Source organism: Vipera berus (assembly GCF_964194415.1).
Source record: "Vipera berus genome assembly, chromosome: 2".
Lineage (NCBI taxonomy): Eukaryota > Metazoa > Chordata > Lepidosauria > Squamata > Viperidae > Vipera > Vipera berus.
In genome coordinates, this window is record NC_138203.1 from 290,371,254 (window position 1) to 290,515,432 (window position 144,179).

The following is a 144,179-nucleotide window of genomic DNA, read 5'->3' on the forward strand; positions in this document are numbered from 1 at the left end:
CTTGATTCTCACGCTAGGTTTAGTGTTGCTATGTCTAGCTGGACTCTCGTTCACATCCCCCCCTCCCAGCATCATCCAACTATAAAAGTGAAAGGGAGAAATGGCTACATTTCCATCTGTTGTCAACGCAAAAATTGACATGGTTGTTTTGTTTCCCCAATGTTCAGATCTGCACATGGCTCACTGCGTTGTACTTCATATACCGTGTTGCTCAGTTTATGTCTGAGAGAACAAACCCATCAAGACAAGATTCAGCCATCCATCTGCATTTAAAAGACAAAGGCCGCTCTTTCAAAGATAGCAAAGTCCACGTTTTGGACAGAGAGTACCGCTGGTTTGAAAGAGGGGTCAAAGAGGTTATCTAGGTCAAAACTGAACAGCCTTCTTTCCACAAGAGGGGGAGGGATATGACACCATCTATCTTCAAGATGGCTGCACACCCATTTGCACCACTCAGGTGACTCTGGAGACACAGATAAGCCACCAGGTGGCCTCAAGGACTTTCTAGATCAGGGGTCTTCAAACTTGGCCCTTTTATGACTTGTGGACTTCAACTCCCAGTGTGCCTGGCTGAGGAATTCTGGGAGTTGAAGTCCACAAGTCATAAAAGGGCCAAGTTGGAAGACCCCTGCTCTAAAAGAAGGCAAATGACCAGCTGTCTGCAAGGAGTATAAATCTTTCCGTTCCTCACCACCCAGTCAGAGCTGAAGAAGCTCCTTGGATTAGAAGCGTCTTCAAAGAAAAACAAAGTCCCGTTGCCTCATGAAAAAGCACTTTTGGCTATTTTAATAAAGTGTATTTTGATAAAGTTGGTTTAAATCCTAGAGCGGCCTTCCACCCTTCTTGCACCCACCTCAGCTTGGCTAAGCTACTGGCCCCTAAAGCCAGAGCTGGATGGGTGAGGGTTTCCCCATCAGTCCTCTTCTGGGTCCCCAAAGGGCTGGTGGGGAACAGAGAAAGTTGGGGGTGGGTGGGTGGGTGGGTGGGGGTGACAGCAAGGAGACCGAATTGGCCAGTAGCAGCTTCCCCACAGGCAGGGTTGCTCAGAGTGAAAGACCTGAGAGGAGGGGAAGGCTTCGACCCTGAGGGCACCGTTCCTCTTATTACATGAGGGCAGATGTTGGATATTGAACACTTCAGGGTATCAAGAGAATCAAGGAAATCTTCCTCCTAAAAAAGATTTATTTTCCTTTATCAACCAGCAGGGGTCAGACTTCAGCCATAAATCCTTCTATTTCCCCACTATTCAGTCAGAACTGAAGAAGCTTCTTGGATGAGAAGCGAAACGTTTTCGAGGAAAATAATAATAATAATAATAATAATAATAATAATAATAATAATAATAATAATAATAATAATAATAATAATAATAAGAAGAAGAAGAAGAAGAAGAAGAAGAAGTTGGATGATTGAAAATTTCCATAGACATAGGCTTAAAAAAAATTTTTTTAGAAACCAGGAACAACTGATAGGATTCGTAATGCTGGGGCAGATGATAAGAGAAGAAAGGTATGGGCATCCTGATCCTATCAAGAAGGGACAGGCTATAAAAATGCCGGAAGTCAGAAAGTCTGTTCAGCATCTCAACCCAGAGAGGACTGGAGGCTAAGAGAGAGGAAGCCACGAAGAGGGTGGAGCTTGATCTGGAGCTTAAATGAATAAGGAAGGGACCTTGGAGGTCATTTATTCCAACCCCCTGCGCAGGCAGGAAACCCTATACCATTTCAGACAAATGGCTGTCCAGTCTCTTCTTAAAAACTTCCAGCGTTGGAGCATTCATAACTTCTGGAGGAAGGTTGTTCCACTGGTTAATTGTTCTGTCAGAAAATTTCTTCTTAATTCCAGGTTGCTTGTCTCCTTGGTTGGTTTCCATCCGTTGTTTCTTGTCCTGCCTTCGGGTGCTTTGGAGAAGAGCTTGACTCCCTCTTCTTTGGGGCAGCCCCTGAGATACTGGAAGACTGCTATTGTTGTGTAGCAGGTTCTTGGGCGCAGGAATGAAGACGAAGCAAGTGAGTTCAGGAAAACTCATGATTTATTGCTTGCAGAATCTGAACTGAGGAAATGGCTGTAACTAGCCGCAATATATGGTCTAGCCCCTAGGCGGCAGCCAATAGGTTTGAATCAACCATTGCCGCCTAGGTATAGCCAATAGCAGCACTGGAGACTTGTAGTCTGCGTTGCTGGAGAGCTGTTAGCTGCTCCAGCAACCCACATGGTATTACTAATGAGCCCAATACATAACACCCCTCCTCTCTTAATTTTAATTTAATTTAATTTAATAATATTTGTATACCGCCCTTCTCCCTGAGGACTCAGGGCGGTTCACAGGGCAGAATAAAATACTAAATACAAACATTAAAAAGAGATTAAATGATTGCCCGAGTTAAAACAATTGGAATAAAATTCTAAACACCAAGTTAAAATTAAGACACCAAAAATAAAAAACCCCACCAATCCCCATCAGGCTAGGCTGGCTTGAACAAACAGAAACGTCTTGAGATCGCGACGAAAGGAGCGAAGATCGGGCGCCATCCGGAGCTCTACCGGTAGCTGATTCCACAGCTCCGGGGCGCCCACAGAGAAGGATCTCCCCCTGGGGGCCACCAATCGACATTCTCTGATCGGTGGCACCCTGAGGAGACCCTCTCTGTGGGAACGCACAGGGCGCAGGGAGCTTGATGCCGGCAGCAGATGTTCCCTAAGGTACTCCGGCCCCATGCCATGGAGGGCTTTAAACACCGTTACCAGTACCTTGAATCTCACCCGGAAGACAACTGGCAACCAATGCAGCTCACGGAGCAGAGGTGTAACGTGGGAGTATCGGGAGACTCCCAACACAACTCTCGCGGCTGCATTCTGTACCAGTTGGAGCTTCCGGGTGGTCCTCAAGGGCAGCCCCATGTAGAGAGCGTTGCAGTAGTCCAGACGAGAGGACACGAGCGCATGAGTGACCGTGCACAAATCATCCCGGCTGAGATAGGGCCGCAACTGGCGCACCAGGCGAACCTGGGCGAAGGCCCCCCTAGTCACAGCTCCTATATGGTCTTCCAAGGTGAGCCGTGAATCTAGGAGGACTCCCAAGTTGCGAGCCCTATCTACGGGGGGTAATAGTTCACCCCCCATAGCCAGAGGTGGAATGTCCGAATAAACCCGGGATGAAGGTATGCAAAGCCACTCAGTCTTGTCGGGGTTGAGTTGAAGTCTGTTCCTCCCCATCCAGACCCGAACCGCCTCCAGGCAACGGGACATCACATTGAGGGCATCACTGGGGTGGTTTGGGGTCGAAAGGAAAAGTTGGGTATCATCAGCGTACTGATGATACCCAACTCCAAAGCCACGAATGATCTCACCCAGCGGTTTCATGTAGATGTTGAACAGGAGAGGCGAGAGGACCGACCCCTGAGGAACTCCACAAATGAGAGACCTCGCGGTCGACCTCTGCCCCCCTGCCAACACCGACTGCGAACGTCCCTGGAGATAGGAGGAGAACCACTGTAAGACTGTGCCTCCCACTCCCAATCCCCTGAGACGCCGCAGCAAGATACCATGGTCGATGGTATCGAAAGCCGCCGAGAGGTCTAATAGGACTAGAACAGAGGAATATCCCCTGTCCCGAGCCCTCCAGAGATCATTCACCAGCGCGACCAATGCCGTCTCCGTGCTGTGCCCGGGCCTGAAACCCGATTGGTACGGGTCCAGATAATCCGCTTCATCCAGGACCAGAGGGAGCTGATGCGCCACCACACTCTCAACAACCTTCGCAAGAAAGCGAAGGTTGGAGACAGGACGAAAGTTGTTCAATACAGCTGGGTCCAAGGCAGGCTTCTTGAGGAGAGGCCTCACCACCGCCTCTTTCAAGACGGCGGGGAAGCTACCCTCACTCAGAGAAGCCGATATAACTGCCTGGAACCAGCTGCGTGTCCTCTCCCGGGCTGCATAGACCAGCCAGGAAGGGCACGGGTCCAATAAACATGTGGTGGTGCTCAGCCTCCCCATGATCCTGTCCACTTCCTCCGGAGTCACAGAATCAAACTCCTCCCAGGTGATATCGACAAGACCGCCCGTGTCCTGATCGTCAGACTCTGCCCAGTCAGAGTCCAGACCGGTCCGAATCCGAGCGATTTTGTCCGACAGATGTTGGTTAAACTCCTCGGCACGACCCTGCAAGGGATCCTCCCTCACCTCCTGATTTAGGAGGGAGCGAGTCACCCTAAACAGGGCGGCCGGGCGATTATCTGCGGACGCGATAAGGGTGGCGAAGTGGTTAGACCTCGCCTCCCTTATCGCAGCGAGATAAGACCTAATGTAGGCTCTTAGTCGCAATCGGTCGGATTCGGATCGGCTGGACCTCCAACCGCTCTCTAGGCCCCGTCTCCGACGCTTCATCTCCCGGAGCTCCGCAGAGAACCATGGAGCTCGACGGGATCTGCACCGGGTCAGGGGCCGCAGGGGTACAACCCGGTCAAGAGCCTCAGTGGCCGTCCTTTCCCAGGCTTCCACTAAGGCATCTGCCGAGCTGTGAGCAAGGGAGGCAGGTGGGGACCCCAGCGCTGCCTGGAACCTCTGGGGATCCATTAAGCGTCTGGGGCGGTACCATTTAATTGGTTCCAAACACCCACGGCGGGGGGTGGCAAAACGGAAGACCAGCCGCAGGAGATGATGATCGGTCCATGACAGGGGCATTATAATTGGAGAGCCCCCACCAAGATCATCTAACCACCGTCCAGATAAGAAAACTAGGTCAAGGGTGTGGCCTCCCTCATGAGTCGGTCCCAAAATTACTTGCGTCAGGTCCATGGCCGTCGTGGAAGCCATGAACTCCCGAGCCAGCTCAGATGATCCTCCCAGCGATGGTAGATTGAAGTCCCCCAAAACTATAAGTTTCGGGAACTCAACCACCAGCCCAGAGAGGACATCGAGCAGCTCAGGCAGGGCTGCTGCTGCGTGACTAGGTGAAAGGTACACCAGCAGCAAGCCCAACTCTTAGATCAGACAATATTTTAACACAAGTTAGTCTTAATACAATTTTCAAGACTCCTTATCAAAACAATCTTAAATAATAGTACTAGTAAAAAAAACATATAGGTTACAATGTTAATTTAGCAACGTCTGAATGAATAGGCTTCATTTACAGCACACTAGACGGTTAACATCATAGCTCCTGAATGAATAGGCCTTCATTGACAGCACGTCAGTCAGTTAACATCATAATGCTAGTTTCTGTAGTATAGTGGCAAGTTGCAATACAACAATATTATAGCTCTTTATTTTACAATGTAATCAGCAGGATATGAAGGAGGCTTGTGTGCCCTAGTGGAACGTCTTGGAGTTCCAGTCACTTTGTGGTCTACCAGCTGTGGGCTGTCTAGACCTGTGTCCCTTGGTGCTCCTGAGTCAAGGGGATTAGATGCTCTCTGGCTGGCCTCTCCAGGTTGGCCCACCCCAGAGTCAGACTGATCAGCAGAGTGGGCACAGCGGTTGCTGAAGTCCAGTTGGCTTGCTCCTTCAGGGGATCCATGTTGCATTCCTGGACTCCCCACTTCTCCCTCTGGTTCCTCCTCAGTTATGAAGGAAAAGTCCTGGGAGTCCATGTGAGCACTGGCTTGGCCGCAAGTTTGAGGACCTTGGGAGGGACTTATGATGCAGTCCTCACTTAGTGGCCATTCTGGAAACCGTTTTCTGAGTTGATCAATGTGGCGTTTGACAACTTGCCCTCCCTCCAACCCACTTCATAAGACCGGCCCGGATGGTTTGGTAATTTGACCAGGAACCCACAGATTCCCATGACCATAGTTCCTGGCCCAAACCGAATTGCCCATTTGCAGCCCCCTAGGGGGTTTTGGTTGAGAGGCTTCTGCTGCCACTCTATCTGGATGCAACCTGTCCAGTTTAGTGATCAATCGCCTCCCCCAACGAAGGGGGAATTCAGGTAGGTCCGGTATGGACAGAATTCCATCAGCTGGAGCCGGATCTGGATCCATTAGTGGCAGTGGTAGTCTGCTGAGGCCATCAGCATGGCCCATTTCTTTGCCCAGTTTGTGAATCAATTTAATTTAATTTAATTTAATTTAATAATATTTCTATACCGCCCTTCTCCCTGAGGACTCAGGGCGGTTCACAGGGCAAGAATAAAATACAAAATTACAAATATTAAAAGGAAATTAAATAATTGCCCGATTTTAAAACAATTGATATATTACAATTATAAAACCCCAAAGTGTATGCAGATAGAAAAATAGGCCATCTCAGCATTCTTGGTGACAGTATGTGGGGGGTTTGTTTGTCTGTTGTGAAAAGTCCCAACAGAGGTTTGTGGTCTGTAAAGACCGTGAAGTCCCTGCCATATAAATAGTCATGGAATTTTTTTATTCCGGCAACAATGGCTAGTGCCTCTTTGTCAATCTGAGCATAGTTGCGCTCAGCAGAGGACAATGTCCTTGAGTAAAATGCTATAGGAACCTGTGTTCCATTCTTTTCTACATGACTTAAAACTGCCCCCACCCCATAGGGAGATGCATCACATGCAAGACATACTGGTTTAGACTCTTTGTAGTGAGTTACAGTGGACTTGTCTGACAAAAGTGCTTTTAAGTCCTGGAAACTTTTTCATGTAAGTTAGTCCATTTCCATGGAGCTTTCTTATCTAGAAGCCTGTGGAGGGGCTCTGCTAGTGCTGCCTTATGAGGTAGAAATGTGTGATAAAAATTCAGGAGGTCCAAAAATGCTTGTAGCTCCCCTTTGGAACTGGGGCTAGGAGCCATTTTAATGGCCTTCACTTTAGAATCAGCAGGGTGAATGCTTTTAGCATCAATTCAGAACCCCAGGAATTCTGTTGAAGGAACCCCAATACTACACTTGCTCTTTTTTAATTTGAGGCCTGCTTCACGAAGCCTCTGCAAAAAAGCTCTGAGCCTACTGGCTAGCACTTCTGGGGATTCCCCGGCAATGAGAACATCATCAAAATAAGGGCAGACACCCTGAATACCCTTAAGTGTACGCTCCATGATCCCCTGGAAAATGCCAGGTGCAACACTGACTCCAAACTGTAATTGTTTAACTTTGAAAGCCCCCCTGTGAGTCACGATTGTCTGAGCCGCAGCTGTGGCTTCATCAACTGGCAATTGCTGATAGGCCTGCGCTAAATCAAGTTTAGCAAAAATAGTGCCCCCTTGCAAGGAGGCTAAAATGTGGTTGACCACTGGGACCGGGTAAGTGTGTTGCTTGAGAGCTTTATTTAGAGTGCATTTATAGTCAGCGCAAATGCAAATTTCCCTGTTGGCTTTAAGTGGAGTGACTATAGGAGTTTCCCACTCCCCACCATCAGCAGGCTGTAAAACGCCCTGTTTTACAAGCTTATCAATTTCTGAATCAATTTTATGTTTTAAGGCAAAGGGGACCCTGTGAGGCTTAACCCTGATTGGAACTACATTGAGATCTAGCTTAAATGAGATAGGGCTGAGTCGAAAACATCTGCATAGTCCTCGCATACTGACGCGAGGTCTGCAGTTTGTGTCCAGTTGATACCAGTAATCTGAATACCTAAGGCATCAAACCAATCGAGTCCAATAAGACTCATTCTCTGGCCCCCTACTACTATGACATCCAGGTGCCCATAAAACCCCTTAAATTTTACCGTTAAAGTGGCTTCTCCCTTAACTTTAATGAGCATTTTGAAATCAGTAAGGATTATGTCTGAGGGCCTTAGTTTGGCCCAATTGTTACTGCGCCTACACACAAAGTTAAAAGTGTCTTGAGAAATAATGGAGACTCCTTGTAGCTCTACCAAGTTTAGGTTTGAGGGGTCGTCGGGCCCCAGTGCGGCATATGCTTCTACGGCTTCTGAAAAACCCCACACTAACCAGACCCTGGGCCCCAGTACCTCTCCTAGTCGGTTCTTCCGACTGGTGTTTGGGTGGCCGGTCTCTCTGGTGGGATCTGCAAACCGCTGCGATGTGTCCTGTCCTTCCGCAAGCTTTGCACGTGGTTGATCGGAATCTGCAATCGGCGCAAAAATGGTTGCCTCCGCACCCTTTACATCTAGGTAAGAGAACTGCCTTGTAAGTGTTCTCTTGCTGCTGGCTGTTGCAGTGTTGCACTTTGGGTTGCTTTTGGAGTCTGTTGATTTCAGGCTCTTCTTCCTCGGAAGATTCTTTGCTGCATTTGGCGTCCTTGTGGTGGACCGTTTCTTCATGCTTTGTCGTTTTGGCGGGCTGTACTGTTTGAACTGCACTCCTGGCGGCTTCGGCAGCCATTACTTCATCTTGTGCTTCTGAAAATGTTAAGTTCGGTCTGGCAAAGAGTCTCTGTTGAAGCGTTCAGTTCTATAGGCCACAGACGAGCCAGTCTCGTAGTCTCTCTTCTAAGTTTGAGAATTTGCATAGGTGAGTGGCCTGCCTCAGGCCCCCAATGAATTCTGAAGCTGATTCATTGGGTTGATGCACTCTCTGGTCGAACTTGAACCTCCAAGCCATTTCAGACATCTTTGGGCTGGAAATGTTTGGTTAGCTTTTTTCTAAGGTCTGCGTAGGAGAGCGATTCTATTGGCATCGGAGCAAAGAGGTTCTCAGCCAAATCAAAGGTTCACGTCGAATTCTCAAAGTCTCCCGACCTTCGGCATTCTGTCTTTGCTGGTTCCTGCAATTTCTTCTGAATCCTGCTTCCTAGGCTCAGGGAATGAGTCCACTGAGCACAAGGTTGCTAGCATAGCTTGCTAGCCTACCTTGAGAGGGGGGGGGGGAAATGCCTTTTCCTTCCGGCATGTGCTGCCTTTCCCTTGTAGACTTTAGCTCTTTTCAGGGAAGCAGGATCCCACCTTCGTCGCCAGCGTTGTATAGCGGGTTCTTGGGCACAGGAATGAAGACGAGGCAAGTGAGTTCAGGAAAAGTCATGGTTTATTGTTTGCAGAATCTGAACTGAGGAAATGGTTGTAACTAGCCGCAATATATAGTCTAGCCCCTAGGCGGCAGCCAATAGGTTTGAATCAACCATTGCCGCCTAGGGATAGACAATAGCAGCACTGGAGACTTGTAGTCTGGGTTGCTGGAGAGCCGTTAGCTGCTCCAGCAACCCATGTGATATTACTAATGAGCCCAATACATAACAGCTATCATGTCACCCCTCCTCCTTCTCTTCACTAGGCTAGCCAGCCCAGTTCCAGCAACTGTTCTTTTAGCCTCCAGTCCCCTGATCATCTTTTTTGCTCTTCTCTACACTCTTTCTAGAGTCTCAACATCCTTTTTATATCGTGGTGACCCAAACTGTATGTAGTGAGATTGCTGAGAAAAAGCACATCAGGAGGAAGAGAAGCAGCACCAAGACCAGTGAGAGCTGTGTGGTTGCCACACTGCGTCATCTTCACCAACCCTCCACTTTCCAGTGCAACTCAGACCTTGGGGGAATGGAAACAATGGTATTCAAAAAACCGTGAAGGAGATGAGACTGAGACCTCCCTAACTAAGTATGAAGTCACCTGCCAAGCTTACGGCACTTCAAAGCCCAGGATGTGGCCTGCGGCCGGCATCAACTTCCCTCCGCCCAGTGCGCTCCCACAAAGAGGGCCTCCTCAGGGTGGCACCGGTCAAAGAATGTCGACTGGTGGCCCCCAGGGGGAGGGCGTTCTCTGTGGGTGCGCCGGATTTATGGAACCATCTTCCGGTTGAGCTCCGGACGGCGCCCGACCTTCGCTCCTTCCGGCGCGACCTAAAGACTTACCTGTTCGAACAAGCCGGCCTGGCCTGATGGGCGATGGGTTTGGGTTTTTATTGCTTTTTATGTATTTAACATTGTTATAGTTCTTGGGCATCTTGTTTAATCTCTTTTAATTTTTGTATTCTTGTCTTTTAACATGTATTGCCCTGTTCACCGCCCTGAGTCCTTCGGGAGAAGGGCGGTATACAAATATATATTATATTATTATTATTATTATTATTATTATTATTATTATTATTATTATTATTATTATTATTATTATTATTATTATTATTATTATTATTATTATTATTATTATTATTATTATTATTATTATATATGTGGGGTCTCCAACCCCCAGTCCGTGGATCAGTATTGGGCTGCGGCATGCCAGCAACTGGTCTGCACAAACAAGCAAGGCCCTATCACGGGATGCAGGCAGCACAGACAACCATGCATCCTCTGGTCCACGGAAAACCCTCTCTCCACGGAACCAGTCCCTAGTGCCCCAAAGGTTGGGGACCTCTGTGTTAAAGGGTTGCTTAAGCGAAATATTGGCTAACCTGTGAGCTGACGGAAAGTAGGACTATCAGCAGTATAGAAAGCATGTAATGGAAGTTACCGGTCTCTCAGCAGAAGAAGCCAGAAGGACGTTTCTCTCACTGAGGAAGGTGAATGAACTTGGCAAGGAACTTAATTTGGGCACAAACAGTGAACTAGAGTTTTTTAAAAATGCAAATTATAGATCCTTTTTCAGTCAAATCCATGGCCTTATGAACTAGTGATTTATTTGGTCACCTTATCCCAACTCTTAAGGCATTTTGAGTACAACTTGGTATTAACAGAAACCCTCTACTGAAATATTCAACACAAAGAGACGTCTGGCACAAGCCATTCTGAATAGACAGAGAGGCTTTATCCCCAATACTGCACCAGCTGTGAGTAAAAGTGGCAGAGGGAGGGGTCTTTCCCCTTCTTAGAGCTGTCTCATTAGGGAAGATCAGGGAATGGACCTCCATATTTCCTTCCATGCCTCTTTGGGCTGCAGTTCCCACCCTTTCCCCACCATGACAAAGAGATTTGGCATCACCTCAGGCAGATGGGCTCTCCTTGCAGATCCCAAGCCCAGGCTGGATATTGAAGCCTTGGGGTGCCCTCCTGGCAATTTTGGTCATAGGTTATTTTCCCATCCACACGGCGCAAGGCTGAAAGTTTCCCATTTGGGGATCAGAGGATCATGTGGCATCTTTGAGTAAGAGAGCAGCCTGTTCTCAGCTGTTTTCTTCTTTCTGTCCCAGATGGGGGTCTTCCCAAAGGGTGTTGAGACTTCCAGGTGCTGTTAGGACATGTACAGAAAGGGTGTTGGGAGAGGGATGAGTCAACACCAAGATCATAGAACTCTGAGGTCCCACGAGGACTATGACATCATCCAACACCTGCAGAAAACACTGGGGCCATAGTCACAACTGGAAGACATTTGCAGGCCTTGACACCCAGCTCTCCTGTCCTCACCTACATTTGCGAAAAATCATAGAGTGAAAGAGACCATATTCACACAGACATAGATCTTCATATTCATCTCAGGATAGGAAACAGACTCCTTCCCGCACTCTTTGGGGAATCTTGTCTGTTCTGCAGCTGTTTTATCTTAATATAACTATCTTATTTCTTATCTTGCCCTTCACTGACTGTATGACAGTTTTATTTATCAATAGAAGAGAGTAATTGTAGCTCAAGATAGGCATTGATGTTAGGTAGTCTAGTAATGAAACATCTGCAAGAAATCAACAAAGCTCAGAGAGCACCTAGGACCCCACAATTTTAATTATTAATTCATTTATTTTACTGCTTGATGATTATGTTGGAATTTAATTTCATTAGTCTTGCACTCTTTATATGTTTATTTCCTTTGGTTTCAAATAACCTTAATTGTCAAACTGATGCAAAGCCCAATAATAACTGCAATGGAAAATTAAATGTTATGAGCCTAAGAAACAATTTCATTATCACTTCTCTACTTTTATCATTAGATGTTCCTTAGTGTTTAGATCTGGTCTAAAGATGATAATGTAGCACTTAGGGAAGAAGATGCAGCCCAGCAACCCAGTACTGGAGGCCAAGATGGAGAAGACCTGCACAGCCACCATGGACTTTCCTTTGGTGCTCAGGTAGGTGGGCAGGAAGGAGATCCAGACACTGCAGAAGACCAGCATACTGAAGGTGATCAACTTGGCTTCATTGAAGGCCCCAGGCAGGTTCCTGGCCAGAAAAGCCACAGTGAAACAGATAGCAGCAAGGAAACCCATGTAGCTGAGGACAACATAAAACATGGTGACAGAACCTTCGTTGCATTGAAGGATGATCTCTCCAGGCTGTGAGTGCAGGTCAGAGTCAGGGAATGGAGGAGAACCCCCCAGCCACAATGCACAAATAAAAATTTGGACACCAGAACAAAAAAGGATGATGGAGTTGGCCAAGCTCTTCCCCAACCATTTTCTAACCTTGTTCCCTGGTTTTGTGGCTAGGAAGGCCAGCACCACTGTGATTGTTTTGGCCAATACAGAAGACACGGCTATTGAGAAGACAATGCTGAACACTGTTTGTCGGAGAAGGCAGGTGGCTTTCCTTGGTCGTCCAAAGAAGAAAAAGGAGGACAAGAAGCAAAGCAGGAGGGAGGCCAGGAGGATGTAGGAGAGGTCCCGGTTGTTGGCTTTGACAATGGGGGTTTCTAGGTATTTAAGGAATATGATTAAAATGAAGCCTGTTGTTAGGAACAAGAGTAGAGCAAAGGAGACCAGGATGATGCCCAGATGTTCTTCATAGGAGAGAAAGGTTATTTTTTTTGGAATACATTGAACTCCGTTCTCAGTTGGATGCTGATGATCTGGGCACTTGGTGCATTTTTCGGTATCTGAGAAAACAAATTTATTTATTTATTTATTTATTGAACTTATATATGTATGTATGTATGTACAGTATATATATATATACAGTATATACAGTATATACACAGTATATATATCTATATATATATAGATATTGATATATACACAGTATCTATATCTATATCTATATCTATATCTATATCTATATCTATATCTATATCTATATCTATATCTATCTATCTATCTATCATCTATCTATCTATCTATCTATCTATCTATCTATCTATCTATCTATCTATCTATCTATCTATATATGTTAAATGCTTGTTAACTATTTAGATTACCTTGCTAGGCCCCAAACATGGGACAAATCTTTATTTCCTGTTTCAGCCTAACCGAAGGCCATCGACAGGCAGTAGTCACAACAGTGACAGCTCATATTTGTGTAAATTGTTTAGATTTTTTTAGATAAATTTATATATATATATATACACACTTCTCCCAGAAGAACGAAGCTGAAGTCACCAGCCTGAGGATGACGGATGAGATTTCATCGAAACGTTGCCCTGATACCTCCAATTCTACGTGGGAAAAAACCCGAATGACCAAAGATCCAGGAAAGGGCACAGCTGGTGCACAGGAAGAATCTGTCTGAAGGCCCCTTTACGGATGGCATCCATCTTCTTATTTTGTAGCCCTGAGTCAGGAGGACCTCAACATTATGCACCACCTCCATCCAGGGAAGTAACACCCCATCCAGAGTCAGAGATGGCTTGTCTCTAGGGAATAAAAGCAGCAACTCTATCTTGCTAGGGCTAAGGTGAAGTCAGTTCCTCTCCGTCCAAGCCATACATCCTCTGGGTGTTTGACCAGCACTACAGGAGCACCACCTTACCAGCCATGAGGGGTGTATGGAAGATGCCATACCCTGTGCTGGCAAGCGACTCACCTAACAGTTTCATGTAAAAAAAAAAGGCAGGAGGCTCAAGCCCTGAGGGGACCAAGGGTCTGACCTCTGCCCCCAACACCAACTGAAAGCCCTTGCGAAGAAAGGAAAACCATTGGGGAAAAAAGTAGGAAGACCCAGTGGGAACCGTCTCAGGAAATCTGTGGTGGTGCTTATGCTAAACCTGGGACTGCTGAACTGGCCTCAAACAATATTTGTGCTTTATCTCTTAATGCATAATATGGACATGGAAAGTTTACACCCCTCATTTCTCACTGATAGCCTCTTGGTGGATTTTATGGGGATCCCTCTGTTCAGGTTTGTCTTGTCTCTTGAACCTGCCTGTTCTCCCTTCATGGGCTCCCAATTAGACCTTTCTGCCCATGTGTCTCTATTATCTTAATAATGATCGACTGATTAATCAGTTGATTGATATAACTTGGTTTGGGTGAGCAAAAGCCATTGACTTGAAGCTAGTGTCTGAAATGATATAGATTCTCCTGCTTGAGTGTGTGTGTGTGTGGGGGGGGGGCTATTCTATTCTATTCTATTCTATTCTATTCTGTTCTGTTCTGTTCTGTTCTATTCTATTCTATTCTATTCTGTTATTCTATTCTATTCTATTCTATTCTATTCTATTCTATTCTATTCTATTCTATTCTATTCTATTCTATTCTATTCTATTCTATTCTATTCTATTCTATTCTGTTATTCTATTCTATTCTATTCTATTCTATTCTATTCTATTCTATTCTATTCTATTCTATTCTATTCTATTCTATTCTATTCTATTCTATTCTATTGTTATTATTCTATTCTATTCTATTCTATTCTATTCTATTCTATTCTATTCTATTCTATTCTATTCTATTCTATTGTTATTATTCTATTCTATTCTATTCTATTCTATTCTATTCTATTCTATTCTATTCTATTCTATTGTTATTATTCTATTCTATTCTATTCTATTCTATTGTTATTATTCTATTCTATTCTATTCTATTCTATTCTATTCTATTCTATTCTATTCTATTCTATTCTATTCTATTCTATTCTATTCTATTCTATTCTATTCTATTCTATTCTATTCTATTGTTATTATTCTATTCTATTCTATTCTATTCTATTCTATTCTATTCTATTCTATTCTATTCTATTCTATTCTATTCTATTCTATTCTATTCTATTCTATTCTATTCCTCAAGTATCAGATGTTCCTAAAAGATGTAAACATAGAAAGATACTTCCAAACTGGCAAGCAGAAGAGAGATTTCATCTGGCAGAAATATCCTTGCCCGATTGACCTCCTATCTCTTTCTACCTCATCCTTCAAGATCTTTTTCTTATACTGTACTCCCCATGGTGGAAGAAGTTGGGGATGTTGAAAATAAACAACAACACCAAATTTGTCAAGCTTAGACATGTCTGTTAACATGGACATTGGTCAAAATGCTCTGGATGAATCCAGCAGCCCTTTCGTCTGGCGTCACCCACCTTCCTGAGTGGAGATGGTCCCCTCCGGACAAGGGACGCAGTCGTAGCAGCAAACTGGCTCTCCTTCGCGAGCCCTCTTGACAAATCCAGGACGACAATTTTCCACACATTTGGACTGAGGCAGAGGCTAAGCAGAAAAACAAGGAATGCCAAAGAAATTATGTTAGGAGTAGCCTTCTATGGAAAATGGAAGTCAACATGAACATTGGCCAAGCAGTCTCTGGACCTCAGTTAAGGTAAATATGAAATCTCTAACTAGTTCCAAAATGTTGTAAGGGATAAACGCACCTGTGGATTCTTTGTTTAGTTCCTCTCTTTTGCTTCTGACATATCACATTGCAACAAAAGACTTTCCTACTTACCATGTTTCCCTGAAAATAAGCCCTAGCATGATTTTTACGGTGCCTAGAAAAGCTGAGAGACAATAGGATGGAGTGGGCTGTGCACTGGGATCCTCTGCCTCACCCCTGTGCCTCTCCCCCTGCCTGCTGACGGTGCTGCCACATAAGCATCCCACAAGCCAGGCGGCTGCACAGCGCATCCGGATCGCCTGCCTTCCCCCCCTCGCCTCTGCCTCTGTGCTCGGACTTATCTGCACTGCGCCAAAGGGCCGGTGGGCTGTGGCTGCCACTGGATGCCGTCAGCTATGTGTGTGTGTGTGTGTGTGTGTGTGTGTTTGTGTGTGTGTGTGTGTGTGTGTGTCTGGAGAGATGGAATTGAGAAATGTATTAAACATTGTAAACCATCTGAGTTCCTCATCATGGCTGTATTAACACTCACGCCTCCATTCTTCCCATAGCCATGATTTTAAAGTATTTGTCAAGTTTCCGACGAAGGGGCTTTTCAAGTGACTCTGAGGCATTGTTTACCTTAAAAGTCCTTTATTTAGCCTAATACACTGGCAAATGCTTGCTCGAAGGAAGCTGGAATCTGAAATCTCTGCCCCTTGCACAATATATTAAAACACAATTCTCCACCTTTCTAATTTTGTCATTAATCATATTCTCCAATTAATTTAAAGAATCAGTTTCCCTTCTGTTAGAAGACCTGCCAAAGCCTTATCTTCTTAGTTAAAGATAGCCTTGAAAAGTGCAATCCTACTCATCCCCCCTCCTAACCTTAAACTAAAACAATACACAAGTCTTAAAGAAATACACAAGTTTAACATATGAAATAGCTACTTCTTAATCTCTTGTCAAGCAATAACATTCGATGTTAGCAGCGTTGACAGTATTATGATGATGATCTTTTCCATTTTTAGAATAAAATATGTTCTAAAGCAGACATGTCAAACACAAGGCTCGGGGGCTGGATCTGGACCACGAAGTGGTTTCATGTGGCCTGCAAGCCATCCTGGAAACAGTGAGGGAATGGCCCCCGCTGCCTTGGCCCTGGCCCAGGCTGGCCGGGAGCCAATGTACAATTTTGTAGTGGTCATCTATGTTGAAGTACATTCAGTCTTAGCTCCACAAAGCCATCTGGAAACAGTGAGGGACCGGCCCGTGCTGCGTTGGCACTGCCCCCTGGGCACACGCTGGGGAGGTATCACCCTTTGTGAGGAATGAAAAAATGCACCATTGCCTAGAAGTGGCCAGCATATGACCCTAGGGGTTGGGCAGCGTTGCGCTTCTCTTCAGATTCGTGCCACCCGGCTCAGCCTCTTGGCACTGTGAGGAGAGTGCCCTGCTGTCTGCCAAAACCGGGCAGGCTAGGGGCTGGGCAGCATTGTGCAGGTAACATCAACTCTCACACTGCTCATGGCATCCCCTCCCCCAGCACCCACCAAGCTGGATATGTGAAGTAGGCGAGGGCCATGTGCTGGCCACTTCCAAGCGATGGTGCATTTCTTCATTCCTCATGAAGGATGACACTTCCTATTGTGTCGTGGGCTCTGATGAGCAGGAACGAGGACACGCAGATGAGTACAGACAAACTCATACTTTATTTAAGCAGAAACTGTACTGAGAGATTGGAGTCACCCTGCTTCAATATATAGCCAGGCCCTATGGTATTAACCAATCGGATTGAAGCTATGCTTGCAGCCCAAAGTTGACCAATGGCAGGACCGGAGATGACCTGTCTGAGTTACTGGAGAATCGTTAGTTCTCCAGCAACGCACGTGGTGATATTCCAAAAGCCCAGTACACCCCTCCCTCCTAAGATCAGACTATAATACCCCTGACAATAGTCAAGGCTTATTAATCACTCCCAACAACCAAAATAGTAAAATAATAAATAACAATAATAATTGTAATGTTTTGTTTTTCCAAGATAGTTAGAATGATATCACGTGACCTTTACAGACGTGCCTTGTCGAGTGGACTACAAAGAGATTAAAGAATAGCCTGTCAATGCAATAAACTACAAAGAGATAAAACAACGTCTCAGTGAACATGATTGACAGCAGTTACATTTTACCCCCGATTTCTGTAGGTAGTGGTACAGTGATACATTACACATCACTTTATTTTACAACATAGTCTGTAAAATATGCTGGGGGTTTATGTGGTATGGATGAACGCCTTGGGGTTCCAGTCACTTTGTGGTCTACCAGCTTACCCAGTGGGCTGGGTAGACCCATGTCCCCTTGTGCTCCTGTGTCCAGGGGAGTTGAATTGCTCTGGCTGGCCTCTACAGGTGGGCCCACCCCAGAGTCTGACTGTTTAGCAAGCTATGCTTGCCGCCCAAAGTTGACCAATGGCAGGACCGGAGACGTCCTGTCTGAGTTGCTGGAGAACCGTTAGTTCTCCAGCAATGCACGTGGTGATATTCCAAAAGCCCAGTACATAACACTTCCCCAGCTGCATTTCTTGCCTGTTTTTCTCCCTCCCTCATCTCAAATATTTTCCGACCACTCTGTTCAGGAAGGTCTGAGGGAAGTCCTGCCTTAGTCCTGCCCTGCTGCCCCCTCCTCCTGGCCTATCCTGGGGGTCTCCGATCCTATTGCTAAGAAAGCTTTGGATACAAAGCCAGGTCTCCTCACATGGAGAGGGAGTGGGCCTCCCTCTTGACTTTGCCCTCATACCCATCATGAGCAACCTAGCTAAGGAGAGCAAGCATAGCAGCAGCAGCCTTGAGGAGGAGGTAAGTGCAGCTGGGCACCACCTTGGGGAAGTGGGGCTGGGCTTAGTGCCACGGGTGTTTGAGGGCTGGGCTGGGCATTTGACATCGGCGCCACCATCCAGCCCCCCCTCCCTGCATGGCCTGAGAGGAACAGTGAGGCTCCTCTAGTGGACCAAGCCTTGGCACTTGCCCCGGTCCCATCTCCTTTTGCCAGAGACCCTCCGATCTATCCCACTCCTGCCCAGGCCCCCATAGGCACCCTTGATGTGAACGATGTACGGCTGGCCACGCCTACCCAGTAGGCCACACACACACTCCAGCCACATCCCCTCAATAGGCCACGCCCACCCTGGCCACACCCACCTGGCCTGCCGAAGGCAACTGCAATGCTGATGTGGCCCTCAATGAAAATGAGTTTGACACCCCTGTTCTAAAGGAAGTACTGTTTTTTTTATTCTATTATATTTATTAGAGTAAAAGTGTAACGAAGAAAGAAACTTCTAACCAGTAAGATCTGGACTGGTATCACTGCAAAGCTGCTCCCCTTTGAAAATAGTTGAAAAGAATCTCCCAGTTAAGATACAAATAATAATAATAATAATAATAATAATAATAATAATAATAATAATAATAATAATAATAATAATAATAATAATAATAATGCTTTTCAATTTATATGGCTTCCAGAACTGTAGTGAGGTGAGGTGGAGGTGAGGTCACGTGAACGTCTCCCCCAGGCAGGTTCAAGTATCTTCTGTGAGTGATGTGTGGGAGAGGGCCAGGAGCCCCCTGTGAGGAAGGGATATTTCTAAAGGCCCAGCTTGGTATCCAAGAAAAGTTGGAAAAACTTCCAATCCAGTATCCCACCTTCCCTTTTTAGGGAAGATGGTAGGGATAGGTCAGGGGTAAGCAACCTCGGCTCTTTTTTGACTCATGGACTTCAACTCCCAGAATTCCTGAGTCAGCATAGCTTACCCACCTTGTTTAGGGACTGTAGCTGTGAAAGAGCACTTTGGCTGATAACCAGTCTCTGTCTTTCAAAAGTCCCCAGTTGCCCCTGGATGGGATTCCCCTCGGGGAGGACCACCAAACCTATGATTTTTAGAGCTGCTGCTACATCTCCATTTTGATCCAAGTAGAGTTTCATCTCAGAAAGATTGCCAAATTCATTCTTCTCCAGAAAGGGGTGGAACTAGAATGGAAACATCCAGGAATTTTAAAAGCAGAAACGGTGGCTTCTTATCTCTTGTGTTTTTTGTTTCACAGCTGAATCTTTCTTCAACAGTTGTATAACTGGCAAATACTCTTAGTTGGGAGAACAAGTTATGCCACTATTGCCAAGGATGAAACTTTGGCCCGCTACATGCCTCTGTGTTTCAACTTATCTTTAGAGTAAGGGGGGGGAGGTGTTACTTTCAAGTGGGTTAGATGGAGAAATAAAACTTGTATGATTCTGCTGAAGATTGTGAGAACCTGAGACCTTTTCAAGGACACCATAACAGATGTTGATTTAAAGCAGATAGTTCCCATAACAAAATGACCTTGTGAGAGGGATCTTGGAGTCCTAATGGACAATCACTTAAATATGAGCCAGCAATGTGCTGCAGCTGCCAAAACAGGCAACACAATGCTAGGCTGCATTAACAGAGGGATAGAATCAAGATCACGTGAAGTATTAATACCACTTTATAATGCCTTGGTGAGGCCACACTTGGAATACTGCATCCAGTTTTGGTCACCACGATGTAAAAAGATGTTGAGACTCTAGAAAGAGTACAGAAAAGAGCAACAAAGATGATTGGGGGACTGGAGGCTAAAACATATAAGGAACGGTTGCTGGAATTGGGTATGTCTAGTTTAATGAAGAGAAGGGCGAGGGCGACATGATAGCAATATCATGATTCCAATATCGCAGGGGCTGCCACAAAGAAGAGGGAGTCAAGCTATTCTCCGAAGTGCCCGAAGGCAGGACAAGAAGCAACGGATGAAAACTAATCAAGGAGAGAAGCAACCTGGAACTAAGGAGAAACTTAGAACAATTAACCAGTGGAACTCCTTGCCTCCAGAAGTGCTGGATGCTCCAACACTGGATTTTTTAAAGAAGAGACTGGACAGCTATTTGTCTGACATGGTATATGGTTTCCTGCCTGAGCAGGGGGTTGGACTAGATGACCTCCAAGGTCCCTTCCAACATCATCATCATCATCATCATCATCATCATCATCATCATCATTATTATTATTATTATTATTATTATTATTATTATTATTATTATTATTATTATTATTATTATTATCTGACTGTTCCTAGGAAGGACCTCTTTCCCCCAGATCATCAATGGCCATTCCCCTCTATCATTACACTGTCATGGTTCTGACATCATAAATCACATTCTCCAATTAGTTTAACATGCAAAGCTTCGCTTCTGTTCTACAGCACGCCATTCCCTAACTCCCTAACCCTAACCCCAGCTTCATTTAATTCAAAAGCAAAACAGTTTAAGGGAAAGGCTGCCTCTTATATTGTCAAAACAAAAACATCCAATGTTTGCAGCATTGACATACACTTCCTTAATAGATTGTGGGAATGCTGGTGATGTAACTGGATTTCAGTAAAGCATTTAATAAAAAATACTTCCTAACTACTTAGAGAGGTAATCTAAATGAACCCTGGTGTGATAATTAAGTGCATACAAACTGTTTTAAAGATTGTTCTGAAATAATTTCCAATTTTCTTCATAAAACCGTATAGATATGAATAATCTCTGTTGGTCCTCTATTCTTCTATATTTTAATAAATACATAGGTAGGGTTGGTAAATCATGATTTTATGATTTATAGCAACTCCTAGACAAACCTATTTTGTTGTTTATTAAAAAATACCCTGATTTCAGAAAAACAAGTTGCCAAGCTTGGAGATCTCTCTTCTAGTCCAACCTCATGCTCAAGGCAGGAGCCTTATACCATGCTAGTCAAATGATTGTCCAACCTATTTTTGAAGACCTCCAGTGGTTCAGTACCCACAACTCTGGGAAGCAAGCTGCTCCATCGACTAATTGTCCTCACTGTCAGAAAATTCCTTCTTACTTCTCGATTGGATCTCACTTTAAAAAGCTTCCACCTGTTTATTCTGACTGTGACTGTTGTTTAATGATTTATCCCCCTTGCTAAGACCCCTGTGCTTGGCCTGTATAAGCAGATACCATCACTGTTAACAGCCCTTGCCAGATAGCAGAACTCATGAAAGTACCTTTTATCATCCAGAAGTACCTTTATTTGCATGCAGAGAAGATTACAGCAAAACAAGATGTGGTAGATGATAAATGGACAGTATTTCCAAGGTCAAAAGATAGTAACGACTCACAGTGTCCGCACGTGTATCTGCTGGTTATGGAGGAGGAGAATCACGTAGGGAGAAAAAGGAGGAAGTCCGTCCCAGAAAGGGGAGGGGTGTAAAGGCACATGGTAAGGAGACGGAGGAAATACGTCAAAAAATAGGGACAGAATAGAGAGGGACTGGCTGACCAATTTAGCAGCACACTGTTGCTTCTGGCCCTGCAGTCTTGTGCTTTGGAGAATAAGTCAATCGCCTCTTCTCTGTAACAGGCCCTCAAGTACTGAGGGCGGTTATCATGTCCTCCCTAATCCTTCTGTTTGATAGGCTATACATACCTACACATTTATTTAAAGGCTATACATTTCCTCAACTGTTCATCATAGCGTTTAGCTCCAGATACTTTATCGTCCTCGCTGCTCTTCTCCGCACACTTTCCAGGGTGTCAACATCTTTTTATTTAAGTATGCAATCATCCTTTTTATAAACTAGTAGTGTTTAATATGTTCTTTAGAAGGCCAGATCCTGAAGCTAAAACTCAAATACTTTGGCCACCTAATGAGAAGGAAGGACTCACTGGAGAAGAGCCTAATGCTGGGAAAGATTGAGGGCAAGAGAAGAAGGGGACGGCAGAGAATGAGGTGGCTGGATGGAGTCACTGAAGCAGTAGGCGTGAGCTTAAATGGACTCCAGCAGATGGTAGAGGACAGGAAGGCCTGGAGGAACGTTGTCCATGGGGTTGCTATAGGTCAGACACGACTTCGCAGCTAACAACAACAGCAAAGTGTTTAATATCAAAATTGATTTTCATGGTATTGACCCTTTGGAACATTATACCGTCAGTGATTAGATTGGCCAAGCCTGTTTTGCCTTTTATAGCACAGGGAAGTTGAGAACGTTTCCCCTCCCTTTCCCTTTGGGTTGTTATTCAACAGGAACTAAGTTTGATGGGTCCTGATCTGGGCCTCCTTTACCTGCCACGGCTGCAGCCCTGGAGCCCCCGACCTCTCTTTGCCCTCCTTCCTCCTCCTGGACCTGGAGGAATACGCAGCATTCAAGGCGTGGGCCAGAGTGTTAATGACACTGTATACATGGTAATAATTTCTGATCCTGATCCTGTTCCCTTCCATTTGGGTCTCCAGTGGGGCTTTCTGGGTGCATCTTCTCCGCCCTTTCAGAGAAAAGGCGTGTTTTGACAAAGAACAATGGAAATATGTTTCTTCAAATTGGGGTTCCACAAAGATGTTGAATTCAAAGGCATCATTGTTTGCTATTTCTTTTCCCAGTAAAGCGAAGGTCCAAATACTATGGACGTATCTGAGAAGTCTGTCCTGCCCCACTGGATGAATTCCTAAGCCTGTCATGATCCAGACTTTCCCTTCGGTCGCTCCCGGCAAGCTTTCCAGCGTTAAATGGAAGGGAAGAAGCCTGTCCCAAAGGGAAGCGTATTCTATGAACTGAACAAAGATGTTGACTTGTTTCCACTTGGAGAGGGCTTCCCTGAAGGGTGTTGTAGGTGTAGTTGTTGAGATTCGTTGTGATATAACAACACAAATTGCATTCCTGACAAGTGAAGGAGTAAAACGTTTTATGAAAGTATCTCCATTCTCTGTGTCCGAAACAAAAAGACCAATCAAGGTCCATCTGAAATGGAGGAGCAGCTGGACAATCCCAGGGTGCTGGATCCCGTCTTTGGGGTGCATCCGGTGGAAAAAAGGGAACTGGCTTTTATCACTCAGAGCCTCTGAAACTAATCCATAACTGATCTGTAAAAGTCATAAAGAATGTTGTGTTATATTTCCGGTCTTTTCAAGACCAAAATACTTGGTTAAATAAATCCAACTGGATTCTCATGAATATATTAGCCTAGTTTATTATTGATTGACCCTTAGATCCTATCAATATATAGTATGCGGCCACGCGAGTTGTGATGAGGGTCTCCCGATACTCCCATGTAACGCCTCTTCTCCGCGAGCTGCATTGGCTTCCAGTTGCCCTCCGGGTGAGATTCAAGGTGCTGGTGATGACCTATAAAGCCCTAAATGGCTTGGGGCCGGACTATCTAAGGGAACACCTGCTGCCGGCATCCACTTCCCATCGTCCTGTGCACTCCCACAGGGAGGGCCTCCTCAGGGTCCCGCCGGTCAGGGAGTGCTGGCGGGTGATCCCCAGGGGGAGAGCGTTTTCGGTGGGCGTGCCTGCCCTATGGAATCAGCTGCCTGTGGAACTCCGGATCGCCCCCGACCTTCGTTCGTTTCGCCGGGACCTAAAAACTTGGCTATTTGATTTAGCCGGCCTGGACTGAGGGGTTTTAATGGTTTTAAATTTTAAATTTTAAACTGTTTTGGGGCTATTAATTTAATTTTATTTTAATTTGTACATTGCACTGTTTTAATTTGCCCTGTAAAGCGCCCTGAGTCCTTCGGGAAATGGGCGGTATATAAATCGAAACAAACAAACAAACAAACAAACAAACAAACAAATAAATAAATAAATAAATAAATGAATAAAATAGTATAAAAATTCAAGACATTAGCAAGACCAGATTTAAAAATAGAATTAAAGAAAAAAGTAAGTGAAAATGCAGAAGAATAAAGAATTCAAATCATATTTCACCCCCTACGTTTACGGTAATCAGACCCAGATATAATCATGATTCATCACTTGCTGCTTGTATGTACACTGAGAGCTTATGCACCAGAAACAAATTCCTTGTTGTCCAATCACATTTGGCCAATAAAGAACTCTATTTGGGAGATTTCTTTTTAGTGGCTCATCCATTTCAATCTTACTGAGGATGGCTTTATCTTTCTTTGCTTCGATATCCCTGATTCTTTGTGCAGAAATCTTTTTAATTTCTTCTCCAGCTGTACAAGAGCCTGGGAGACCCACAGCTATTAATATAGTTTGACAGTTGCAGAATCCAAGTGGTCTTTAATTGAAATTTTGTCTGTTCTAACAAACGGAATGTTGGGAATCTGTCAGTTTCCATAGCTATAAATTTGCACCAATAATTATGTTTCCTGGCTGTAGCCAAAGAACAAATTATAGACCTTACCAATTCAGGTATGAAGGCAGCATGTGTAGCCCTCTTATCCACTTCCAAGATATGATTGATTGTATCACTTCCAATGATATGATTGTGTTTATTCTAGTAGTCATATATTTTAGTTCCAAACTTCAGCCCGATACAAGAGCACGGTGTTAATCTTGGCACAATATGCTTTAATAAATGGGGCTGAGGAAGCTGGAGAGCTATGATTTTTTTTAAGTTTGAGCAATAAATTCACTCATGCCCTTGCTCTGAATGAGACCCCTTGATGACGAGGAAGCAAAGGCCGAGACTCAGAGAAAACCACCCTTTAGGTAAGGAAAGGTGTAAAGTCTCTCTCTTGGCTCACCACCGAATAGACCTCTATGGCCATGATGTCATTTCTCAGAGACCTTAAATTTTATTTTGATGCGTTAATAATCAGAGAATTTTTATGAGAGTACAAGCCAATTTTTATATATACTCCCTAAACAAACCAACTTGCGAGTATTATAATTACAATATAATACTATATTGTAACCTGTGACAAGCTGTTACAATTCTTACTACCTTAGGGAGGTGTAGTTCAGCATCCTTCATTAGTCCTGGTAAAGTTGTTAATGTCTAACAAGGATTCAGGGGTGCACCCTTCCCTTCCCCCTTGCAAAGTATCGACCCTTCTTCTCGTGGCCCCATTGAGCCCAAACCTCCCTCTTGCAGATCAGGGCTTGGATCAGGGCCAATGAACTGCGTTCCATTTGAAGGGCAATCAATTCCCTCCACAACATTTCTCACTTTTACTGTGTCCCTAAGATCTATAAAGGCAACTAACTGTTGTTTCTCCTGACTGACATATTTTGTAAATACATGGTTCAAGACAAAGCAAATATAGTGCACTTTGTGTAAAACCTGCCTGTTCTTCTGCTAGGATATACTAGTCACCTACCCAGCTCTCAACTCTTCTCAAGAAGAACCCAGCAAGTATTTTTAGCACAATGTCTACTAGAGGAATGGGCCACTAATCGCTAGGTTTTCATTCCTTTTCATTCCCTTTTTTATATAGAAGCTATTATTACCACCTTAAACCCAGCTAGATATGACAGGTATTATTTATACTTGCAAATGAATCTGCTAAGAGACCCTGATCAGCTATTCTTGAATAGTTAAACTGACAGAAAATCCTCTGCAGGGAGTTTATTTTTCTTGAATTTGACCATGAACAGATAAGGCTTAAAAGTAGTTAACATGTTGAGTAATATGATTGCAAGCTTTTAAATAAAATGGTTAACTAATGCTAGTTGTCTCAGTGAGTCCATAACACACATGTGATTAATCAGTTGTAGGTAAGATAAACACTGGGATCCTTTTCGTGAATCTGAGACTTGTTCACCATTGAAAATGTCACTATTTGGCTAAGATCATATAGGAAATATGAGCTTTTGGTGTGCAGCTGAAGCCCCCAAAGCAACAGAGAGGGTGTCCTAAGGGGATACATCTGCTTTGAGCCTTGCCCCCCTCCCTGCTGTGCACCCCAATCCACAGCCATGACTCCTACAACAGCCCCATTGAAAAGTAGCTCATGAATTCAAAACAGAAGACGTGGTTGGATCTGTCACTCACCCACCGCCAACTCATTCATTATACCAGGTAGAGAAGCACACACACAAACAAACCTGTGAGACTTTGTAGGTGCCAAGTAATGTTGACATCAGGATGGAGATCTCTCTGTCAGCTGCATCAAGATGACCCAGGAGGTTGTCCTCTCTCCCACAGCCGTAGTTGGGAACATTGGCTTCTCCAGTAGAGAGCATGTCCAGCAAGGCATTAGAAGTGCCCAGAGCACTCATGTAGTTGTCATGGATGTTGTAGCCCAATGTGAGATTGTGTAGGAGCTGCGGATTCTGGTTGACCACTTGAAAAGCGAAAATGAAGCGTAGTATTTTTGATATGTCTAAAAATAAACTTGTTTAAAAAAATGCTTGTGTTATTGTCATCATCATCATCAACAGCAATAACAAAATACTTTTTTTCAATTTAATCATCACTTATTTTTTGTGAGATTCGAGAAGTTGGGATGGAGGTAATCCTCCACCGGAATTAAGAATCATAAATATGTCACTATTTGTAGGCGTGTTGATTTTCATATGTCAGATAACCAGGATTCTCAATGACTCAATCATTAAAGTAGAGCCACTGTAAATGGAAGAGGATGTTTCATGAGTGACCCACAAAAGCAACTCTAAAAACAAGCCATCCTCTATTCCTGTTCTGATCAGGCGCTGAATGTCAATGAGTGGCTTTAACTGTATGGACAGAGGTTAACTACAACCAGCTCAATAAAACTACTTCAAAGAAAAGTTGAAGTGGTGAATGTGGGAGTTGATGGGGAGAAAAAAAAATAATCTGTACTTCTTCCAGGGTTTTTTCTGCCCCATATTTGGACGTGAGTTTCTTCTATAAAATCAGACAGAAGAGAGAAGCCATGGAAATCAAAATGATTCAGGGAATGAGGTCTGGCAACATAGGAGTAAGCAGGGCTTTTTTTCTCATAGAACGCTCAGAACGGAGTTCCGGCACCTTTTTTGGATGGAACCTTGTAGGGCAGGCAAGGTGGGTTGTATGACATGTGTGAGTTCCGGCACCTTTTTCTTTTACAAAAAAAGCACTGGGAATAAGTGACATAAAAAGAAGGGAAGGGGAGTGTTAGAAAACTGTAAATAGAAGGGGATGAAACCCCATCACCCTGAATGACTTACAAGTCAGACTGACTATAAGGAGCGATGTTGAAAGGCAACTTTGTACGTGATATTTTTGTTGCAGAGGAGACTATACTAACGAGATGGTCTCCTGGCCTATAGTAGCTCCATGGATTCTTTCCATCCTGCTGCTCCAAACTCAATGGGCACTTCGTTCTACGCTTCCCAGAGATCGGTTGTGACAGCAGCAGCATCAGAAGCAGGAGCAGGAGCTCCATCATTCATGCGGCTGAATCAATCTCCTTCCTGTCTCTAAACAACAAGAAGAGCTGGAAGAATCCAAACAACCCTCACGAGATGGAAATGCCAGTGGCTGTCCTGATTCAGACAGAGACAAGCTGAGCTTCACATGGAGAGAAAGGCACCAGCTTTGTGCAAAACACTCGGCATGACTGGAGGCATTGATCCCTTTCTGAGGCAAGATTCCTTCCACGCTGCTTCAGTCTGATGTTTACATCCAAGGCAGCCCCTGGAGGCCTTCAAGACTGAGATGGTGATAATTACAGTAAGAAGCAACCTCTTCTCTGGGGATCCTACACTTCTTCCAGGGCTCCATCTTCAGAGGGGCAGCTTTTAGGAAAATGGATTGGTGAAAAATCGCAGGTACACTCCTGTTGGGGCATGTTCTATGGCATTGTGGTCCTTCCCATCAGGGCATGTCCAGAAAGAGACACTAGAGGAAGAGAGTTCAATACTCGGGGAATTGTCTTCTCCTGGCCTTCAAAATGATGTATGTCTATGGAGATTCTCAGTCATCCAGGTCATAGTTATCCCAAAGATGCTTTTTCACAAGGCAACTGGACTTTCTTGTCTTTCTTTGAAGACATTTCAATTCTCATCCAAGAAGCTTCTTTAGCTCTGACTGGATGGTGGAGAGTGGAAAGATTTATATTCCTTGCAGAGAGCTGGTCATTTGCATTCTTTTAGAAAGTCGTTAGTGCTACCTGGAGGCTTATCTGTGTCTTCAGGGTCAACTGAATAGAATAGGATAGAGCTTGACGGGATCTTGGAGATCTTCTAGTCCAGCCCCCTGCTCAAGCAGGAGAACCTATACTATCTCAGACAAGTGACTATCTAGCCTCTTCTTAAACATCTCCAGTGATGGAGTACCCATGATTTCTGGAGGCCAGCTGTTCCACTGGTTAATTGTCCTCGCTGTTAGGAAGTTTCTCCTTAATTCCAGGTTGCTTCTCTCTTTGATGAGTTTCCAACCATTGTTCCTCGTCCTGCCCTCTGGTGCTTTGGGAAATAACGTGACCCCTCTTCTTTGGGGCAGCCCCTCAAATACTGGAACACTGTTATCATGTCTCCCCTATTTCTTCTTTTCTTTAGACTAGCCCAGGGGTCAGCAACCTGAAACAGTGAAAGAGCCACTCGGAACCAGTTCCCTCACAAAAGGAAAAACTGGGAGCCGCAAAAAAAGTGTGCACATGCGCATACATGCGCGCATGTGCAGAACAGGGTTTGACTGAAGAGTGGAGCCAAGGCGAGATATGCACCTACCCTGCATATTTGAATTGATTGGTTGAACTTTTTTAGTCCCACTTTTTTTTTTGGACTGCACATGGCAGAGGTCTGGGAGCCGCAGGAGATGGCTGAAAGAGCCGCATGCGGCTCCGGAGCCGCGGGTTGCAGAACTGTGGACTAGCCAAACCCAAGTCCTGCAGCCATTCTTCGTATGTTTTAGTTTCCAGGCCTGCACCTGAGTAGTGCAAATGTGTATGGAGCCTTCTTGGGACTGTTGAAAAGACTATTGTGGACTAGAGATAGATGACGTTGTGTTCCTCCCCCTCTGTTGAGAGAAGGCTGTTCACTTTTGACATAGATGGCCTCTTTGGCCCCTCTTTCAAACCAGCGGTCCTCTGTGTTCAGAATGTGGACTTTGCTGTCTTCAAAAGAGTGGCCTTTGTCTTTCAACTTTTTTATTTTTTTATTTTTAATCCCATTTATATCCCGCCCTTCTCCCAAGACTCAGGGCTGCTTACAATTTAAAGCACAAATCAATGTGCTTAGCAATAGCCTTCATTCTATGTATATGCCTGCTTATTAGGGCTTTCACACACACCCCAAGCGGCATTCTTACAAAGTCAGCTTATTGCCCCCAACAAGAGCCTTGGTGGAGCAGTGGGCTAATGCCTCCTTAAGTAACACCAGCTGCCTGCAATTAGTGCAGGTTCGAGTCCCACCAGGCTCAAGGTTGACTCAGCCTTCCATCCTTCCGAGGTAGGTAAAATGAGGACCCAGATTGTTGGGGGCAATTAAGCTGACTTTGTAATAATGCCGCTTGGGGGTGTGTGTGAAAGCCCTAATAAGCAGGCATATACATAGAATGAAGGCTACTGCTAAGCTTGTAAGCCGCCCTGAGTCTTCGGAGAAGGGCGGGATATAAATGGAATTTTAAAAAAAAAATCTGGGTCCTCATTTTAGCTACCTCGGAAGGATGGAAGGCTGAGTCAACCTTGAGCCTGGTGGGATGCGAACCTGCACTGATTGCAGGCAGCTGGTGTTACTTAAGGAGGCATTAGCCCACTGCTCCACCAAGGCTCTTATGTAGATGAACTGCTGAAATTTGTCCTGATGGGTTTGTTCTCCTATGGTGCGCCATGCGTTTGTGAAGTGGTTGTCTTGTTTCTCCAATGTACATATCTCTATATATCTCACTACATTGTACTACGTATATAAGAATGCTCATTTTGTGTCTGGGGTTTTTATCCTTCTGCCTTAGTGTATTTTGGGGTTTAAAGTGCGTGCATATATTGTGTTGGTTGAAAATCCTCCTGAGCGTTTCCGATATTCCTGCAACAAATGGAATGACAATGTTGCTTTGTTTATTGTTCTCTTTTTTTGTCTCTTATGGAGGAACCCCTACTGGGTCTATTTTGGGGATTTGATGAATACCCACTTGGGACAGGCCACACGTTTTGAGGGCTTCCTTCATATGTTTTAGTTCTTTTTCTTTCCCATCTTTGCTGGTAGGCAAACTTTCAGCCCAGTGGTGTAGGTGTCAAGGTTCTGACTGATGATCCCAATGTAGTAAGCACATCTGAGACATCCTAATCTCTAATGCAAAACTTTATTGAGCACAGCATATTGGCAATGATGAACAAAAAAGCAGCTCTGGCAATTTGGTGCCAGAACAGTAAATTAAAAGTATAGAAACTCCCCTTTCCCCTGACAGTGCAAGTCACATTCCCCAATTAAGCATCAGATAATTGTTATGACAAATAAAATCCTTTGTCTCTTAGTAACAATCTTGAATGACCTTTCTTCCCAGACTTCACAGCTGTAAATGTACATTCCCTTCATCCCCCCTTTCCCCTGCATCTGTTGGCAAGCTAAGAAATAACAGTGGCTGAAACAGAATAAGATTTTTTGAAGCTTGACAATAGGGTTCTAATCACTCCCATTTTGTGCTCCGGTGGGTGTTGAGAATCAAAACATAGATATTGATCTATGTGTGTGTGTATGTGTGTGTGGGGGTTTCTGTAAACTTCAGTGTTAAGGCTTCTGACTTCCTTAATGTGTTCTGGACAGTCCAGGAAGGCCACTCAGGAAGATGTTAAGGAAAATAGAGATAATCCCCAACTTAAAACCAAAACTGAGTCTCACCTCTCTCCCTCATATCACCTCCAAGGATACCCAATCATCCCATTCTGTAGGAATTCTTTTACTACAAACCTTAAGAAGATGTATTTTAGATCTTTCATGTTTAACTTATATGGAAGAATTTAGTTGATCAGTCAGATAATCCAGATTATCCTCCTCCTGATGTGGCTGGGAACGACTGCTCTGTTTTTCTTATGCTGCTGATAGTGAGATCTTGAGTCTACTACTGTGAAGAAGCCCAAATGAAGAAAACGTATTACATAACTATAATGATGGAGCTTTTACAGACCCCCAAGATGATTTCTGACATATAAACATGATTCCAATTGCACAAGAGTCATGTTTAAAATAAGTGGGTGTGGCATTTCAGGAAACAGAAAGCCAAGTGTACAAGATATGCTGCTTTGATTGCTGAAAAGAGATTAGCAGCCATTATTCCAATTCTATTGGACAAGAATGAGGCACACACACTTCTAGCCACCTTTTAATTATTTCAAGCAAAATTGTTGTCCCTGATCATGCATGGAGAACAGCTTGGACAGTTTTCTATGTTTGGACTTTTGGAAAATTTGGGGAGTTAAAATATGTCAGTCTCACATTTTTACATCTCCTCTGACTGTAAGTTGCTCTTTTGTATTCAGCTGTGGCCTCAAAAGGATAATGTTGCACTTGGGGATGAAAATGCAGCCCAGCAGACCAGCACTGGAAGCCAGGATGGAGAAGATCTGCACAGTCACTGTGTATTTCCCTTTGGTGCTCAGATAGGTGGGCACAAAAGTCACCCAGACACTGCAGAAGACCAGCATGCTGAAGGTGATCAGCTTGGCTTCATTGAAGGCCCCAGGGAGTTTCCTAGCCAGGAAAGCCACCATGAAGCAGAGGGCAGCCAGGAAGCCCATGTAGCTGAGGGCAATGTAGAACATGACAACAGATGCTTCATTGCATTGCAGAATAATCTCTCCAGGCTGGGAGTGGAGATCAGAGTCAGGGAATAGAGGAGAAACTCCCAGCCAGATGCAGCAGATGACAGCAGAAGAAGAAAAGACAATGGAGTTGGCCAAGCTCTTCCCCAACCATCTCTTCACTTGGTTTTCTGGTTTTGTGGCTAGGAAAGCCAGCACCACCATGATGGTTTTTGCCAAGAGAGAAGAAATGGCAACCGAGAAGATGATGCTGAAAACCGTTTGTCGGAGAAGGCAGGTGGCTTTTCGTGGTTGACCAATGAAAAGAAAAGAAGACAAGAAGCAAAGCATAAGGGAGACCAGGAAGATGTAGGAGAGATCCTGGTTGTTGGCTTTGACAGTGGGAGTTTCTAGGTATTTAATGAATATGAATAAAACAAAGCCTGTAGATAGGAACAAGAGCAGGGCAAAGAAGACCAGGATGATGCCCAGATGTTCTTCATAAGACAGAAAGGTTATAACTTTGGGGATACATTGGACTCGGTCCACATGTGGATATTTATCATCTGAACACTTGGTGCATTGTTCAATATCTGAAAAAACAAAAGGAAGATTTTTAAAATACTCTGTCTCTTCCAAGCTGTACCTTTTAGGGACAACAACTGTTACTGGCAGCATTTTCAAGGAAGCATTGCTTAAAATTTCCACAAAAAAAGTTAAGAAGAATATCCTTTTCTAAAAAAGGAGACATATTTCTAATAATTAATAAATTTGGAAAAAGTCCTAGGACCTGAATGATTTCTTGTGTAATGCGCAGAACCTACATAGGAATATTGATGTCAATGCTGCAAACATTGGATGTTTTTGCTCTGACAATATAAGAGGCAGCCTTTTCCTTTAAACTGTTTAGCTTTGAATCAAATGAAGCTGGGGGAGGAGAGGAGAATGCTAACCCAGTTGTTTTAATAAGATAAGGAATGGTGTGCTACAGAAAGGAAGTGTTAGCTCTGCTAACATCGAATGTTATTGTTTGACAAGAGAAAAAATATTTTGTAAATTTGAATAAAACAATATTGAAATTTATTCAGCAGGGGAAGAAACCTAGAATTAAATTAAAAGTAATACAAGAAGCCAAAGAGAGAGGGGGATTCAGACTACCTGACTGGGAGCTGTACTACCAAGCTGCAATACTCACCTGGGTGAGGGACTGGATAAATTTAAAAGATAGAAGGCTATTAACTCTAGAGGGTCATGATTTACCATCTGGATGGCATGCAATTTTGTGGGATGAGAGATACAACGCACATCAATACTTCCAGAGGCATTATATCAGACCAGCATTACTTAATGTGTGGATTAAAGTTAAACACCAGCTGCCTGCAATTAGTGCAGGTTCGCATCCCACCAGGCTCAAGGTTGACTCAGCCTTCCATCCTTCCGAGGTAGGTAAAATGAGGACCCAGATTGTTGGGGGCAATTAAGCTGACTTTGTAATAATGCCGCTTGGGGGTGTGTGTGAAAGCCCTAATAAGCAGGCATATACATAGAATGAAGGCTACTGCTAAGCTTGTAAGCCGCCCTGAGTCTTCGGAGAAGGGCGGGATATAAATGGAATTAAAATAAAAAAAACAGAACTATATAGAAACACTGGTATGGCTCTCAACACTGGAAGCGCTAGTACAGACATGTCAAACACAAGGCCCGGGGGCCGGATCTGGCCCACGAAGTGGTTTCATGTGGCCCGCAAAGCCATCCTGGAAACAGTGAAGGAACGGCCCCCACTGCCTTGGCCCTGGCCCAGAGACCCTCCTTCTGCCAGAGACCCTCAGATCTGTCCCATTCCTGCCCAGGCCCCCATAGGCACCCTTGATGCGAACGATGTAGAGCTGGCCACGCCCACCCAGTAGGCCATACGCACTCTAGCCACGCCCACCCAGTAGGCCACGCCCACCCTGGCCATACCCACCCGGCCCCTTGAGGGCAACCACAATGCTGATGCGGCCCTCAATGAAATTGAGTTTGAAACCCCTGCGCTAGTACATCCAAATTTCATGAAGTTGGGAAAAGTAATTCCATACAGAGATATTTTAAATGAACAAGGGGAACTTAAATCTAGACAAGAATTAAAAGAAAACGGGGAACAATTGGAATGGTGGGTGTACCTGCAAATCCAGTCACGTTATAAGAAAGACAAAAAGGAATGGGGTATACGGAGAGATTTGACAACACTAGATAAAATACTATTAGGAACGGAGGAGAAAGCAATCAAAAGAACATATAAATATTTATTGGAATATAAAATGGAAGAGGAGCAGGTAAAAGAAGTGATGATAACGTGGGGCCAAAATTTTGGATATAATATTGATTTAGACAAATGGCAAACACTATGGGAAAAAAATAGAAAGCTAACCTTGGCTACCTAATATAAAGAGAATCTGTACAAAATGTTTTACAGGTGGCACTTCTCCCCAACAAGACTGGCAAAGATGAGGAAAGATATATCACCATAATGTTGGAAGTGCAAGAAAGTGTTAGGGACTTACTATCATATGTGGTGGACACGTTCCAAAGCAAAAGAATTTTGGCAGTTAATAAAGACTTGGTTGGAGGAAATGTTGGGACTGAAGATAGATCTCAGACCAGAATTGTTTTTACTGAGAATGATAGATGGGAAGTTTTATTTATTTATTTAATTAAATTTTTATACCGCCCTATTCCCGAAGGACTCAGGGCGGTTTAAAAAGGAACTGTTTCAGATAATTCAGAGAGGGGGAAAGGTGCCTCCGTCTTGGAGAACAGCTTTTATCTCTTTGATTCCGAAGGAAGACCAAGATGCTACTCAAGTTAAAAATTATAGACCGATATCGCTTTTAAACACAGATTACAAGATATTTGCTAAGGTTTTGGCTAATAGACTGATGAGGGTTCTGCAACAGGTGATTCATGGGGATCAAACAGGGTTTATTAGTGGTAGGCAAATGAAAAATAATGTGAGGCATATAGTTGATGTGTTAGAGTTTTTGGAAAGGAACAACCAGATTGCTGCGGTGCTAATTTTTTTAGATGCTGAAAAAGCTTTTGATCAATTGAATTGGAAATTTTTGTTGAAAGTTTTGGATAAAATGGATTTTGGGGAAAAAATTTTACAACCGATTAGGGCATTATATCAAAAACAAACTGCCCGAATTATAGTTAATAATAGCTTGACAGAAGTATGTAATATTGAGAAGGGCACAAGGCAAGGGTGTCCGTTATCGCCCTTGTTATTTGTGTTAACATTAGAGATATTATTGGTTAAAATTCGGAATTCGGAAAAAATTAAGGGGATTCAAATTGGAGATCAGGACTACAGATTGAGAGCATTCGCAGACGATCTGGTTGTTACAGTGACCCAGCCAGAGAACTCTGTTGTGGACCTGATGGAGATAATAACACAATATGGGAAGGTTTCTGGATTTAAGGTTAATGTACAAAAAACAAAAATTTTGGCCAAAAATATGACAACACCGCAAAAGGCCCTTTTAGAAGGATTAACTGGATTTGAGATTGTTAAAAGGGTTAAATATTTGGGGGTGATTTTGTCGCCCTCTAATACAAAGCTATATAAAAATAATTATGAAAAATTATGGGGGAAAATTCAAAAAGAATTGGAGAGTTGGGAAAAATTGCAATTGTCTTTGTTGGGACGGATTGCAGCAGTAAAAATGAATGTCCTGCCTAAATTTTTATTTTTATTTCAAATGATACCGATTCTTAAGAAAGATTCTAATCTGGAGGAATGGCAGCGAGGTATCAATAAATTTGTGTGGGCAGGGAAAAAACCACGAGTTAAACTTAAGATTATGCAGGATACTCGTGAGAGAGGTGGCCTTAAATTGCCTAATTTTAAATTATATTATGAAGCTGCTGCATTAGTAGGAATAAGTGACTGGATTAATTTGACGCAAGGGAGGTTATTAAATCTTGAGGGCCACGATTTGTTGTTTGGCTGGCATGCATATTTGTTGTATGATAAGAAGGTAGACAACGTGTTTAGGGTGCATATTTTAAGACAGGCATTGCTGAGAGTTTGGAAGAAGTACAGACATAAGTTAAGTTGCAAGATACCATTGTGGGCAATTCCAAAACACGCAATAGAAAATATACATGCTGGCTTCAAACATGATCTGACTACGTACAAGGAGATTCTCAGTTTGGAAAGAAACGTTTGGTGTTTGAAATCATATAGCTCCTTGCGAGAAGAGAAGGTTGTTCAAAATTGGTTTCAATATACTCAGTTACGGGCCAGGTGGAAAGAAGACCAGAAAAATGGATTTACAATGACTGATGAAAATTTGATAAAGCAAATTAGGAATCAGGGACCAGCACATATTAAACGGATATATCTTGCATTGATAGAGATTGACTCAGAAACAGAGCTTGTTAAGGATTGTATGATAAAATGGGCCCAAAATATCCAGGAAGTCATTACAATGGACACGTGGGAAAAGATTTGGGTGAGGAACGTAAAATTTACACAAGCTCAAAATTTAAGAGAGAATTTTTACAAAATGTTTTATAGATGGCATTTAGATCCTAAAAAGCTTGCAAGTATGTATCCGAATTATCAGCCTAAATGTTGGAGGTGTGGTGATGAAGACGCAACATATTTTCACATATGGTGGACATGTAAAAAGGTTAAGGCTTTTTGGATAAAAGTCTGGTGGAACATGCAGAAGATTTTTAAACAGAGGTTAAAGTTTTGTCCGCAATTTTTTTTGTTGGGAATAATTACAGATGCCACTGTTGTGGACACCAAGTTGATGTTGAATTTAATTACGGCGGCAAGACTTTTGATAGGCCAATATTGGAAGAAAGAGGAATTGCCGACCATAGAGGAGTGGACTTTAAAGGTTTCCGACCTGGCAGAGATGGCGAAGATTTCGGCCTATTTGAAAGATCATTCGCAAGAACGCTATATTATGGAATGGAGAAAATGGATTGATTTTATCCAGAACAAGTATAGGGTTAAGAAGTTTTATGCAGCATTTGAATAAGTCTTCTTTCGTTTTTTTTTTCTTTTCTTATCTTAGTTTCTTTTTATACATATTTAATATTATTACTATTTGTTTTATCCTATATAAGCTAGAGAGTGATGGATTTTAGAGTTTATAATTGTTAGTATATGATTGTTTATGATTGCTTTTTATATATATACCTTGTATTTAGCTCTGGGAAGTCGGGGGGGGGGAGGGGGGGAGGGGGGAGGTAGGGAGGGGGGAGGAGGGAGGGGGAAGGGTGGATTCTTAAAGGAAAACTGTATTTTAAAACTTTTCAATAAAAAAAAAAAGAATCCCAAATTTCATGAAGTTGGGAAAAGTAATTCCATACAGAGATATTTTAAATGAACAAGGGGAACTTAAATCTAGACAAGAATTAAAAGAAAACGGGGAACAATTGGAATGGTGGGTGTACCTGCAAATCCAGTCACGTTATAAGAAAGACAAAAAGGAATGGGGTATACGGAGAGATTTGACAACACTAGATAAAATACTATTAGGAACGGAGGAGAAAGCAATCAAAAGAACATATAAATATTTATTGGAATATAAAATGGAAGAGGAGCAGGTAAAAGAAGTGATGATAACGTGGGGCCAAAATTTTGGATATAATATTGATTTAGACAAATGGCAAACACTATGGGAAAAAAATAGAAAGCTAACCTTGGCTACCTAATATAAAGAGAATCTGTACAAAATGTTTTACAGGTGGCACTTCTCCCCAACAAGACTGGCAAAGATGAGGAAAGATATATCACCATAATGTTGGAAGTGCAAGAAAGTGTTAGGGACTTACTATCATATGTGGTGGACACGTTCCAAAGCAAAAGAATTTTGGCAGTTAATAAAGACTTGGTTGGAGGAAATGTTGGGACTGAAGATAGATCTCAGACCAGAATTGTTTTTACTGAGAATGATAGATGGGAAGTTTTATTTATTTATTTAATTAAATTTTTATACCGCCCTATTCCCGAAGGACTCAGGGCGGTTTACAGGGCAACATAAAATACAATATAAAAATAGTATAAAATTAAAATAGATTAAATTAATTAAGCCCAACAATTAAAACAATATTAAAAGCTAAAACCCCTTCAGTCCAGGCCTGATAGATCAAAAAACCAGGTTTTCAGTGTCACTGCACGTTTTTTTTGTTCGTCAGAAAAGTTCATTTCTAACTGTACATTTTCCCTGCTTTCTGCACCTGTGGTGATAACTTATCTGGTAACCATAGTGAATCCCATATGACTAGCTATGTTATGGTTTCAGTCTGTTTAGTGCGCATGTCTAGAAAAGTTCCCAGAGGTTTTTTTTTCTGTATTGTTTTATTCACTTTGCTGTTACTGACTGTTACGTTTAGGATGTAGTGAGCTAGCTCTGTATAATATATATTTAGTTTTTATATTTTTGTAAGTAAAAGGTATTTAGTAAGATTATGCGTCGTGTTTTTCTTGCCTTCCTGCATGCACATCATGCATTCTCTGAAGCACGGTCCGTCGCCCTCTACAAAGGTGATTTTTACCTTGACATTTTGGTAGCAGAGGATGGTTTGATTTATGTTTTTGGAGATGCATGTTTCTGCGGCTGTTATCAGTTAGTTAGTGCTAGTGAGGCAGCGGTGATTAACTGCTGAAACATGTCAGGAAGGAAGCCACGGCTGAAAAGGAGTCTTTCTGTGGGGCAGCTCCCTTCAGCTTTAAGAACTCCGATAGCTTCGGCCACACGCCTTGGAGAAGACGCACCTGCTCCTGTCGACGATGCAAGGTCAGTCACTCCTTTTTCTACTTTTCCAAGCTCCCTGGCAGCTGTTTTTGAAAATGTTCACACTCCAGGGGCTCAAGATGAATTTCAAAGGCTTGGAGTGAAACCTAAAGTTCAGCCGAAGAAAATTCCTTCTGCTCCTTCAAGCCTCAAGCAAACTATGCGAGATAGGGCTATGCAAGGCTACTGTGAACAAATTGGGGTTTTTGAAAGGCGTTTGCAGCAGGCAAAGGAATATGTGTCAATGGTTCAGCAATATGAGAGGAATTATGAGCATGAACCGGCCATATTGCCACACCCACAAGGAGAAGCCATATTGCCTCCTTCTTCCCCAAAGCCAAAGTCACGCCCATCATTGAGTGTCATGCAAGACGAATGGGAACCGGAGGCTCCTATGTCACATGATTATGGGCTGTCCCAAAAGCCATACAGAGCCACAGTGATGCCTGAAGCAAATGTTATAGCACCATCTACTGGTGAAGCTGCATTAAGACATGAATTGGAGCTCTCACTCTCGCAATTGTCTATGGAGGAGTCTTTGCTCAGAGATACAAGATTTCTGCCGTTATCTGAGGCTCCAGTCCCTGATGGTGCTAGGATTCCTGTTACTATTGCTTCTCCTGTTAATATTGCTTCTATGCAAGTCCCTCTACCTGGCAGAACACAGCCATATTTAACCCACATGCAATTGCCACCGGGTTCTTATATGCGAAGGCCAGTGTCATCTGCAGGTTATGCTAATGCACCAGCCCCAGCGCCAGCGCCTCCTGCTGGCCAGGGTAGAATAGCAGCTCAAAGACAGTCACAGCCAGCTCCAAGACTACCGGCAGCTTCAATGCAACTGCCGCATGTCCAGGCACAGGCACAGACGTCACTGGTGCCCCCTGCAGGTTATGGTCGGATTGCACAACCTGCACAGCCAGTACCTCAATTGTATATTCCTCATCAAACACCTTCCATTGTACCACTGGCTGGTGATTCAAAATTAAAGAAGTCAGGACAGAATTACAGGGCATGGGTCAGTGAGGTTGGACTTTTGCTATGCAGAGAAGGTACTCACATGATGGTGTTTAATCCTCCTGCCCAGCCATGGACTCCTGACATATGGGACTTGGATACTAGAGCATGCACAACATTATTGATGTCAATGGACACTGAATTGCAGCTCACGTTTTCACAAGATGCAACTGCCCAACAAATTTGGACTCAGTTAGAGACATGTTATCGGCCTACATCAATTGAGTCTACATGTTTGCTTTTGTCTGAGTTCCATGGTTCCAGATTAAAACCTGGTGAACATATTGGAGCACATTTGACTAAAATGAAAGGTATTAGAAAAGAACTGGGTGAAAAAGGCTATCCTATTGATGATTTTCAAATGATCAGCATTATCATTAACTCTTTGAATCATGAGTGGAAAGATGCTATTACCAAGATCAATCAAGTGCCTATTGCTCAACGCACAGTGGATCATGTATGCAGGATTTTAGCCGAAGAAGAGGCACTTATGCAAGCTGCGCCACATTTAAGGGAACCACCTGCATCAAGAGCTTCAGCGAGGCGTGCCTTCCGTGGAAGGACCTACGTTCCAAGGATGCCAAGATGCTACATCTGCAATCGTGTGGGACATGCCACCCGGGATTGTCCCCAACGAGTTCCAGCGCCCGTCACATACCAGCCCAGAGGAACAGATTCCAGAGGAGGCAGAGGTAGAGACGGACGACAAGGTCGTGGTCGTGGTTCCAGGCGTGATCCACAAGCTCCACTTGTCACATTGGTTGTGACCAACGATCCACAGCCTCAACCAGAGTACGACAGACGACTTCTTTGGACTTTGGACAGCGGAGCAGCATTACATGTTACCTACAGAAAAGAGCTTTACACAGAGATGCACGAGCCTGAACCTGAACTTCGTGAACTTTACTCTTTTTCCAATCATCCTGTTCAGGTCATGGGAAAAGGAACTGTTTATATTGAAGAGCTCGGTGCTCTCATTCCAAATGTTTACTATGTTCCGTCTGCCAGTAGTAATTTGCTCAGTCAGAGTCATTTGTCTAGGTTTTCTCATTTTCAGGTCCACCATCTTGAAAAAGCAAGTTATATAGTCAAAGACGGAGATATTGTTGCTGAAACCATGTTGATTGGTGGTGTTTATTATTTAAAACCAAAGTCTAAGCAGCAAGAGCAGGCAAGTATACACGTTCCAAAAAGCACAGGCCCAGAGAGAGACGTCCCAGAGAGAGATCCTGTTGCTACTCCAAAGGTTCCTAATAATGATAAAAATACAAAAAAGACACAGGTTGCTCACAGCAAGCCTGGGGTTCCTAATAAAAATGCTAATGTTGAGAATTCACTAACAGGTAAACCTTTGCATTCCAGGTGTATCCATAAGTGGCACAGAAGATTGGGTCATGCCAGTTTCCGTGTTCTGAAGAAGATGCCAGAGTTCGCAAGAGGTTTGGATCTAAAGGGGTGTAAGGTGTTCTTGGACTGTGCTGTCTGCAAGAAAGCCAAATCTAAGGCAGCAGCAATTCCAAAACGCGCTACACGCCTGTCAACACGCATTTTTGATTTGGTACACACTGACATAGTTGGTCCTTTTGCACCAACACTTGGTGGTAAAAGATATTTCTTGACAATCGTTGATAATTATTCTAGATATGGATATGTATATCCTATGAAAGAAAAATCTGAGACCTTTCAGATCTTTAAAGACTTTGCTAGTCTTGTCTATACCCAATTCGAGGTCAACATTGCCAGAATCCATAGTGATCGCGGTGCTGAATTCATGTCTCAGCGTTTCCAGGACTGGACGCGTGAGAATGGGATAGTACAGCAGACATCTGCTCCTTATACTCCAGCTCAGAATGGAGTGGCAGAACGCAGAAATGGGGTTCTGCAAACCATGATGCGTTGCCTCCTTGAAGATGCTAACCTCAGTCTTCCATACTGGGGTGAAGCTATCAAATATGCTAATCATATCATCAACCGCACTTGGAGTAGTGTGATAAATCAGACCCCTTATTTCATGTTATATGGACACAAGCCTGATCTCTCACATCTCCATATTTTTGGTTCCTATGCTATGGTCAATATTCCTTTAGCCCAAAGAAAGAAAGGGGGTCCTGCAGCAAAAAGGATGAGATTTATGGGCATTGATGATAATTCAAAATGGAGCAAATACATTGACTCTCATCATGTTATTGTGGTTTCACAATCTGCTACTTTTGAGGAAGATGCTGACTGGTCCAGGATTCATTCTAACGATCCTGGAGTTTATTTTCCTAGAGATGATGTTGCTGATGCCACACAACCTGATGATCAAGATTCACAGGATAATGTTCCTTCCACGAGTTCTTCTCAACCTACTGTTCCGTCTTCGCAAGCCGCCGATGTTGCTGCTGGCGACGATGATGAAGACGAGGACAACACAGAAGAAGAATGGACGGTTGGCCCGAGACGTTCCAAGAGGTCCACAAAGGGAATCCCTCCAAAACGGTATTCGTGGCAAGTAACAAAAACACCTGTACCTTTGATTTGTAATGTTACACTTCCACCTGAGAAGTTCACACAGATCAAACATCTTCCTGAATCAGAACAAGATAAATGGTTTGAGGCAATGCAGGCTAAAATGGACAGTCTAAAGAAACTTCAAGTGTTTACGCCTGCAAGCCCTCCAGCAAACAAGAAAGTTATTGGTACTCGATGGGTCTACAGGATCAAAAAGAAGCTGAATGGTGAGTCGTTGTACAAGGCCAGACTCGTAGCCCAGGGTTTCACTCAACGTTATCCTGAGGACTATACAAATACATACTCACCCACAGTGCGGACTGAAAGTGTGAAAATTGCATTAGCCACTGCAACTATCCTTGGCCTAGAGGTTTTCCAGTTCGACGTTGAAATGGCTTATCTACACGCTGATCTTGATGAAGAAATTTATGTCAAAGGTCCTCCAGGTTTCCGACAGCAAGAAGGGGATACTTGGTTTCTACACAAAAGTCTTTATGGTCTGAAACAGTCTGGTTTAATGTGGTACTTATGTCTTTCTGACAAACTAAATTCAATGGGCTTTATTAAGTCCGAAACAGATGAATGCGTGTTTACTAAAAGATCCGGTAATAGGTATGAGATAATTCTTGTTTATGTCGATGATATTGTTTATATTGGTCCAAATAAGCAGATGAGTGAGGTTTTTGCTAAAGCTTTACAAAAGTTTTTCACGTTGAAGTGTTTAGGATGTATTAACACTTATTTAGGTGTTCAAATTGCCAAAACTCAGAAGGGGTTTAGTCTCTCACAAGAAGAGAATATTGAACAACTGTTACATCACTGTAACATGGAGGACGCTAAGCCTGTGAGTATACCCATGCAAACTGACTTTCACATTTTGGCACATGAACCAAGTCCTGAGTTCGAAGATCAAACACTATATCGCTCAGTCATTGGGTCGCTGCTGTATATTAGTAGTTGGACTAGACCCGACATTGCACTTAGTGTTAATCTTTTATCACGACACGTAGGCAAGGCAAAACAGTTTCATTGGACATGTGTTAAAAAGTTATTGAGGTATCTAAAACACACCAAAGACATGAAGTTGTTGTTGGAACCCACACATACTGACTATGCAGAGTTATGTTGTTTTGCAGATTCAGATTGGGCGAGTGATAAGAAGTCACGGAAAAGTACATCAGGTTACATGATGTTCCTAAATGGTTGTCCTGTTTACTGGCATGTGCGTAAACAGAATTTTGTTTCTTGTTCCTCTACAGAAGCTGAGTATGCTTGTGTGTCTGATGCATGCAATTCTTTAACCTGGTTTGATGCTTTAGTCACAGATATCTGGACACATCCGATTCGACCGATCACAGTAATGGAAGATAATGAATCTGTGGTTTATATTTCTGAAACACGTTTTACAGGTTCAAGGTCCAGACACATTGACATCCGATATCAAAACATAAGGCAACTGGTTAAACAAGGTTTTGTGACATTACAGTATGTGCCTACACGTGATCAAATTGCCGACATGCTGAACAAACCACTTCCTACAGCTCAGCATGAGTATCTGCGTGAGAAGATGTGCCTTACTTGAGTCTTCACTTTGCTGACGAAAGAAGGGGAATGTCACTGCACGTTTTTTTTGTTCGTCAGAAAAGTTCATTTCTAACTGTACATTTTCCCTGCTTTCTGCACCTGTGGTGATAACTTATCTGGTAACCATAGTGAATCCCATATGACTAGCTATGTTATGGTTTCAGTCTGTTTAGTGCACATGTCTAGAAAAGTTCCCAGAGTTTTTTCCCCCTGTATTGTTTTATTCACTTTGCTGTTACTGACTGTTACGTTTAGGATGTAGTGAGCTAGCTCTGTATAATATATATTTAGTTTTTATATTTTTGTAAGTAAAAGGTATTTAGTAAGATTATGCGTCGTGTTTTTCTTGCCTTCCTGCATGCACATCATGCATTCTCTGAAGCACGGTCCTTCGCCCTCTACAAAGGTGATTTTTACCTTGACATTCAGGTCCCGGCAAAATGAACGCAGATCGGGGGGGTGGTCCGAAGTTCCACCGGTAAATCATTTCAAAGGGCAGGCACGCCCACAGAGAATACCCTCCCCCTGGGGATCACCCGCCAGCACTCCTTAACTGCCGGCACCCTGAGAAGGCCCTCCCTGTGGGAGCGCACGGGATGATGGGAAGTTTAACAAAGGAGAGACATATCTAGTGTTGTATATCATAACAGTTGGTGTATGCCCAGAACTGGAAAAACGGAAATACCCTGTTGGAGAGTGAATTAATTAAATTATTTTTGATATGTGCAGAGATGGATAGACTAACCTTAAAAATTAAAGACAAGGATGAAACAGAGCATTACAAAGTTTGGGGTAAGATGTATTATTGATTAGACTCAAGGAGAAAAATGTCAGAACAAAGAAAGCTCGTCTAGAAGAGAGAAAGTGCAGACTTTCAACCCCAAAGTGAGCATAACATAGAGATCTGAAAGAATATGAAATAAGAATGGAAATGGAAATTATATTGTAAATAGACGTAAATATGTATGTAAATATATAAATATGTAAATAGTATAAAATGCAATATGTAAATGGCATAAATGATCAATGACTAGGGAGATATATGGTATATGGTATAGTATGTATGGTAAAATAACAGCCAGAAAAGTCACACTGTGTTCAACCTGTTTTTAAATGTTTATTCAATAAAAAAAAATTTAAAAAAAAGAAGACGGGCTCCTCTAAAAGAGAGAAGCCCCGAATGACAAGAAGTCCTTATATTTATTCTTTCTGATTACATAGGCAATGCACCCAATAAAGCTGACACACATAAGATAAAGATTTCACCCAGTAAATCTGACACACTGTAGATAAGAAGAGAGAAAACAGAAATAGCTAAAAATGTTCCCTTTTGGGTGTTTCCCTAAAGACATCGTATGTTCCTGAGTGGGTTAGGACATTGGTTGTTTTCCTTGCTGTTCTTTCATGTCCCTGCATCATGACTCTGCAAGTGCCCAAAGACAGCAGGGCCATCTGCACATATTCACAATTGATACTTCCTATGCTGTTTCCTAATTCTGGGTCAACATAATCCCCCTTGCTTTGAGCAGAGCGTGGAAGTATGATCATTGGTTCTCATGGCTCGGCAGTCCAATGTCTGAAGCCTGCATTCCATTCTTCTCTGCCCTCCCCCTTAAATCTATAGGAAAGCTAAGAAGCAGTAATGGATGCCACAGCATGGGTATTTTATACAGCTTGACACCTAGGCTGCATTTACAGACAACAGCTTCCCATTTGGGCACCAGAGAGCATCATGTAGATTTTTGGATAAGAGACCAATCTCGTTTCAGGCTTTTCTTTCGGGGATACCTTCACAGAAAGTGTTGAGCCTTCCAAATGTTCTTTTGTAGTGGGGTAATTCTTCTTGGGACATACTGTATCTAAGGTTTTGGGAGAATAAACACGATTCATATTTTTATTTCATTCAGTTTTAACTAACCTTAATTATAAAACACATGGAAAGGAAGTATAAAACTCAATAATAACTGCAATGAAAAATTAAAACTTTATGAGTTTAAGAAACAATTTCACTGCAAGCTCTGTACTTTTATCATTAGTTGTTCCTTAGTGTTTAGATCTGGTCTCAGGATGATAATGTAGCATTTGGGGAAGAAGATGCATCCCAGCAACCCAGCACTGGATGCCAACATGGAGAAGACCTGCACAGCCACCATGGACTTTCCTTTGGTGCTCAGGTAGGTGGGCAGGAAGGAGACCCAGACGCTGCAGAAAACCAGCATGCTAAAGGTGATCAGCTTGGCTTCGTTGAAGGCCCCAGGCAGGTTTCTGGCCAGGAAAGCCACCATAAAACAAATAACAGCTAGGAAACACATGTAGCTGAGGACAATATAGAACATGGTGACAGAGCCTTCATTGCACTGAAGAACAATCTCTCCAGGCTGTGAGTGGAGGTCAGAGTCAGGGAATGGGGGAGAAACCCCCAGCCACAATGTACAAATGAAAATTTGTACACCAGAACAAGAAAGGATGATGGAATTGGACAAGCTCTTCCCCAACCATCTTCTAACGCCGTTCTCTGGTTTTGAGGCCAGGAATGCCAACACCACTGTGATTGTTTTGGCCAACACAGAAGAGACAGCTATTGAGAAGACAATGCTGAACACTGTTTGTCGGAGAAGGCAGGTGGCTTTCCTTGGTTGTCCAAGGAAGAAAAAGGAGGACAAGAAGCAAAGCAGGAGGGAGGCCAGGAGGATGTAAGAGAGATCTCGGTTGTTGGCTTTGACAATGGGGGTTTCTAGGTATTTAAGGAATATAATGAAAACAAATCCTGTGGTTATGAATAAAAGTAGGGCCGAGGAGACCAGGATGATGCCCAGATGTTCTTCATAGGAGAGGAATGTTATTCCTTTGGGGATACATTGGACTCGGTTTTCAGTTGGATACTGATGATCAGGGCACTTTGTGCATTTTTCAATATCTGAGAAAACAAAGTAATATTTCTTTTATAGTCCCTCCTTTCATATTTCAAGAAAGGCCGTTTTGGATGAGAGCTAATACTTAGAGGCAGGAAGGTCATAATAAATGGTAACTAGGAACCTGTACATCATAAACATATTTATATGAACAATAACAAAAATACAGAATATTTGTAGCTCAGGGTTGGCATGATGGGTCTTTGGTGCTCTCTGAGCTTGCTTGTTTTCTCTGAGCTTGCTTGTTTTCCTGCAGATGTTTCATTACCTAAACTAGGTAACATCATCAATGCTAGACTAGACTAGCTACTTGAGTAATGAAATATCTGCAAGAAAACGATGAAGCTCAGAGAGCACAAGGAAACCTAATAACAAAAATATCAATCAATCAATCAATCAATCAGAATATTCTCATCCAGCTCCAACATGCTGTTCATAGTTGTTCACCTTAATTTTGCAATCAATTGCTATTTTGAGATCGTTTTCACAAATATTCTAATCAAGTTATCCCTCAACCTTCTTCCCATGCTTCTCATTTTTTCTTATTCCAAATGGAGAACTTTATACCTGCTTCTCTTATTAAAAATTAGAATAGAATAGTGCTGGAAGGGACCTTGGAGGTCTTCTAGTCCAACTCCCCACTCAAGCAGCAGAACGTATATCATCTCAGACAAGTGACTGTCCAGTCTCTTCTTAAAAACCTCCAGTGATGGAGCACCCAAGATGTCTGAAGGCAAAACTGTTCCATTGGTTAATTGTCCTCACTGTTAGGAAGTTCCTCCTTAATTCCAGGTTGCTTCTCTCTTTGATCAGTTTCCAACCATTGTTTCTTGTCCTGCCCTCTGGTGCTTTGGAGAATAATTTGACCCCCTCTTTTTTGTGGCAGCCCCTCAAATACTGGAATACTGCTATCATATCATCCCTATTTCTTCTTTTCTTTAGACTAGCCAGATCCAAGTCCTTCAGCCATTCTTCATATGTTTTAGTCTCCAGGCCTTGGATCATCTTAGTTGCTCTTCTCTGAATATTTTCCAAAGTCTCAACATCTTTTTTGTAATGTGATGACCAAAACTCCATGAAGTATTTCAGGTGGGGTCTTACTAAGGATTTATAAAGCGGTACTAATACTTCATGAGATATTGATTGTATGCCTATGTTTATACAACCAAGGATTGTGTTAGCTTTTATGGTTGCTGGTGCACATGGCTGGCTCATGTTTAAGTGATCGTCCATTAGGACTCCAAGGTCCCTCTCACACTTGCTTTTTTTGAGCCAGATTTTGCCTACTCTGTACTTATACCTTTAGCTTTTCCTGTACAGGTGTAAAACCTTGCTTTTCTTCAAATTAAATTTCCTGTTGTTGGATAGGGCCCATTATTCAAGTCTGTCAAAATCTTTTTGGATCATGAACTTGTCTTCTGGAGTGTTGGCTATTCTGACTGCTTAGTGTCATCTGCAAATTTAATGAGTTCCCCTTCTATTCTCTTATCTAAGTCATTTATGAAGATATTGAACAGTACTGGACCTAAGACAGCACTCTGTGGTGCCTCACTGCTTACTTCTCTCCATGTAGATCTAGTACCATTAAGGAGTACCTGTTGAATAGGGTTTAGAATAGAATAGTAGAATAGAATAGAGCTGGAAGGGACCTTGGAGATTCCCTAGTCCAGCCCTCTGCTCGAGCAGGAGAATCTCTTATACCATCTCAGAGAAGTGACTGTCTAGCCTCTTTTTAAAAATCTCCAGTGATGGAGCGCCCATGATTTCTGGGAGCAAGCTGTTCCATTGGTTAATTGTCCTAACTATCTGGAAGCTTCTCTGTAATTCCAGGTTGCTTCTCCCTTTGATCAGTTTCCAACCATTGTTTCTTGTCCTGCCCTCTGGTCCTTTTGGTGAATAATGTGACCCCCTCTTCTTTGTGGCAGCCCCTGGAATACTGCTATCATGTCTCCCCTATTTCTTCTTTTCTTTAGACTAGCCAAACCCAAGTCCTGCAGCCGTTCTTCGTATGTTTTAGTCTCCAGGCCTTGGATCATCTTATTTGCTCTTCTCTGAATTTTTTCCAAGCTCCCAACATCCTTTTTGTGATATGGTGACCAAAATTGGCTGCAGTATTCCAGGTGTGGTCTTATTAGGGTTTTATAAAGCAGTACTAGTACTGTACGTAAACTGACCCCATCCACTATATTATTCTCTCTTCTTTCCTGATCTTTTTCTTATTCTCCTCATTATGGAAGAAATTAGGCATATTGAAAATAAAGAACAAAATAGTCAATCCGAGATGTGCCTGTTAACACGCACATTGGTCAAAATGCTCTGGATGAAACCAGCTCCCCTTTGATCTGGCCTCACCCACCTTCTTCAGTGGTGGTCTTAAAATAGATCTGTTGACTGATATAGACCTTTTGGCCTCTAAGGTAATGTTGACCTGAAAACCAATCCTGGTGTTTCAATGATTTCAGATGTTCCTAAAGAAAGGTAAACATGGGAAGGGACTCCCAAACCGATGAGTAGAAGAGAGATTTCTTCTGACAGAAGTGAATCCACCAAGTCCTCATATCTCTTTCTACCTCATTCTTCAAGATCTTTTTCTTATTCCTCCCACAATGGAAGAAGTTGGGCAGGTTGAAAATGAAGAACAACAACAAAACAGTCAAACTCAGATGTCTCTTTTAACATGCACATGGATGATGATGCTCTGGATAAAAGCAGCAGCCCTTTCCATCTGGCGTCACTCACCTTCTTCAGTGGAGATGGTTCCCTCCGGACAAGGGACACAGTCATAGCAGCAAACCGGCTCTCCTTCCCGAGGCTGCTTGAAAAATCCAGGATGACAACTTTCCACACAATTGGACTGAGGCAGAGACTAAGCACAAAACACAAGGAATGCCAAAGAAAGTATTTCAGAAGGAGGCACCCATGGAAAATGGATGTAGACCACAACATCCACAACATAAAGTCTCTGGGCTTCAGTTAGGTAAATATGAAATCACTGACTCATTCCCTAATTGGTGCAGGAGATGTAACTATTGGCACATTATTCATTCAGTTCCTCCCCTTTGCTTCTGGCATGTCACATTGCAATAAAAGTCTTTCCCACTGGCTAAGTCATTAAGTGACAATCATCTGGGTTCCTCCTCATGGCCATTATTAACATGCATCCCTCCATCCTTCATATATGCATGATTTTAAAGTATGATGATCTACTATTAAAGTTATTAATATTTAAATAATATGAAATAAAATTTATTCTAAAAGTTTTATTAAATTTTAACGAATTAATTCTATTAAAATAGAATAAAACTCTGGTGAAGAAAGAAGCTTCTGATCGGGAGGATTTGGAAAAGAATCTTGTGGACTAGAGAAAACATTGCAAAGTTTTCATTGCAATGACATTCAAAGGTGAGAAAAGCAAAGTTCTACATTTAGGCAAGAAAACCCAAATGCACAGGTATAGAATAGGTGGTACCTGGCTCAACAGTAGTAGGTGTGAGAGGGATCTTGGAGTCCTAGTGAGCCAGCTGCCAAAAAAACCCAACACAGTCCTAGGCTGCATTAACAGAGGGATAGAATCAAGATCGCGTAAAGTGTAATGCCACTTTATAAGGCCCTGGTAAGGTTACACTTATTTTATTTTTATTTTTTTTATTTTAATCCCATTTATATCCCGCCCTTCTCCGAAGACTCAGGGCGGCTTACAATCGAAGCACAAATCAATGTGCTTAGCAATTGCCTTCATTCTATGTATATGCCTGCTTATTAGGGCTTTCGCCCCCCCCCCCAAGCGGCATTATTACAAAGTCAGCTTATTGCCCCCAACAATCTGGGTCCTCATTTTACCTACCTCAGAGGGATGGAAGGCTGAGTCAACCTTGAGCCTGGTGGGACTCGAACCGGCACTAATTGCAGGCAGCTGGTGTTACTTAAGGAGGCATTAGCCCGCTGCTCCACCAAGGCTCTTTTACACTTGGAATAATAATAATAATAATAATAATAATAATAATAATAATAATAATAATAATAATAATAATAATAATAATGATGATGATGATGATGATGATGATGATGATGATGATGATGATGTTGGAAGGGACCTTGGAGATCATCTAGTCCAACCCCTTGCTCAGGCAGGAAACCCTATATCATTTCAGACAAATGGCTGTCCAGTCTCTTCTTAAAAACTTCCAGTGCTGGAGCATTCACCACTTCTGGAGGCAGGTTGTTCCACTGGTTAATTGTTCTAACTGTCAGGAAGTTTCTCCTTAGTTCTAGGTTGCTTCTCTCCTTGACTAGTTTCCATCTGTTGCTTCTTGTCCTGCTTTCAGGCGCTTTGGAGAATAGCTTGGCTCCCTCTTCTTTGTGGCAGCCCCTGAGATATTGGAAGGCTGCTATCATGTCACCCCTCACCCTTCTCTTCGTTAAACTACACATACCCAATTCCAGCAACCATTCCCTATAGGTTTTAGCCTCCAGTTCCCTAACCATCTTTGTTGCTCTTCTCTCTACTCTTTCTAGAGTACCAAATTAATCAAGGAGAGAAGCAACCAGGCACTAAGAAGGAATTTCCTGACAGTGAGAACAATTAATCAGCTTGCCTCCAAAAGTTGTCAGTGCTGGAGTTTTTAAGAAGAGATTGGCCAGCCATTTGTCTGAAATGGTATAGGGTTTCCTGCCTGAGCAGGGGGGCTGGACTAGAAGACCTTCCAAGGTCCCTTCCAGCTCTGTGATTCTGTTATTCTGCAAAGCTTCTCCACTACAAAGCAGTCTACCACTTAAAATACAAAGGAAAAATTGTGCTGTCAACCTTACAGGAGATGTTCTTGTTTATTGTTTGATAAAAATGGCTGCCATGCTGTTGAAATGAGATGAAAACCGACTGAATACTTTCTAGAACTATACTGTGAAGAGGTGGAGGTGAGGTCATGACAATGTATCCCTCAAAAGAAACTAAGTCAGGTATCTTTTTTTGCAGCACATGGAACGAGAGGATGAGCTCTTTGTTGAGAAAGGATATTTCTAAGGTCCAACTACGTATCCAACAAAAGGCCCTTTCTGTTCAGGAAGAAGAGTTACATGACACCAACTGGCATGGAAAGATAGACTCATATTTATTATAAGTTAAATTTGGAGTCTTATTTTTGCCCAGAGAGACATAAGTTAGCTAACAAACAAGATAATTATTTTCTCACCAATTTTATGGAGGTACTGAAAAGAAGAGTGAGCAGAAAATTTCCTGTGTCCTAAACAGCAATTACCCAGCATTCCATTTTGGACCTGGCTGAATAAGCTCAAAACAAGGTTCCGTATTACAGCATCTGAAGGACGCCTTGCTCAATTGTACTTAAGCCTCCCGAGACATCCCCCAAAATTACAAGGGCTCCGTGACCCACATTTGATTCCCACTGAAGTTCATCCACTTTTATGACTAAGTGTAGTTCCCTTGAAATGGCTCCTAAAGCACTGGAAACCAGAGGAAAGCTGCCACTATTTCACCCACCTTGTTGAGCAACTTTAGTCGCAAAAGAGCCTCCTGGCTGATGATCAGTCTCTGACTTTCAAAATTCCCCATTTTCTCATTGACGGGTTTCTTCTCAGGGGGGTCCACCCAGCTCATGATGTTCAGATCTGCTGCTATCTCTCCATTTTGGTCCAAGTACAGTTTGTTCCGGGAAAGATTGCAAAACTCATTCTTCTCCAAAAAGGGATGGAACTAGAATGGAAACATCCAGGAATTTTAAAAGCATAAAACTTCTTTTCACATTGGAATGTTTTTATGATTGTCTAATGTGCAAATATACTTATTTGGGAAAACAAGGAATCTGCAAATCTATCAACAATTACACATTTCTCACCAACACTTTTTAGAACCAGGAAAGTTAGAGAGGATCTTTTCTGGATTTCTTTCTCTCCCAGTTATGCAGTTCTGGGATTCCCCCCACTTCTATGACTGTTGGGTGGGAAGCCTCTCTTCCCTTTTATCCCATCACCCAAGGCCATTCACATTACACTTCCTTACTAGATTGTGGGAATGCTAGTGATGTAATTTGATTTAGGAAAATATTAACAAACTATTTCCTGGTATTATTACAAACCTAGTTAAATGAGAGCTGGGTGGTAGAATAATTAAGTGGGTAAAACTTGTATTCAAACAATTGAATAGTGAGACCACACTTGGAATACTGCAGCCAATTATGGTCACCATATCACAAAAAAGATGTTGAGACCTTGGAAAAAATTCAGAGAAGAGCAACTAAGATGATCAAAGGCCTGGAGACTAAAACATATGAAGAACAGCTGCAGGATTTGGGTTTGGCTAGTGTAAAGAAACCATTCATGGATTACTGCCTTTGTTAGGTGATTAGTGCCAGCCATTGGCAGTTCCCCAAAAGGGTCATCAGATGGAGGCAAAGAGGTTTCTTTGCTTCCACTGATGAGCCAAGGGTCCCAGACCCACAGCCCCATTGGCGAGAGAGTTTTATGGTCAAGGAGGGGCCAAGACCCCCCATAAATACCTCTGCACGAGGGGCTGCTCTTTGTTCTCCATTTTTCAGTCTCCAGTTCTATCTCTACTCCTAACCTCTATTTTAGTCATGTAATCCTAGCTTGTTTTGTTTTATTTTATTTCTCTCTCACATGCAGGCATGAATGCTTTCATGCCAAGTATTTCTTTCTCTTTGATCTATCATGAATAAAACTAATATGATTGCATCTCTGCGTTCTGCCTTTGCTTGGGAGCTCCTTTAACGATTCATTGTGAGAACACCTCACAAGTTGGTAGCAGAGGATGGTTTAAAGGAAAGCTTCCAAGCCAGCCAGGAACTAACCAATAAGATGTCTGGAGGACCCGGCTCCAATCCATTTATAACAGATGGCAGGACTTCTACTATCGTGACCAGGAGTCATCGATCGAAGACAGCCTCCCTGCCTACATCCAAGACTTCAGTCCCTGAAGCAACCTCAGCTGCAGATGAAAGCACAAATGGCCTTCATCCCGTCAGAGGATCCAGCAGAGCGTCTAGGACCCCTTCACATGCCTCTCTACAACTGAACGCCACAGAGGAGAGCATAGAAGGATTACAGACTGTCCAAGGCTGCTCAGATGCTGCAGAGACGGACCTGGCTGAGACCAAACGCCGCGTGAGTAAACTGACTGCACAGGAACGTGAAGAGCTGCTTAAAGAGATCCTTGCAATGCAGGAGGAGGGAGGGGCAGCCCAGGGAACAGCTCAGAAAGCCTCAGAACCCCTGGTGAGCCTCTCCCTAGAGACCACGAGGCCCCCAAATATGGCGCCCGCCTCCCTTAGTGACCCAGGGACCCCAAGGCTTTTGGCGCGAACCCGCCCCCCCAGCTGTGAGCTACAGCTTCCTGGGGCAAGCGGAAACAAGATGGCTCCGCCCACGTGGTCTGGCACAGGAAACAAGATGGCGGCCCCCACTATATCTAACAAAGACTTGATTTCTTTAAGTCTGGAAAGCCAGCAATCCCTGGCTTCCAACCAAAATAGCCTGCAGTCCCTGGCGTACAGCAGAAATGACATGCAATCCCTGGCTTCCAGCCAAGACAGCATGTATATTACTGATTTCTCCCCCCCACAAAGCCTAAAATGCTATGATAGCAATGAGATCTGCCCAGCCAAAACTGTTACAACGGCTCTCCAGACAGCAATGCAAGCTCTGGCCACTGCCTTAGAGGCTAGCAAGACAGCGGCCAAGCAGACGTCGGGGGTGCTCACCCCCCCTCCAAGGCCTCCCATCCTCTCCCCAGGGCCCAACTGCCGGGGGGAATCCAGCCTGCAGCCTCCCAACAATCAACCCCCGAGGCCTCCCACCTTCTCTTCAGGTCTTCATGACCAGCGAGGGCAAAGAAAAACAGACAATGATGAAAATCCATGTGCTTGCAGCAACAAGAAAGGGATGCCGGCCGGCAAATCTGGGCTCCGCCCCCCCAATGCCTCATGGGAAGAAGGGAGAAACCCTGAACAACGCCCTCCCCCGGGTCACGTGGTTACCGGGCACGCCCACCTGGAGTCAATAAGTAATCAAGAAAGGATTCCCTCCTCGACCACTAGAGGGAACCCTTTCACTGAAGGACTCACTTCAGACTTAAGCATTTTTCCGCTTCCTTTTACATCAATGGACATATCAAAAAAATTTGAAAGTGGGTCTGATAAGGACTGTATTCCTGCAACAAATTTGCCAAATGATTTTAAAAAACTACAGCTGGATGGGGAGAATTATAGCAGTTGGAGTAAAGATATACAGCTACATCTCTTAAAGAATGGGATTCTACAAATGGTTCGGAACCCCCCCCTCCCCCATGGGGACGTCAAGAAGAGCTGCGACACTTGCAGGCTTATTCTGCTCTACTCAGTTCTCTGGACAATAACTTGTTCCCAAGCATTCCAGCTGGTCTCAGAGCTGCTGAGGTCTGGAAACTGTTATACAATCTATTCAACAGCAATACCATTGGTTCCATCACCAGATATACAACTGAGCTTTATACAACCAAACTGAAGTTTGGTGCCAGCATGCCTGAACATCTTGCAAAATTAAAGGCACTCAGGGCAGAATTGATTTCCAGAGATTTTCCTGTGTCTGATGTGAGCATGCTCTCCATAATTTTTACTTCTCTAGACAGGAGTTGGAGCAATTTCATTGTTTCACTCGAAGCGGTCAAGAGGGAAGACATAAATCTGTCCTACCTCACAGGGAGACTGATCGAAGAAGATCGGAGAAGGAGAAATGCTGGAGAATACGCTAGAGTCACCACTCAGCAAGCCAGAAGGGGGCGCCACAACTCAGAGCAAATTAATGCTCTGCTTAAATGTTTCATCTGTGGCTCTGAGGAGCACCTCAAGAAAGACTGCCCCCATCAACATCAAGCCCCTAAACGTGGTCCCAATCAAGTAAGAAGCAAAGGGGGAGGAAAAGGGCGTGGCAGGGGCAAAGGAAATTCACTGCATACTTGTTCCCTCACCCCCACAACAAGGGCTGATAGCTCCACTGACTTATGGTTACTGGACTCTGGAGCTTCTTCTCACATTACTAATATGAGTCAAGGTTTTAAAAGGTTAAAGAAAATTAACTCATCTGTCAAGGTTGCAAACGGTGACACTGCTCCAGTTGTTGTGGAGGGTTTTGTTTCTGTACCTGGGCTTGGCAAAGTTGAGGGTGTCTTGCACGCCCCTTCTATAGCCAACAACCTTTTGAGCATCACCAAATTGTGTGACCATGACAAAGTGGAAGTCCTATTTCGCAAGGGGGGAGGTCATGTCACCCGAGACCAGAAAGTCATTGGAAATATTACAATAATAAATGGCTTGCCATATTTTTCTCCCAAGGCACCACAACCTGCCCCAAGGCTTTCCAAGGGCAGTGTGGGCAAGAAGCCTGAATCTCAGCAGGCACCTGCAGCACCACTCAAAGCAACCAGAGCCAAGAGAGTGTCAATAGGGAAGCCAATTCACGATAAGTGCGCCCACTTATTGCACAGAAGGCTGGGTCATGCAAGCTTCCCTGTAGTTAAAAAGATGGGAGAATTTGCTGAGGGAGTCCAGCTCAAGGACTGTGACGTGTTTCTGGACTGTGCCATTTGCAAGAAAACAAAGAGAAAGGCTGCTCCTATATCAAAGGTGTCATCCCGTAAGACTCAACACCCTTACCAACTAGTACATGTTGATTTGGTTGGGCCTTTTACACCATCCCTAGGAAAGAAAAGGTATTTTCTCACTGCCGTTGATGATTTTTCACGTTACGGTCACGTGTATACTCTCACAGAGAAATCTGAAGCCTTTGACGCCATAAAGTCGCTGTACAACTTCGTAGAGACTCAGTACAAGACCAAGATCGCACAGTTGCAGAGCGATCGTGGGGCTGAGTTCATGTCTCAGAAGTTCCAGGACTGGGTAAGGCGTAAGGGCATCCGCCATTTTCTAACTGCACCGTTCACCCCGTCGCAAAATGGTGTAGCTGAGAAAAGGAATGGAATCCTGCAAACCATGATGCGTAGTCTGATTGCAGACGCTAATGTCGCAGAATCATACTGGGGGGAGGCAATTCATTATGCCAATTACACTTTAAACCGCACCTGGAGCAGTGTCGTGAACCAGACCCCATATTTCCTGGTTCACGGTAGGAAACCAAATCTGGCACATTTGCGTGTGTTTGGCTCCTATGCATGGGTACACATCCCCAAGCAGCTGCGGAAGAAGGGGAGATCTGTTTCCCAGAGACTAAGGTTCTTGGGCTATGCTCCTGGCTCCAAGGCCTATCGTTTCCTGGGAGAAGGGGGCAGGCCTGTGACTTCCCAATCTGCCTCTTTCGAAGAGGACTCCAATTGGACTCAGATCCACTCAAATGATCTGAGCCCATATGCCAACCGACCCAGCAAGGACACCCCGACCGCGACATCGCCAGAGGCGACCTCGTACCCTGCCACCGACGAAAGTGAGGAACAAGACGAAGATGCGTCCAGTCCCATGGAGGAAGACACACCGTCTTCACCCCCAGCGACACCTCAGAGACCCGCGGAAGAAAAGAGCGGTGAGTGGCAGAAGGTAAGGAGGTCAAAGCGGTCCAACAAGGGGGTCCCGCCAAAGAGAATTGACATTGGCCACATCGCGTCTGTCAACAGCGTTGTGGTCACCCCAAAATCCTTCTCTGACATCCAGGAGCTGCCCATCGAGGAGCAGGAGAGATGGCAGCTCGCGATGGAGAAGGAAATGCAGAGCTTAAAACAACTCAAGGTCTTCACCCCCCAGCAACCTCCAAAGGAGAGGAAAGTCATTGGCACAAGGTGGGTTTACAAGGCCAAACCACTTGCCAATGGCCTCTACCTATACAAGGCCCGTTTGGTAGCCCAGGGCTTCGCTCAACGTTATATGGAGGACTACTCGGAGACTTACTCTCCAACCGTCCGGGCAGAGAGCGTCAAGGCCGCCCTCGTGACTGCAGCCGCTCTGGGAGAAGAAGTCTTCCAATTTGACATCCAGACGGCTTACCTCCACGCCAACTTGGACCGGCAGATCTACGTGAAGGCTCCTCCTGGCTACCAGCAAGAAGGGGGAAATACATGGTTGCTTCACAAAGGGTTATATGGTCTTAAGCAGTCAGGGAAATTATGGTATGACTGTCTTAGAAAGAGTTTAGAACGAGTTGGTTTCTCAGAATCTCATGCAGATCAATGTGTTTTCACACGCAATTCCAAGGGAACCACAGAACGGGTGTTAGTTTATGTGGACGACCTATTATATGTAGGGCCTAACAAGGAAAGGTGTGATGAATTTGCCAAGGCCCTGGAAGAAAAGTTTACTCTGAAGTCTTTGGGGCGGGTTGACAAGTACTTGGGTGTGCATATTTTGGCCACTAAAGGGGGGTTCGCTCTATCTCAAAAAGAAAAGATAGAGGAATTACTGGCCAAATGCAAAATGACAGAATCCAATCCTACGCATAGCCCAATGCAAAGCGACTTTTACAACCACACCCATAAGGACGGTCCTGAGTTCACAGATAACACGCTCTACAGATCTGTGATTGGCTCCTTGCTATACATCAGCAATTGGAGCAGACCTGACATAGCTTTAGCTGTGAATCTATTGTCCAGGCACGTGGAACACCCAAAGGAATTCCACTGGACTGCTGTCAAAAGGGTGCTCAGATACCTAAAGGGCACAGCTGATGCTCTTCTCATGCTAGAACCAGAGAAGGGGAAGACGGCCCAGCTCTCCGCTTACTCAGACGCAGACTGGGCTGGCGACTCCAAAAGTAGACGGAGCACTTCTGGTTTCCTCATATTGCTAAATGGCTGCCCAATACATTGGCATGTTAGGCAGCAAAAATTTATTTCTTGCTCCACGGCCGAGGCTGAATTTGCTAGTCTGTCAGACACGGCCAATGATTTGACTTGGTTCAATGAGCTGATAACAAACATCTGGGCATCTCCCCCTCTGCCCATCCAAATTCTAGAGGACAACACTGCCGCAATTGCAATCTCGGAGGCTTATGCAGTAGGCTCCAGATCTCGCCATATAGACATACGCTATAAAAATGTCAGGCACCTTGCGAAAGAGGGTTTTATACATGTTGAGCACTGTAATACAGCTGACCAGATAGCTGATCTGTTTACCAAGCCTGTTCCCGTTGACCGGCACAACCTTCTGTGTAAACGTTTGTGTTTGGCCTTCTGAATGTTTTCATACATGTCTATGACACCTGCTCGCCCCTTACATACATTCACTGGTCCCTGTCATTGGCTGGCAAGAAGGGGAATTGTTAGGTGATTAGTGCCAGCCATTGGCAGTTCCCCAAAAGGGTCATCAGATGGAGGCAAAGAGGTTTCTTTGCTTCCACTGATGAGCCAAGGGTCCCAGACCCACAGCCCCATTGGCGAGAGAGTTTTATGGTCAAGGAGGGGCCAAGACCCCCCATAAATACCTCTGCACGAGGGGCTGCTCTTTGTTCTCCATTTTTCAGTCTCCAGTTCTATCTCTACTCCTAACCTCTATTTTAGTCATGTAATCCTAGCTTGTTTTGTTTTATTTTATTTCTCTCTCACATGCAGGCATGAATGCTTTCATGCCAAGTATTTCTTTCTCTTTGATCTATCATGAATAAAACTAATATGATTGCATCTCTGCGTTCTGCCTTTGCTTGGGAGCTCCTTTAACGATTCATTGTGAGAACACCTCACAGCCTTGTCGTGGCGAAGGGGCTTGCGTAATTCAATGAAGCTATGAGCTATGCCGTGCAGGGCCACCCAAGATGGAAAGGTCATAGCAGAGAGTTCTGACAAAACGTGATCCACTGGAGAAGGAAATGGCAACCCACTCCAGTATCTTTGCCATGAAAACCCTATGGACAGTACCAAAAGGCGTCTAATATGCTACTGCGGAAGAGCAGAGTGCTAGTACTAGTAGCGCCAGAAAGAATGAAGTGACTGGGCCAAAGCCAAAAAGATGCTCAGCTGTGGATGCATCTGATGGTGAAAGGAGAGTCCGATGCTGTAAAGATTTTTTCTCCATAGGAACCTGGAATGTAAGATCCATGAATCAAGGCAGCTGGATGTAGTGAAATAAGAGAATAGCTAGAAGAGATAAGAATGCCTTCTTAAATGAACAGTGCAAAGATATAGAACAATAGAATAGGGAGGACCAGAGATATTTCAGGAAAATTGGAGAGATGAAGGGAATGTTTCATGCAAAAATGGGCATGATAAAGGACCAAAATGGCAGGGACCTAATAGAGGCAGAGGAGATTAAGAAGAGGTGGAAAAATTACACAGAAGAACTATACAAGAATGAGCTTAATGTCCCTGATATTCACAATGAGGTGGTCACTGACCTCGAGCCAGACATCCTAGAATGTGGAGTGAAGTGGGCCTTAGAAAAGCTGAGCAACAACAAAGCTAGTGGAGGTGACAGTATTCCAGCTGAGCTATTCAAAATCTTAAAAGACGATGCAGTAAAAGTGCTACACTCCATTTGCCAGCAAATTTGGAAAACTCAACAGTGGCCACAGGATTGGAAAAGATCAGTTTACATTCCAATTCCAAAGAAAGGCAGTGCCAAAGAATGTTCAAAGTATCGCACCATTGCACTCATTTATCATGCTAGTAAAGTTATGTTTAAAATCCTACAAGCTAGACTCCAGCAGTATGTGGATCGAGAACTACCAGAAGTACAGGCAGGATTTCAAAGAGGCAGAGGAACTAGAGATCAAATTGCCAACATACGCTGGATCATGGAGAAAGCTAGAGTTCCAGAAAAATATCTACTTCTGCTTCATTGACTATGCTAAAGCCTTTGATTGTGTGGATCATAACAAACTGTTAAGATATGCAGATGATACCACTTTAATGGCAGAAAGTGAAGAGGAACTAAAGAGCCTCTTGTTGCGGGTGAAGAAGGAGAGTGCAAAAGTTGGGTTGAAACTTAACATTAAGAAAACCAAGATCATGGGATCTGGCCCTCTCAATTCCTGGCAAATAGATGGGGAAGAAATGGAGGTAGTGACAGATTTTATTTTCCTGGGCTCCAAGATCCCTGCAGACGGGGACTGTAGCCAAGAAATTAAAAGACGCTTGCTCCTCGGGAGGAAAGCAATGGCAAATCTAGACAGCACACTATCCATCCTAGAAATGGAGGAATACCAACAACAAATTTTGGCTAATTATAAGCTTATACTTGAAAAAATTCTTGAAGCTACTGAGATAATGAAATCCAGACTGAAAGACAAAGGCGCCAGCTTAAATCTACAAAACGAAACCCTGACTCCAACTAAAAAACTTACCATTCAAAAAGCAACAGAAGTGGAAGAAACTAATATCAAAACAGAGGATTTTAAAAAACAATGTACTGAGAATTTTGACAGCCAAAGCCTGACCGTAATTAAAGAACTTACAATCCAAAAAGCAATAGATGCAGAAGAAAGTAATACCATGATGGAGGGTGTTAAAGATCAACAAGTACAGGATACTGAAAACCTAGACAACCAAACAACAGCCACAACATTGGACATGACTTTTTACTCAAACCAGATGAAACTTGAGGAAGAAGAAGATCAGACCGAAGTGAAGATAAATATAACAAAGCAAACATGGGGATTTGAGTCACTGGGGCAGCAATTTAATGATTATAAATGGGCCAGCTCCTTTGGAAAATTGATAACCAGATGGTCTCCTTTGATTCAAGTAACATGTTCAGGAATATTCATCTAATGATTTAAAGGCACTGGTATGGAAGCCTGGTTGGCATAAAAAGAAAGCTAGAGTTAGATTTAAGAAATGGGGTTCTTTGATTTATGACAGAAAAGCCTAAAGTCTCAATTAATGGGCTAAAGGAAGATTTTGAGATGAAGGGAAATATGAATATAGATTTAAATATTATGGAAAATGATAAAAAATAAGAGATTAATTGGCTTAATATTTAGGATTTAGACTTACAAGGGAATTGAAAATTAACTATTAGGGTGTACCATTGACATAATATAGAACATGGACTTGTGACAATAAATGATATTTTATTAGTAAGTGGTGAGGTACTAGGATGAGAAACAGAAAATGTTTATGAAATAAAATAAGAGTATATTTAAGTAAATAATATGTAATATATAATATTTTAGATATGATAATTTTTATGTATTGAAATAAAGGAAATTTAGGTTACCCGAAACTTAAATGCTATGGATATTAAAGGTTAAATTGGAATAATGTAATTCAAAATTGAAAATTAGGTAAAATTTAAAAACAGGACATGGATATGTATAAGTAAAAATATTTTCATAAATGTTTTAACTAAACGTGTTATAATTAGAAATTTACTAGCTTAAATATGATATAGCAAATGTTATGGGAAATAGAGAAGGAATTTTTGAGGATGTAACCTGAGATATGTACTAAAGATTTTGTTATTGAACTATTGACTACCCAATCACCACGCTGCTTTCCAAATACTTAAATGTAAAACTGGAAAACCAATAAAATTTGAAGGGACCTGGAGGTCTTCTAGTCCAGCCCCCTACTCAAGCAGGAGAACCTATACCATCTCAGACAAGTGACTATCCAGTCTCTTCTTAAAAATCTCCACTAATGGAGCACCCATAATTTCTGAGGGCAAGCTGTTCCACTGGTTAATTGTCCTTACTGTTAGGAAGTTTCTCCTTAATTCCAGGTTGCTTCTCTCTTTGGTCAGTTTCCAACCACTTTTTCTTGTCTGAGATGTCACTGCACGTTTTTTTTTTTGTTCGTCAGAAAGTTCATTTCTAACTGTACATTTCCCCTGTTCTCTGCACCTGTTGTGATAACTTATCTGGTAACCATAGTGAATCCCATACGAATAGCTATGTTATGGTTTCAGTCTGTTTAGTGCGCATGTCTAGAGAAAGTTCTGGGTTGTTATCTGTATTGTTTTTTTTTCTCTTTGCTGTTACTGTCTGTTACGTTAGGATGTAGCCCAGCTAGCTCTGTATAATATATATTTAGTTTTTATATTTTTGTAAGTAAAAGGTATTTAGTAAGATTATGCGTCGTGTTTTTCTTGCCTTCCTGCAAGTGTATCATGCATTCTCTGAAGCACGGTCCGTCGCCCTCTACAAAGGTGATTTTTACCTTGACATTTTGGTATCGAGGATGGTTTGATTTATGTTTTTGGAGATGCATGTTTCTGCGGCTGTTATCAGTTAGTTAGTGCTAGCGAGGCAGCGGTGATTAACTGCTGAAACATGTCAGGAAGGAAGCCACGGCTAAAAAGGAGTCTTTCTGTGGGCCAGCTCCCTTCAACTTTAAGAACTCCGATAGCTTCGGCCACACGCCTTGGAGAAGACGCACCTGCTCCTGTCGACGATGCAAGGTCAGTCACTCCTTTTTCTACTTTTCCAAGCTCCCTGGCAGCTGTTTTTGAAAATGTTCACACTCCAGGGGCTCAAGATGAATTTCAAAGGCTTGGAGCGAAACCTAAAGTTCAGCCGAAGAAAATTCCTTCTGCTCCCTCAAGCCCCAAGCAAACTATGCGAGATAGGGCTATGCAAGGCTACTGTGAACAAATTGGGGTTTTTGAAAGGCGTTTGCAGCAGGCAAAGAAATATGTGTCAATGGTTCAGCAATATGAGAGGAATTATGAGCATGAACCGGCCATATTGCCACACCCACAAGGAGAAGCCATATTGCTTCCTTCTTCCCCAAAGCCAAAGTCACGCCCATCATTGAGTGTCATGCAAGACGAATGGGAACCGGAGGCTCCTATGTCACATGATTATGGGCTGTCCCAAAGGACATACAGAGCCACAATGATGCCTGAAGCAAATGTTATAGCACCATCTACTGGTGAAGCTGCATTAAGACATGAATTGGAGCTCTCACTCTCGCAATTGTCTATGGAGGAGTCTTTACACAGAGATACAAGATTTCTGCCGTTATCTGAGGCTCCAGCCCCTGATGGTGCTAGGATTCCTGTTACTGTTGCTTCTCCTGTTAATATTGCTTCTATGCAAGCCCCTCTACCTGGCAGAGCACAGCCATATTTAACCCACATGCAATTGCCACCGGGTTCTTATATGCGAAGGCCAGTGTCATCTGCAGATTATGCTAATGCACCAGCCCCAGCGCCAGCGCCTCCTGCTGGCCAGGGTAGAATAGCAGCTCAAAGACAATCACAGCCAGCACCAAGACTACCGGCAGCTTCAATGCAACTGCCGCATGTCCAGGCACAGACGCCACTGGTGCCCCCTGCAGGTTATGGTCGGATTGCACAACCTGCACAGCCAGTACCTCAATTGTATATTCCTCATCAAACACCTTCCATTGTACCACTGGCTGGTGACTCAAAATTAAAGAAGTCAGGACAGAATTACAGGGCATGGGTCAGTGAAGTTGGACTTTTGTTACGCAGAGAAGGTACTCACATGATGGTGTTTAATCCTCCTGCCCAGCCATGGACTCCTGACATATGGGACTTGGATAATAGAGCATGCACAACATTATTGATGTCAATGGACATTGAATTGCAGCTCACGTTTTCACAAGATGCAACTGCCCAACAAATTTGGACTCAGTTAGAGACATGTTATCGGCCTACATCAATTGAGTCTACATGTTTGCTTTTGTCTGAGTTCCATGGTTCCAGATTAAAATCTGGTGAACATATTGGAGCACATTTGACTAAAATGAAAGGTATTAGAATAGAACTGGGTGAAAAAGGCTATCCTATTGATGATTTTCAAATGATCAGCATTATCATCAATTCTTTGAATCATGAGTGGAAAGATGCTATTTCCAAGATTAATCAAGTGCCTATTGCTCAACGCACAGTGGATCATGTATGCAGAATTTTAGCCGAAGAAGAGGCACTTATGCAAGCTGCGCCACATTTAAGGGAACCACCTGCATCAAGAGCTTCAGCGAGGCGTGCCTTCCGTGGAAGGACCTACGTTCCAAGAATGCCAAGATGCTACATCTGCAATCGTGTGGGACATGCCACCCGGGATTGTCCCCAACGAGTTCCAGCGCCCGTCACGTACCAGCCCAGAGGAACAGATTCCAGAGGAGGCAGAGGTAGAGGCGGACGACAAGGTCGTGGTCGTGGTTCCAGGCGTGATCCACAAGCTCCACTTGTCACATTGGTTGTGACCAACGATCCACAGCCTCAACCAGAGTACGACAGACGACTTCTTTGGACTTTGGACAGTGGAGCAGCGTTACATGTTACCTACAGAAAAGAGCTTTACACTGAGATGCACGAGCCTGAACCTGAACTTCGTGAACTTTACTCTTTTTCCAATCATCCTGTTCAGGTCATGGGAAAAGGAACTGTTTATATTGAAGAGCTCGGTGCTCTCATTCCAAATGTTTACTATGTTCCGTCTGCCAGTAGTAATTTGCTTAGTCAGAGTCGTTTGTCTAGGTTTTCTCATTTTCAGGTCCACCATCTTGAAAAAGCAAGTTATATAGTCAAAGACGGAGATATTGTTGCTGAAACCGTGTTGATTGGTGGTGTTTATTACTTAAAACCAAAGTCTAAGCAGCAAGAGCAGGCAAGTATACACGTTCCAAAAAGCACAGGCCCAGAGAGAGACGTCCCAGAGAGAGATCCTGTTGCTACTCCAAAGGTTCCTAATAATGATAAAAATACAAAAAAGACACAGGTTGCTCACAGCAAGCCTGGGGTTCCTAATAAAAATGCTAATGTTGAGAATTCACTAACAGGTAAACCTTTGCATTCCAGGTGTATCCATAAGTGGCACAGAAGATTGGGTCATGCCAGTTTCCGTGTTCTGAAGAAGATGCCAGAGTTCGCAAGAGGTTTGGATCTAAAGGGGTGTAAGGTGTTTTTGGACTATGCTGTCTGCAAGAAAGCCAAATCCAAGGCAGCAGCAATTCCAAAACGCGCTACACGCCTGTCAACACGCATTTTTGATTTGGTACACACTGACATAGTTGGTCCTTTTGCACCAACACTTGGTTGTAAAAGATATTTCTTGACAATCGTTGATAATTATTCTAGATATGGATATGTATATCCTATGAAAGAAAAATCAGAGACCTTTCAGATCTTTAAAGACTTTGCTAGTCTTGTCTATACCCAATTCGAGGTCAACATTGCCAGAATCCAGAGTGATCGCGGTGCTGAATTTATGTCTCAGCGTTTCCAGGACTGGATGCGTGAGAATGGGATAGTACATCAGACATCCGCTCCTTATACTCCAGCTGAAAATGGGGTGGCAGAACGCAGAAATGGGGTTTTGCAAACCATGATGCGTTGCCTCCTTGAAGATGCTAACCTCAGTCTTCCATACTGGGGTGAAGCTATCAAATATGCTAACCATATCATCAACCGCACTTGGAGTAGTGTGATAAATCAGACCCCTTATTTCATGTTGTATGGACACAAGCCTGATCTCTCACATCTCCATATTTTTGGTTCCTATGCTATGGTCAATATTCCTTTAGCCCAAAGAAAGAAAGGGGGTCCTGCAGCAAAAAGGATGAGATTTATGGGCATTGATGATAATTCAAAATGGAGCAAATACATTTACTCTCATCATGTTATTGTGGTTTCACAATCTGCTACTTTTGAGGAAGATGCTGACTGGTCCAGGATTCATTCTAACGATCCTGGAGTTTATTTTCCTAGAGATGATGTTGCTGATGCCACACAACCTGATGATCAAGATTCACAGGATAATGTTCCTTCCACGAGTTCTTCTCAACCTACTGTTCCGTCTTTGCAAGCCGCTGATGTTGCTGCTGGCGACGATGATAAAGACGAGGACGACACAGAAGAAGAATGGACGGTTGGCCCGAGACGTTCCAAGAGGTCCACAAAGGGAATCCCTCCAAAACGGTATTCGTGGCAAGTAACAAAAACACCTGTACCTTTGATTTGTAATGTTACACTTCCACCTGAGAAGTTCACACAGATCAAACATCTTCCTGAATCAGAACAAGATAAATGGTTTGAGGCAATGCAGGCTGAAATGGACAGTTTAAAACAACTTCAAGTGTTTACGCCTGCAAGCCCTCCAGCAAACAGGAAAGTTATTGGTACTCGATGGGTCTACAGGATCAAAAAGAAGCTGAATGGTGAGTCGTTGTACAAGGCCAGACTCGTAGCCCAGGGTTTCGCTCAACGTTATCCTGAGGACTATACAAATACATACTCACCCACAGTGCGGACTGAAAGTGTGAAAATTGCTTTAGCCACTGCAACTATCCTTGGTCTGGAAGTTTTCCAGTTCGACATTGAAACGGCTTATCTTCACGCTGATCTTGATGAGGACATCTACGTGAAAGGTCCTCCAGGTTTCAGACAGCAAGAAGGGGATACCTGGTTTCTACACAAAAGTCTTTATGGTCTGAAACAGTCTGGTTTAATGTGGTACTTATGTCTTTCTGACAAACTAAATTCAATGGGCTTTATTAAGTCCGAAACAGATGAATGCGTGTTTACCAAAAGATCCGGTAATAGGTATGAGATAATTCTTGTTTATGTCGATGATATTGTTTATATTGGTCCAAATAAGCAGATGAGTGAGGTTTTTGCTAAAGCTTTACAAAGGTTTTTCACATTGAAGTGTTTAGGATGTATTAACACTTATTTAGGTGTTCAAATTGCCAAAACTCAGAAGGGGTTTAGTCTCTCACAAGAAGAGAAGATTGAACAACTGTTACATCACTGTAACATGGAGGACGCTAAGCCTGTGAGTATACCCATGCAAACTGACTTTCACATTTTGGCACATGAACCAAGTCCTGAGTTCGAAGATCAAACACTATATCGCTCAGTCATTGGGTCGTTGCTGTATATTAGTAGTTGGACTAGACCCGACATTGCACTTAGTGTTAATCTTTTATCACGACACGTAGGCAAGGCAAAACAGTTTCATTGGACATGTGTTAAAAAGTTATTGAGGTATCTAAAACACACCAAAGACATGAAGTTGTTGTTGGAACCCACACATACTGACTATGCAGAGTTATGTTGTTTTGCAGATTCAGATTGGGCGAGTGATAAGAAGTCACGGAAAAGTACATCAGGTTACATGATGTTCTTAAATGGATGTCCTGTTTACTGGCATGTGCGTAAACAGAATTTTGTTTCTTGTTCCTCTACAGAAGCTGAGTATGCTTGTGTGTCTGATGCATACAATTCTTTAACCTGGTTTGATGCTTTAATCACAGATATCTGGACACATCCGATTCGACCAATCACAGTGATGGAAGATAATGAATCTGTGGTTTATATTTCTGAAACACGTTTTACAGGTTCAAGGTCCAGACACATTGACATCCGCTATCAAAACATAAGGCAACTGGTGAAACAAGGTTTTGTGTCATTACAGTATGTGCCTACACGTGACCAAATTGCTGACATGCTGAACAAACCACTTCCTACAGCCCAGCATGAGTATCTGCGTGAGAAGATGTGCCTTACTTGAGTCTTCACTTTGCTGACGAAAGAAGGGGAATGTCACTGCACGTTTTTTTTTTTGTTCGTCAGAAAGTTCATTTCTAACTGTACATTTCCCCTGTTCTCTGCACCTGTTGTGATAACTTATCTGGTAACCATAGTGAATCCCATATGACTAGCTATGTTATGGTTTCAGTCTGTTTAGTGCGCATGTCTAGAGAAAGTTCTGGGTTGTTATCTGTATTGTTGTTTTTTTCTCTTTGCTGTTACTGTCTGTTACGTTAGGATGTAGCCCAGCTAGCTCTGTATAATATATATTTAGTTTTTATATTTTTGTAAGTAAAAGGTATTTAGTAAGATTATGCGTCGTGTTTTTCTTGCCTTCCTGCAAGTGTATCATGCATTCTCTGAAGCACGGTCCGTCGCCCTCTACAAAGGTGATTTTTACCTTGACAGTCCTGCCTTCTGGTGCTTTGGAGAATAATTTGACAGCCTCTTCTTTGTGGCAGCCCCTGGAATACTGCTATCATGTCACCCCTATTTCTTTTTTTCTTTACACTTGTTGTTGTTGTTAGCTGCGAAGTCATGTCCAGCCCATTGCGACCCCATGGACAACGTTCCTCCAGGCCTTCCTGTCCTCTACCATCTTCTGGAGTCCATTTAAGCTCACGCCTACTGCTTCAGTGACTCCCTCCAGCCACCTCATTCTCTGTCGTCCCCTTCTTCTCTTGCCCTCAAACTTTCCCAGTATTAGGCTCTTCTCCAGTGAGTCCTTCCTTCTCATTAGGTGGCCAAAGTATTTGAGTTTCAGCTTCAGGATCTGGCCTTCTAAAGAGCAGTCAGGGTTGATCTCCTCTAGGACTGACTGGGGACTTGCAGGAGTCTTCTCCAGCACCAGAGTTCAAAGGCCTCAATTCTTTGGCGCTCAGCCTTTCTTATGGTCCAGCTTTCACAGCCATACATTGCAGCTGAGAAGACCATAGCCTTGACTATATGCACTTTTGTTGGCAGGGTGATGTCTCTGCTTTTTATTGTGCTGTCTAGATTTTCCATGGCTTTCCTTCCCAGGAGCAAGCATCTTTTAATTTCTTGGCTGCAGTCCCCATCTGTCGTGATCTTGGAGCCAGGAAAATAAAATCTGTCACTACCTCCATTTCTTCTCCATCTATTTCCCAGGAATTGAGAGGGCCGGATGCCATGATCTTGGCTTTCTTAATGTTTAGTTTTAAGCCAACTTTTGCACTCTCCTTCTTCACCTGCAACAAGAGGCTCTTTAGTTCCTCTTCACTTTCTGTCATTAGAGTGGTATCATCTGCATATTGTCAATTCACGTCCTTAGTAGGATGCAAACGGAAGTCTCCAAACAGGAACGTGTGACAAACAAAAGAGGCTTTATTCGATGAGGTCAGTGACCACCTCATCATGGTTATCAGGGATGTTAAGCTCGTTCTTGTATAGTTCTTCTGTGTAATTTTGCCACCTCTTCTTAATCTCTTCTGCCTCTGTTAGGTCCCTGCCGTTTTGGTTCTTTATCATGCCCATTTTTGTATGAAATGTTCCCTTCATCTCTCCAATTTTTTAAAAGAGATCTCTGGTCCTATTCTATTGTTTTCTTCTATTTCTTTGCACTGTTCATTTAAGAAGGCATTCTTATCTCTTCTAGCTATTCTCTGGAATTCTGCATTCAATTGGGCATATCTTTCTTTTTCTCCCTTACCTTTCGCTTCCCTCCTTTCCTCAGCTATTTGCAAAGCTTCCTCAGACAGCCATTTTGCTTTCTTGCATTTCTTTTTCTTTGGGATGGTTTTAGTTGCTACCTCTTGTACAATGTTGCAAACCTCTGTCCATAGTTTTTCAGGCACTCTGTCTATCAGATCTAATTCCTTAAATCTATTTGTCACCTCTACTGTATATTCAGAGGGACGCAGGGGCTCAGTGGGTTAGGATGCTGAGCTTGTCGATCAGAAGGTCGGCAGTTTGGCGGGTCAAATCCCAAGTGCTGCGTAACAGAGTGAGCGCCTGTTACTCGCCCCAGCTTCTGCCAACCTAGCAGTTCAAAAGCACATAAAAATGCAAGTAGAAAAATAGGGACCACTACGGTGGGAAGGTAACAGTGTTCCGTGCGCCTTTGGCATCTAGTCATGCCGGCCACATGACCACGGAGACGTCCTCGGACAAGCGCTGGCTCTTCAGCTTTGAAATGGAGATGAGCACCACCCCCTAGAGTTGGAAACGACTAGCACACATGTGCAGGGGAACCTTTACCTTTACTGTATATTCATCAGGGATATGATTTAGTTCATACCTGAGTGGCCTAGTGCTTTTCCCTACCTTCTTCAGTTTAAGCCTAAACTTTGCAACGAGAAGCTCATGGTCTGAGCCACAGTCAACTCCTGGACTTGTTTTTACTGACTGTATAGAGCTTCTCCATCTTTGGCTGCAGACCACATAGTCAATCTGATTTCTGTGTTGACCATCTGGTGATGTCCATGTGTAGAGCTGTCTCTTGGGTTGTTGGAAAAGAGTGTATGCTATGTATTCTCTTGACAAATTCTATCAGCCTGTTCCCTGCTTAATTTTGTACTCCAAGGCCAAACTTGCCTGTTATTCCGGTTATCTTTTGGCTTTCTACTTTAGCATTCCAATCCCCCATGATGATAAGGACATCATTTTTTGGTGTTAGTTCTATAAAGTGCTGTAGGGCTTCATAGAACCGGTCAATTTCATCCTCTTCAGCACTGGTGGTTGGGGCATAGACTTGGACTATTGTGATTGAAGTAGATAAGGTAATAGGTTTCCGTAGAGGTAGGAATTTTTTGGGACCCCAAATATCAAGAAAATGCAGGTCCAATTATTTAGTTGTTCTTTTCAAGGCTTTATTTCTCCTAAGTAGTCAGACACCACCATTTTAGAGGGGAGGGAAAGAAGTTTCCAGAAGCTTTTACAGAAAAATACTTGGGATACAAAGAAGGTAGGATCTCACCCAATTCCTCCGCAGTGCTTTTGTTGTGCTTGGTGGTAATTTTGCCCTCAGCTGGTAGTGGCTTAGTGATGGGCCATGTTAATGGCCGATCTTTTCCCTGTTAGTCTGAAGAGCTGCTCAGTTGGGGGTCCTCATCATGCTCATTGCCCCTCCAGGGTGACTTTCAACCCTCTTCAGGGTCCCCGGCAGGAAAAAACCAGATGGCGGAGAGAGCAATTGCTCTGCACATCCGCTGGCACAGCGATTGCAAACCAGAAGCCCATTCTATTCTAATTTTTAATAAGAGAAGCAGGTGTAAAGTTTTCCACTTGGAATAAGAAAAAAATGAGAAGCATGGGAAGAAGGTTGAGGGATACCAAACTTGATCAGGATATTTGTGAAAACAATCTCAAAATAGCAGTTGATTGGAAAATTAAGGTGAGCCAGCATTATGATGGGCATGAAAAGAAAGCAAATGTGTCCATAAGAGTCAAAGGAAGTGAAATTCCTGATTTGGGGAGGCCCCTAACTCAGACACAAGCTCCCCTTGCATGCACCATTGTTGGAGACGGCTTTTCACAAAAACTGGTTCAGGTTTAGGGAAGGGCAAGGAAGCCAAGGAAGAGCTCAAAGGAGCTACTCTTAGCCTTGAGGAAAGACAACAAGCTGAAAAATCATGTCAGGATAATAATTTAACAGCTAAACAGCTTATGTGAAGATGTAATGTAATGTGGATGATGCAATGATAGGATGATGCAATATTAGAAATGACTCTGCAAGGTCCGTGTCTGTGCCTTTAAGAGGCTGAGTATAAAAGGAAAGTTTTCTCCTGCAGTTTTTCTCTCTCTCATCCGTGTGACTGCTGTAACTGCTGTGTTTTGGAGTTTGCTGTTTCACCACGTGTACGTAATTTATTTCTAGTGTATATCTGTAGATGTAGTGTCATATAAACCATATTTAATTACAAACCACTGTGTACTGCATTTACTCCTGGGTTACCTCAGCACAATAAGATTGTGCATGCTCTGACAGGTTGTGGGCCCAGAGTGAGGAGAAACCTAGTGAGAGCTTGAACCAGAGCCAGAGTTGAGGCTTGTGGTTTGTTGTATTTTGTGGTGGTTTGAAGAAGCAGGTAATATGTCTTCCATCAGTGTAATGGGCGGAGGTTTAGTAGTACCACTTTACAATGCCTTGGTAAGGCCACACTTGGAATACTACATCCAGTTTTGGTCACCAAGATGTAAAAAAGATGTCGAGACTCTAGAAAGAGTACAGAGAAGAGCAACAAAGATGATTGGGGGACTGGAGGCTAAAACATATAGGGAACGGTTGCTGGAATTGGGTATGTGTAGTTTAACGAAGAGAAGGGTGAGGGGTGACATGATAGCAGTGTTCTAGTATCTCAGGGGATGCCCCAAAGAAGAGGGAGTCAAGCTATTCTCCAAAGCACCTGAAAGCAGGACAAGAAGCAACGGATGGAAACTAGTCAAGGAGAGAAGCAACCTAGAACTAAGGAGAAACTTCCTGACAGTTAGAACAACTAACCAGTGAAACAACCTGCCTCCAGAAGCGGTGAATGCTCCAACACTGGAAGTTTTTAAGAAGAGACTGGCCAGCCATTTGCCTGAAATGGTATAGGGCACGGGTCGGCAACCCGCGGCTCCCAGTCGCCTGGTGCACGCGCACCTCTCCGAACGGGTGGAGGTGCGCGCGCAGCTCTCCAAACCTTCAAGGCGGCGCTCGGCCCAAAGAAGCGGGAACTGGAGGGGCCACGATTTCCCCTCCAGAGGAAGAAGGCGCTGGATGCGGCCGGCTCCGTGGGGAAGGGGGAGCGGCGGCGGGGGCGACGGAAAAGCTGCAGAAACGGTAGGAGAGATGCTGACTGGCGGCGGCCTCGGAGGAGGCGGAGGGGGAGGATGGAGGGAAGGGTGACCGGGCGGGGGAGGGGGGGTGAGCCAGAAGGAAAAGGGAAACTCATCCCGCAGAGCGGTTGTGAAAAGAGGGAGGAGATAAGCCAGCCCGGTACCTGGATCCGCTTCCTGTGTCTCCTCCGCTCTGCCATGATGTCCCCGTTTTGGTCTCCTGGTGAAGTGGGGCTGAGCCGGAAAAGGGGGAGGGGGAGACCGAGGGAGGGAGGGAGGGAGGAAGGAAGAGAGAGAGAGAGACGGAGCCAGCGTCAGCCAGCGGGCTCACGAGGGGCAGCAACCTTGCGAGAGGCCGCGCGCAAACCATCAGGACATGCGCGAGCCCTTGGGGAGGCAGGGCAGGAGCGCGGTCCAGCCGCTGGGCTTCCTTTCCCTCTTGTCCGCATCGCTGCAAGGAATTGCGTTGTTTGGGGACGGCGACGCTCGCCCATTCACACGCTGTCCAAACGCTGGTCATTTGCTGCGGGGCTCCCGCTTGGAAGGGAAGGGAAGGGAAGATTTGTGAGGGGAAGATGCCCTATCGGGGTGGACATAAGGATCGTCCTCCTGAAAAATGTTACCCCAAGTATTCGAGCCAGTCTGTCCCAATAACCTGGGAAGCCTTTCCAAATCCCAGGCTGGTTGTAGTCAGGGTGACCTTCGCGCATCTGGAAGGCACCGAGAGCGCGTTTTTTGTTGAATTGGAGCCATGGGCTAGTCGTGGTTAAGGCACTTGTAGGCGAAGCAAATCACAAAAGCCCCCAAATCCTTCTAAATGCAGCCCACGGGCGAGCTTCCCAAGTTGTTTTAATTTAGTTTGCACGTGGCAATAGAAATAAGCTTTTTTCCTCCTCAGCGGATCGGTGAGGTGAAGAGGCTGGGCTTCCTTCGGGGGGCCTTTCATTCCTGTACAAGGGGGAAGGGGAACTCTCTGTGCTTTTGTGTGTGCTTTTGCCTCCTTCCCTCCTTACTTGTTCCAGCTTCTGCCAACCTAGCAGTTTGAAAGCACGTAAAAATGCAAGTAGAAAAATAGGGACCACTACGGTGGGAAGGTAACAGCGTTCCGTGCGCCTTTGGTGTCTAGTCATGCCAGCCACATGACCACGGAAGACGTCCTCGGACAAGCGCTGGCTCTTCGGCTTTGAAACGGAGATGAGCATCGGCCCCTAGAGTCAGAAACGACTAGCACGCATGTGCGGGGGAACCTTTACCTTTACCTTTTTAATTTTAGTAGATTACTATACCAGGTTTGGGTTCTGCTACTTAATAAAGAACAAAACTGAAGTTCTACAACAGTTTAAGCAATGGGTGAACTTTGTAGAGAGAAGGTATGGCCATAAAGTATGCCAGCTGCAAACAGACAGGGGAACAATGTTCATATCTGATAATTTCCAAAGATGGCTGAGAAAATTAGGCATAAGGCATAGATGCACAAACCCATAAACCTCAGCAGAAAATGGAATGGCTGACTGGAGAAATGGTATATTGCAGACCATGAAGGACTCACTGCTGGCAGATACAGGAATGAGTAACACATATTGGGGAGAAGCCATAAAAACAGCCAATTATTTAGTGAACAGGGTATGGAGTGTTGCTATCAATGAAACTCCATGCCCATCTTTGCAAGAAACATTCCCTTCATATCTCCAATTTTCTTTTTCTTTTTAAACAATTTTATTGGTTTTTCAATTTACAAGCTAAATATTTAGAAAGCATCATGATACCTGGGTAGTCATCAATTGAGTAACAGAGTTTTCAATACATAGTTCGAGTTACATTATCATAACATCCTTCTCTATTTCCCTCAACATTCAATACAACGTATTTAAACTAACGAATTTCTAGGAGTAGCATGGTCAATTAAAATTATTTTTGTCAATCCAGTTTCAATAAAGTATACCTATATCCTGTTATTAAATTTTATCTAATTTTGATGTTAATTATAGTATCCAAGTTTAACCTTTAACATCCCAAATAGTATTCACAACCCAAAGTTGCCTTATCTTATTACACCAAATATTGTATCATCTAACATACACCCAATAGTTAAACAGCTAGCTGCTACCTAATAAACATTGTTTATTTCATATCCTAATAGATCACGTTACCAATTGGAGAGCCTATATTTATCAATCTACTTCTACTTCTACATAACCAAAATTTTAACATCAAACGTAGGATCCATAAGCCAAATTTTCATTACATCAATATATACATTTATAATATTTGGAATAAGCCTATTAAGTACTTAAACACATTTTAATTCTATCTTATGAATATTTTCTATTTCAGATCCTAATAAGTCACTAATTACTAACAAAATGACCTATGATAATTCTCTAGGAATTTATTTTTTAAATCTAACTCTAGGTTTCTTTTTTTGCCAGTCGGGTTTCTAGACCCAGGGCTTTAAATTGCCAAGTAGGCCTTCCTTTGCTTGCATGCATATTATTTGCACCAGAGGAGGCCATCCAACCATCAGCAGTGTACAAAGGTTAAACCATTTATAGTCATTATATTGTTGCCATGTTAATTCCAGTCTCTTTATTTGCTCTAACACCTCTGTCTGCAATTCAGCCTGGATTCTTTTTCCATCTGGGTTGATCTGTTTTAAGTAGAAAATCTTATCCAGTTTTACAGTTAGTAGTTGACTGTCCAAACTTTCCACAGGTTGTCTTTGTTGGTCTTTGGTGTCCTCTATGTTGGCATCACTGTCTTGCATGTAGTGTACTTCTGAAATTATAGGCTCTTTAGAAAGAGTCAAAAGTTGAGTATTAAGTTTTTCCCTAGTTTGTTGTTGGTCTTTAGCATTGTCTGTCATAGTAGTAGTTCCTTGTACTTTAAAAATTGTAGCTTCTTTAAGTGAAGTCAGGTTTGAATATTAGTTTTTTCAGTACTTTGTTGTTGCTTATATTCCTCTGTCACAATAGTAGTATCTTCCAGTTTTGTTATATTCTGAAGTGTAATTTTTTTAATTGCAGTCTGGATTTCAGTTTGTGAATTAAGGGTGGCATGTAAATTAATCTGGAGATAGACATCTCAGTGACTCTATAGATTTTTTCAAGTATAAGGTTATAATCAAGTGAGGTTTGTGGCTGATCCTTCTCAAATTTGTAGTAATTATAAATAGTCCTTAGTGGAGGCTATTTTTCAAACAAAAATCAGTAAGTGTCTACCTCCACAGGTCTAGGCCAAATTCAGATCCAGCTGTTTCAGGTTTTTATCTTAATGCCAAGGTCAGTCCAAAATGTAAGCAAGCTTGTTTGCCAGTAGTAACAGACTTGGCCAAATCCTTTTCAGATGGAGTCTTTTTATTTATTACTTTTTTTGGTCCCCTTTTTTAGACTAATAGGTAGAATAGTCCATTTCTGTAAATATAGGAACTTTGGGCCAAAAGTAGAAAGGTAGTAAGTCCAATTAATCAGTATCATTTAGTACAAGGCTTTTCTCTCCCAATATAGACAAAGGCCACTCTTAAGGAGGGTGGGGAAAAGAACAAAAATCCCTCCCCTCTCTCCTCGCAAGGGGAAACAAGTTCGGAAAGCTTTTGACAGGGAAAGTAGACAATTAGAAAAAGAAGGCAATTCTCACCCAGTTTTCAAGTGCTTTCAAGTGCTTTGTTGTGCTTTTGGCTTCGGCAGGAAATGGCTAAACGATGGGCCATGGGAGTGGCTGATCCTTTCTTCTTTGGTTCAGAGAGTAGCTCCAAGCCGATGGGAGGGCCGCCACCCTTCTACCGCTGACTGGAGAGACCTCTCCCCCACTTGTTGCCCCTTCAGGGTGACTTTTGACCCCTTTACAGGGCCCTCCCCGATGAATAAATCCAGGCAATGTGAGGAACAATTCCCTCAAACATCTGGCCGTGCCGAGATCTGGAACTGGAAGCCATATCTCCAATTTTCTTGAAGAGATCTCTGGTCTTCCCTATTCTATTGTTTTCTTTTCTACGTCTTTGCACTGTTCATTTAAGAAGGCATTCTTATCTCTTCTAGCTATTCTCTGGAATTCTGCATTCAGACAGCCATTTTGTTTTTTTGCATTTCTTTTTCTTTGGGATGGTTTTAGTTGCTACCTCTTGTACAATGTTGCAAACCTCTGACCATAATTCTTCAGGCACTCTATCAGATCTAATTCCTTAAATCTATTTGTCACCTCTACTATATATTCATCAGGGATATGATTTAGTTCATATCTGAGTGGCCTAGTGCTTTTCCCTACTTTCTTCAATTTAAGCCTAAATTTTGCAATGAGAAGCCACAGTCAGGTCCTGGTCTTGTTTTTACTGACTGTATAGAGTTTCTCCATCTTTGGCTGTAGAGCACATAGTCAATCTGATTTCTGTGTTGGCCGTCTGGTGATGTCCATGTGTAGAGTCATCTCTTGGGTTGTTGGAAAAGAGTGTTTGCTATGACCATCGTATTCTCTTGACAAAGTTCTGTCAGCCTGTGCCCTGCTTCATTTTGTATTCTAAGGCCAAACTTGCCTGTTATTCTGGTTATCTTTTGGCTTCCTACTTTAGCATTCCAATCCCCCATGATGATAAAAACATCGTTTTTTGGTGTTAATTCTATAAGGTGCTGTAGAGCTTCATAGAACCAGTCAATTTCATCCTCTTCAGCACCGGTGGTTGGGGCATAGACTTGGACTACTGTGATATTGAATGGTTTGCCTTGGATTCGAACTGAGATCATTCTGTCATTTTGAGGATTGTATCCCAGTACTGCTTTTCCTACTCTTTTACTGACTATGAAGGCTACTCCATTTCTTCTGAGGGATTCTTGCCCACAGTAGTATACCTGATGGTCAGCTGAATTAAATTCACCCATTCCTGTCCATTTTAGTTCGCTGATTCCTAAGATGTCGATGTTCAGTCTTGTCTTCTCTTATTTCACTACATCCAGCTGCCTTGATTCATGGATCTTACATTCCAGGTGTCATGGTTCCGACAAATGCAGTACTTCAATGAACTTCAAGGCATTGTTTATCTTAAAGAATCTTTTATTATACTCACATAGCTTCAACACGTACATATTAGAAGCCAAGATCTGAATTCTCCTCCCCTGAACACATCATATGAACCACAATTTCCTCCCTTAATTTAACATTATAAATCACATTCTCCAATTAGTTTAAAATGCAAACTTTCTCTCCTGTTTAACAACCCACCAAATTCTTATCTTCTCTTATTACAAACAGTCCTGAGATACGTTCTCCCTACTCCCCCCAGCGTCCACTAATTCTAACTCTAAAAATAATATACGAGTTAAAGGAAGGCTACATCTCCCTATGTTGTCAAGCAAGAACATCCGATGTTAGCAGCATTGACACCAGGTTCCTATGGAGAATAAATCTTTACAGCATCGGACTTTCCTTTCACCACCAGATGCACCCACAGCTGAGCGTCCTTTTGGCTTTGGCCCAGCCACTTCATTCTTTCTGGTGCTACTAATACTAGCCCTCTGCTCTTCCCCAGTAGCATATTGGACGCCTTCCGACCTGAGGGGCTCATCTTCCAGCGTCATATCGTTTTGCCTTTTGGTACTGTCCATGGGGTTTTCATGGCAAAGATACTGGAGAGGGTTGCCATTTCCTTCTCCAGTGGATCGCATTTTGTCAGAACTCTCTGCTATGACCTGTCCGTCTTGGGTGGCCCTGCACGGCATAGCTCATAGCTTCATTGAATTATGCAAGCCCCTTTGCCGCAACAAGGCAGTAGTCCATAAAGGGGAGTGTAATGTATGAATCCCGTGATTATCAAGAAATATTTTCATTGCCTCACATAGAAAAGGGTAAATGGAAGGACACAGTAACGAACTGTAGTAAAAGGCAGGAATGTGTACAGAGACAAATTGTTCAATTATTCAAGCCGATATGTTGACTAAGTGTTTAAATGCAAGCAGGCATCAAGGTAAAAGCATTTGGTTTAGCTTTAAATGTAAGGAGCGGTTTAGCTTTAAATGTAAGGAGTGTCAGGATAATTTAACAGCTAAACAGCTTTTGTAAAGATGTAATGTAAAGTGCGTATAGTCAAGGCTATGGTCTTCTCAGTTGCAATGTATGGCAGTGAAAGTTGGACCATAAGAAAGGCTGAGCGCCAAAGAATTGAGGCCTTTGAACTCTGGTGCTGGAGAAGACCCCTGCGAGTCTCTTGGACTGCAAGGCGATCAAACCGGTCAGTCCTAGAGGAGATCAACCCTGACTGCTCTTTAGAAGGCCAGATCCTGAAGCTAAAACTCAAATACTTTGGCCACCTAATGAGAAGGAAGGACTCACTGGAGAAGAGCCTAATGCTGGGAAAGGTTGAGGTCAAGAGAAGAAGGGGACGACAGAGAATGAGGTGGCTGGATGGAGTCACTGAAGCAGTAGGCGTGAGCTTAAATGGACTCCAGAAGATGGTAGAGGACAGGAAGGCATGGAGGAACGTTGTCCATAGAGTCGCGATCGGTTGCACATGACTTCGCAGCTAACAACAACAACAACAACAATGTTCAGTGTCAACATGTATCTGCTATGGTGCCTGCTCTTTGGAACATTATGCCCTGAGCAATTAGATCAGACAAACCTGTTGGCATTTCATGTCACAAGGAGGTTGAGCTGGTTTCCCCCTCCCTCCCTCTCTCCTTCCGATTCCTTCTCAGAATCAAGTTTGATTGATCCTTTTTCAGGACTCCCCCCCCCAATACCTGCCATGGCTGCAGCCTCTCTTTGCCTTCCTTCCTTCTCCACCTGGATCTGGAGGAATATGCAGAATTCACGGCATGGGCCAGAGTATTAATGACAGCGTAAATGTAGTGGTAGTTTGGGATCCGGATCCTGTTCCTTTTCTCTTGGGTCTCGAGTGGTGCTTTCTGGGTACACCTTCTCCGGCCTTTGACAGCAAAGTCATGCTTTGAAAATGAACAGTGGAAATACTGGTCTTGAAACTGGGTTTCTACAAAGAGATTGGGTTCAAATCCATCATTACTCAGCTTTTTTTTCCACTGAAAAGTAAAGCTCCAAATACTATGGACATATTTGAGAAGTCTGTCCTTCTTTATTGAATGTGTTCCCAAGAGTGTCATGATCCAGACTTTCCCTTCAGTCGGTCCTGGCAAACCTTCAAATGTTGAATGGAAAGGAAGAATTCTCTCCCATATGGAATCGTATTCTGTGAAGTGAACAAAGACATTGACTTGTCTCCACTTGGAGATGGCATCCCTGATGGGTGCGGTAAGGCCAGTCGTTGAGATTCGTTGTGATACAACAACACAAATTCCCTTCCTGACAAGTAAAGGAATGAAAATCCTCATGAAATGTTCTCCGTTCTCTGTGTCTGAAGCAAAGAGCCCAATCAGGGTCCATCTGAAATGGAGGAGCAGTTGGAGAATTCCTGGGTAATGGATCCCTTCTTTGGGGAGCATCGGGTGGAAAAAAGGGAACTGACTTTTATCACTCAGAACCTCTGAAACAATTCTATCTCTCATCTGAAAAAATAATGAAGAATGCTGTGTTATACTTCAGGTCCTATGGCATTCAAAATCGCTCTTAAGAAATCCAACTTTTGTTAGATGTTTAGTGCCAGCCATTGGCAGTTCCCCAAAAGGGTCATCAGATGGAGGCAAAGAGGTTTCTTTGCTTCCACTGATGAGCCAAGGGTCCCAGACCCACAGCCCCATTGGCGAGAGAGTTTTATGGTCAAGGAGGGGCCAAGACCCCCCATAAATACCTCTGCACGAGGGGCTGCTCTTAGTTCTCCATTTTCCAGCTTCTTGTTCTGCTTCTACTCCTAGTTAGTTTAGTCATGTAATCCTAGCTTGTTTTGTTTTATTTTATTTCTCTCTCACATGCAGGCATGAATGCTTTCATGCCAAGTATTTCTTTCTCTTTGGTCTATCATGAATAAAACTAATATGATTGCATCTCTGCGTTCTGCCTTTGCTTGGGAGCTCCTTTAACGATTCATTGTGAGTCCACCTCACAAGTTGGTAGTCAGAGGATGGTTTAAAGGAAAGCTTCCAAGCCAGCCAGGAACTAACCAATAAGATGTCTGGAGGACCCGGCTCCAATCCATTTATAACAGATGGCAGGACTTCTACTATCGTGACCAGGAGTCATCGATCGAAGACAGCCTCCCTGCCTACATCCAAGACTTCAGTCCCTGAAGCAACCTCAGCTGCAGATGAAAGCACAAATGGCCTTCATCCCGTCAGAGGATCCAGCAGAGCGTCTAGGACCCCTTCACATGCCTCTCTACAACTGAACGCCACAGAGGAGAGCATAGAAGGATTACAGACTGTCCAAGGCTGCTCAGATGCTGCAGAGACGGACCTGGCTGAGACCAAACGCCGCGTGAGTAAACTGACTGCACAGGAACGTGAAGAGCTGCTTAAAGAGATCCTTGCAATGCAGGAGGAGGGAGGGGCAGCCCAGGGAACAGCTCAGAAAGCCTTAGAACCCCTGGTGAGCCTCTCCCTAGAGACCACGAGGCCCCCAAATATGGCGCCCGCCTCCCTTAGTGACCCCGGGACCCCAAGGCTTTTGGCGCGAACCCACCCCCCCAGCTGTGAGCTACAGCTTCCTGGGGCAAGCGGAAACAAGATGGCTCCGCCCACGTGGTCTGGAACAGGAAACAAGATGGCGGCCCCCACTAAATCTAACAAAGACTTGATTTTTTTAAGTCTGGAAAGCCAGCACTCCCTGGCATCCAACCAAAATAGCCAACAGTCCCTGGCATCCAGCCTGAATGACATGCAATTCCTGGCATCCGAGCAAGGCAGCATGCATATTCCTGATTTCTCCCCCCCACAAAGCCTAAAGTGCTATGATGACAATGAGATTGAGATCTCCCCAGCCGATACTAATACAAATACAAATGCAATTAAAACGGCCATCCAAGTCCTGACTACGGCCCTGGGGGCCAAGCAGACGTCGGGGGTGCCCACCCCCCCCCCCAAGGCTTCCCATCCTCTCCCCAGGGCCCAACTGCCAGGGGGAACCCAGCCTGCAGCCTCCCAACAATCAACCCCCACGGCCTCCCACCTTCTCTTCAGGTCTTCATGACCAGCGAGGGCAAAGAGAAACAGACAATGATGAAAATCCATGTGCTTGCAGCAACAAGAAAGGGATGCCGGCCGGCAAATCTGGGCTCTGCCCCCCCAATGCCTCATGGGAAGAAGGGAGAAACCCTGAACAACGCCCTCCCCCGGGTCACATGGTTTCCGGGCACGCCCACCTGGAGTCAATAAGTAATCAAGAAGGATTCACTTCAGGAGTAAGCATTTTTCCGCTTCCTTTTACATCAATGGACGTGTCAGATTTCTTTGAATATGGGTCTGAGTTCCTAGCCACAGACCTTCCTAGAGATTTTAAAAAGCTGCAGCTGGGTGGAGAAAATTATAGCAGTTGGAGTAAAGATATACAGCTATATCTCTTAAAGAATGGGATTCTACAAATGGTTCGAAAACCACCCCCTCCCCCATGGGGACGTCAAGAAGAGCTGCGATACTTGCAGGCTTATTCTGCTCTACTCAGTTCTCTGGACAATAACTTGTTCCCTAGCATTCCAGCTGGTCTCAGAGCTGCTGAGGTCTGGAAACTGTTATTCAAACTATTCAACAGCGATACCATTGGTTCCATCACCAGATATACAACTGAGCTTTATACAACCAAACTGAAATTTGGTGCCAGCATGCCTGAACATCTTGCAAAATTAAAGGCACTCAGGGCAGAATTGATTTCCAGAGATTTTCCTGTGTCTGATGTGAGCATGCTCTCCATAATTTTTACTTCTTTAGACAGGAGTTGGAGCAATTTCATTGTTTCACTTGAAGCGGTCAAGAGGGAAGACATAAATCTGTCCTACCTCACAGGGAGACTGATCGAAGAAGATCGGAGAAGGAGAAATGCTGGAGAATACGCTAGAGTCACCACTCAGCAAGCCAGAAGGGGGCGCCACAACTCAGAGCAAATTAATGCTCTGCTTAAATGTTTCATCTGTGGCTCTGAGGAGCACCTCAAGAAAGACTGCCCCCATCAACATCAAGCCCCTAAACGTGGTCCCAATCAAGTAAGAAGCAAAGGGGGAGGAAGGGGGCGTGGCAGGGGCAAGGGAAATTCACTGCATACTTGTTCCCTCACCCCCACAACAAAGGCTGATAGCTCCACTGACTTATGGTTACTGGACTCTGGAGCTTCTTCTCACATTACTAATATGAGTCAAGGTTTTAAAAGGTTAAAGAAAATTAACTCATCTGTCAAGGTTGCAAACGGTGACACTGCTCCAGTTGTTGGGGAGGGTTTTGTTTCTGTACCTGGGCTTGGCAAAGTTGAGGGTGTCTTGCACGCCCCTTCTATAGCCAACAACCTTTTGAGCATCACCAAATTGTGTGACGATGACAAAGTGGAAGTCTTATTTCGCAAGGGGGGAGGTCATGTCACCCGGGACCAGAGGGTCATTGGAAATATTACCATAATAAATGGCTTGCCATATTTTTCTCCCAAGCCACCACAGCCTGCCCCAAGGCTTTCCAAGGGCAGTGTGGGCAAGGAGCCTGAATTTCAGCAGGCACCTGCAGCACCACTCAAAGCAACCAGAGCCAAGAGAGTGTCAATAGGGAAGCCAATTCACGATAAGTGCGCCCACTTATTGCACAGAAGGCTGGGTCATGCAAGCTTCCCTGTAGTTAAAAAGATGGGAGAATTTGCTGAGGGAGTCCAGCTCAAGGACTGTGACGTGTTTCTGGACTGTGCCATTTGCAAGAAAACAAAGAGGAAGGCTGCTCCTATATCAAAGGTGTCATCCCGTAAGACTCAACACCCTTACCAACTAGTACATGTTGATTTGGTTGGGCCTTTTACACCATCCCTAGGAAAGAAAAGGTATTTTCTCACTGCCGTTGATGATTTTTCACGTTACGGTCACGTGTATACTCTCACAGAGAAATCTGAAGCCTTTGACGCCATAAAGTCGCTGTACAACTTCGTAGAGACCCAGTACAAGACCAAGATCGCACAATTGCAGAGCGATCGCGGGGCTGAGTTCATGTCTCAGAAGTTCCAGGACTGGGTAAGGCATAAGGGCATCCGCCATTTTCTAACTGCACCGTTCACCCCGTCGCAAAATGGTGTAGCTGAGAAAAGGAATGGAATCCTGCAAACCATGATGCGTAGTCTGATTGCAGACGCGGGTGTCGCAGAATCATACTGGGGGGAGGCAATTCATTATGCCAATTACACTTTAAACCGCACCTGGAGCAGCGTTGTGAACCAGACCCCATATTTCCTGGTTCACGGTAGGAAACCAAATCTGGCACATTTGCGCGTATTTGGTACCTATGCATGGGTGCATATCCCCAAGCAGCTGCGGAAGAAGGGGAAACCTGTTTCTCAGAGACTAAGGTTCTTGGGCTATGCTCCTGGCTCCAAGGCCTATCGTTTCCTGGGAGAAGGGGGCAGGCCTGTGACTTCCCAATCTGCCTCTTTCGAAGAGGACTCCAATTGGACTCAGATCCACTCAAATGATCTGAGCCCATATGCCAACCGACCCAGCAGAGGCACACCGACCACGACATCACCTGAGACGACCACATACCCTGCCACCGACGAAAGTGAGGAACAAGACGAAGATGCGTCCAGTCCCATGGAGGAAGACACACCGTCTTCACCCCCAGCGACACCTCAGAAACCCGTGGAAGAAAAGAGCGGTGAGTGGCAGAAGGTAAGGAGGTCAAAGCGGTCCAACAAAGGGGTCCCACCAAAGAGAATTGACATTGGCTACATCGCGTCTGTCAACAGCGTTGTGGTCACCCCAAAATCCTTCTCTGACATCCAGGAGCTGCCCATCGAGGAGCAGGAGAGATGGCAGCTCGCGATGGAGAAGGAAATGCAGAGCTTAAAACAACTCAAGGTCTTCACCCCCCAGCAACCTCCAAAGGAGAGGAAAGTCATTGGCACAAGGTGGGTTTACAAGGCCAAACCACTTGCCAATGGCTTCTACCTATACAAGGCCCGTTTGGTAGCCCAGGGCTTCGCTCAACGTTATATGGAGGACTACTCGGAGACTTACTCTCCAACCATCCGGGCAGAGAGCGTCAAGGCCGCCCTCGTGACTGCAGCCGCTCTGGGAGAAGAAGTCTTCCAATTTGACATCCAGACGGCTTACCTCCACGCCAACTTGGACCGGCAGATCTACGTGAAGGCTCCTCCTGGCTACCAGCAAGAAAGGGGAAATACATGGTTGCTTCACAAAGGGTTATATGGTCTTAAGCAGTCAGGGAAATTATGGTATGACTGTCTTAGAAAGAGTTTAGAACGAGTTGGTTTCCATACATCTCATGCAGATCAATGTGTTTTCACACGCAATTCCAAGGGTACCACAGAACGGGTGTTAGTTTATGTGGACGATCTATTATATGTAGGGCCAAACAAGAAAGGGTGTGATGAATTTGCCAAGGCCCTGGAAGAAAAGTTTACTCTGAAGTCTTTGGGGCGGGTTGACAAGTACTTGGGTGTGCATATTTTGGCCACTAAAGGGGGGTTCACTCTATCTCAAAAAGAAAAGATAGAGGAATTACTGGCCAAATGCAAAATGACAGAATCTAATCCTACGCATAGCCCAATGCAAAGCGACTTTTACAACCACACCCATAAGGACGGTCCTGAGTTCACAGATAACACGCTCTACAGATCTGTGATTGGCTCCTTGCTATACATCAGCAATTGGAGCAGACCTGACATAGCTTTAGCTGTGAATCTATTGTCCAGGCACGTGGAACACCCAAAGGAATTCCACTGGACTGCTGTCAAAAGGGTGCTCAGATACCTAAAGGGCACAGCTGATGCTCTTCTCATGCTAGAACCAGAGAAGGGGAAGACGGCCCAGCTCTCCGCTTACTCAGACGCAGACTGGGCTGGCGACTCCAAAAGTAGACGGAGCACTTCTGGTTTCCTCATATTGCTAAATGGCTGCCCAATACATTGGCATGTTAGGCAGCAAAAATTTATTTCTTGCTCCACGGCCGAGGCTGAATTTGCTAGTCTGTCAGACACGGCCAATGATTTGACTTGGTTCAATGAGCTGATAACAAACATCTGGGCATCTCCCCCTCTGCCCATCCAAATTCTAGAGGACAACACTGCCGCAATTGCAATCTCGGAGGCTTATGCAGTAGGCTCCAGATCTCGCCATATAGACATACGCTATAAAAATGTCAGGCACCTTGCGAAAGAGGGTTTTATACATGTTGAGCACTGTAATACAGCTGACCAGATAGCTGATCTGTTTACCAAGCCTGTTCCCGTTGACCGGCACAACCTTCTGTGTAAGCGTTTGTGTTTGGCCTTCTGAATGTTTTTCATGCATGTCCATGACACCTGCTCACCCCTTACATGCATTCACTGGTCCCTGTCATTGGCTGGCAAGAAGGGGAATTGTTAGATGTTTAGTGCCAGCCATTGGCAGTTCCCCAAAAGGGTCATCAGATGGAGGCAAAGAGGTTTCTTTGCTTCCACTGATGAGCCAAGGGTCCCAGACCCACAGCCCCATTGGCGAGAGAGTTTTATGGTCAAGGAGGGGCCAAGACCCCTCATAAATACCTCTGCACGAGGGGCTGCTCTTAGTTCTCCATTTTCCAGCTTCTTGTTCTGCTTCTACTCCTAGTTAGTTTAGTCATGTAATCCTAGCTTGTTGTGTTTTATTTTATTTCTCTCTCACATGCAGGCATGAATGCTTTCATGCCAAGTATTTCTTTCTCTTTGATCTATCATGAATAAAACTAATATGATTGCATCTCTGCGTTCTGCCTTTGCTTGGGAGCTCCTTTAACGATTCATTGTGAGAACACCTCACAACTTTATTCTCATGAACTTATTAGAATACGTTTTTGATGAGTCATTAGGTCATATCAAGACACAGAATAAAAATACAGAACATTAACAAGACTGTATATAAAAATAGAATAGAATAGAATAGAATAGAATAGAATAGAATAGAATAGAATAGAATAGAATAGAGCAGGAAGGGACCTTGGAGGTCTTCTAGTCCAGCCCCTGCTCAAGCAGGAGGAACAGTTTAACATCAATACCTGGGAAGATCCTAGTAAAGATAATCAAAAAACAGATCTGTGAACAACTAGAAGCAAACAAAGTCATAACTAGTAGCCAATATGGGTTTGTTAAAAACAGATCATGCCAAACCAATCTCATCTCATTCTTCGATAAAATGATTAAATTAGTAGACCAGCGAAATGCAGTGGACGTAGTATACTTAGATTTCAGTAAGGCATTTGACAAGGTAGACCACAACCTACTCCTTGGTAAACTAGGAAAAGGTGGGATAGACAACATCAGCACCAGATGGATCTGTAGCTGGCTAACAAATCGTACTCAACAAGTAGTCCTCAGTGGCACTACATTCACATGGAGAGAAGTAAGCAGTGGGGAACCACAAGGTTCTGTCTTAGGCCCAGGACTCTTCATCAATGACTTAGATAATAGAAGGGGAACTCATGAAATTTGTAGATTACATCAAACTGGCAGGAGTAGCCAACACTCCAGAAGACAAACTCAGGATCCAAAAAGATCACGACCAACTTGAATAATGGGCTCTATCCAACAAAATGAGTTTCAATGTGGAGAAAAGCAAAGTCTTACATTTAGGCAGGAAAAACCAAAGGCACAAACAGAGATTGGGGGAGAGCTAGCTTAAAAACAGTAACTGTGAGAGGGACCTTGGAGTCCTAGTGGACAATCACTTGACTATGGGCCAGCAGTGTGCAGCAGCTGCCAAAAAAGCTAATACAACCCTGGGCTGTATAAACAGACACATACTGTAGAATCAAGAACATGCAAAGTACTAGTACCACTTTATAAAGTCCTAGTAAGACCACACCTGGAATACTGCAGCCAATTTGGGTCACCATATCACAAAAAATATGTTGAGAGTTTGGAAAAAAATTCAGAGAAGAGCAACTAAGATAATCAGGGGGCTGGAGAGTAAAACATACGAAGAACGGCTATGGGACTTGGGTTTGGTCAGTCTAAAGAAAAGAAGAAATAGGAGAGACATGATAGCAGTATTCCAGTATCTGAGGGACTGCCACAAAGAAGAGGGAGCCAGGATTTTCACCAAAGCACCAGAGGGAAGGATGAGAAACAATGGTTGGAAACTGATCAAAGAGAGAAACAACCTGAAATTGAAGAGAAACTTCCTGACAGTGAGGACAATTAACCAGTGGAACAGCTTTGCCTCCAGAAATCATGGGCGCTCCATAACTGGAGATTTTTAAGAAGAGACTGAACAGTCACTTGTCTGAGATGGTATAGGTTCTCCTGCTTGAGCAGGGGGCTGGATTAGAAGACCTCCAAGATCTATTCTATTCTATTCTATTCTATTCTATTCTATTCTATTCTATTCTATTCTATTCTATTCTATTCTATTCTATTCTATTCTATTCTATTCTATTCTATTCTATTCTATTCTATTCTATTCTATTCTATTCTATTCTAACTTTAAATGTATTGGCTATAGCTTGCAATGTATCATTCTTCTGCTGCAAATGTATCTGCCCAAGGAGAAAGTTCTGGGCTGCTTGCCAGCAATTGTGTATTTGAAGCCTAGCCTATAACAAACTGTAACTGACCTAATCTGATAGATAAAGAAAACATGTATTCAAATGAAAAAGAAATCTTTTAGCCTGTTAATGTCATGGTTCCAACAGATGAAACTCTTCAAAGAACTTTGAGGTATTGTTTACCTTAAAGAATCCTTATTTGAGTAGCATAGCATTGGCACTAACATAGTCGAAGCCAAAACCTGAGTTCCCCTCCCCTGAGCACATAGTATCAAAGCACAATTCCCTCCTCCAACTAACAGTCATAAATCACATTCTCCAATTAGTTTGAAATGCAGGCTTCCCCTCCAGTTCTCCAGCCCGCCATTTCTTATCATCTCTTATTTCAATAACCTTGGTTCACACACTAGGTTCAGTACTGTTATGTCTAGCTACATAAACTCCAATGCACATTCCTCCTCCTCCTCCCCCCAGCATCATCCGACTCTACCTCTAAGAGTAAAACAAAAGAAGAAAATGGTTGCATCTCCATCTGTTGTCAAAGCAAAAACATTTGATGTTAGCAGCATTGACAGTTAGCCTGAGAAAGTACCTTAGCTATAAAAGGGAAAAATAATATATTATGTGTGCCTTTTCTCCTCTGTCTCGCTGTGTGTGTGAGACAAGAGATTGGGACACCTGGCTTTTCTTTGATCAAGCAATAAAGCTGTATTCTTTTCAGTAGCCTCCTGTTCAGAGTCCCTTTGAGATTTATGTGGATTCTGAGCTGAAAAACCTTAAATAATAAAGGGCTGTGACCAGGGTGATTGGTGCTTTCATTGTTCTTCTATGCCTTTTATGATTCATTAGATCAGGAGCATTTTAGCCTAAAAATAGTTGATATGTTGGCTAATGCATTTGAATTTTTTTAATAAAGTGGTTAATTAATGCTAGTGATCCCTACCAGTCCTAAACACATACATGTTTTATCAACTGTAATTAAGATAATCCATTGGGATTTTTTTTCATGAATCTGGGATTTGTTCATGATTGAAAATATTATTTTCGCCATTATTTATTTTATTGGTATATTTATTTATGTCCTGCTTTATTGTGTTTACAGATAACACAAGGTGACGAACAGGCCAAGCTCTCCTTACTCCTCTATTTTCCCCCAGAATGACAGCCATATGAGCATGTACAAAATAGGAAGTTCCCATCATTGCTGCAACTTCTGTTATAGAAAACCTTTTCATTAGCCTCTCCTCACCTTCACAAGGTTGCAGCAGATGCCCCCAAATCTCTCTGGATGGTGTCATGCCAAGACACAGCTGCTTTTATCCTTGCCCCCTCCCCACTCTGGATCCCAATCTGTAGCTGTGACACCTACAACAGCCGTAGTGGAAAGCAGCTCTCAAATTCCATAGAGAAGATATGGTTGGATCTATTCTTCCATCCACTACAACCCCACTCATTTTACCAAATACACCCACACCCACATACTCCCCCCCCAGATACATACAAACCTGTGGGACTTTGTAGGTGCCTACGAAGTTTGACATCTGGATGGAGATGTCCCTGGTGGCTGCATCAAGAAGAGCCAAAGTGTTGTCCTCCCTTCCACAGCCATAGTTGGGAACGTTGGCTTCTCCAGTGGAGAGCATGTCCAGCAAGGCCTCTGAGGTGCCCAGGGTGCTCAAATAGTTGTCATAGAAGTTGTAGCCCATTGTGAGATTTCTCAGGCGCCGGGGATTCTTGTTGATGACTTGAATAGGAAATATGAAGCGTAGTATTCTGAACTCATCAAAAAGTAAACTAGTATAAGGAGGGGAAAGTGTTGACATTATTATCATCAGCAGCAACAGAATAACAAAATACCTTTTTTGTCCATTTAATTCTATTTGTTTCCACAAGCCTACCGTGTCCCAAGCCAATACTGATCCAAAATTGGAGGCAAATGATGGTCACCTGTCACCTTTTCAATTTTATGGGCGTTGAGAAGACGGGATGAAGATGGCCCACCATCAGGGCTGAGAATCACACAGGCACCATTGTTTGGAGCTGTACTAATTTTCCTTTTTTCAGTGCCACTATTCAAATTCATCCAATTATTAAAGTAAAACCATAATGTAAACCAGTCATGTTTCCTAAGTGATGCAGAGAAAGTCTAAAAATAAGCCATACTCCATTCTTATTCTATTCATTGAATATCAATTAGCATTTATAAAATTAGGGAAATGGGCTGAGTAGAGGCAACTGCAACCACTTCAATCACAAGACATTGTGGGCTGTCCCCTGACCCCACTGGATGACCTCGCCAGGGCTTGCTGCCTTGGAAGAGTGAGGAAAATCCTCAGGGATTACTCACACCCTGGACGGTATCTCTTTACTCTCCTACCATCCGGTAGGAGATATAGGAATATAGCCAGCCGTACCAACAGGCTGAAAAATAGCTTTTATCCGTGGGCTGTTAGGCTTTTAAATGGGACATAATCTCTGTGAACTTACGCAGAATTGACTTGGGAGGCCAGTGTGTGGTGTAGTTGGCTCACATGGTGTGGTAGGAGGGAGGGTTTGTTGTCACTGTGTGTTGGGGGGGAGCACGGGGGGAGGCTCAGCTAATCTCAATGTACACATGTTGTACTTTGACAATAAAGGTTTATTATTACTATACAAATATCAGTATTCAAGTGATGAAGTCAGGGCTGGACAGGGAGAAGAAAATAATGTCAGCTGAATACAACAGAACAGAACAGAACAGGAATAGACCTGGAACGTCTTCTAGCTTCTTTCAAGGTTTTTTCTTTCCACAAAGTAAAGCAAAAGAGTCGAGCTATGGAAATCAAAATGATTCAAGCAATTAAGCAGGTCCTGAAATAAAAGAGTAAATGAAATAAAAAGAAAAGAGCATCAGAACTGGAAATGGAGGGAAGGCAACTCACTCACACGGAATGACTTACAAGGGAGTCTGACTATAAGGAAATGTGTTGAAGGTCAACATCGTGCGTGGTATTGTTGTTGTACTGACGATCACGCTAATGATGTGGTCTCCTGGCTTGTAATAGCTCCATGGTTTTTTCCCATCCTGGTTCTCCAAACTCAGTGGACACTTTGCTCTAAGCTTCCCAGAGGCTGGCTGGGTTGCTAGCAGCATCAGAAACAGCAGCAGGAGGTCCATAATTCTCGGGGCTGAATCAATTACCTTCCTGTTTCTAAACAAGAACAAGAAGAATTCAAAGAACTCTCCCAAGGTAGAAATGCCTGTGGCTTTCCTGACACAAGCAGAGAGAAACCAAGCTTCACGGGAAATGTAACAAAGGTACATTCAAGAGCACATCCCCTGCCTTTCCTAAATGTTGTCCACGAACTGAGGCATTTATCCCTTCCATGTTGTTTCAGTCTGATGTTTACATCAAAGGCAGTCACCAGAGAAGAAGTGGCACCAGAGGCTTCCAAGACCAGGATGATGGCAATTACAGACAGAAGCAACTTCTCCTCTGGGGATCCTAAATCACTTCCAGGGCTCCATGCACAGAGGGGTAGTTGAAGAAAAGCATGTCAGTGAAAAATCACATATGTACCTTTGTGTGTGTGTGGGGGGGTGCTCTTCCGTATATGCTGGGGTCCTTCCTGGCAGGTCATGTTGAGAAAGTGATGCTGGAGGAAGAATGATAGATAGATAGATAGATAGATAGATAGATAGATAGATAGATAGATAGATAGATAGATAGATAGATAGATAGATAGATAGATAGATACTTAAATTGTTTTCTACTCTTCTCACCTAGGGGTGACTCTATGCAGCTGAGTACTGTCAAACGCATCCAAAGGAAGAGCCACCAGGGACCTCTAAACCAGAGACCAATCCCACCATCTCAGCTGCAGACCTCACAGTCCCCTGTTTCAAAACTAAGAAACTTCAAAATATTGAGGACTTCAGTGTCTTACATCAATATGGGCAGCAAACACAGAGTATAAAGGGAAAAATAAAGTTCTATCCACCGTATAACTTTCTCCCTATTTACCCAATAATGCAAGGGATCTTGGAGTCTTCTAGTCCAACTCCCTGCTCAAGAAAGAGATCCTACACAGTTCACAGGCTGTCAGTGTCATGGTTCCGACTAAAGAGATAGATCAAAGAACAGTCCAGCTTTGTTTTGTTTTAAAAAGTCTATAATAATGAGAACGAAGTATAAGCACTCATGGATGGATGCCAGAATCTGAAATCTCCTCCCCTAGCACATCATATCATGCACACTTCCCTCCCTTAATTACAAGTCATAAATCCAATTAATCCAATTAATTATCCAATTAATTTAACATATGAAGTTTCACTTCCTTTCTGTAGCACACACTATTTCTTATCTTATCAAAACATCTGGGTTAACATTCCCCCCCCCCTCAGTGATTCAAAGAGAAGCAATTTAAAGCAAAAGGCTGCCTCTTATATTGCCAGAGCAAAAACATCCAATGTTTGCAGCATTGACATCCGGCCCCCCTTACAAAAAGGATAGATCCTTTATGTCAACGCTGCTAACATTGAATGTTATTGCTTGACAAGAAATTTAGTTTAATGTTGGGAGCGGGGATGAGTAGGATTGCATCTTTCAAGTCCATCTCTAACTAGAGGAGATAAGACCTTGGCAGGTTTTCTAATGGAAGGGAAACTGATTCTTAAAATTAATTGGAGAATATGATTAATGACAAAATTAGAAAGGTGAAGAATTGTGTTTTAATATATTGTGCAAGGGGTGGAGATTTCAGATTCCATCTTCCTTCGAGCAAGTATTTGTCAGTGTATTTATTTTTTATTTTATTTTAATTCCATTTATATCCCGCCCTTCTCTGAAGACTCAGGGCGGCTTACAAGCTTAGCAGTAGCCTTCATTCTATGTATATGCCTGCTTGTTAGGGCTTTCACACACACACACCCCAAGCGGCATTATTACAAAGTCAGCTTATTGCCCCCCAACAATCTGGGTCCTCATTTTACCTACCTCGGAAGGATGGAAGGCTGAGTCAACCTTGAGCCTGGTGGGATGCGAACCTGCACTAATTGCAGGCAGCTGGTGTTACTTAAGGAGGCATTAGCCCACTGCTCCACCAAGGCTCTATTAGGCTAATAAAGGACTTTTAAGGTAAACAATGCCTTAGAGTCACTTGAAAAGCCCATACATCGGAAACGTGACATCAAGCTGGAATCCACACTACTTTTTAAACTAATTAGGGAGTCCCAACCTCCCGTCGCTGTCTCCAAGTTTGGGAGGCAGTCCGGCAAAGAGTTGGGGAAGATCCCATAATGGAGGGAGTAAAATTGCCTGAAGCCAGTTCCCTGGTACCAGCAGCCACCCCAGTGGGGGAAGGGCCAGTGAAGAAGCTGGCAGGGAAAGAGTTTCAGCAATCCTCCCAGCTGGGAGCTAGACCCAAACAACCAGGAAAATTAGTCTGGTCATCAGAGTGGATTAAGCCCAGCGGAGACTCCAGGCGCCTCGGAGCAGCCAGGCCAGCTGAGATTGAATACTCGGGTGAGTGGAAAATCCTGTCTGCAAATCAGACTGCCTGCCAGACCCAGGAATCCCCTACTAAGCCCTCCAGACCCATAGAAACAGAGGACCCCAGCCTGGGGCCTCTGCAGCAATGGAAGGTTGGGAAGCCCCCACAAGTGAAAGGCCAACAACCTCTGAGCTTCCCCCAGCTAATAGAAGCCTTGGAACAGCTGGGGGTGGTGCAGAAACCTGAAGATCAGTAGCTGGTGGGAGGACAACAGCAAGAGTGGAAGCAGCAGGACCCAAACGTGCAACCCCTGAACGTACAGCAGGACCAGTGGGGCCAGCAGCAGGGGGGGCCCTGGCAGCCATTAAATCAGCAACCAGAGTGGGGCCAGCAGCAACTGGAGACACAACAACAGCAGGGGGGAGCCCTTCTTAATTCAGGCAGACGCCAGCGACATGGCAGTCGGAGCGGTGTTATTGCAAAAGAATAAAAGTGGGGTCCTGCAACCTTGTCTTACACCTCTAAGAAATTTACTGAAAGCGAGAGGAGATGGACAGTCTGGGAGAAGGAGGCCTTCGCTAAAAAGGTGGGGGCTATTAAACTGGTGGCACTAAATAATAATAATAAATAATAATAATAATAATAATAATAATAATAATAATAATAATAATAATAATAATAATAATAATAATAATTTGGAAGGTACCTTGGAGGTCATCTAGTCCAACCCCCTTCTCAGGCAGGAAACCCTATACCATTTCAGACAAATGGCTGTCCAGTCTCTTCTTAAAAACTTCCAGTGTTGGAGCATTCACCACTTCTGGAGGCAGGTTGTTCCACTGGTTAATTTTTCTAACTGTCAGGAAGTTTCTCCTTAGTTCTAGGTTGCTTCTCTCCTTGACTAGTTTCCATCCATTGCTTCTTGTCCTGCCTTCAGGGGCTTTGGAGAATAGCTTGACTCCCTCTTCTTTGTGGTAGCCCCTGAGATATTGGAACACTACAATCATGTCTCCCGTCACCCTTCTCTTCGTTAAACTACACATACCCAATTCCAGCAACTGTTCCCTATATGTTTTAGCCTCCAGTCCCCCAATCATCTTTGTTGCTCTTCTCTGTACTCTTTCTAGAGTCTCGACATCTTTTTTACATCGTGGTGACCAAAACTGGATGCAGTATTCCAGGTGTGGCCTTACCAAAGCATTGTAAAGTGGTATTAGTACTTCACTTGATCTTGATTCTATCCCTCTGTTAATGCAGCCTAGCACTGTGTTGGCTTTTTTGGCAGCTGCAGCACACTGCTGGCTTATATTGAAGTGATTGTCTACTAGGACTCCGAGATCCCTCTCACAGTTACTACTATTGAGCAAGGTACCACCTATACCACAGGTCTGCAACCCATGGCTACAGAGCCACATGCGGCTTTTTCAGCCGTCTCCTGCGGCTCCCAGTCCTCTGCCATGTGCAGTCCAAAAAACAAAAAAGTGGCACTAAAAAAGTTCAACCAATCAATTCAAATATGCAGGGTAGGTGCATATCTCGCCTTGGCTCCACTCTTCAGTCAAACCCTGTTCTGCGCATGCGCGCATGTATGCGCATGTGCACACATTTTTTGCGGCTCCCAGATTTTCCTTTTGTGAGGGAACTGGTTCCGAGTGGCTCTTTCACTGTTTCAGGTTGCTGACCCCTGACCTATACTATAACTGTGCATTTGATTTTTCCTGCCTAAATGTAGAACCTTACTTTTTTCACCATTGAATTTTGTTAGATAGCGCCCAGTGTTCGAGTCTCTCCAGATCCTCCTGTATTTTAAGCCTATCTTCTGGAGTATTGGCTCCTTAGAAGGGAGCAAGGTGCCTTTTGAAGTATGGACAGATCACAAAAATTTAGAGGCACTAAAAACTCCCCACAAATTGTCCCCAAAACAAGTACAATGGGCACAGTACTTCAACTGTTTTATCTTTACTCTAAAGTACATACCAGGAAGAAAAAACTTCCTAGCTGATGCGCTCTCCCAATTGCCACAGTACAAAAGCGAATGCGAAGAAGTTCACGAGGCAGTTATCTCCGGTCCACAAACTGCGTCCCAACTCACACCTCGCAGGACCCATATTCCTGATGACCCCGGGGTAAAGAAAATAAAGCGAGAACTGCTCACTGATCAATGGTTTAAAAACAATCAGACATCCCTAACATGCAGGGATGGTCTGGCTTACAAGGGGGGGGGGAATTGTACTTGCCTGGAGCTCTTCGTCTTAATGCCTTCAAACACAGCCATGAAGTCAAACAGGCTGGACATTTTGGATATCTAAAAACTCTACATCTCACTCGCTGGCAATTTTGGTGGCCGGGACTAAAACAAGATGTAGAAAACTATGTCAAGAGCTGTATTGTATGTGCCACCATGAAAAGGATCCCAGGAAAGACCCCTGGGTTACTGCAACCGGTGGCCGAACCTTCTCAACCATGGGAAGAAATAGCTACGGACTTTATAGTAGACCTACCCGACAGTAGAGGAAATACTGTCATTTGGACTGTGATAGACCTATTTTCAAAACAGGCTCACTTTATCGCCTGCAAAGGACTTCCATCGGCTCAATGCCTGACTCAATGCCTGACTACTCATCCAGTAGTCATCCTTCCGATCCTATGCCTTGGATCGGAAGGCATCCAATATGCTACTGGGGAAGAGCAGAGGGCTAGTACTAGTAGTGCCAGAAAGAATGAAGCGACTAGGCCAAAGCCAAAAGGACGCTCAGCTGTGGATGTATCTGGTGGTGAAAGGAGAGTCCGATGCTGTAAAGATTTTTTCTCCATAGGAACCTGGAATGTAAGATCCATGAATCAAGGAAAGCTGGATGTGGTCAAACAAGAGATGACAAGACTGAACATCGACATCTTAGGAATCAGCGAACGTAAATGGAGTAGGAAGCCAAAAGATAATCCTAACACATTTTTTTGGCATTCCTTTTCTGCTTAGTCTCTGCCTCAGTCCAAATGTGTGGAAAATTGTCATCCTGGATTTGTCAAGCGGGCTCGAAAAGGAGAACCAGTTTGCTGCTACGACTGCATTCCTTGTCCAGAGGGGACCATCTCCACTCAGGAAGGTGGGTGATGTCAGATGGAAAGGGCTGCTGGATCCATGTAGAGCATTTTGATCAGTGTGTGCATGTTAAAAGAGATATCCCAGCTTGACCACTTTGTTGTTGTTTATTTTCAACATGCCCAACCTCTTCCATAATGAGGAGAATAAGAAAAAGATCTTGAAGGATGAAGTAGGAGGATACATAGTGGAAGGAAGAGATAGGAGGACATAGTGGATTCATTTCTGGCAAAAGAAATCTCTCTTCTACTGGTCAGTTTGAGGTGTCCTTCCTTTTTTAGGGTAGGTTTCTTAGGTAGTTAACCTTTCTTAGGAACATCTGAAATCCTTGAAACACACGAAGAATGTTTTCAGGTCAATGGCTTTGGTCACCCAAACCAACATTACCTCACAGACCAAAAGGTATATCAATCAATCAATCAATCAGTCAACCAATCAACCAATCAATTTTAAGATCATAGAGACACATAAGCAAAAATATCTAATTGGGTGGACCATGGAGATTGAGCAGTTGGTTCAAGGACTAAGAGATAAACATGAAAGGAGGAACTATAATAGAAATATCACTTTCTGTTTTCTCAGATGCTGAAAAATGCACCAAGTGCCCAGATGATCAATATTCAACTGGGAACCAAATCCAATGTATCCCCAAAAGAATAACCTTCCTCTCCTATGAAGAACATCTGGGCATCATCCTGGTCTCCTTTGTTCTACTCTTGTTTCTAATAACAGGCTTTGTTTTAATCATGTTCCTTAAATACCTAGAAACCCCCATTGTCAAAGCCAACAACCGGGACCTCTCCTACGTCCTCCTGGCCTCCCTCTTGCTTTGCTTCTTATCCTCCTTTTTCTTCCTTGGACAACCAAGGAAGTCCACATGCCTTCTCCGACAGACGGTGTTCAGCATTGTCTTCTCAGTAGCTGTGTCTTCTATGTTGGCCAAAACAATCATGGTGGTGCTTGCCTTCATGGCCACAAAACCAGGAAACAAAGTGAAAAGATGGTTGGGAAAGAGCGTGGCCAATTCCATCATACTTTCTTGTTCTGGTATCCAAATTTTCATCTGTGCATTGTGGCTGGGGGTTTCTCCCCCATTCCCTGACTCTGATCTGCACTCACAGCCTGGAGAGATTGTCCTTCAGTGCAATGAAGGTTCTGTCACCATGTTTTATGTTGTCCTGGGCTACCTGGGTTTCTTAGCTGCTATCTGTTTCACAGTGGCTTTTCTGGCCAGGAATCTGCCTGGGGCCTTCAATGAAGCCAAGTTGATCACCTTCAGCATGCTGGTCTTCTGCAGTGTCTGGGTCTCTTTCCTGCCCACCTACCTGAGCACCAAAGGAAAGTCCATGGTGGCTGTGCAGGTCTTCTCCATCTTGGCATCTCGTGCTGGGTTGCTGGGCTGCCTCTTCTTCCCCAAATGCTACATTATCATCCTGAGACCAGATCTAAACACTAAGGAACATCTAATGATAAAAGTAGGGAAGTGATAGATGGTTTCTTAGGTTCATAAAATTTAATTATTCATTGCAGTTATTATTGAGTTTGTATGCCTCATTTGCATTTAAATGACCATTGAGTTATAAAAACGAAATCCAAAGGAAATAAAAATATGAAGAGTGTAAAACTAATTAGATTAAAATCCAAGAGAATCATTCAACAGAAAAATAAATGGATTAATAATTAAAATTGTCATGTAGTTGCTCTTTGCTGGTTGCTCTGCATGCAAGAAAATTTTTCTCTAAACCCCATTTAATTGGCTGCTTGCAATTTGGATTATTATTATTTTTCGTCTTTCCCACTGAAAGCAAAGAATCTGCCAATGAGACATTATTCCTGTTTTCCCATCAGGTCCTGAGACTGGGCAAGTGATACTGCTCATTCACCAGGGTGGCACAAAGCCTGGGGGCCACACGCTCAAAGCTGGGAAGAAAGGAATAGGGTGTGTTTTTCTTTTTGCATCTATCATGGGTCTGTAGTAAAATCAATGTGTCTAACCACTGGACCACAGCCAAAAATGCCAATGCAATCCTAGGTTGCATTAACAGATGGATAGAATCAAGGGATAGTAACACCACATCTAGAATACTGCATCCAATTTTAATCACCACATTATAAAAAAGATGTTGAACTTGCAGAGAAAATGGAGAGAACAGCAACTAAGACGATTAAGGACCTGGAGACTAAAACAATAGAACGGAACAGAACAGAATGGAATGGAATGGAATAGAAAAAAAAGAATAACACAATTGGAAGGGACCTTGGAGGTCTTCTAGTACAATCCCCTACTCAGGCAGGAAACCCTATACCATTTCAGACAAATGGTTGTCCAATCTCTTTTTAAAAACTTCTAGTGTTGGAACATTCACATCTTCTGGAGGCAAGCGTTTGAACTGGTTAATTGTTCTACCAAATTGTTCCCCAAAGAAGGAGGGATACCTCAGGAGCTTAGATTATGCAGCGGCTGATCAGAGCAGACTGAAGACCCCTCTGAAAAGGCAGAGGAAAGGCTGCTGAGTGAGCCAAGGTAGCCCAAGACATCTCCAGCCAGAAGGGAAGCACTGTCAACTGCGTGCCGAGGCTGGATGAGCCAGAATTTTCTTTCCTTCTCCTTGTGGATTATAAATGTTGATCCCCTGATAGAAAGAGCTGAAAAGTAAAGACCCTCAGAAGGACTAATTTAAAAGCGGTGAGCAATTACAAAGAGGGGAAAGTGTTCTTTTAAAGAATATTGTTGTTGTTAGCTGCGGTCGTGTCCGACCCAACGCGACCCTATGGATAACGTTCCTCCAGGCCTTCCTGTCTTCTACCATCTTCTGGAGTCCATTTAAGCTCACGCCTACTGCTTCAGTGACTCCATCCAGCCACCTCATTCTCTGTCGTCCCCTTCTTCTATTTCCCTCAGTCTTTCCCAGCATTAGGCTCTTCTCCAGTGAGTCCTTCCTTCTCATTCTCATTTAGCTTCAGGATCCGGCCTTCTAAAGAGCAGTCAGGGTTGATCTCCTCTAGGACTGACCAGTTTGATCACCTTGCAGTCCAAGGGACTTGCAGGAGTCTTCTCCAGCACCATAGTTCAAAGGCCTCAATTCTTTGGTGCTCAGCCTTTCTTATGGTCCAGCCTTCACTGCCATACATTGCAACTGGGAAGACCATAGCCTTGACTATACGCACTTTTGTTGACAGGGTGACGTCTCTGCTTTTTAGTGTGCTTTCTAGATTTGCCATGGCTTTCCTCCCCAGGAGCAAGCGTCTTTTAATTTCTTGGCTACAGTCCCCATCTGCAGTGATCTTGGAGCCCAGGAAAGTAAAATCTGTCACTACCTCCATTTCTTCTCCATCTATTTGCCAGGAATTGAGAGGGCCGGATGCCATGATCTTGGTTTTCTTAATGTTAAGTTTCAACCCAACTTTTGCACTCTCCTTCTTCACCTGCAACAACAGGCTCTTTAGTTCTTCTTCACTTTCTGCCATTAGAGTGGTATCATCTGCATTGTATCCCAGTATTGCTTTTCCTACTCTTTTATTGACTATGAAGGCTACTCCATTTCTTCTGAGGGATTCTTGCCCGCAATAATATACCTGATGGTCATCTGAATTAAATTCACCCATTCCTGTCCATTTTAGTTCGCTGATACCTAAGATGTCGATGTTCAGTCTTGTCATCTCTTGTTTGACCATGTCCAGCTTTCCTTGATTCATGGATCTTACATTCCAGGTTCCTATGGAGAAAAAATCTTTACAGATGGCTTAAGATGGGAACCATCAAAAAAGAAACAGAAGGCTTAATACTGCTGCTCAAGAACAAGCACTACAAACTAATGCCATGAAAGTGAAGATACAAAAATCTAGGCAACTTTCCTACCCTTTAAGGGTCACTGGGTGAAAAGAAACCAGTCTGGAAAGCTGAAGCGCCAGCTTTTTCCAGTTGTCCCATCGGCAACCAAACTGGAAGTCCCACATTTTTATATCTTATCAAGTAGTTGGTTATGGTCTACTTTATGAAATGCCATGCAGAAGTCCAACATCTTCAACATCAGATGAATTTGTAACTGGGTGACAAACCACAGTCCTTAATGGTACTACATCTACATGGAGGGAATTGAACAGTGGGTTACCACAAGTTTTTATCTTAGGACCAGTACTCTTCAATATCTTCATAAACAACTTAGATGAGGGAATAGGAGGAGAACTCATCAAATTTGCAGATGACACTAAGCTGGAAGGAATAGCCAACATCCCAGATGATAGGCTCAGGATCTAAATGAATTTTGATGCACTTGAAAATTCCCAATCCAAGAAAATAAAATTTAATGTAGAGAAAAATAAGGTTTTACACTTTGGCATGAGAAACTAACTGTACAAGTACAAATTAGGTGAACTCTGGCTCAAAAGCAGTAACTGTGAGAAGGACCTTGGAATCCTAATGGACAATCACTTAAATATGATTTATGCCAGCAGTATGTGGCAGCTGCCAAAAGAGCTAATGCAATCCTTGGTTGCAGAAGCAGAGGCATAGAGTCAAGATCACATGAAGTATTAGTAAGACCACATCTGGAATACTGCATCCAGTTTTGGTCACCACATTATTAAAAAAAATGTTGAGACTTTGGAAAAAGTTCATACAAGAACAACTAAGATGATTAAGGGCCCGGAGACTAAAACATATGAAGAACAGCAGGAATTGGATACGGCTAGTCTTGAAAAAAGAAGGACCAGGAGGGACATGATAACAGTGTTCCAATATTTGAGGGGTTGTTACAAATAATAGGGGGGGTGTCAACCTATTCTCCAAAGCACCAGAAAGCAGGACAAAAAGCAATGGGCGGAAATTAATCAAGGGGAGAAGCAACCTAGAACTAAGGAGAACTTTCCTAACAGTGAAAGCAATTAACCAATGGAACAGCTTTCCTTCAGATTGTGGATGCTTCATCATTGGAGGCTTTTAAGAAGAGACTGGACAGCCACTTGTCTGAAATGGTCTAGGGTCTCCTTCTTGAGCAGGGATTTGGACTAAAAGACCTCAAGGGTCCCTTCCAACTCTATTATTTAGTATTCTGGAGTCAAATACTCAAAAAAAACAACAACACCCAAATGTAGAAAAACTGTGATAAAACTATAAAGATGGAACTTTTAGAGAACTTCCCAAATAATTTCTGATATAACAAGATCTTAATTGCACAAGTGTCATATTCAAAATAAGCTGGTGTGGCATTTCTGGACTCAGAAAGTCCAAGCGTACAAGATATTCTGCCTTAATTGCTGCAAAGTAATAAGAGACCATCCTGCAATTCTATTGGACAAAGTTGTGGGACACTAGTATCTAGTCACCCTTCACTGATTTCAAGCAAAATCATTGGCTCTGATCATGCTTGGACCATTTTCAAATTTTGGACTTTTGGAAATTTTTGAGTCAAAATTCTTCCCTCTCACATTTTTATGTCTCTTCTGGTTGTAAGATGCTCCTTTGTATTCAGGTCTGGCCTCAGAATGATTATGTAACGCTCGGGGAAGAAGATACAGACCAGCATTGGAAGACAAGGTGGAGAAGACCTGCACGGCCACCATGTATTTTCGCTTTGTGCTTAGGTAGGTGGGAATAAAAGTCACCCAGACATTGCAGAAGACCAGCATGCTGAAAGTGATCAGCTTGGCTTTCTTGAAGGCCCGAGGCAGATTCCTCACAAGGAAAGCCACAGTGAAGCAGAAAGCAATTATAATTATATTTCTAATAGTTAATGAAATTGGAAGAACTCATAGGACCTGAATGATTTCCTTTATTTACTGTATTTCCTTTATAATGTGCAGAACTATGTAGGAACCAATATTATTAGAGCTCAGTAATGAATCAATCTTTTATTGTTTCTGCATCCTGCCAGATGGCACTTCTTAATATACTGGACTCAGAGGATGCCAATCTTTTGAAACCCAGGAAGCTGCAAGAGAAAACCAGTCCTGTAAATACTCTGGAATAGCTACCTGGACCAGTGGTATAAAGATATAATGAGGTTCACCCACAATCTGAGGACCCAGATTGTTGGGGGCAATAAGCTGACTTTGTAACAATGCCGCTTGGGGGGGCCCAAAAGCCCTAATAAGCAGGTATATACATAGAATGAAGGCTATTGCTAAGCACATTGGTTTGTGCTTAGAGTGTAAGCCGCCCTGAGTCTTTGGAGAAGGGCGGGATATAAATGGGATTAAAAAAAAACTCCACACCATCTCCTTATAATCATAATAGTAGTAAAGTTGGAAAGGACCTTGAAGGTCATCTAGTCCAACCCCCTGCTTGGGCAGGAACCCCTATAACATTTCAGACAAATGGCTGTCCAGTCTCTTCTTAAAAACTTCCAGTGTTGGAGCATTCACAGCTTCTGGAGGCAGGTTGTTCCACTGGTTAATTGTTCTGTCAGGAAGTTTCTCCTTAGTTCAAGGTTGTTTCTCTCCTTGATTAGTTTCCATCCGTTGCTTCTTGTCCTGCCTTCGGGTGTTTTGGAGAATATCTTGCCTCCCTCTTCTTTGTGGCAGCCCCTGAGATATTGGAACACTGCTATCATGTCACTCCTCGTCCTTCTCTTCATTAAACTAGACATACCCAATTCCAGCAGCCGTTCCTTATTTGTTTTAGCCTCCAGTCCCCCAATCATCTTTGTTGCTCTTCTCTGTACTCTTTCCAGAGTCTCAACATCTTTTTTACATCATGGTGACCAAAACTGGATGCAGTATTCCAAGTGTGGCCTTATCAAGGCATTGTATAGTGGTATTAACACTTCACATGATCTTGATTCTATCTATCTGTTAATGCAGCCTAGCACTGTGTTGGCTTTTTTGGCAGCTGCAGCACATTGCTGGCTCATATTGAAGTGATTGTCCACTAGGATTCCAATATCCTTTTCACAGTTAATACTATTGAGAAAATTACCAGATACTATACCTATAAGGTATATACCTCAGTGGGTTAGGACACTGAGCTTGTCGATCAGAAGGTCGGCAGTTCGGCGGGTCAAATCCTGAGTGCCGTGCAGCAGAGTGAGCGCCTGTTACTCGTCCCAGCTTCTGCCAACCTAGCAGTTCGAAAGCACGTAAAAATGCAAGTAGAAAAATAGGGACCACTCCGGTGGGAAGGTAACAGCGTTCCTTGCGCCTTTGGTGTCTAGTCATGCCGGCCACATGACCATGGAGTCGTCTTCGGACAAGCGCTGGCTCTTTGGCTTTGAAACGGAGATGAGCACCAGCCCCTAGAGTCGGAAACGACTAGCACGCATGTGCGGGGGAACCTTTACCTTTATACCTATACATTTGGTTTTTCTTGCCTAAATGTAGAACCTTACTTTTTTCACCATTGAATTTCATTTTGTTAGATAGCGCCCAGTGTTCAAGTCTGTCCAGATCCTACTGTATCTTAAGCTTGTCTTCTGGAGTATTGGCTATTCCTGCCACCTTGGTGTCGTCTGCAAATTTGATGAGTTCCCCATCTATCCCCTCATCCAAATTGTTGATGAAGATGTTGAAGAGCACTGGGCTCAGAACAGAGCCCTGGGGCACCCCATTACACACTTGTCTCCATGTAGATGCGGTTCCATTGAGGACCACACACTGAGTACGGCCAGTCAGCCAGTTACGAATCGATCTGGTGGTGATGCTGTCTAACCCACATTTTTCCATCTTATCAAGTAGTAGTTTGTGATCTACTTTATTAAATGCCTTACTGAAGTCCAAGTAAATTATATCTACAGCATTCCTCTGATCCACTAATTTTGTCACTTGGTCAAAGAATGCAATAAGATTTGTCTGGCATGATCTGTTTTTGACAAACCCATGTTGGCTTTTAGTAATGACTTTGTTTGCCTCTAGGTGCTCGCTGATTCGTTGTTTTATTATCTTTTCCAGAATCTTTATAGGATTTGTCCTTTTTTGTAAGGGTGTCAATGGTGCTAATGTCGGATATTTTTGCATTGACAACAGATGGAAATGTAGTTTTTTCCCTTTCACTTTTAGAGTTAGATGATGCTGGGAGGGGGGGGAATGTGAATGATAGTCCAGCTAGACATAACAACACTAAAATGTAGCATGAGAATCAAGGTTATTGAAGTCAGAGTTGATAAAGAATTGGCGGGCTGGAGAGCTGGAGAGGAAGCGCCTGCTTCAAGCTAATTGGGGAATGTGATTTATGACTGTTTATGAATGACTGGAGGAGGGAATTGTGCTTTGATACTATATTCCCAGGAGAGGGGAATTCAGTTTTTGGCTTCAATTATGTAAGTGCCGATAGTAAGCTATTCGAATAAAAGATCCTTTAAGGTAAACAATGCCTCAAAGTTCTTTTGAAGAGTTTCCTCTGTTGGAAGCATGACAGTAGTATTCAGGACATTGCTTACAAGCGCTTACATGTGCTTAGAGCTCGGAGCATTGTTAGAGACCCCACACACCCACTTCATGGTCTGTTTCTGTTGCTCCCTTCTGGGAGGAGGTTTTGAAATATTTCTAGCAGGACTATCAGATTCTGTAGCAGCTTTGTTCCCTGTGCCATCCATCTGGAAAACTTGCAAGATTCATTTTTCTCCCTATGCATATGTACACATCTGAACTAGACTGTGTTGTTTCTCTGGGTCATACATATGCGTGTATATGGGTATATGCATTATTATTATTTTTTTGGTCATGGGTATGTAGTGTATATTGGTGGAGAGCCTTTGAGAGCTGAATGCAACAAAATCTCATTTTAATGTATGCTGATTAGTGTACATTTAAAGTGACAATTCCCCTTCATTGATTATTGCCTTGTCGTGGTGAAGGGACTTCCGTAATTCAATGAAGCTATGAGCTAGGCCGTGCAGGGCAACCCAAGATGGACAGGTCATAGCAAAGAGTTCTGACAAAACGTGATCTACTAGAGAAGGAAATCACAACCCACTCCAGTATCTTTGCCAAGAAAACTCCATGCACAGTACCAAAAGGTAAAAAGATATGGTGCTGGAAGATGAGCCCCTCAGGTTGGAAGGCGTCCAATATGCTACTCGGGAAGAGCAGAAGGCTAGTACTAGTAGCGCCATAAAGAATGAAGCGATGGGGCCAAAGACGAAAGGACACTCAGCTGTGGACGGATCTGGTGGTGAAAAGAAAGTCCAATGCTGTAAAGATTTATTTTCCATAGGAACCTGGAATGTAAGATCCATGAATCAAGGAAAGCTGGACGTGGTCAAGAGCTTAAATTGACTCCAGAAGATGGTAGAGGACAGGAAGGCCTGGAGGAATGTAGTCCATGGGGTCGTGATGGGTCAGACACGACTTCGCAACTAACAACAACAACAAAGTGACAATAAAGTTATTATTCCATTGTATTCTAACTGGAATAGCAACACACTCCACAGCTCTGGGTGAGCTTCCCCAGCAGTCTCTGAAAGACAAGACACCACGTTGAAGCATAGCAGAAGTCAATTCCCTGGTTGTTGAACAATCTTCCTCCAGAGTTGTTTTCTGGACATGTCCTAACAGAAAGAATCACAACCACTGAATGAACCCACAGGTGTATTTGTGACTTTTTCGCCAACATGCTTTTCTCTAACCACCTCTCTGCACACAGAGCCCTGAGAAAGTTCAGGGTACCCAGAGGAGATGATTCTTCTGTCTGTAATTATCGTCATCTGGGTCTTTGAGACCTCTTCTCTAGAGACTGTCTTTGTTGTAAACATCGGACTGAAGCAACATGGAGGGAGTGTTTGCATGATAAAATAATAAATGGCTCAGGTCAGGCTCTGCTTTGCAGAGGTTTTGGGACAGGCAGGGGCTGTGCTCTTGAATGCACCTTTTTCTCCTTTCCAGGTAAAACTCAGTTTTTTTCTGTCTGAATCAGGAAAGACGTTGGCGTTTTCCTCTCATGAGAGTGTTTTGGTTTCTTCTAGCTCTTCTTCTTGTTCTTGTAGAAAAACAGCAACGGGTTTGATTCAGCCTTATGAATTATGGACCTCCTGCTTCCGCTTCTGATGCTGCTGATGTCCCAGCCGGTCTCTGGGAAGCGTGGAATGAAGTGCCCGCTGAGCTTGGAGCCAGGGCACGGAAAAGGTCCATGGAGCTACTACAGACCGGGAGACCATCTCATTGGTATAGTCACCTCTGCAACAATAATATCGCACGTAATGTTGCCTTTCAACATGTCTCCTTCTAATCAGTCTCACTCGTAAGTCACAAAGTGTGATGAAATTGTATTCCCTCCATTTACAATTGTAGCAAACTTTTTCTTTTCTTCTTAGTTCACCTACTCCTGTATTGTAGAACCTGTCCAATTTCTTGAATTGTTTGGATTGGTTTAGTTGTTTATTTAATTTGCATGCTGCCCACTTCTGGTTTGAGGAGACTCTGGACAGCTTACAATACAATAAAAGTAGAGTTATAAAAATGTCGTTATTTTCCCCTCCACCTCCAGTTTTGAGTTCATTACTTGAGTACCAACTTTTGTTTAAAGTAGCTTTAGAAAGGGTTGTAGCTGCCTCTGCCCAGCCCATGTCCCTCATTTTTATAATGCTCATTCAGTATTCAGCACCTGATACCTATGCCATCAGAGGATGACCTCTCTGAGTTACTTATGAAATGGCCTCTTTCTTTCATGGTGGCCCTGCTTAAATGATTTTGAATCCTGGTTACTGGGCAAATGATAATCAACGCTACTATAAATATTGATATATATTTGTGAATCTGGTGGAAGACTGTCTCCATCCCATCTTCTTAACACTTATAAAATTAAATGGTGATGGGTCTGGATAGGTATTGGTTTAAGACTCAGAGGTCTTGTGGAGACAGATAGCATTAAAATGGGGGAAAAAAACTTTTGTTGCTGTTGCTGCTGATGATAACATGAACATTTTTACAGTATTGTATCTAGTGGTCAGTCAAGTATCCTACGATTCATTTTTGCCATCCAAGTGGTCAACAGGAATTCCCACCTCCTGCACAATCTCACACTGGGCTACAACATCCATGAAAACTATTTGAACACTTTTGTCACTTCAGATGCCTTGCTGGACATGCTCTCTACTGGAGAAGCCAATGTTCCCAACTACAACTGTGGAAGGGAGGACCACCTCTTGGCTCTTCTTGGTGGAGCTTTTGATGACATCTCTATCCAGATGTCAACGTTAGTAGGCACCTACAAGGCCCCGCAGGTGTGTATTTGTGTCTCTCTATCTGTAAAGTGAGTGTGTGTGTGTGGGGGGGTGAGCAATAAATTGTCCCAAAGGTGCTTTTTCAAGAAGCAACTCGATTTTCTTGTTTTTCTTTAAAGGCGTTTTGCTTCTCATCCAAGAAGATTCTTCATTCAGAACTAAGGAAGCTTCTTGGATAAGAAGCAAAACATCTTCAAAGAAAAACAAGGACGTCCAGTTGCCTCTTGAAAAAGCACCTTTGGACAACCATGGACACTGAGCAATAAATCCCACAATATCTTCTCTTCTCAGAGCTGCTTCTTCACCCATCCTCATGACTAAGGATTTGGCTCCACAATTAAATTTCAGTAGTATAAGAGAGAGATTAATATCTTGGACTGCACATTGGCTGAATGACCTTTTGAGAGCCTTATATTAACTCAACATATTCCCTATGCTGTCAGAATTCAGAACCTCCACATAAAATAGATAGCTGCTTGACTATAACAATTCATTTCAGCTCTTCAGTTTGTGGTAAATTGTGTGGGTGATACTTGTTGTGTAGTGGGTTTCTTGCAAGTAGGAAGCGAGACGAGAGGGTTCAAATAGGAACATTGCTTTATTGTAGAACAGGAACAGAACTGAGAACAGAGGGTTCTACGCAGCTACTTATATGGTTGCCCACTAGGCGGCAGACAATAGGTTTGAAGGAACCTAGTCCCGTCCCAGAGCCAACCAATGATCATGCTGGAGACTGCATGTCTGGGCAGCCAGCAACCGTTACCCAGACACCCTAATTAGGCAATCTCAAGCAGCATTCAAAGACACATGAAAACAGTTCAAGCAAAAAGGGCCAATACATTACAATACTGATATGAGAAACAATTTATTAAAATCCAGTATTTTTATTTGTTCTGACTCCAAATATAGCCCAGCATCCTTCTTTACTTTTTCAGATCAGTGAGAAAATTGCTTCAGAGGCTCTGACTGATAAAAGTCAGTTCCCCTTTTTCCATCAGATGCTCCCCAAAGAAGGGATCCAGTACCCTGGAATTGTCCACCTGCTTCTCCATTTCAGATGGACCTTGATTGGCCTCTTTGCTTCGGACACAGAGAACGGAGAACATTTCATGAGAACTTTGACACCTATGCTTGTCAGGAATGGGATTTGTGTTGTTATATCACAATTTTCAGTGACTGGGCATGTAGCACACCTCAGGCGTGCCATCTCTAAGTGGAGACAAGTCAATGTCTTTGTTCACTTCATAGACTATGACTCCTTTTTGGAGAGAATTGAGCATATTCATTTTACACTTGAAACTTTGCCAGGACCCATTGAAGGAAAAGTCTGGATCACCTCAATCCTGGGGCAATTGGTCCTAAGGAGGCACAAACTTTGCAAATATATCCATAGTTTTTGGAACTTTGTATTTCAGGAGAAAAAAAGGCCGAAAGATGAAGCCACTGAATCTGAGATTATTGTGGAACCCCAATTTCAAGACCATTATTTTCGCTGTTCATTTTCAAAGCACAACATTTCTGTCAAAGGCCAGAGGAGATGCACCCAGAAAGCCCCACTAGAGACCCAAGAGAATAAGAACGGGATCCGCATCCGAAATGACCACCATGTTTACAGTATTGTCCAGACTCTGGCCCAGGCCGTGAATGCCGCCTATTCGTCCAGATCCAGGAGGAGGAGAAGGAAGGAGGACAAAGAGGGTTTGGGGGCTCCAAGGCTGCAGCCCTGGCAGGTAAGGGTGGGGGTCCAGATGGGGGTCCACTTAGTTTCAGATGGGGTTTTTTTGTTTGTTTTCTCACACACACACCCCAATTTTGTATTTCAACTTTGGCAATAAATTAAAAAATATATTTAAAAAATAATAAGACATTAAACTGAGTTCCTCTTCTATAGGAATCCAAAAGGGGAGAGCCACCATTTTAATCTCCCCATGCAGGTTTGGACAATCTGAGAGCTTATGACGTAATGTTACAATGGGTGGGCATGGCAGATAAACTTTGAAACCAATCATTGCTAATTTTTAAAAGGATGTGTGCATTTTTAAATAATTTCTCCTTTACGTGGCTTTCTGCTTAGCATTGTAGAATTTTACAAATCTGATGCGTACCCCAAGGCCGTCTAGCCCACCGCCTCCTCCTCCTTGCAGGAGTCTCAGTTAAAGCTCCTGTTCAGTGAAGGAGAGACTGAACTTCTCTGGTTCACTGGCTCATCTCTCAAACTCCTCCTCCTTTTAGGATGTGTTTCCTCTCCTTCAGCTAGAATCTCCTCTCTTGTGACTGAGTTTCCCACACTCTGAAACAACACTGAAAAGCATCTTTCAGTGATTGGGAGAGTCCTGCATCCTCCCTTTTCGAAGCAAGAGATTTCTTTTGACAGGTGATTAAAGGTAAAGGTAAAGGTTTCCCCGCACATGCGTGCTAGTCGTTTCTAGGGGCCGGTGCTCATCTCTGTTTCAAAGCCGAAGAGCCAGCACTTGTCCGAGGACGTCTCTGTAGTCATGTGGCCGGCATGACTAGACGCCAAAGGCACACAGAACGCTGTTACCTTCCCACTGGAGCGGTCCCTATTTTTCTACTTGCATTTTTATGTGCTTTCGAACTGCTAGGTTGGCAGAAGCTGGGACGAGTAACAGGCGCTCACTCTGTTACGCGGCACTCGGGATTCGACCCGCCAAACTGCCGACCTTCTGATCGACAAGCTCAGCATCCTAACCCACTGAGCCACCGTGTCCCAGGTGATTAGAGACTCCTAATTTTCAGCTCCTGTAGACCAACACGGCTCTTCTTTTCTTTCCTCAACACTAAAAGTAACACAAAATCACAAAACTGCTTCTCACTTATTTTGTCCATGTCATGCAAGCGAATTCACTGGAGAAGCCAGTTATGTTTGGAAGTATTAGCTGTAGAAAAAAACTCAGTCTGCCAAAGAACCTGGTGTGGCTGGACACCATCAGAGCTGACACCGGCCAGAGCAGAGAAAAACCCAAAAGGTCAGTGCAAGATCGGAAGAGGTGGGGAGGCCCATAGAATCACCACGGGGGTCGGACCGGACTGACTGGATGACATCGTCATCAAGAGTAACCCCTTTCATCTCTTCCTTCACTTCCTGGCCCTTCCCTAAATCTGATCCTGGTTTTGTGCAATGTCTTCTCCAAACATGACTTCCAAAAGTTGAATTCCCGTATTGGAGTTGGGTCTTCCCAAAAAAAGAACATTCACTTACTCTTATGGATGCATTTGCCTTCTTTCTATGAGCTTCTCACTACAGATAATAATAATAATAATAATAATAATAATAATAATAATAATAATAATAATAATAATAATAATAATAATAATAATAATAATAATAATAATAATAATATGGAAGGGACCTTGGAGGTCATCTAGTCCAACCCCCTGCTCAGGCAGGAAACCCTATAGCATTTCAGACAAATGGCTGTCCAGTCTCTTCTTAAAAACTTCCAGTGTTGGAGCATTCACCACCTCTGGAGGCAGGTTGTTCCACTGGTTAGTTGTTCTAACTGTCAGGAAGTTTCTCCTTAGTTCTAGGTTGCTTCTCTCCTTGACTAGTTTCCATCCGTTGCTTCTTGTCCTACTCTCAGGTGCTTTGGAGAATAGCTTGACTCCTTCTTCTTTGTGGCAGCCCCTGAGATATTGGAAGGCTGCTATCATGTCACCCCTCACCCTTCTCTTCGTTAAACTACACATACCCAATTCCAGCAACCGTTCCCTATATGTTTTAGCCTCCTGTCCCCCAATCATCTTTGCTGCTCTTCTCTGTACTCTTTCTAGAGTCTCGACATCTTTTTTACATTGTGGTGACCAAAACTGGATGCAGTATTCCAGGTGTGGCCTTACCAAGGCATTGTAAAGTGGTATTAGTACTTCACGTGATCTTGATACTATCCCTCTGTTAATGCAGCCTAGCACTGTGTTGGCTTTTTGGCAGCTGCAGCACACTGCAGGCTCATATTTAAGTGATTGTCCACTAGGACCCACATTTCTTTTACAGTTGGCTATTTTGAGTTCATTTTCATAAATATTCTTACAAATTTTCATATCTCTCATCCTTTTTCTTGTGCATCAGTGATCACATCATGACCAAATTAATTACTTTGTTGTTGTTGTTGTTGTTAGCTGCGAAGTCGTGTCCGACCCATCGCGACCCTATGGACAACATTCCTCCAGGCCTTCCTGTCCTCTACCATCTTCTGGAGTCCATTTAAGCTCACGCCTACTGCTTCAGTGACTCCATCCAGCCACCTCATTCTCTGTCGTCCCCTTCTTCTATTGCCCTCGATCTTTCCCAGCATTAGGCTTTTCTCCAGTGAGTCCTTCCTTCTCATTAGGTGGCCAAAGTATTTGAGTTTTAGCTTCAGGATCTGGCCTTCTAAAGAGCAGTCAGGATTGATCTCCTCTAGGACTGACCGGTTTGATCGCCTTGCAGTCCAAGGGACTCGCAGGAGTCTTCTCCAGCACCATAGTTCAAAGGCCTCAATTCTTTGGCGCTCAGCCTTTCTTATGGTCCAACTTTCACTGCCATACATTGCAACTGGGAAGACCATAGCCTTGACTATACGCACTTTTGTTGACAGGGTGATGTCTCTGCTTTTTAGTGTGCTGTCTAGATTTGCCATGGCTTTCCTCCCCAGGAGCAAGCGTCTTTTAATTTCTTGGCTACAGTCCCCATCTGCAGTGATCTTGGAGCCCAGGAAAATAAAATCTGTCACTACCTCCATTTCTTCCCCATCTATTTGCCAGGAATTGAGAGGGCCAGATGCCATGATCTTGGTTTTCTTAATGTTAAGTTTCAACCCAAGTTTTGCACTCTCCTTCTTCACCCGCAACAAGAGGCTCTTTAGTTCTTCTTCACTTTCTGCCATTAGAGTGGTATCATCTGCGTATCTTAGGTTGTTGATATTTCTTCCGGCAATCTTAATTCCAACTTTTGATTCATCTAGCCCTGCCTTTCTCATGATGTGCTCTGCATATAAGTTAAATAGGCAGGGCGACAGTATACAGCCTTGCCGGACTCCTTTCCCAATTTTGAACCAATCAGTGGTTCCGTGTCCAGTTCTCACTGTTGCTTCTTGACCCGCATATAGGTTTCTCAAGAGACAAATAAGATGGTCTGGTACTCCCATCTCTTTAAGAACTTGCCACAGTTTGTTATGATCCACACAATCAAAGGCTTTAGCATAGTCAATGAAGCAGAAGTAGATGTTTTTCTGGAACTCCCTAGCTTTCTCCATGATCCAGCGTATGTTGGCAATTTGATCTCTAGTTCCTCTGCCTCTTCGAAATCCTGCCTGTACTTCTGGTAGTTCTCGATCCACATACTGCTGAAGTCTAGCTTGTAGGATTTTAAGCATGACTTTACTAGCATGAGAAATGAGTGCAATGGTGCGATAGTTTGAACATTCTTTGGCACTGCCTTTCTTTGGAATTGGAATGTAAACTGATCTTTTCCAATCCTGTGGCCACTGTTGAGTTTTCCAAATTTGCTGGCAAATTGAGTGTAGCACTTTTACTGCACTGTCTTTTAAGATTTTGAATAGCTCAGCTGGAATACTGTCACCTCCACTAGCTTTGTTGTTGCTCAGCTTTTCTAAGGCCCACTTCACTTCACATTCTAGGATGTCTGGCTCGAGGTCAGTGACCACCTCATTGTGATTATCAGGGACATTAAGCTCATTCTTGTATAGTTCTTCTGTGTAATTTTGCCACCTCTTCTTAATCTCTTCTGCCTCTGTTAGGTCCCTGCCATTTTGGTCCTTTATCATGCCCATTTTTGCATTAAACGTTCCCTTCATCTCTCCAATTTTCTTGAAAAGATCTCTGGTCCTCCCTATTCTATTGTTTTCTTCTATTTCTTTGCACTGTTCATTTAAGAAGGCATTCTTATCTCTTCTAGCTATTCTCTGGAATTCTGCATTCAATTGGGCATATCTATGTTTTTCTCCCTTGCCTTTCGCTTCCCTCCTTTCCTTAGCTATTTGCAAAGCTTCCTCAGACAGCCATTTTGCTTTCTTGCATTTCTTTTTCTTTGGGATGGTTTTGGTTGCTACCTGTTGTACAATGTCGCGAACCTCTGTCCATAGTTCTTCAGGCACTCTGTCTATCAGATCTAATTCCTTAAATCTATTTGTCACCTCTACTGTATATTCAACAGGGATATGATTTAATTCATACCTGAGTGGCCTAGTGCTTTTCCCTACTTTCTTCAGTTTAAGCTTAAACTTTGCAAGGAGAAGCTCATGGTCTGAGCCACAGTCAGCTCCTGGTCTTGTTTTTACTGACTGTATAGAGCTTCTCCATCTTTGGCTGCAGAGCATATAGTCAATCTGATTTCTGTGATGACCGTCTGGTGATGTCCATGTGTAGAGCCGTCTCTTGGGTTGTTGGAAAAGAGTGTTTGCTATGACCATCGTATTCTCTTGACAAAATTCTATCAGCCTGTGCCCTGCTTCATTTTGTACTCCAAGGCCAAACTTGCCTGTTATTCCAGTTATCTTTTGGCTTCCTACTTTAGCATTCCAATCCCCCATGATGATAAGGACATCATTTTTGGGTGTTAGTTCTATAAGGTGCTGTAGGGCTTCATAGAACCGGTCAATTTCATCCTCTTCAGCACCGGTGGTTGGGGCATAGACTTGGACTACTGTGATATTGAATGGTTTGCCTTGGATTCGAACTGAGATCATTCTGTCATTTTGAGGATTGTATCCCAGTATTGCTTTTCCTACTCTTTTATTGACTATGAAGGCTACTCCATTTCTTCTGAGGGATTCTTGCCCGCAGTAGTATACCTGATGGTCATCTGAATTAAATTCACCCATTCCTGTCCATTTTAGTTCGCTGATACCTAAGATGTCGATGTTCAGTCTTGTCATCTCTTGTTTGACCACGTCCAGCTTTCCTTGATTCATGGATCTTACATTCCAGGTTCCTATGGAGAAAAAATCTTTACAGCATCGGACTTTCCTTTCACCACCAGACACATCCACAGCTGAGCGTCCTTTCGGCTTTGGCCCAGTCGCTTCATTCTTTCTGGCGCTACTAGTACTAGCCCTTTGCTCTTCCCCAGTAGCATATTGGACGCCTTCCGACCTGAGGGGCTCATCTTCCAGCATCATATCATTTTGCCTTTTGGTACTGTCCATAGGGTTTTCATGGCAAAGATACTGGAGTGGTTTGCCATTTCCTTCTCCAGTGGATCACGTTTTGTCAGAACTCTCGGCTATGACCTGTCCGTCTTGGGTGGCCCTGCACGGCATAGCTCATAGCTTCATTGAATTACGCAAGCCCCTTCGCCACGACAAGGCAGTAATCCATGAAGGGGATTAATTACTTGATTACCATGAAATAATTCAAATACTACAAATTTATTATAAGTAGTGATCAGTATCCATATATGTTAGATGTTTAGTGCCAGCCATGGCAGTTACCCAAAAAGGTCATCAGATGGAAGCAGGGGTCTCAGACCCCTACATCCCCATTGGCGAGAGAGTTTTATGGTTAGGGAGGGGCTGAGACCCCCCCATAAATACCTCTGCACGAGGGGCTGCTCTTTGTTCAGTTCAGTTCAGTTTTTGTTCTGTTCCAGTTATGCTATGCTAGCTTGCTTTCTTTTCTTTTTGTTCTCTCTCACATGCAGGCATGAATGCCTTCATGCCAAGTAATTCTTTCTCTCTAATCTATCCTTAAATAAAGCTTCATATGATTGCATCTCTGCGTGATGCCTTTTACTTGGAAGCACCTTAACGATCCATCGACCTCGTGAGACCATCTCACAATATATATAATATGTGAAAAAGTATCACTAAAATCTTAGTGAAAGGTCTACATTGTAACTTTGGTCTGTTCTTAAATGAGAAAACATAGCTTGTCAACTGCTAATTGCTAAAGATATTTGTTTACTAGAATACTTTACTTATATACTTAGCTGTATGAGGAAATCATAAATATTTTTCTGGAAGCTTGGTATTATTTGAAAGATAGCTTTGTTCAACAGTATAAATATTGCATCATAAAATCATGATTTATCAACTCTACTGCATTAATCACTATGTAGAATATATGATAAGGGGTTCATTGTTATTCACAACTCCCCAGTTTTATGAGAAATATTGAAAAGAATTTGAGTAGAACATTGACAGTTTTTATCCACTTACCATCCCATTTCAGCCTAATTTAACTAGGTTGCTAATCTTCACATCATGAAGTACTTTTTTAATACTTTGCTGAAAACAGATTATATCACCTACACTCCCACAATCTATTAAGTCACTATAACAATATGGGGGACGAGGGGAAGAAATGCTTCCTGGCAAAAATCAGATAACAGGGCGGGAACTTCTGCAGCTGCATAACAGGCAGAGACAGGAACCTCAGAAAGGACTTCCTCCCTAAATTTTCAAGCTATGGAAAGACTTTGTGGAAGATTTGGACTTGCAGACTTGCAAGATTCTCTTAATGTAGCCTTACAGTAAAGTAATATTAGCTCAACTGGTCTACCTGGAATACGATTATCCTCCCAACTTTCTACTTGCAAACTTCGTGCTTTCTTTTTTTTATTGAAAAGTTTTACAATACATTTTTAGATTAAAAAAAGAAACAAAAAACCCCTCCTCTCCCTCCCCTCACCCCAACCCTCCCCTCCCCTCACCCCTCCCCGACTTCCCAGAGCTGAATACAGGGTATAGTGTTACAAACATAAGCTAAAATATGCTAACAAAAATAAAACATTAAATTCCATCGCACTTTAACTCTCCTTAATCATAATGTTACTAACAAATAACAAATAACTAATTATACATCATATAAAACCACTACTTATTCAAATGCTAAATGAAACTTTTTAGTCCCATATTTATTCTGAATATATTCAATCCATCTTCTCCATTCCACAATATATCTCTGTTGCGATTGTTCTTTCAAATATGCAGAAATCTTTGCCATTTCCGGCAAGTTAGAGACTTTCAAAGTCCACTCTTCTATAGTCGGCAGTTCCTCCTTCTTCCAATATTGTGCTACTAAAAGTCTTGCTGCCGTAATTAGATTCAACATCAATTTAGTATCTATAACAGTAAAATCTGTAATAATACCCAACAAAAACAACTGCGGAGAAAACTTTATCCTTTTCTTAAATATCTTTTGCATATTCCACCAAATTTTAATCCAAAAAGCTTTGACTTTTTTACAAGTCCACCATATGTGATAATATGTTGCATCCTCACAGCCACACCTCCAGCATTTGGGCTGGCAGTTCGAATACATACTTGCTAATTTTTTAGGATCTAAATGCCACCTATAAAACATTTTATAAAAATTCTCTCTTAAATTTTGGGCCTGTGTAAATTTTACGTTTCTAACCCAAATCTTTTCCCAAGTATCCATTGTTATAACCTCCTGAAAGTTCTGGGCCCACTTTATCATACAATCTTTAACAAGTTCCGTTTCTGAATCAATTTCTATCAACGCATTATATATCCTTCTTATATGTGCTTGACCTTGATCTCTAATTTGTTTTACCAAATTTTCATCCGTTATCGAGAAACCAACTTTCTGATCCTCTTTCCATTTTGCCTGTAACTGCCCATACTGGAACCAAGTTTGTACAATCTTTTCTTCTTTTAAAATATTATATGGCTTTAATTGCCATACATTCCTTTATAACCTTAAAATTTCCTTATATGTAGTCGCATCATGTTTAAATCCAACATTTATATTTTCTATTGCATGTTTAGGTATTGTCCAAATTGGTATCTTATAATTTAACTTATGTCTATATTTTTTCCAGACTCGCAACAGAGCATACCTTAATATATGTATCTTAAACACATTATCCACCTTCTTATCATACAATAAATATGCATGCCAGCCAAATAACAAATCATACCCCTCAAGATTTAATAATCTCCCTTGTGTTAAATTAAACCAGTCACTTATCAATGATAAAGCAGCAGCCTCATAATATAATTTAAAATTAGGCATTTTAAGACCACCTCTTTCACGCGTGTCTTGCATTATCTTAAATTTAACTCATGGCTTTTCCCTGCCCAAAAAAATTTGTTAATACCTTTTTGCCATTCCTCCAAATTTAAATCCTTTTTAAGTATAGGTACCATTTCAAAAAAAAAATTTTTTTTTGGCAAAACATTCATTTTCACTGCTGCAATTCTTCCCAATAAAGATAATTGTAGTTTTTTCCAACTATCTAGTTCTTTTTGTGTTTTTACCCATAACAGTTCATAATTATTCTTATATAACTTCACATTTGAGGCTGACAGATAAACCCCTAAATATTTAATCTTTTTAACTATTTCAAATCCCGTTAACTCTTCTAGAGCAACCTTTTGTTCTATGGTCATATTCTTAGACAGTATTTTGGTTTTTTGTGTATTTATCTTAAATCCAGAAACTTTCCCATATAACATTATTATCTCCATCAACTTTACAACTGAGTAAATTGGTTGAGTTACTGTAATAACCAGGTCATCCGCAAACGCTCTCAGTCTATAATCCTGATCTCTTATTTTAATTCCCTTAATTTTATTTGAATCTCGTATTTTAATCAATAATATTTCCAATGTTAAGACAAACAGTAAGGGTGACAATGGACACCCCTGTCTTGTACCCTTTTCAATATTACATGTTTCTGTCAGACTACTATTGACTATTATACAAGCTGTTTGCTTCTGATATATTGCCCTAATAGGTTGTAAAAATTTTTCCCCAAACTCCATTTTCTCCAATACTTTCACCAAAAATTGCCAATCCAATTGATCAAAGGCTTTTTCAGCATCCAAAAAAATCAGTGCTGTGAAGACCTGGTTATTTCTTTCCAAGAATTCCAATAAATCTACAATATGTCTCACATTATTCTTCATTTGTCTACCACTTATAAATCCAGTTTGATCACTATGAATCACTTGCTGCATTACCTTCATTAATCTATTAGCTAAACTTTTTGCAAATATCTTATAATCAGTATTTAAAAGCGATATTGGTCTATAGTTTTTAGCTTGAGTAGCATCTTGATCTTCCTTCGGAATCAACAAAATAAAAGCTGTTTTCCATGATGGAGGCACTTCTCCTCCCAGTTGAATTGTCCTAAACAATTCTCTTAAAGGTTCCACCATTTCTGACTGTAAACTTTTATAATAGACGGCAGTGCTTTACCCACCTTTAATTGCTTAATTGCTAAAAAAATTTCTTCATCATTTATCAATTGATTCATCCCTTCCTTTTGTTCTTGTGTAAGAGCAGGGATATTAGCTTCCTGCAAATATCCATCTATATCTGCATCTCGAATCTTATCTCTAACATACAACTTAGAATAAAAATCAACAAAAGCCTTTTTAATAAGATTCTGCTGATACACTACTTTGCCCTTGTACTCTATTCTATCCATATTGCATGCTCTTTGTTTCTTTCTTAACAAGTAAGCTAACCAACTACCCGGTTTATTAGCATTACAAAAAGTGTTATGTCTAGCATACCGTAAGTTAGTTGCCACTTGATCTGCCATCAACATATCAAACTGACCTCTTAATAAAGCAATTACCTCTTTAATCTTCCCATCAGATGGATTCAAAATTAAAGCCTTTTCTTTTTTCTTAATTTCCTCCTCTAATTCTTTCCTCCTAAATTCCAATTTACGTCTATGTTTATTGTTCAAATATATTAACACTCCTCTCATATAAGCTTTGCTTGCATCCAAAACCATCTGAATAGGAGTACCTTTATGCAAATTAATTTTAAGAAATTCTTTCATCTGTTTTTTACACTCTTCCACATTTTCCTGATATCTAAACAAATTTTCATTTAATCGCCAAGACCGTCTATCCCCATTATCTTTTTCTATCTCCAACCATACTGGACTATGATCAGACATAGTTCTTGGACATATCTTGATCTTCTTAATCCTAGAAAGAAAGTCATTAGTAATTAAAACAAAATCAATCCTGGAAAAAGATTGATGCCTATCAGAGAAAAAAGTAAAGTCTTTTTCTTGCAAGTTCCTTTCTCTCCAGACATATCTCAATTCTAAGTCGTCCTTCATCTCAAAAAATGATTTAGGCAATCTAGCATGACTTGGCATACTTCTGAAAAGGCCTCTTTTGTCCATTTGTACATCCAAAACGCCATTCCAATCTCCCATAAAAATACAAGATTTATAATCCCACTGAATAATCTTGCTGTGTAATAATTTATAAAATTCTCCTTGCTGTTGATTAGGAGCATATAATCCAACCAGAAGTATTTTCTTGCCTTCTATTAATAGTTCAATTATAACATATCTTCCTTGTTTATCTGCTTCAATTAAACTAGCTGTTAAATTATTCTTAACATAAATAACAACTCCATTTTTCTTATCCGGAGCAGAGGCAATAAACTGTGTGCCCAACCTAAAGTTTATCAAGTACTTTTGATCAGCTGCTCGAATATGTGTTTCGTGTAAGCAAATAACATCGTTTTTAAATTGTTTTAGATATTGAAATACTTTCTTTCTTTTATGTGGAGAATTTAAACCATTAACATTCCAAGTTAGAAGCTTTGTCGCCATCTTTTGCGACCTGAAGCTTTTGGAGCGCCTCTTCCAAAATCACCTGCACTCTCTTCAGCTTCGCTCCTCCCACTGCTTCACTATAAGTATGTTTTTGAGATGTAGTCATAGCTCTCTGTTGTTCTTGCTCTTGTCTCATTCGTCTGGCTGCAGCCCATGTCATTCTTTGATCTCTAACCTCCTCCATTGGTACTGAAATCTGATCCACTCCTGTAGTTTGCCGGGATTCTCCATCTTTCAGCTGCGTAACTCCTTCAGCTCCTTGTATACTCTCCCTTCGTGGCTGACGCTCTCCTTCGCCATTCCTCCTTCTAGGTTCCGTGGATGGTGGGGAGCCTGCCTTCAGAATATCAGCATAAAAATCTCATGCCTGTAAAACTGTGTTAAGGCAATATCTCGTGCCTGCGTGCATCACCACCATGCCTACTGGAATCTCCCATCTAAACTGAATATCCCGTTTCCTTAATTCTTCTGCCAAAAAAGCAAATTCTTTCCTTTTCCTTAAAATTCTTGGAGGGATCTCTTTCAAAATTAAAACTTCTTGCTCTGCAACTGTGAATTTGTTATTATAAAAGGCTTGAATAACCTCGTTTCTAATTGCTCTCTTCCTAAAATAAACCACCACATCTCTAGGTAACTTCCTTTGTCTTGCAATCCAAGAATTAACATGAAATATTTTATCTATATCCACCATAATATCTTCTGCTGAACGCCCCAGGATCTGTTCAAGAGCTTCTGAAAATACTTTTTTCAAATCTTCCTTAGGATCTTCTTTCAAACCTCTGATTCTCACAGCAAACTCCATCTCGCGGTACTGCACCATTATTAATTCATCATCAATCTTTTCCATCACAGTTTCAGCATCCATCATTTTGGCATCTAATCTCATATTATTTTGGCTAAGTTCTTCAACTCTCTCATCCATCAATGCAAACAGCAAGCCCTTGAAATGCAACCAAAATGTCTGCCCTTATTTCTGTATTCTTCTCCTTAATAAGCTCAGCTATTTATTTATTTATTTATTTATTTAGTTACATTTATATACCGCCCTATTCCCTGAGGACTCAGGGCGGTTTACAGGGAATTAAAAATCCAACATACAAAAGTTAAGAACCAAATTAAAAAATATTAAATTGACCCTGTACTCAATTAAAAAGAACCCCAATTAAAAATTTCTCCTCAGTCTGGGCCCGAGAGCTCGAAGAGCCAGGTCTTCAGGCCCTGGCGGAATGATCGGAGGTCGGGGGCAGTTCTCAGTTCCACCGGCAGCTGGTTCCAGAGGGCAGGCGCTCCCACCGAGAAGGCCCTATCCCTGGGTGTCACCCGCCGGCAATCTCTTACCGGCGGGACCCTGAGCAGACCCTCCCTGTGGGAGCGCACTGGGTGAAGGGCGTATGATGCCGGCAGCAGGTGTTCCCTCAGATATCCCGGACCCAGGCCATGTAGGGCTTTATAGGTGATAACCAGCACCTTGAATTTCACCCGGAGGGCAACCGGAAGCCAATGCAGCTCACGGAGTAGAGGTGTTACATGGGAGTATCGGGAAACCCCCATTACAACTCGCGCGGCCGCATTCTGCACCAATTGAAGCCTCCGAGTGGTCTTCAAGGGCAGCCCCATGTAGAGAGCGTTACAGTAGTCCAAACGGGAGGTCACAAGCGCGTGAGTAACTGTGCGTAGGGCGTCTCGGTACAGATAGGGATGCAACTGGCGCACCAGGCGAACCTGAGCAAAAGCCCCCCTGGTCACGGCTCCTATATGGTCTTCGAAATTGAGCCGTAAATCCAGGAGGACGCCCAAGTTGCGAACCCTATCGACGGGGGGTAACACCTCACCCCCCATCATTAAGGATGGAATAACTTGGTTAACCCGAGATGCCGATATGCACAGCCACTCAGTCTTGGCGGGATTGAGACGAAGCCTGTTTCTCCCCATCCAGACCTGAACCGCCTCCAGGCACCGGGACATCAAGGAGAGGGCATCACTGGGTTGGTTCGGGGTGGAAAGAAAAAGTTGGGTATCATCAGCGTACTGATGATACCCCACCCCAAAACCACGAATGATCTCGCCCAGCGGCTTCATATAGATGTTGAACAGGAGAGGCGAGAGAACCGACCCCTGAGGCTCTCCACAAATGAGAGACCTCGGGGCGGATCTCTGCCCTCCTGTCAACACCGACTGCGAGCGGCCCTGGAGGTAGGAGGAGAACCACCGTAGAACGGTGCCTCCCACTCCCAGCCCCCTGAGACGCCGCAGTAGGATACCATGGTCGATGGTATCGAACGCCGCTGAGAGATCTAATAGGACCAGGACAGAGGAGCAACCCCTGTCCCTAGCCCTCCAGAGATCATTCACCAGCGCGACCAATGCCGTCTCCGTGCTGTGTCCGGGCCTGAAGCCCGATTGGTACGGGTCCAGATAATCAGTTTCCTCCAGGAACAGAGGGAGCTGATGCGCCACCACGCTCTCAACAACCTTCGCCAGAAAGCGAAGGTTGGAGACTGGACGGTAGTTGTTTAAAACAGCCGGGTCCAAAGCAGGCTTCTTGAGAAGGGGTCTCACCACCGCCTCCTTCAAGGCAGCAGGAAAGACACCCTCCTTCAAAGAAGCAGTTATTACTGCATGGAACCAGCCTCGTGTTCCTTCCCGAGCCGCATAAGCTAGCCAGGAGGGGCACGGATCCAACAAACAGGTGGTGGTGCTCAGTCTCCCCATGATCCTGTCCACATCATCAGGGGAAATAGGGTCGAACTCAGTCCAGATAACGTGCTCAAGACCGCCTGATTCCTCCACGTCAGACTCTGCCCAGTCAGAGTCCAAGCCGGTCCGGATCCGAGCGATTTTGTCCGCCAGATGATGACTAAACTCCTCGGCTCGTCCCTGCAAGGGATCCTCTCTCACCTCCTGATTAAGGAGGGAGCGAGTCACCCTAAACAGGGCGGCCGGGCGATTATCTGCGGACGCGATAAGGGCGGCAAAGTAGTTAGACTTCGCCGTCCTTATCGCCGCAAGATAAGACCTTATAAAGGTTCTTAACTGCAATCGGTCGGATTCGGATCGGCTGGATCTCCAACCGCTCTCTAGACCTTGTCTCCGACGCTTCATCTCCCGGAGCTCCACAGAGAACCATGGGGCCCAGCGGGATCTGCGACGGGTCAGAGGTCGCATGGGTACAACGCAGTCGAGTGCCCTGGTGGCTGCCGTTTCCCAGGCCTCTACCAGGGCATCGACTGGGCTGTGGGTAAGGGTGATAGGTATAGGCCCAAGCGCCCTCTGGAACCGATCTGGGTCCATTAGGCGCCTTGGGCGGAACCACCTGGTCGGCTCCGCTGCCCAGCGGCGGGGGATGGCATGACGGAAAACCAGCCTCAGGAGGTGATGATCTGACCATGACAGAGGGGTGATGGATGGAGAACCCCCTCCCAGATCATCCAACCACTGTCCAGCCAGGAACACCAGGTCGAGAGTGTGATCCCGCTCATGAGTCGGGCCCTCAATAACCTGGGTCAGGCCCATGGCTGTCATGGAAGCCATGAACTCCCGAGCTAACTCCGACGAGCCTCCCAGTGATGGCAGGTTGAGATTTGTTGAGATTGTTTTTTCAAAGCCTCTTGCAAAGCATCCTGCAAATCTTTTATTGTTAAAGGTGGTGCGGGTGCGGGTGCGGGTGCCGGAGGGGGAGGCATCAAAGCCTGTAATGAGGATTGCTGAACTGGCGAGACCCCCGCACTTCTAAAAACTTTGGTTGATTTGGTAGCCATTTTAACACCACTTAATTCTATTACGCACTTTCACTTTCCGCACCGCTTGCAACTTTTCCACAAAGTACTCTGAGTTAAAGTTCAAATACTTGCTATTCCAGCATTCTCCTGCACAGCTCTGCCTGCATCCAAGTAATCCACAGTTAACTATCGATGGCAGGGATGGTTGCAGCGTCCTGCTCTGCTCCAAAGCCTTGAAGCAGAGGCGTCCCGGAGTCCGGAGCAAACTCAGGTTCGGGGGGGCTCACACCCTTCAACCACCAGAGTTTAAACTCTGGCGGACTAGGGGAGCTCTACTCCTGCCTAAGCGCTCACCCCCTCCTCTTCTCCTGAGGAGCGGGTTTCCGAGCCACCAAACAGCTGATCGTCGCTGTTTTTGGCGGCTCTACGGAAAAAAACGGGGCTGACAGCCGAAACGGCTGCCATCAACGGAGCCTTGCCACCCGGAAGCTCCTCTGCAAACTTCGTGCTTTCTTGTAATCACACTGTGGTTCTGGATAAGTTTATCAATAATCTCTGTTTGTTATTCAATTAATTTTTGACCTATTTTAGAATTTTCCACATAATAGACATTTTTCCCCAATATGTATTTTGTCAATATATTGTCAGCAACAAATTTTGCTGAAACATTTGTTTAGTAGTGACATTTGTGCTTCCAACTAAGAATGACTGCAGAAGAAATGTTCAAATGTTAAAAAGACCATGTGGGATAAGAAACTAGGCTTTAAAATTCCTGGATGTTTCAATTTTAGTTCCACCCCTTTCTGGAGAAGAACGAGTTTTGCAATTTTTCCCAGGACAAACTGTACTTGGATGAAAATGGAGACATCACAGGAGATCTGAACATCATGAGCTGGTTGGTTCTCCCCATGGAGGATCCCATTGAAGAGCAAGTGGGCAGATTTGAAAGGCAGAGACTTGTCATCAGCCAAGATGCTTTGTCACAGTTAAAGTTGCTCAAAAAGGTAAGTGAAATATTACAGTCTGTTTTGCAAAACTACTTCAAGCCTACTTCCCGAGATGGGTGACCTTCTCTGAGAATTGAATGTGGGGAATAGAACCTTTGAATGTGGGGAATAGAATTTTTTAGGCTGCTTGGGAGGCTTCAGTACCATTTACCAAGGTCCCAAAGGTGGTTTTCCAAAAGGCAACTGGATTTGGGTGGTGGTGTTTTTTAAAAATGTTTTGCTTCTCAGGCAAGAAGCAGCCATAGCAGCAAACTGCCATCTTGGATGAGAAGCGGAACACTTTCAAAGAAAAAAAAGCAAGAAAGCCCTGTTGCCTTTTGGAAAAGTATCTCTGGGACAACCACGACCTGGATGACTGAGAGTCTCCCTAGACATATTGACCAAGGTGATTCAGCCGTATCCATCCTGGGTTGCTGGGTGATTATACTTGAGAACAACCGATCAGGGCCCATCTGCATTTAGTATCTCCATAAAATGGATAAGAGAGGCCCTGACATGCTGGGGTTGTGGAGCTGAGAGCCTGAAGTCCAATTATTCCTTGTCCTCAAGTAGCAAAGAAAGCAGTTTCGTTGATCAGTGCCCAAAGAAACTGAATCAAGATTGGATGGAGGTTCTGTTGGTCCCAGTGGGAAATAAGCATCTGTGTCTTGATTGTTAGCTATTTTACATCTCTCAGGGAAAAAAGGAGGCTCCAGATTCAACTAATAATAAATGCCTGCCTGTCTTTCCATGTAAGTTGGTGTCAGCCAATTGAGTTTCTTCAACAGAAAGGGGGCTTCGCCTTGGGATGCCACACTGGGCCTTATAAACATCCCTTCCCAGCACAGGGCCCAGGTTCACATGCCTCTTGCTGTAGCCAAAGATGCCCTGCTCACCCTTTCTGGGGGACACGTTCTCATGACTTCACCTCCATCACATCCCACTGCAGTTCAGGAAACTAGGCAGTCAATTTTGGTCTTATTTCGCCAGCATGGTTGTCATATGAAAGAACAAATATGGATATAATAATAATAAAATGTCCTGTAAAGTTAACAGTCCTAATTTGTAAAGGACGTTTTCCTTTGTATATTCTACCTCATTAAGTAGAAAAGTCCTTTCTTCCAATGTCCCAAAAGCAAAAGGGAGGACCTACCATAAACGACAAATCTGCAGTTAGTTGCATCTCTTACAACCACTTGGAACTAGTTATGCATTTCTTTATTTACCTAAGTAAAGCCTGGCTAATGTTCAGGTCTATCTCCAATTTCTATGGATGGTGAGTCTTATTACATATTTTTTGGAATTCCTTGTTCTTTGCTCAGCCTCTGCCGCAATCCAAATGTGTGAAAAATTGTCATCCTGGATTGGTCAAGAGGGCTCGAGAAGGGCAGCCAGTTTGCTGCTACGACTGCATCCCTTGTCCGGAGGGGACCATCTCCACTCAAGAAGGTGGGTGACGCCAGGTGGAAAGGCCTGCTGCATTCACGCAGAGCAGTTTGATCAGTGAGTGCGTGTTTAAAGAGACATCCCAGCTTGACCACTTTGTTGTTGTTCTTTATTTTCAACATGCCCAACCTCTTCCCTAATGAGGAGAATAAGAAGAAAAATAATAAAGGACGAGGTAGGAAGAGACAGAAGATGGATTTCCTTCTTCTCTCTTTTCTACTTCTTATTTCAGAAGCATCCCTCCATGTTTTCCTTTCTCAGGAACATCTGAATTGTTTGGAATACGAGAAATAGTTTGGGGCCGATGGTTTCCACTCAGTAAACTAATATACCTTATTGGCCAATTAAACAGTCAATTTCTGACTGTGGTTTGTTCTTCAAGTTTCTTTTAATACAATTTCTGAACGTTTCATTACCAAACGTCCTATTCTCCTTTGCTTATGAGTGTCTTGTGTACTAGTGTGGTCAGTTGGTCATGTGTTGGTTGTTTGTTTGGAGCTATATTTGAATTCTGAGCATCGGATTGGTTCTCTTTTTACCTAGTTTAGTAATGAAACATTCAGAAATTATATTAAAACAAGCTTGGAGAACAAACCACAGCCAAAATCTAAAACCCAAGTTTTTCTATTACAGTCAATCAATATTAGGATCCTAGAGACATATAAGCAAAAAGATCTAACTGGGAGGACCATGGAAGGAGAATGGTCAGGTTCAAGCGACGACAAAACCATATGGAAGATTCACCATAAAACCCATTTATCAATGTGAGAGAAGGGAGATCAATTAAATTTACCATTATTAGGGATAAAATCTCCCTCTTTCCTCTCCAGTGATGTACAGTAACTGTCCATGTTATGGATTAAGCGATAAAACACACATATTATTTGTAGCCCAGTTCAGCATTCCAGGATTCATTCATAATCACCATCATGGATTCCTTGCTAGGATTGCTGATAGACCCTCCCACTTGTTACCTTTCCAATTTTCCTGCTTATTAAATAGTGAAATAAAAAAACCCCAATAAAATAGAATACAGCCGAAAGGGACCTTGGAGGTCTTCTAGTTCACCCCTCTGCTCAAGCAAGAGAGCTTATACCATCTCAGACAAATGACTGTCTAGCCTCTTTTTAAAAATTTCCAGTGATTCACCCACAATTTCTCGGGGCAAACTGTTCCACTGGCTAATTGTCCTCACTGTCAGGAAGTTTCTCCTTAATTCCAGGTTGCTTCTTTCTTTGACCAGTTTCCAACCAACACTAAAAAAATCCAGTCGTGGTTTTGAATTAAAAAAAACCCTTTATACACTGTTTTGAGCAAAATGAACCAGATCTAGAAGAAAGGAATGGAAAAAGAGAAATAGCCAAGATATGCATGGAGTTTGGACTGGACAAAAAATTATTAAAACTGAAGGAATCAAGATTCCCTATGGAAATAGCATCAAGAGTCTGGAAGAAGATGATCACTACAAATACCTGGACATCCTTCAAGCTGACAACATCAAGCACACTGAAGTCAAGAAAAAGGTTAGGAATGAACGCCCGAAGGGCAGAGAGAAGAAGAGCCCAAATTCAGTGGAGGAAACACCATCAAGGCAATCAACACCTGGGCAATTCCAGTCATTAGATATACAGCTGGAATAGTGGACTGAATTCAAGCAGAATTATAAAAGCAATAGATAGAAACACCAGAAAAACAATGACAATGAATTATGCCTTTCATCCATGCAGCGATGTTGACATGATACAGACTGGTTACAAACAACAGCATGACAAAGTAACAACAATGGTGTGTTGGGAGATCTGCAAGAAATACCATTTGCCTGCAAGCAAGGAAGGAATCATAAATCCTCCCCTAGAGAAAGTCATAGAAAATGGAGAAGCTAAGCTGTGACTTCAGACAGCCACCTGACCTTAATAACACCCTGGACTTAAAAATTGTTGATAAGAAAAACAAAAAAGTCTGGCTAGTGGACGTGGCAGTACCTGAAGACAGCAGTGTAGAAGAGAAAGATCTGGGGAAGATAATAAAATGCAAAGATAATAAAGTGGAAATAGAAATAGAACGACTGTGGCAAAACAAAGCAAACGTAGAACCAAGAGTAACAGGGGCCATGGGTGCAATCCCCAAAACAACTGGAGCACCCCTTGAACATCATCAGCATTGACAAATTCGCCATCAATCAATTGCAAAAGATGGCTTTACATGGAACAGCTTCCATCCTGCGATGATATCTGTAACACCATCAAACATCCACATCTGCCTATCTCAGGTCCTCAGGATGGATTCCATAGGCAGACAAAAATGCCAAACCCAGCCTAAACATCTGGCTGACTGTGCAACGTTTCAGTCTTTAAAATTATTAGCAAAAGTGGAAAGTGTGGAAAGATAGTGCTTCATCTTCTCCTATATATTATCACCTTCTTCTTTAGGAAAAGACTTTGCACAGACAGGTAACAGGCTCGGATGCTCTTCTTTTTTTTTTTATTAAAAAGTTTTAACATACATTTTATCTTTAACAATCCCCCCTCCCCCTCCCATACCCATCCCTCCCTATCCCTCCCCCCCTCCCTCCCCCCCCCGGACTTCCCAGAGCTAAGTACAGGGTATAAAAACAAAAAAAAACTATCATAAACATCCAAATGCTAACAACCATAAACTCTAAAATCTATCACTCTCTAGCTCATACTGTATAGGATAACTACAAACACTATTACTATTAAATATTAAAAAAAAGAAAAAAGAAAAGAAAGGAAGACTTATTCAAATGCTACATGAAACTTTTTAGTCCCATATTTGTTCTGGATATACTCAATCCATTTTCTCCACTCCATAATGTAACGTTCTTGCGAGTGAACACCAGACATTTCTTTCCAAACTTAAAATCTCCTTATACGTGGTCACATCATGTTTAAAACCAACATTTATATTTTCTATTGCGTGTTTTGGAATTGCCCACAATGGTATCTTACAACCTAACTTATGTCTGTACTTCTTCCAAACTCTCAACAATGCTTGTCTTAAAATATGCGCTTTAAACACATTATCTACCTTTTTATCATACAACAAATATGCATGCCAGCCAAACAACAAGTCATGGCCCTCAAGATTTAATAATCTCTCTTGTGTCAAATTAATCCAATCACTTATTCCTGCTAACGCAGCAGCTTCATAATATAATTTAAGATTGGGCATTTTAAGACCACCTCTTTCACGAGTATCCTGCATAATCTTAAGTTTAACTCGTGGCCTTTTCCCTGCCCAGACAAATTTATTGATACCTCGCTGCCATTCCTCCAGATTAGAATCTTTCTTAAGAACCGGTATCATTTGAAATAAGAATAAAAATTTAGGCTCGGATGCTCTTCTTGAATTACTCCAGGAATTAATCTTTCTTATGATATCTTTGTTTAGAAAATGATTAAAAATTTATCAAATAGAATCAAGATCACGTGAAGTACTAATACCACTTTACAATGCCTTGGTAAGGCCACACTTGGAATACTGCATCCAGTTTTGGTCACCACCATGTAAAAAAGATGTTGAGACTCTAGAAAGAGTGCAGAGAAGAGCAACAAAGATGATTAGAGGTCTGGAGGCTAAAACATATGAGGAACGGTTGCTGGAATTGGGTACATCTAGATAAATGAACAGAAGGACGAGGGGGGACATGATAGTAGTGTTCCAGTATCTCAGGGGCTGCCACAAAGAAGAGGGAGTCAAGCTATTTTCCAAGGTGCCTGTACAAGAAGCAATGGATGGAAATTAATCAAGGAGAGAAGCAACCTAGAACTTAGTAGAAACTTCCTAACACTTAGAACAATTAACCAGTGGAACAACCTGCCTCCAGAAGCTGTCAATGCTGCAACACTGGAAGTTTTTAAGAAGAGACTGGATAGCTGTTTGTCCAGCTGTTTGACCTGCCTGAGTGGGGGGCTGGACTAGGTGACCTCCAAGGTCCCTTCTGATATTATTATTATTATCATCATCATCATCATCATCATCATCATCATCATCATTATTATTATTATTATTATTATTATTATTATTATTATTATTATTATTATTATTATTATTATTATTATTATTATTATTATTATTACTATTATATCCATGAAACAAATATACATACAGATACATATTCACCATTTACCAAGGCTTTCCTATCTCTTAATATCAGCTATCATCCAAAGAAAGTTTTCTTAAAATGTGAAAAGAGATATAAAAATAATAATACTTTCTGTCTTCTCAGATGCTGAAAAATGCACCAAGTGCCCAGAAGATCAATATCCAACTGAGAACAGAGTCCAGTGTATCCCCAAAAGAATAACCTTCCTGTCCTATGAGGAATACCTGGGCGTCATCCTGGTCTCTTTTGCGCTATTCTTGTTTCTAACCACAGGCTTTGTTTTAATCATATTCATTAAATACCTAGAAACTCCTATGGTCAAAGCCAACAACCGGGATCTCTCCTACATCCTCCTTGTCTCCCTCCTGCTTTGCTTCTTGTCCTCCTTTTTTTTCATTGGCCGACCAAGGAAAGTCACCTGCCTTCTCCGACAAACAGTTTTCAGCATTGTCTTCTCAATAGCTGTGTCTTCTGTGTTGGCCAAAACAATCATTGTGGTGCTGGCCTTCATGGTCACAAAACCAGGAAACCGAGTGAAGACGTATTTGGGGAAGAGCTTGCCCAACTCCATTATCCTTTCTTGTTCTGGTGTACAAATTTTCATTTGTGCCATCTGGTTGGGATTTTCCCCCCCATTCCCTGGCTCTGACCTCCACTCCCAGCCTGGAGAAATCATCTTGCAATGCAATGAAGGGTCTGTCACCATGTTTTATATTGTCCTTGGCTACATGTGTTTCCTAGCTGCCATTTGCTTCTCAGTGGCTTTCCTGGCCAGGAACCTTCCTGGGGCCTTCAACGAAGCCAAGTTGATCACCTTCAGCATGCTGGTCTTCTGCAGCGTCTGGGTCTCCTTCCTCCCCACCTACCTGAGCACCAAAGGAAAGTTCATGGTGGCTGTGCAAGTCTTCTCCATCTTGGCCTCCAGTGCTGGGTTGCTGGGCTGCCTCTTCTTCCCCAAGTGCTACATTATCATCCTGAGACCAGATCTAAACACTAAGGAACATTTAATGATAAAAGTAGGGAAATGAGAGTGAAATTGTTTCTTAGATTTATTGCATTTAATTATTCACTGAAACTATTATACTGTTTGTAAGCTTCCTTTGACAGTTTAGGCTACTTAAAATTGAAGGAAATAAAACTAAGAAGAGTGTAAATACAGTAATCCGATTAATACCTAAAATAGTCATCAAACAATAAAATAAATGAATTAATAATAAGTATTCATGTTTGTTTTAAAAAATTGGTAGCCCTTTTTCTCAGCACACATGTTAGGCAATATTTGGCTTATGTAAGCCACACAAAGTCAATGCTAACTGGAGGGTTATCTGTGTCTTCAGGGTCAACTAAGTAGTGCAAATGTGTGTGGAGCCTTCTTGGAATTATCAACAGATGACCCTGAAGACACAGATAAGTCTCCAGGTAGCACTAATGACTCTCTAAAAGAAGGCAAATGACCAGCTGTCTGCAAGGAGTATAAATCCTTTCATTGCCCCACCAACCAGTCAGAGCTCAAGAAGCTTCTTGGATGAGAAGCAAAATGTTTTCAAAGAAAAACAGGACAGTCCAGTTGCCTCCTGAAAAAGCACCTTTGGGATAACTATCAACTGGACCACATTATAAAAAAAATGTTAAGACTTTGAACAAAGTGCATAGAAGAACAACTAAGATGATGAAGGGCCTGGAGACTAAAACATATGGAAAACAGCAGGAATTGGATATGGCTAGTCTTGAAAAAAGAAGGACCAGGGGGGACATGATAACAGTGTTCCAATATTTGAGGGGTTGTTACAAATAATAGGGGGTCAACCTATTCTCCAAAGCACCAGAAAGCAGGACAAGAAGCAACGGATGGAAATTAATCAAGGAGAGAAGCAACCTAGAACTAAGGAGAACTTTCCTAACAGTGAAAGCAATTAACCAATGGAACAGCTTTCCTTCAGATTGTGGATGCTTCATCATTGGAGGCTTTTAAGAAGAGACTGGGCAGCCACTTGTCTGAAATGGTCCAGGGTCTCCTTCTTGAGCAGGGATTTGGAGTAAAAGACTTCAAGGGTCCCTTCTAACTCTATTATTCTGTATTCTGGAGTCAAATACTCAAAAAAACAACAACACCCAAATGTAGAAAAACTGTGATAAAACTATAAAGATGGAACCTTTTAGAGAAAAAGTTTTTTAGAGAACTCCCCCAATAATTTCTGATATAACAAGATTCTATTTGCACAAGTGTCATATTCAAAATAAGCTGGTGTGGTATTTCTGGACTCAGAAAGTCCAAGCGTACAAGATATTCTGCCTTAACTGCTGCAAAGTAATAAGAGACCATCTTATTTATTTATTTATTTATTGATGGGATTTATATCCCGCCCTATCTCCCGAAGGACTCAGGGCGGCTAACAACAAAACATATAATAAGTACAGAAATCAAGATAAAAATAAAATTGAAATCATCTGTGCAATAAATTAAAATTAAAGAATTAAAAAATAAATTAAAATTCTAAATATAAATATAAATTAATTAAAATGCCTGTCAGTCCAGGTCAGCCTGGTGGAACAGGAGTGTTTTGAGGCCGCGGCGAAAGGATTGGAGGTTTTGGGTCATCCGAAGCTCAGGGGGGAGCTGATTCCATAGGGCTGGCGCTCCCACAGAGAAGGCCCTCCCCCTGGGGGTCGCCAGCCAACATTGCCTAGCTGACGGTACCCTGAGGAGGCCTTCTCTGTGTGAGCGTACTGGATCTAATAGGACCAGGACAGAGGAATAACCTCTATCTCGGGCCCGCCAGAGATCATTCACCAGTGCGACCAATGCCGTCTCCGTGCTGTGCCCGGGTCTGAAACCCGATTGGTATGGATCTAGATATTCAGCTTCCTCCAGGTTCAAAGGGAGCTGTCGTGCCACCACGCTCTCAACGACCTTCGCAAGGAAGCGAAGGTTGGAGACAGAATGGAAGTTGTTTAAAACAGCTGGGTCCAATGTCGGTTTCTTGAGGAGGGGCCTTACCACCGCCTCTTTCAAGGAGGCAGGGAAGTACCCCTCACTCAGTGAGGCATTGATAACTGCTAGGAGCCAGCCTCGTGTAACCTCCCGAGATGCATAGAGTAGCCAGGAGGGACACGGGTCCAACAAACATGTGGCGGCACTTAGTTTCCCCATGATCTTGTCCACTTCATCCGGAGTCAAAGGATCGAACTCTTCCCAAATGTACTCGGCCAACTTCATCATTTTCCTCTCGTTAGATACTGCCCAGTCAGAGTCCAGACCAGCCCGAATCTGAGCAACTTTGTCCACCAGATATTTACTAAATTCCTCAGCCCGTCCATGTAGGGGGTCCTCTCCTGTCTCTTGATTTAAAAGGGAGCGGACCACTCTAAATAGGGCAGCCGGGCGGTTATCTGCGGACGCAATGAGGGTGGTGAAGTAGGCGCGCTTTGCCACCCTCATTGCCACAAGATAAGATCTAGAAAAGGATCTTAACTGTGTTCGGTCAGACTCAGACCGACTGGTTCTTGCAATTCTGTTGGACAAAGATGTGGGACACTAGTATCTAGTCACTCTCATTGGTCCTGATCATGCTTGGGCCATTTTCAAATTTTGGACTTTTGGAAAATTTTGAGTCAAAATTCTTCCCACTCACATTTTTATGTCTCTTCTGGTTGTAAGATGCTCCTTTGTATTCAGGTCTGGCCTCAGAATGATCATGTAACACTTGGCGAAGAAGATACAGACCAGCAGACCAGCATTGGGAGACAAGGTGGAGAAGACCTGCATGGCCACCATGTATTTCCCCTTTGTGCTTAGGTCGGTGGGAATAAAAGTCACCCAGACTACTGCAAAGTAATAAGAGGTCATCTTGCAATTCTGTTGGACAAAGATGTTGGACACTAGTATCTAGTCACTCTCATTGGTCCTGATCATGCTTGGACCATTTTCAAATTTTGGACTTTTGGAAAATTTTGAGTCAAAATTCTTCCCACTCACATTTTTATGTCTCTTCTGGTTGTAAGATGCTCCTTTGTATTGAGGTCTGGCCTCAGAATGATCATGTAACACTTGGCGAAGAAGATACAGACCAGCAGACCAGCATTGGAAGACAAGGTGGAGAAGACCTGCATGGCCACCATGTATTTCCCCTTTGTGCTTAGGTCGGTGGGAATAAAAGTCACCCAGACTACTGCAAAGTAATAAGAGGTCATCTTGCAATTCTGTTGGACAAAGATGTGGGACACTAGTATCTAGTCACTCTCATTGGTCCTGATCATGCTTGGACCATTTTCAAATTTTGGACTTTTGGAAAATTTTGAGTCAAAATTCTTCCCACTCACATTTTTATGTCTCTTCTGGTTGTAAGATGCTCCTTTGTATTCAGGTCTGGCCTCAGAATGATCATGTAACACTTGGAAAAGAACATACAGACCAACAGACCAGCATTGGAAGACAAGGTGGAGAAGACCTGCACGGCCGCCCTGTATTTTCCCTTTGTGCGTAGGTCGGTGGGAATACGTCACCCAGACACTGCAGAAGACCAGCATTCTGAAAGTGATCAGCTTGGCTTCATTGAAGGCCTCAGGGTACATTTGATTTGATTGTCTTGTCGATATTTTTCATCAGAACACTTGTAGCACTTGGAGGTACCCAAAAAGAAAAGCCACCTTCTGGTTGGTGACTCAATTATAAGGGATGTTAATTTAGGAAAGGATACAGAGGTTTCAAAAGAGGTCAGGTGTCTTCCAGGTGCTACTGCCAGTAGGGACAAGAAGCGTATTTTCAAAATAGTCAACAATGCCAGCAAAGACTGTGATGTGGATGCCATTGTACATCTTGGCACTAACGACCTGTCCCAAAACGATGTACTCTCTGTGCAGAATGATTTCCAGAGCTTGGGGCAGGAACTCAGCAGAATAGGCTGTAGGCTCACTTTTTCAGAGGTATTACCAGTGTATAAGGAGCAAAATGGAAAAGGCCAGCGTATAGCAGAATTTAATATGTGGCTAAAGGAGTGGTGTAAAGGAGAAGGCTTTGGTTATATTAGTCACGATGTCTGTAGCTGGTCCAATGAAAAAATGTACAAAAGAGATGGTCTGCATCCATCCAAGAAAGGGACTGAGTTACTTGGCAATAAATTCACAGCTTTTCTGAAGGAATATTTAAACTAAACAACGGGGACAGTGAGTTAATTGATACAAAACATCACTGTCCCCGGCAATCTAAGAAAATAGGGGAACTTAGGCACCACACAAGTTATGTAGCAAGTAAACACAGGGTCAGTCATAAAGGACTCAAATGTCTGTAAACGAATGCGCAGAGTATGAACAGTAAGCAGGGTGAACTAGAAATTCAGGTAAATGAGGGCCGATACGATATTGTTGCCATTACAGAAACATGGTGGGATGAAACCCACAAATGCAACACACAGCTAGAGGGATTTAAATTATTTAAAAGAAATAGACTAAACAAAAGAGGAGGTGGAGTTGCTCTATATATAAGAAATAACTTTATCTCTACAGAAATAGAGCACAACAATGATGAAAACTGTAAACTTGAATGTATTTGGGTCAATATTAAAGGGGGGGAAAATGACATTGCCATAGGTGTATACTATAGGCCACCCAACCAAGCAGAGGAAATAGATGAACCTTTTGCTAGTCAGTTAACCAAGGTATGTAGGAAGCGCATCACAATAGTAATGGGGGACTTTAATTACCCTGATATCAACTGGGAGACAAATTCTGCACCAAGTGGAACATCTAACAGATTCCTGACAAACCTAGCAGACAGCTTTCTCTCCCAAAAAGCAGAGAAGGGAACTAGGGGATTAGCCATATTGGATTTAATTCTCACTAACAGAGATGAAATGATAGAAAGTGTCAAAGCCACAGGAACCTTGGGGGAAAGTGATCATGCAATATTGGAATTCAACATTATGGAAGCACAAGCAATAGAATACAGCCAAACTAGAGTCTTGGACCTTAAAAGAGCTAATTTCAATAAACTTAGAGAGACCTTGGGAAAAATTCCATGGATGAGAATCCTAAAGGGGAAAACAACTCAAGAAGCTTGGGAAATTTTGAAAAGTGAGATAATAAAGGCCCAGTCTAGCACAATACCAACAAAGAAGAAAAATAAAAGCTTTCAAAAGAAACCAGCATGGCTGCATAAAGAACTCTCTGATAAACTGAAAGATAAAAAGGACAAATACAAGAAGTGGAAAGAGGGGCACATAACTAAGGCAGAATATCAGCAAACAGCCCGTGCCTGCAAAGATGAAGTGAGGGAAGCTAAGGCTCAAAATGAACTAAAGCTTGAGACCAAAGTCAAAAATAACAAAAAAAGCTTATTTCAACATATAAGAAACAAGAAAAAAGTTAAGGAAATGATTGGTCCATTAGTGGGGGAAGGTGGCAAGAAGGTGACAAGCAACAGGGAGAAAGCAGAACTATTTAACTCGTTTTTTGCATCTGTCTTTACACAAAGGGAAAAAACAGTCCAACCTACCAAAACCAATGCCATAAAAAACAGAATAGAAACGCAAGTTAAGATAGCCAAGAAAATGGTAAGTGAGCACCTGTCCAGCCTAGACAAGTTCAAATCACCAGGACCAGATGGATTACACCCCAAGGTTCTCAAGGAACTGGCAGACGTGATCTCAGAACCACTGAACTATATTTTTCAAAGATCCTGGGGAACTACCAGAGGACTGGAAGAGAGCTGATGTAGTTCCCATATTCAAAAAACGGAAAAAATAGATCCAGGAAACTACAGACCTATCAGCCTGACCTCAATACCTGGGAAGATTCTGAAAAAGATAATCAAACAACAAATCAGCAAACACCTTGATGCGAACAAAGTTATCACTAAAAGCCAACATGGGTTTGTCAAAAACAGATTGTGCCAGACAAACCTTATTGCATTCTTTGACCAAGTGACAAAACTAGTGGACCAGAGGAATGCTGTAGATATAATTTACTTGGACTTCAGTAAGGCATTTGATAAAGTAGATCACAACCTACTACTTGATAAGATAGAAAAATGTGGGTTAGATAGCATCACCACCAGATGGATTCGTAGCTGGCTGACAGGCCGTTCTCAGCATGTGGTCCTCAATGGAACTGCATCTACATGGAAGGAAGTGTGTAGTGGGGTGCCCCAGGGCTCTGTTCTGGGCCCAGTGCTCTTCAACATCTTCATCAACGATTTGGATGAGGGGATAGATGGGGAACTCATCAAATTTGAAGATGACACCAAGCTGGCAGGAATAGCCAATACTCCAGAAGATAGGCTTAAGATACAGGAGGATCTGGACAGACTTGAACACTGGGCACTATCTAACAAAATGAAATTCAATTGTGAAAAAAGTAAGGTTCTACATTTAGGCAGGAAAAATCAAATGCACAGGTATAGTATAGGTGGTACCTTGCTTGATAGTAGTAACTGTGAGAGAGATCTCGGAGTCCTAGTGGACAATCACTTAAATATGAGCCAGTGGTGTGCTGCAGCTGCCAAAAAAGCCAACACAGTGCTAGGCTGCATTAACAAAGGGATAGAATCAAGATCACGTGAAGTACTAATACCACTTTACAATGCCTTGGTAAGGCCACACCTGGAATACTGCATCCAGTTTTGGTCACCATGATGTAAAAAAGATGTCGAGACTCTAGAAAGAGTACAGACAAGAGCAACAAAGATGATTGGGGGACTGGAGGCTAAAACATATAGGGAACGGTTGCTGGAATTGGGTATGTGTAGTTTAATGAAGGGTGAGGGGTGACATGATAGCAGTGTTCCAATATCTCAGGGGCTGCCACAAAGAAGAGGGAGCCAAGCTATTCTCCAAAGCACCTGAAAGCAGGACAAGAAGCAACGGATGGAAACTAGTCAAGGAGAGAAGCAACCTAGAACTAAGGAGAAACTTCCTGAAAGTTAGAACAACTAATCAGTGGAACAACCTGCCTCCAGAAGTGGTGAATGCTCCAACACTGGAAGTTTTTAAGAAGAGACTGGACAGCCATTTGTCTGAAATGGTATAGGGTTTCCTGCCTTAGCAGGGGGTTGGACTAGATGACCTCCGAGGTTACTTCCAACTTATTATTATTATTATTATAAGATGCAGTCATTTTCCCCTTTACTTGTGTGTTACTTTTAGAGTTAGAATTAGATGATACTGGAAGGGAGGAGAAAGGATGTGTATGGGAATTAGACATAACAACATCGAAGGAAAATGTTCTTCAAGGTTGTTTAAAATAAGAGATGATAAGAAATGGCGGGTTGGAGAACTGGAGGGAAGGTCTGCATTTCAAACTAATTGGAGAATGTGATTTATGGCTGTTAATTAGAGGAGGGAATTGTGCTTTGATACTATGTGTTTAGGGAAGGGGAATTCAGATTCTGGCTTCGACCATGTACATGCCGAAGCTATGCTACTCAAATAAAGATTCTTTAAGGTAAACAATGCCTGGAAGTTCTTTGAAGAGTTTTATCTGTCAGAACCATGACACACAGACTTTCATGACAATGTCCTGGATGAATCCATTTCCACAAGTCCTACCCTTTTGGGGGGTGGGGTTTCACCCATCTTCCTGAGTAGAGATGGTCCCCTCTGGACATGGAACACAGTCATAGCAGCAAACTGGTTCTCCTTTTTGAGCCCTGTTGACAAATCCAGGATGACAACTTTCCACACATTTGGACTGAAAGTAGAGTCAATACAGTTATCTGGACTGTGATAGATCTGTTTTCAAAGCAGACTCACTTCATCGCCTGCAAAGGGCTCCCGCCACCCAATGAGTGACCAAAATATTGTTGAAACACATCTAGTGGCTGCATGGTGAACCAAAACGAATAATTTTTGGACAGCAGTTCACAGCTATATTTTGGAGAAGGTTTCTTAAACTAATTGGTTCATCTCAAGCTCTATCACAGTGGTGGTGAACCTGTGACATGCATGCCAGAGGCGGCACTCAGAGCCCTCTCTGTGGGCACATGCCCCATTGCCCGAGCCCCACCTCACCCCACAGCCCCTCCTTACCAGCAGCACCCCTGGAAGAGAGTTGCCCCCCGAGCATGGCCTATGTGGAGCAGCGTAGCCAATGACATGGCAGCCAAGCAGCGGGGATAAGACTCTGCCCTCACACCCCGTCATGTGCAGTTGATGCTGTGGGGCGCAGGCGGAGGATGTAGTCACCATAGCGCTGCTGGGCCACCTGGGCAATCTGCAGCAGGCCTTGGAGGCGGTGAGTGGCCCTGCGGGTAGGCAGGATGGGCTCAGAGCAGGGGAGGGCTGGGGGCAGGGCAGGGCGAAGGAGGGGCAGGCTGGGGATAGGGGTGTTTTGGGGCACTTGGTCTTTAAAAGGTTCACCATCACTGGTCTATCATCTGCTTTTCATCCGGGTACTAATGGGGCTGCTTAATCCGCGAACTCAATGGTGGAGCAATATCTCAGATGCTATGTTAGCTACCAACAAACAAACTGCACTGACCTCCTCCCTTTCACATAAGTGGCTTACAATAACTCTGTTCACAGACACACCGGCTTCACACAGTTTAAAGTGGCCACAGGAAAAGAGTTCAGCCTGATATTTAAATACCCCCAGGCACCCTCTGCTTCTCAGACATTTTATCAATGGGTGAGGGGAAGAAAACAAATTTGGAAAAGCACAAAAATAACTTTAAAAAATATTTTATTTATTTATTTATTTATTTATTTATTTTATTTAAATTTTTATACCGCCCTTCTCCCGAAGGACTCAGGGCGGTGAACAGGGAATATAAATAGAAATACAAAAGTTAAAAGAAGGATTAAATAATTGCCCAATTAAAACAATCAGAATATAAAACCTATTAAAACCCTCACGTTCCCCCATCAGGCCAGGCCAGCTTGTTCGAATAAATGGGTCTTTAGCCCGCGCCGGAAGGAGCGAAGATCCGGTGCCATCCGGAGCTCAACCGGCAGTTGGTTCCATAGAGCCGGGGCGCCCTCAGAGAAGGCCCTCCCCCTGGGGGCCACCAGCCGGCATTCTCTGACCGGAGGCACCCTGAGGAGGCCCTCTCTGTGGGAACGCACAGGGCGGAGGGGAGTCGACGCCGGCAGAAGGTGGTCCCCGAGGTATTCCGGACCCATGCCATGTAAGGACTTAAAAACCATCACCAAGACCTTGAACCTCACCCGGAAGACAACTGGTAACCAATGCAGCTCACGGAGCAAAGATGTAACATGGGAGTACCGGGAAACTCCCAAGACAACTCTCGCGGCCGCATTCTGTACCAGTTGGAGCCTCCAAGTGGTCTTCAAGGGAAGCCCCATGTAAAGAGCATTGCAGTAGTCCAGACGAGAGGTCACGAGCGCATGAGTGACCGTACACAGGGCATCCCGGTCCAGATAGGGCCGCAACTGACGCACCAGGCGAACCTGAGCGAAAGCCCCCCTAGTCACGGCCACTATGTGATCTTCCAGAGTAAGCCGTGAATCTAGGAGGACTCCCAAGTTGTGAGCCCTATCCACGGGGGGTAAAAACTCACCCCCCATAGAAAGAGATGGAACATTTTGAATGTCCCGGGATGCCGGAATGTACAGCCACTCGGTCTTCTCAGGGTTGAGCTGAAGTCTGTTCCTCCCCATCCAGACCCGAACCGCCTCCAGGCAATGGGACATCACATCGAGGGCATCACTGGGGTGGTTTGGGGTCGAAATGAAAAGTTGGGTATCATCAGCATATTGATGATATCCAACTCCAAAACCACAAATGATCTCACCCAGCGGTTTCATGTAGATGTTGAACAGGACAGGCGAGAGGACCGATCCCTGAGGAACTCCACAAGCGAGAGCCCTTGGGGTCGACCTCTGCCCCCCTGCCAACACCGACTGCGAGCATCCCAGGAGATAGGAGGAGAACCACTGAAGAACTGTGCCTCCCACTCCCAGTCCCCTGAGACGCCGCAGCAGGATACCATGGTCGATGGTATCGAAAGCCGCCGAGAGGTCTAATAAGACTAGGACAGAGGAATATCCTCTGTCCCGAGCCCTCCAGAGATCATTCACCAGAGCGACCAATGCCGTCTCCGTGCTGTACCCGGGCCTGAAGCCCGATTGGGACGGGTCTAGATAATCCGCTTCATCCAGAACCAGAGGGAGCTGATGCGCCACCACACTCTCAACAACCTTCGCAAGGAAGCGAAGGTTGGAGACCGGATGAAAGTTGTTTAACACAGCTGGGTCCAAGGCAGGCTTCTTGAGGAGAGGTCTCACCACCGCCTCCTTCAAGACGGTGGGGAAATTACCCTCACTCAAAGAAGCAGATATAACTGCCTGGAACCAGCCTCGTGTCCTCTCCCTAGCTGCATAAACCAGCCAAGAAGGGCACGGGTCCAATAAACATGTGGTGGAGCTCAACCTCCCCATAATCCTGTCCACTTCCTCAGGGGTCACAGAGTCAAACTCCTCCCAGATAACATTGACAAGACCGCCCGTGTCCTGATCGTCGGACTCTGCCCAGCTGGAGTCCAAACCGGTCCGAATCCGAGCGATTTTATCCGACAGATGTTGATCAAACTCCTCGGCACGACCCTGCAAGGGATCATCCCTCACCTCCTGATTAAGGAGGGAGCGAGTCACCCTAAACAGGGCGGCCGGGCGATTATCTGCGGACGCGATGAGGGCAGAGAAGTAATTACACCTCGCCGCCCTCATCGCTGTGAGATAAGACCTAATATAGTTTCTTAGTCGCAACCGGTCGGATTCGGATCGGCTGGACCTCCAACAGCTCTCTAGGCCCCGTTTCCGACGCTTCATCTCCCGGAGCTCCGCGGAGAACCATGGAGCTCGTTGGGATCTGCACCGGGTCAGGGGCCGCAAGGGTACAACTCGGTCAAGTGCCTCAGTGGCTGCCCTTTCCCAGGCTTCCACTAAGGCATCCACCCACTCCCACCCCTCTCCCTAACCCCATAAAAAATTTCACTAAAAAGTTAACCAGGGGCCTCCTATTAAATTTATATTGAAGGCCCCTGCCCCTGCCCGACCATCTCTCAGGGTCCCAATAATTGGGCCCTTCATCGAGACTGGGGGTGGCAAAGAAGGCGGGATGCACCCAGGAGAGGGGGGCACCCCTGAGGGTGAACAAGTCCATGCTGGTATATCGATACATGAAGTCCGAAAAAGTCCAGGGAAGGCAGTCCCGTAATTGAAAAGTCCAATAGGAGGATCGAAGGGTAGGGAGTGAACATTTGGACCATCAACCAACTTACTGCCACTCGGTTGGGTGCTCCCAGGAGCAGACCACAACCCTTCCTCTCACGACGGGTCGCGAATCTGCTCCCAAGGGTGGTCCAAAATATACACCCTGGGTGGGGCATGTCCCATAGAGCTCCCACCTCTATGGGGCTGCCGATGTAAAGCCAAGCCACTCTCCCACTGTGGCTTGTACCCAGGTCCATCCCAGTCCAAAGGGGAGAAAGGAAGCAGATAGAAAGTTGGTAAGTTGGTAATCCGCTGCCCGAACTGCTACAGCTACCGCTGACCGGACAAGAACGGCAGCCGCCGTCATGTCGCTGCCGCCATCACCAAAGACACCATCGCTGCCGATGGAACGGGCCAGCGGGCCTGGAAAACGCCGTCGCCGCCATCACCGTAAGCGGCCCGGAGTGACGCGAAAAACGCCGCCACCGTCGCCGCCATCGAAATAATCCGTGGCCATCTTCTCTGCTGCCCAAAGCAGCCTGAAGACGCCGTCGACGCCTCCGCCGCCGGCAGCGGCCCGAAAAAGGCACAGAAGACATCATTATCAGTGAATTACCAGCGGTCGTCTTCTCCGCCGCCGAAACGGCCTGAAGACGCCGCAGCCGACAAAAGCGGCTCGAGGCAGGCCGAGCAGTATGAAAACACCGCCGCCGCTGCCGCTGCTGCAAAAATGGACCACAGGCGTCTCCTTCATCACGAAGATGTTCCGAAGACGCCACCGAGAACGGCCAAAAAGTGTCCGAAGGCGACGTCGCTGTTACAGCGACCCACGGCGGCCCAAAGCGGCGGAGAATGCCGGCCACAACGTCCCAGAAACAGCCCGGAGACGCCGGGGCAGCAGAAACAGGCAGGTCGAGAAAACCGAGCATAGCGAGCAGATGGAAACAGGTGGAAGCAGCCGACAAATGGAAGCAGCCAACTCGCAGACGGGAGCGAACAGGAAAGTAAAAAACCTCACTGTCTACCTCATTATCTGCCTCGTAGTCTTAACAGTCCAAATCCCCTGCCCAGAGGGCCCGAAAGGACCCCTGAGGGGCTCCTAAGGGACGCCCAACAACTGG

At 43.5% G+C, this 144,179-nt stretch overlaps 1 protein-coding gene across 1 annotated transcript; it reads right to left on the reverse strand.

Annotated features, from left to right (window-relative positions):
- Window positions 1–11,693: 11,693 nt before the first annotated feature.
- LOC308663085 (vomeronasal type-2 receptor 26-like) lies at window positions 11,694–90,024 on the reverse strand (the record flags this gene model as incomplete). The annotated part of the gene is made up of 4 exons (XM_081319230.1): window positions 11,694–12,598; window positions 15,013–15,139; window positions 52,004–52,216; window positions 89,824–90,024. The coding sequence occupies 4 exons, from the start codon at window positions 90,022–90,024 to the stop codon at window positions 11,694–11,696; spliced, it is 1,446 nt and encodes a 481-aa protein (XP_081175356.1).
- Between the last annotated feature and the right edge of the window lie 54,155 nt (window positions 90,025–144,179).